We start from the raw sequence: 144,179 nt of genomic DNA on the forward strand, positions 1-144,179 counted from the left end.
CACAACAGCTTCACATGGTTTTGCAACTCAGAGTTTCATTCCATAGGACAATCAGGCAAAAAGCCTGCAACAACAAGAAAGGACATACATGAGATAATATGACATTGGTAAAAATACAGGCATATCCGCAAATCACAAAAATCAATACATGAGTGTACATCAGGTTGATAGCAGGTATGGACTAGAGTAGCTCAGACCACTATCCAGTAAACAGACCAGGGCTGAGGAAAGTCATATATCAAGCATAATATATATGCTACAGCCTATAGACATAGGCCTAGTGTAGTGTAGTGTAGTGTGTGTGTGTGTGTGTGTGTGTGTGTGTGTACACACACAGTGTAATATATGAAATTAAATAATCAGCCAAGTATGACTCTACTGTATCTGCCTGCCTGGGTACATGAGAGCATGTCCTGTAGGTCTACTGTTGTATGTGGCTGTATGGCCACTGGCCGGCAACTTGACTTCTGAATGATCCAAATAAGTCAGGTAAGGTCAGGTGGCTGACTTTGGTGGCTTACTGGCTTTAAGCACCAGAGGGAAGTCTCAATCATCAGAGTCCCATGCTCAGCTTGCTGGCAGAAAAGAATGTCACAGAGATCATCTGATCAGGGAGCAGGGGCGTCACAAGGGGTAGGAAAGTGGGACTGAGTTACTAGGGCCCAAGGTGGAGGGGCCCTAGTAACTTTAGCTATTGAAAAATAGCAGATATACAAGCTCACAGCGCGGCACAGAGTGCCGCGCTGCGAGCTTGTAGATCTGCTATTTTTGAAAAGTCGTGAAAATGTGCATTTGTAACAAAAATGTTCTGGGGGGTCCCTGGAACTAAATATTTTGAGATGGGGGGGTCCTTCACATGAAAAAGTTTGAGCATCACTGACATGGAAACATAGGTTTCTTGGCACACATTTTCACCATTTTTCAAAAATAGCAGATCTACAAGCTCGCAGCGCGGCACTCGGTGCCGCGCTGTGAGCTTGTATATCTGCTGTTTTTCAATAGTTAACATTCATGGGGGGCCCGCAGTGAATCCTTGTACCCAGAATTTGGTGTGACGCCCCTGTCAGGGAGGACTGCTGTTTGGAAATGTCTCTCCCCTGCTTTGCCACCCAGTGGAGATACCATGTGATAGGCCGCCCAGTGACCTTAGAGGTGTGACTTCTCTGCTCAAACTCTTGGGTACATATTCACTACAGCCTTCAGGGTAAGGAACAGTTCTTGCCATCCTGTGCGCCTGCTTATCTGCGGAGGACCAGAAGGAAGTGCCTCATAATAATGCAATAATGACTTTGTAAGAAGTCCAACACCACTGTATGATTTTATAATATATAATCTGATTCTGATTTAAAGACGCCAACACTTGATGGACTATAGGTGTTTAATGCTAACACAGCCATTATCATGTACTGTACATAAGATAAACCTCTCCATCTTGGACTGCCAGGATTAAAAACATATTTGAGGTTGGCCTGGCAGTGCCAAGTGAAGCAGAATGCACTTGTAGGCATTCTGAATGTATAATGTTCCTAGTTTGAATAAATCACTTAGGCAATTAAAACAGCTCCAAACAATGTTGTCAGTAATTGCCGTCTGCCCGTCGAAGCAGAATGCTTCGAGGAGGTCAGCACTAGAAGACCTGAGGGGGCGGTTTGGAACATATCTAGGCAGGCAATCATAGAGGCATGAAGGTGCCTTGCTTAGACTAGAACGTGAGGAACTAACTAGCCCATGTACAACTCAGATCGCACACCGCCCAGAATATCACCCCCCCTGGATGACATCATCAAGGACAGGATGCAAGCCAGAGTTCTTTCTCCAAGTGTTCCGAGCAAAGGCAAAGCAGTTTGACCTGCATTGGCTGAATATGAGCCAAGAGGTGGCTCTGCTAAGGGCCTCCACAAGTGCTTCAGACAGAGATGAGTGGCCAGGGAAGGAACGCTCCCCAATGACCAGGATGACCCGGTGAGGCCCTAGTAGACTGATACATTACTACTGTGGGAGGCTCGCTAAACACAGCAGGTTCTGTGTGCAACTGGTGCTGCCTGAACTCCGGTATCATGCCCATTTGTATTTCCAGCAATATGGCAGACCGGGGGCCTAAATTCAGCAAAGCAAAACAATAACAAATGCAAATAGCTTTAAATGCCTTTTCATACCAGTTTATTCACCATATTCCTGGCCCTCTCTATGGAGGCTGCCATTTTCTTTTACAGAGGGCGATAGAGAGTTTTTCTCTTTGTGCTGCTTCAAAAACATCTTTTCACTTCCTCCCAAGTCTAAGAACAAGAGATCCCAAGTAAGGAAGTGACGCGACCGAGTATTTCCCGGTGAACCTAAGCGCAACGGTGGGGGCTTGGGAGTGTGGGGAACACGCACCAGATATTGAGACTGAGAGGCACTCTTGCCGATTTAGTAAGAGACTCGTCGCCAATTGCAAGATATTTAAAAGTTATTTCGGCCGATGATATCCTTTTCTTCCCAAAACTAGACTAATGCCTCATTCACACTACAGATATATAGTTGAACGTTTTGCTTGGTAATTCAATCAATGTAATCTCAATGGAAACCAGCTTTAAAGATGCAGGAGATGCTCCAAACAAAGCTTTGAAAGCTTTAAAGCTGGTTTCCATTGAGATTACATTGAATTACCAAGCTAAACGTTCAACTATATATCTGTAGTGTGAATGAGGCATAAAGATTTATATTGTCTGTTATTGTTTACAAATTACAACCACAATTATTCGTGTGGCAAGATCGCGGTTCACTCGTTTTTAGTAGGCTATTAGGCTTATAAGCCTTTTCAGAAGTTAATTTAATGTTTTCCATTTAATGATTTCCTTTATCCTCATCTAATCTTGGGCTAATGCACGCAACTGTTTTTGCCATGTTTTAAGGCCGTGTAGGCCATATATATAGACCTATATCTATGGTGTAGGCTTTTCAGAAGTTAATTTAATGTTCTCCATTTAACGGTTTCCTTTATCGTTATCTTGCGCTAATGCACACAACTGTTTTCGCCAGGTTTTAAGGTCTTATTTTAGTTGTTTCTCATAAGCTCGCAACCCTCCTTGCCCATTGGCCCCCACCTTTGCGCTTAGGTTCACCGGGAAATACTCGGTCGCGGAAGTGACAGGGAATTGTCTGTTGCCAGATATTGCCAAAGAAACAAGCGGCCAGGTCTATGAATAATAAGCCCTGCGACAGCCTTCATATAGCTGTGTGCACACAGACTGCACGAACCAGCTCCCAAGTGTATTATGTCTAAATGAGACATGATCCTTCACAGTGGACATGAAGACCAGGAAATCTGCAGACGAAGGAGTCGTTGGCGTTGAATCTTGTTGAAGGCCTGGGAAGTTGTCTGCTGACACCCCATGCTCAAGCTGAATGATTGAATGAACGAATAGATTTTATTTCGGTCTTAAAGCATGTACAAGGTTAAAACAATTAACTAGGTTCAGTTTTACTACTTTACATTTACATTTGAAAATAGCAGATCGGCAAGCTCACAATGTGTCACATTGCGACACATTGGACAAATGTGGACAAATATGTTAATCTGGGGTCCTTGATATGAAAAGATTTGGGAACCACTGGTTTAAAAAATATTAGAAAGTAAGTCCAGTAAACAACTACACAAATTGCTTATTATAAGCAGACGTGGCAACACCGGTTCATTCAGAGCCCAGAGCCCAGAGCGCCTCTACTGACACTTTAATGCAAGGACACAGGAAACCAAATTATGTTTATTATTTTCTTTCAGGATATGAACAGGAAGCCGGGGGCGGGGCCAGGAATATGGTGAATAGTCATTACATGAGACATTTAGCATTTATAAAATGTTTATTCATGTGGACCTTTGACTACCTAAAATTGAGTAAACTTGACTTACATGTAATAACAGTATTCTCATACCATTTCACTATATTTTGAAACTATATTTAAAAAAGTGCAAGTCATACGGCCAAAGGCATCCAATTTCCTAATCCATTCAAACACAGCACATCCTGTCACATGACATCAACCCATGGTCCACTGACTACCCCGGAGTATGACACTTTCTTCATTGTCTACAGGAGAAATGAATTTGTTTGAATGAGGTGAACAACCACAAAATTATTTCCAAGAAAGGGGACCTTTATGTTGACTAAATAATCAGAATCTTTGGACAGAATTGTGTAATAGTGCACTCATAATAGATAGAAATGGAATAAAAAAAAAACTGTATTCTGATTAAAAGCCTTATTCACCTAAGAACCTAAAATAATAAATAAAAAACAAATAAAAAAGTGATCAAAACAGCAATAAATAAAATATAAAATTGTTCTTGGCTCACAATATATTTTTTACAGAGATCTCCCCTTTGGGGTCTTGCTTGTGGAAACTGACACACGTCCCTCGGTTCTTGAGCTCAGTCAGTAGTTGCCAGAACTTGCCACAAAAAGCTCTGTTCCGTGTGTCAGCTGAAGACAAAGATCACTTTTATGCCAGCGAGTGACGGTTGTCTGTCGCAGTTCATAATAGAACAAACTCATCCATACTATTCCTGGCGTTGGCTTGTCTCCGATGCTCCTTCCTCACGATACTGGTGATGTTTGTGGGAGTAGCATCTTTCCCCAACTCCCAGCCAGGAGGGCTGTGACCTTCTGCGAATGTGAACATGGGGTACTGCTCTGGAGATGTTGACAGAGCCTTGAGGGAAGCAAAGAATATAAATACAAAATAAATTCATGCTTCCATTCTTTGCTTTCCAAATGTTTTAAAAGACAGCTGTTACAATTCCAAACATGCAAACATGACATGCTTTAATTACTTCAGTCTATATTAGTAGCTTAATGACTAGTACTAGTCTTTTTTTGATTGTAGGCTAATTGACTGTATATGCATTGTGGCCCTCTGGAGTGAGTGTGAAAACCCTAACCCTCTCCATCATCAAAGGTGCCCACCCCTGATCAACCAAAAATACTGACATTTTAACAATTTTTGGGAATTGGAAAAAAACATTTGCCCAGCATTATTGACACCAGGTTTAATGTGGTGAATTTAAGTCAATAAATGTTTTTATAAAAGTCTAATAAACAAGAAGCATATGACTGAAGCGATGTTAAGTCAGTCAGTTATTAGTTATTAATATCAGTTGCTTCCTGGCAATATAGAGGTATATGAAAAACCAAACAAACAATCACAAAAAAATATATATATTATATATATTATCCAGTCAAAGCTACACACATAGAGTATAATTTTACATACTGCAATGATAGCTGAGCACAGTGACTCAAAGTCCTTCTGGTCCTTGGCATAGAAACCAAACGTACAGCTGGGGTCCATGCGAGTGAATCCCATTTTCCGGGGATACTTGCAGTGAAACGACTGCAAGAGGTGTTTGAAGAGAGAGAAGTTAAGTGCAAATGAGGTCTCACGTAAGCGCAGAGGATAATAATTTCCATACCCGTTCTTACACACACACACACACACACACACACACACACACACACACACACACACACACACACACACACACACACACACACACACACACACACACACACACACACACACACACACACAAGTCAATTAAAATGTCCCTAAAGTCAATTAAAATGTCCCATCTCTTTAGTACACATAGGGTATGTATTTGTTGATGATATGAATTATTGTGTATGTTGATGAATTGAATACATGAAGTAGGTCCATTGAGTAATAAATTATTCAATCAATCTAGACACACACACACACACACACACACACACACACACACACACACACACACACACACACACACACACACACACACACACACACACACACACACACACACACACACACACACACACACACACCTATAATTTGTCTATCAAGGTTCCTCAGTGTCTTATTTCCCACGGCTATCAACTGTCAGGCAAATTGCATAAAACAGAGACTCTTTTCCCAGTGTTTTGCCCAGGTGGACAGGGTTTTGAGGTTAGGTTAGGCATACTTTCTGTGAGGTTATGGTCAAGGTTAGGTTTAGGCATAGTTTGTGTGAAGTTAAATGGTTTAGGCGCAACCTGGGCAACACACCAAAGGAAGAGGTAGTCCCATTTAGACAATGGCACTTTCTCCTACCTCCAAGGGGAAGCCAGAGGAAACCAGAGTGACAACTCTGACAGTACATAACTGAACATAATTACACCAACATTACCAATTAAGATTCAATATAATCTATTATTGCTACATCATATACAGTATACGTGCACATGAGTAAAATGCTTTGGTTTTGGTTCCTCAACATTATAGCAGCAGTAAAAAAAAAAAAAAAAAAAAAGAAGATTAAGTGTAGCAACAATATTAAGACACTTTTAGGTGCCTGAATGTACTGTGTGCATGGTTCCTATCTAAATATGATCCATTATGTATGTACTGGCTGCGCAGTAGCTGTGTATAATCTATTTAAATGTGTTTATATCTAATTATTAATTTACCGAATGTCTGTCCGCTGTCTGACCGTATGTCTGCATGCTGACATCACTGATACTAAAAAGTGTTGCCACCATGGTAACAATGCCCAACTGACATCACTGACTGACATCACTACAGTGCCCAAATTTGGAGATAACATCACAGACTGGCCTGGACATGGAACACCATATATTATCGGTATAAAAGAGTGCCAACCAGACAGACGGATACAACAGGTATTGCACAACTGGACACACAACTGGACATCGATGATGACTATTCTGCCCAACGGGCAGCAGTCTGGGTTCTCCAACATTACTTCTGAGACTCCTACATTCAATCCCTCATCGAGGACACCCCCGGGCACAGGACTAGTGTGTGTGTATTTATTTACATGCTATGTGGGATTGTGTAGCTGCGTCCACAGGCAGCACTTAACTGTAGCACTAGCCTTGACGACCTTGCAGACTTATGCAAAGACGAAATTTTAATTTAGATAACATGTTATGTAGACTGATACTAGGTCATTCTTTTTGGTTATTCTACAGTTAAACTGATAGGGTCTTGGTTTACCTATGATTTTAGATTACTAGTTATTATGTTAAATATAATGTATTTATTTGGGTACAGCAGGTTATATTACCCAGCAGCCCCCATAGCTTAGAGTGGAGCCCATGAGCCTATCGATTTATGCTATTTGTTGCAGTCAAAAGTGATATTGTTTATTAACTAGTTGTCATTACAAACTCATCCAAGCCTTGTTCGTCCCACACAAGCCGCCGTAGTCTGCTAAACAGATGTTGGGCTGTTCTGTGTTTTGCCAAGTCCCGGAAAAGCTGTGATTGGCCAGTACAGACACTTTGATTGGCAATGTGCCGAATATTCACCATGAAAACATGATTTACAAGACTATGGCAGCTTGTGTTGGACAACCAAGGCATGGATGTGTTAGTAAAGACAACTAGTAACACATTCATGAAAAATGAAAATCACTTTTGAGGCCAACAAATTGTGTAAAAGTGATAGGCTTATGGGCTCCACTCTAATCTATGAGGGATGCTGGGTTCTGCTATGCTGGGAAACTGGACAACAGGAGCATTTCTGCCTAATAGACCCCATGGACAGTCTTTTGGGATCAATATAAGTAGGAAAATGAGCCTAGATGTTATTTAGTGTGGAGTTGTCCTTTAAGTCGCTCTGGATTAAGAGCGTCTGCTAAATTCCTGAATTGTAAATTGTAAATTGTAGACAGACAGACAAACAAATGTACACACATACCTTGGAAACCAACAAAGAACAGGGAGTGCTTTGGTTTGCCGCCAATGATACCGATGCAGCCTTCTAATGCCAAGAGATTCTATGGAATAAGAAATATGGAATGGTTAGATATTGTTTGTGCGCTGCAGTCCATTCCCTATACCCTTATTCTCCATTTTAGACTATCCTAGTTTCTCCCAAAAAGTACATACAATACACATTTCCTTTTCAGGCTGTGACCCCCCCCCCCAAATAATCGTATTTGAAGAAATATCACATACCTTTTTTTAAGTATATATTAAACTTCAATATATGAAAAAATAAATGTAACTTTAATTATGAACAAGAAAACAAGCAAATATAAAGTACACACATAAACTGTGATAGTTCACCCTCAAAATGACTTTTTCTATCGATTACTCACCCCATGGAGACTAGAATTCATGGATATCTCTTAGTTTTTGTAGCATTCCTAAGCCAATAATTTGAGGAGACTCGATGTGTCTCCATAGGGAACAAAGCAGGCTCTTTGTGTCTCCATAGGGAACCACTGCTTATCATCAAATTATTGGCTTAGGAATGAGACAAAAACAAAAAAATCCATGAATTCACGTCTCCATGGGGTGAGTAATCGATGGGTAAACTATCCCTTTAAGCCCAATAAAAATATATATTTACAGTATTAAAAAATACATCTACAAGGTCACAACATGACACGCCGTGAGCTTGTAGATTGACTATTTAAAAAATATAGAATTTCAAGTTTAAAGAAGTCGGCTGCATAAATGTCGGTCGGGCTCTACACATGAGATTGTGTTACCTTGACACATGCAATGTAGTCGGGGTTGAGGTCTTTTCCTCCCAGACGTACAGGAACCAGGATGATGACTGACCTCCAGGGCTGACTGGTTCCTCTTGAGCCAGCGTGATGCCGCTCACACACTGCTCTCACGTCCTCTTTGTAAACTGCAAGGGGGCAGCGACAACCGGGACCATTTTAAAAACAACAAAGTATGGTGGTTAGATGGGGTTCAGGTACAACTTATAGTCAGGTTCACTATGTTAATAAAGGTTTATTCGTTGGAATTTTTTGGAGATTTGTAAAACTATACATTTTTGGAATCTTCAGAGCATGGGGAATCCAAAAATCTTTGTTTGCATTTGCACAGATACCTGCAAAGCCGCCATTTTGGACGTTCAAAATGGCTGACATAAAATACATAATTTGTGCTATCTTGGCTTCTAGACAACCTAGAAACTTAATTAAACATGCTAATCCTATGTTTTCTGGGCCAAGGAATCGAATGAATGAATGAATGATGGATGTAAAATGTTCTGGACCCCCACCCCCTTTCAGGGGGTTATCTATTTTGGGACCTCCCAGAACAGTACCCCAGCCAGTTAATCTCCGATTTTCATAATATTAGATTTGTTTTGTAGGTTTTACAACATCCTGAGTTCATTTATTAGACTTTTAAAGCAGCCAGAATAACCTTTCTGACTTTTGGTTGGGGTCTTTCCTCACCTGGGACCCCCTAGACAGACCCCTGAGCCTATCTCAGTAATCGCTCTGCTACTGCTCCAGAACAATGTTAAATTAGATCATAATTGAAGCATAAAAGTTGTTGTAGCTGGGCTCTGAAAACAAAAATGTGTAGTAGCAAATACCAGGGGTCTTCCATAGAGGGTCCGGGACCCCTGCTGGGTCCTCAGAGTTACTACAGGGGGCCCGCCAAATCTTGATGGGATCTTTTTTTTTTCACATTTGAAACTGATACTTTGAATGTTTTTATGTATCCTGGGTTTATTGCGACCATAGGTCGGAGTTTGCGATCATAGGTTGCAGTTTACTATCAGAACCGTCACATCTTGACCGTATCTGACTGTCTATCTGGACGGGTAACGCTTTTTGGTTGTTGACATTCTGCTCTGACATCACTGTGATGTCAGGGGAACCAAATCCCCTTTATGCCCATATATGGAGATCCCTGTGATGCCAGGGGAACCAAATCCCTTTTATGGACAACTAGGTAGTTATCCGGCAACAGCTCACAGCTGTGAAGCCGGGAGGAGTTCAGATTGACAATCAGGTTCACAGGAGGGGAGGGCGTGAGCAAAGTGTGGTAGAACAGGGGAAGGGCAAGGGCCAGACCCCATTTGACATAATGAAGGTATTGCAACTTCTCACTTTGAGAGTGCAGAACAACGTGCCCATTTATTACACTGCTCTCACACTGACACCACACACACACACACACACACACACACACACACACACACACACACACACACACACACACACACACACACACACACACACACACACACACACACACACACACACACACACACACACCTCTTTGTTATTGTCACCCCAAAACCCTCACCCTATCCTCTTAAAGAGCCCATGGTCAATTATGCCCAAAAAGATTCACTACAATGCAGTCATTTCAGATCTATTGTCTTCATCATTGTCATCTTCAATGTCCAACCTAATAGTGTTGACACAGTCTTCACCATGGAGTGAGCAGCTGCACCGTCCCTTGCAACCATCTATTGAAGCTCAGGGCAATTTGTCAGGTATGATTTATCCCGCATTGTGACGTAGTTGGCACGGAGGATATGTGGTAGCAGTGCAGCACGAGTTGGAGGTAGCATCTCACCCTCAAAGTTATTTGACAGAAATAGTTCCCATCTGAGAAATGGCAGGGTTGTTGGACCTTTTGAACTGTAAACATGGCATGCAAAATGCTTCAATGACTGCAATGTTGATGGAAGCTCACCGATAATAAGCTCAGGAGGAATGGAACCCTTGCCAAGGTCCTTGAAGTGGTTAATGACTTGGTCATCATCATCAGGCTTCAAGTAGGCATTGACCCATGTCTTTTTGGAGATTCCAACAAATGCTCTTCCCCAGCCAGCACCAGAAAAATTGTGTAGGCCAAGGAACCCTTGACATTTGTGACATCCAATAACTTGAATTTGCTTGAATATATCTATTTCCATTGGTGGAGGACGTCGGTGTCGGGTGACCAAACACATATGTCTTGCAAAGCACCATAAGCCGCAGAGGCAAGGACTTGATGAGGAATCAGGGTATCAGCCTCTTCATGTGTGTGCACTTCCACAAAATCATGTCCCTTGATGAAGGTATTGTATTATGATGCCTACTTTGTCATACCTGACAAATTGCCCCAAGCTTCGATCAATCGAAGGACATAGATGGCATTTAGAGAGTGGAGGGTATGTTCCAGTCAGGTGTCTTGCCCTCCCTGCTCCAAAGGCAGTACTTGAGCCCATCACATTTGGCTGCAAAGCAGGCTGCACTCCTCCCTGCAAATGCTATGGTGGAGACTGTCAACACAATTAGGGAGGACATGTACAGTATTGCAGTGAATCTCTTTGGGCATAATTGACCATGAGCTCTTTAAGAGGATAGGGTGAGGGTTTGGGGTGACGATTAACAAAGAGGTGTGTGTGTGTGTGTGTGTGTGTGTGTGTGTGTGTGTGTGTGTGTGTGTGTGTGTGTGTGTGTGTGTGTGTGTGTTGTGTCAGTGTGAGTGCAGTGCAATAAATGGACAGGTTAGTCTGCACACCCAAAGTGAGAAGTTGCAATACCTTAATCCCTGCAGTAACACCTGTCAACTATAACTGTCTAACACACAAATTGTATAAATAATACTGAGAATACTAATAAATCATCGAAGTACGATACATAATCCCAGGATACATAAAAACATAAAGTTTCAAATGTAAAAAAGAAAATCCTTTCCCATCAAGAGTTTTAACAAGAACTAAGATGAGGGAGCATATCACTCCAGTTTTGGCTTCGCTGCATTGGCTTCCGGTTGCCTTTAGAATAGACTTTAAAATTCTTCTACTGGTTTTTTAAGCCCTTAATGGCCTGGCACCCTCCTATCTCGATGACTGTCTGAATAGATATGTTCCTGGCCGTCCCCTTAGGTCCGCTAGTGCTGACCTACTTGAAATCCCTAGCTTACAAATGAAAATTAGAAAACACGGTGAGGCTGCTTTTTGTTTCTATGGGCCGACGGCCTGGAACCGCCTCCCATTATATTTAAGGCAGTCAACCTCGGTGGACAACTTTAAGTCTCAACTCAAGACTTATTTATTTTCTATTGCTTTTAAATAATCCTACCCTAGCTTAACTGTTTTGTTTTGCCTTTTACTACTTTATTGTTATTGCTGTTATTTGCTGAGTCTATAATGTTTTATTTACTTTGTCTTGCTGTATTGTCATTATTGCTGCTTTGTTTTTATATCTTGTTGTGTGAAGCACTCTGAGCTGCATTTTTGTATGAAGGGTGCTATACAAATAAAGTTTCATTCATTCATTCATTCATCAAGATTTGGTGGGCCCTCTGTAGTAACTCTGAGGACCCCCCAGGGGTCCCGGACCCCCTGAGGAAGACCCCTTGTATTTTGCTTACTCATTTTTGTTTTCAGAGCACAGCTACAACAACTTTTATGCTTCAATTATGATCTAATTTAACATTGTTCTGGAGCAGGAGCAGAGCGATTACTGAGATAGGCTCAGGGGTCTGTCTGAGGGGTCCCAGGTTAGGAAAGACCCCAACCAAAAGTCAGAACGGTTATTCTGGCTACTTTAAAAGTCTAATGAATGAACTCAGGATGTTTTAAAACCTACAAAACGCTAATATTATGACAATCAGACATTAACTGGCTGGCGTACTGTTCTGGGAGGTCCCAAAATAGATAATCCCCAGAAAGGGGGTGGGGGTCCGGAAAATTTTACACCCATCATTTACTCAGTCGATTCCTTGACCCAGAAAACATAGGATTGGCATGTTTAATTAGGTTTCTAGGTTGTCTAGAAGCCAAGATAGCACAAATTATGTATTTTATGTCGGCCATTTTGAACGTCCAAAATGGCGGCTTTGCAGGTGTCTGTGCAAATGCAAACAAAGATTTTTGGATTCCCCATGCTCTGAAGATTCCAGAAATGTATAGTTTTACTAATCTCCACAAAAATCCAACAAAAATACATAGTGGACCTGACTATTAGCAGATATTACTAATCCACAGAATGTCTGTCTGATATGCCCGTATGCAAGCATGAGGATTGGTCAAGCTTCACATGACAATTTGGCTATCCAGAGTATAAATAGGCAATGAATAGGTTTAGACTGATTGTCAATTGTCTATTATAGAACTTATGTAAGTGTTTAATTCTCATTATAGTGTTTTTAATCCCTGTATTTGTCACTGTGTCAATGTATCCATTTGTAAATACATTTTACTGTGTAGTGGCAGGGACTGTGTGGTTTTTAGGGATGGTGATACAGTATATGCTACTGCAGACTAAATTAAAAGTGAGAAAGGCACTCACTGGTGCAGTCCTGTGCAACATAAACTGTTGGAGTGGGAAGGTCAGCAGACGCAGTCACAGCTTTACTGAAACAAAAGGTTATCCTGCATTACTAAAGGACCATATTGTACCTCAAAAGAGTACACAATTTACAATTTAGGCATTTAGCAGACACTCTAGTCTTAATCCAGAGCGATACAGAAAGCAAGGACAACACAAGGTACGTAGGTTCAAAATAAATGCATAGAAATAGTAATCTAGGATCATAGGTATTGCACGGAGTACTCTGGGTATAACCCAAGAGGGGAATAGCAAGAGGTGGCAATTCCGGTTTACTTCCTGTATCTGTGTGACGTAGGTGGATACCTTTTTAGGAGGCAGAAGTAGGTTTGGAGTCAATTCATTTCCAATGAGAGAGCTAAGGTGAGTTTCTGAACTATTATTTTGCTCCATGGTCACTGAACTAAATATTGGACCTGATCGTCACACGCCACATAATATTAACAAAATTGTCATATTAAAGTAATTTTTTCAGCGACAAAAAAAGGAACTTGCAACACACTCTCTCAGGATCTACAGCAACAGAAAACAGGACATTCGCGAGATTTGCCGTCAGAGCCAGCGCCCAGGAGGCTATTTGGAGGCTTTGTGTACCATGTCACACTCTAGTGGATCCAATGAGGTTGCACTATCTTCATATATTAAAAGATTTTGGTATAACCAAACGATGCATTCCCGACTGAGTTCCTGAGTAGGCTGGTGCACCAGTCTAGTGACACTAAGCAAGGTTGAAGGTCAGTCTCACCAGAGCATGTGTGCCACGATAGAGGGGCCATACCAGTCACCAGCCTTCTTCCCTGAGCTTTTCCCCAGCTCCACCAACCGGTGCACTCCAAAGGGGGCTGTGGGGTTGTCCCCAAACCAGGACATCACCCGTCTGTGTGTCGCCTCCTGTGTTTGAACCTGTGTGTCTGGTAGGGAGCCCAGGCTCATTTTCCGACCCCTCCTTCGAGGTGCCATCCATCCACTTTCTACTGGCCGAGACTCTTTGAGATCAATGTCATCTCTGACCCCATGGTGACTCAAAGACCAGGTCCACCCTAGGAATGAAATGGTAAAGAAATACATTTTAACCCTCTAAGGCCCACGGTTGTAATATTACAACGTTTGTATTTTATCCAAAAAAAGGTTTAAATCATTTTATTTTAGCTCCCCCTACCACCTAAACACCACCATTGGATTCTATTGTTTAGTATTACAATGCCATTGGCCACAATATTTGCATATAAATACCCCCCACAGGGGCTGACATTCACACCCGCCACACCCGCTGAAATTCCAGAGTTTTGACGAACAACATCTCACTTTTTCATGGAAGCTATACCTCACAAAAACATAAGTAAAATGCCTGTACTATTTTTTTGGGTGATCATTAGAATGTCTAGAACATGTACATATGTTATTATTGTGAAAAATATCCCCCATATGTAAATTAGAGCATGATTTATGATTTTTGATTTATGGCTATAAAATCTTACAAAAACATTTTTTTGAAAAAAACATTACATTTTCCTCTTAATAGGACTCCTACAACACCATCTGATTTTTTTCAATTTTTTATTTCAAGTATTTCTTAATGCGGGCCTTAGAGGGTTAAAGCAGTCAGCAGTCAGCGAATGATAACTTTCTGTGGCCAGGTTTATTTCTACTGATGAGGACAATTTGATTTGGCATTAATTTTTCCTGACATTTAACTGTCTTAAAACACAATTTATCCCATCAAGTGCTATGCCCCACCAATGCAGAGGGCCATTAACACCTAATGTTCCACTAATCTCTTATCGTCTCTTTCTAGGTTCTGGCTTTGGAGTTGCTAATTTTCACAAATACTTACAAAAACACCCTTGGACATCAGAGTAACCTACAAGTATACTACCTCTGTGTATTTCACAGCCTAAAAAAATGTAGTTTGTTACTAGATATTGTGGTCTGTGTATGTCTGTGCACACCTGAGGGCAGCAGGTGTAACAGCAGGCCCTGTGCCAGTAGCATCTGTCCAGTACGCAGAACACACCCCCAGCCTCCGTCTGTGGTCAGGGCGGTGCCAGACAGAGGCAGGAAACCCCGTCTGTACGTCAGCCATGGGAGAGATGAAAAAGATCGACGGAAACGCTCTCTCTCCACTGACACAAACACAGAACAGAACCTCACTCATAAATGACAGAACCCTGGCCTGAAGACAAGGGTGTTGAAGCGCAGATGGGTCTCAGTTGCGTTGTCAGTTGAGTATACCAGTGCTCTTTGGGTGGTTCAGGTGTGCTGCAGTTAGTTACACATTAGGAAGGTCCTATTCCTTCTCAATTGAAAATAAATAGTTTATTCCAGGAACTGTCTAAATTAAAATGAGACAGGTCTCACCTTGATTACTGAGCAAGTACGAATGTCCAAGCATCGTCACAGGAGAACTTTTTTTGAAGCGGGATTTCTGTTTCAAAGGCCGCCAACCTGGGGTAGAAAAAGGTAGCAAAACTCTGAAAAAGAAACAGGGAGCGGCACTCTTGCAAAAACAACACAGCAGCAGTTTAGAACGTAGGTAAACACACCATATTTTACACTGTTCCATGCCGACATTAGCTTGGATTTGAGTTTGCCCATTTCCTCTCGCCCCTGTTCATCATCCCTGCACTCTTCAAAGCATTGGGGCGCCATAGAGTCAGTGGAAAGGAGTAGCCAGTCATCTGTGATGTCCTCCTCTGTGGACAGGCCCTCACAGGGAGAGGACGACGGGCAGATGGGATTCATAACTGTGGTTGGATGACAGACCCCGACTGTGGAGAAATGTTGCTTATTGACATAGTAACCTGTGCAGAGGCAAAGGAGAACAAGAGCAACTGTGGCTAGATGCTATCTGTACTTCCTCACACTGCATGTACTTCTGGTATGTGTTACAGTCTGATACATATGTGGGTGTGGTATTAGAATTTGGGACCTAAAACCGGTTCCATCTGCACAGCCCTGTTGAACAGTGTGTAGTCTGTGTACAGACAGGGCCTAATGTGAACCATGACAGTAAATAATTGACCATGTCTTTGTGGAAGCAGTGAAGCCGTGTGATTAGCACCGTGTGACTAGAGAAACTTTTGTATGCAACACCTACTGTAGTCTACAGTAGGTGTGTTTGCGCGCGCGTGTGTGTGTGTGTGTGTGTGTGTGTGTGTGTGTTATTTTAAACAAAACACAAGTATACAATTCAACATTAATAGAGGTATAATTTACTGTAACAAGGTCATTAAAGAAAAAAGGCTACACAAAATTGTATTATTGTTTACCTGAAGCTGATGACAGTTTCTGTATTTTAGATTTTTATATATATATATATATATATATATATATATATATATATATATATATATATATATCCTCAGTTCCCTCACATACAGTGAGAAAAAGCAAACAGTGTCAAAATATTTGGACAACAGATCACAGGAGCCTGGAAACTATCATGCTGGGGACTAGTTTTAATTCATTTTATAGACTGATCGACTGAAGGACAATAATTCACTAATTTATTATTTTGAAATATAAAATTAACAAATATGAGGGCCTCTGTAAATACAATTCAATGTTTGTGATGGATATAACATAAACTGCAGATTGGTATCAGAGACAGAGACATATCATTTCCTTACATTCATTCTTTCAATTATTTAGCAGTAGCCTAGACATTCAGTAATTAAACCATCAGTCAAAAATGTCATACATTTTATAACTAACTTAACCAGGACAAGAAAGCTTTAACAGTTTATCTTATTTATATAAAAAAATCGCAATGCAGAAGGAAATCAACAGCCTACCAAAGATATGTTTGGAACACAGGAGGAACCCTCGCTCCGAAACAATGTGTGACAAAGTAGACCAAGCTTAGTACATTAAAAATAGCTCGATAAAATGTGTTTGCTGTCTCTTGTACATCCCATTATGAGTATGACTTCACGTCAGTTTATACAGTACTGTGTTATGGAAATCAGACGTCGCAGCAGCACCACCAGAAACGAAGCTAAAAGTTAAAATACTTAGTCCATCTTACCTTCATTCGACCGTTGTCATTTATTCGTCGTGACCTGTTGACAGATCAGCCTTGTATTACTTGTGTTATTTTGACTGACATACGACGAGTACTTGCTAGTTGCTACTCGTCTGGTTTAACAAGATTAAGAACCTTTCTTATAACTCTATGATTAAGAAGCGCTTACTTCCTGTCCACTTCATAACAACGTGTACATGTACTGCGATTGGTCAATAGAGGACCAATCATATTTGCCCACTGGTTCCCAAACAGTGGATCGGGACCCATTTATCGGTCGCAGACACATTTTTTATGGGTCCCTTTATTTTTTGTTTCCTACATTTAGTTTGTCATTATTTCAAAACATTCATTGATTAACAACAAATTCAAAGATGTTTTAAAGTAATTTCATGAATAAATGAAATGTCTAAGAAATTCCAAATGAGAAAACAAATGTTTTAGAAGTTGTGAAAACAGACTAGATCTACAAGTTAATAAAGTATTCAATCAATCAGTTGTAATCTAGGATTAATTCTAGTTGTAATATGAATCCATTCCATCATAAAAAGAAAATGCTTTATTTATTTTCAAAATAAAAATAAAGTTGTCTGTTTTCAGTATACAATATAAATAAGACATACAAGACATTGTTTCTCTGTATTTTATTACATTTGCACTATGGGCTCTTCTTTTGCATTAGGTTTTCACAACAGTGACTGGAGCATGTGATATATTGGACAGCAGTGAGAGAGATAATTGTGATATAAAAGTCATACACTAAGAGAAAAATGGACATAACAGTAATATTGCAACTCTCAGTTTTATGGAATGGCAGAAGTAACCCAGCACAAAATAGGTCAACCACACAGATTTGGTAGATTCTCTCAGTTTTAGATATACAATAAATTAAGAGATTTCAAATGTAACTGAGTAGCAAAGCAAAGGTGAACCAACCACTGACATAAAACTTTGAATAAATGAAAAAGTATAATAAATAGATTAAAAAATAAATAAACATATTTGACACAAATTAAAGTGCAATTTCCACACCTCAGCGCACACACAAAGACACACAGGCATTTAAACATGACTTTCTTCTGTTAAAATGCACACAGCATCATGGATCGAATGAGTATGAGTCTTATCTGATTTGATATCAGCTAAGACTGTCCAGGAAATTCAACTGGTTTTGAGAACGAGTAAAAAAAAAGATGATATAATGTTACATCCAAATTAATACAAAAATGTAAATATGTGCAGGAATTAGGGTTCTCCACAAATGTAGATTAGTTATCAGTAAATACAGTTGATGATTTTCAGCCCATGTTTTTTGTTGGGATGTAAGAACAGAAACAGAGAGGGCGTTGTTTTTCCCTTTCTTTTGATGATGGGTTCCCAGATTGGTTATCAGTAAATGTGTTACTGACCACAAGATGGCAGCATAACATAGGTCTGACTCTGAATCTGGTCTCAGCATCAAGATCATTTGAGTTTGTGGAAACAACAATGATCTTGGCACCGACATGCTCATGCTCTCACGGGATCTGCCCAGTCTGTTGGGGCCTTAAGGTAACCCTGGTTCTGGGTCAATGGACAGCCGACTACTGTATCCCTGACGTGGGACTTCCATTCTACTGTAGCTGGGCACACTAGGATTGCATATTATCATTATAAACATCACCGTAAACAACACCTCACCCCTAAATGAAAACACTGGCACATTTCATCACACGTTACATTATACAATGCTACTTTTGCATACATGGAAGGGAGGGAAGGGAGGGAGAGAATGATGGGTGCTAGCCTAGTTTCCTATAGTGCTAGTCTCATTATGCTTCTTTGTGTATTTCACGGTCTGACCAGATTCACAGGAATGCATACAAAGACTCCTCTACATCTCAATACTAATGTATTCACTTTCAAATCTAGGCTATATAATTGCACATTTCACAAAGGTCAATAAAGAGAACTTGAAAATCTAATCCGCTTGCCAGGCTTATTGCGACACAAGCCATAACCCTCATGACCGCTGTCTTGTCTTGAGCACGATGTAAACTTTTTTTTTAAATAGGGACACACCAAAAATGGCATCAAAAGCACAAAATCTGCGTAGTGTCCTTGTGCAAGTTCCAATAGTCCACCTCCTTTCAACAACAATTCAGCCCTTAAATAGACCAGAAACAAACTGACTGATTTACCCTTTAATTCTTTGTCTCTGCAAGCAGGTATGTGATGTCAAACTAGTTTGTGGCATGTTAGCACTGGACTGTAACCGATAATCACATCTTTTTGCGTTGCCTTTTTCTACACCACACAACCTACAGTACTAAGCCAGAACACTTTTAGCAGCTGAGTGGTTAAGAAATTTGCTGTGCATTTTTCCTCCTTTCAACTAAACTAAAAGATGGCACTAAATGGTTGAATCTGAACACAGACTTAAAGGATTACATTTATGGTGAAAATTATCCAATATTCACATGGAGGCCAGTTGACTCGTTTACCTTACCAGGGTGGGGTTTCCCACCCTGCTGAGTATGACAACAAGACCAACATGGCCTGCGTGTTAGTTATGGTCAATAACGGGACAGAATCCTGCCTGATCACATGCTGTTACAGAATGTTGTTGGTGCTCTGCTGACATGTTGCTCACAGTGTTCACTACCATAAGGTCTGTTTTATAGTTTCTCATCTTTTTCTTTAAATATTCTCTTTCATTTTCATGTACAATGTAGGACATGCATTATGACATACGCTTTTTGACTATATACAACACAATGTGCCGAATAGTACATACACAGAACACCATTTACACACATCAGAGAACAGTAGTTGATGCATCTTCCTTCATATCTTCTTTTATCTATTTATATGTATATTGTTTCTTTTTTTTTTTTTTTAGGCATTAATGTTATAGTTTCATCAGTCAGCAATATGTGGCATTACGATGCTACAGGATTCTTTCAAATCCAAAAAGGCATTGAGTAGGAGAGTCCAAGCTCGTCCTGTATTCCCAAATCATGAGTGATGCTTGGAGCTCCGTGTGTTCGCCTTATCGGACTGGATCAGACCAGTTGTTCCCCCCGACGGGGATGCCGTCTGGGCCCCTCGGCGACCGCCTCCGGACGAAGCCTCTGGTTTTCCTGCAGGGACACCCCGTCTCTCCTCATTCGCCTTCGGGGAGTCTTTTCCTTTGACTCCTTCCTGTGTGGGGGAGTCTTTTCCCTTCATAGGCCCGAGCACAGTTTTGGCCACACTGGTGAGCTGGGTGACAAAGCCTCCCTTGTCCCCGGGGAACACCGGACGTGTCTTACCGGAGCAGGGGGAGGTGGACGAGGGGGACATGGGGTTCTCCTCCAGGGCCTCCAGGTGAGCCCTGTCCTCCCTGGCACCGCGGTAGCTGCTAGAAGGACCATGCATCTTTTCTCCTCTGGGTTTGGTGGCGACGGCAGTGGCGAGGGCTGTGGATGTTGTTGGAGCAGCTTGGGTGGGAGCTTGCGTTGGGACCGGAGGTGCGGGACCTTTGCCCCTGGTGGTCTCAGTTGCTTTATTATCACTGCTGCTCAGCCCTCCTTTCACAGGGTGCTCACCTGTCTCTGTGGCTCTGCTTAGCATGGATGGCTCCGTGGCAGAAGGTTTCTGTGGGGCGACTTTGTCTGCGCTTGCACTTCCTTTGGCTTTCTCCTCTGTCTTCTCTTGGGTTTTGGGCATTCGGGTGCTATGTGTCTGGGTGCTTTGCTGTTTACTGTTCAGTGGCTGTGTGTCCTTTGATATGCCCGGGGTGGACATTGTTTTCTCACTAGGTTTAGGGGCTGATCCTGTACTTGCTGTGTCAGACGTGGGAGGACTCACATTTGACAATTTGTCCCCAGGGCTGCAGGGCTTGGTTCCTGGAGTGGAGGGAACCAAGACCGGGCTAGACTTGGTCTCCACCGTGGCTAGACCTGTTTCGCTCTTTGGATCCCCAGCAGAGGGCAAAGTCTTTGCTGTGTCAATAGCACTGGTGTTGGACCCGGGTTTAGTTGGCGTACTTTGAGAGTATGTCTCAGACACCACAGCGTTAACATCTTTCTCTCTCCCTGTGAGCAGGGTGTCACGGCTAAGCGGCGACTCCTGTCTCCCCAGCCTCCTGACAGGTTTGAGCCCGCCTAACTCTCCAGTGGTGGGCGGAGACGGCGAGGAAGAGGAGGACGAAGGCGAGGGCGGAGCGGGTCCATTCTCACCCTCCATCTCCAGCAGGCTCTGCAGGCTGTGCTCGCAGTGGAAGGACTCTCTCCTGTAGTCGCCGTGCGTCACCTCCAGGCTGTGCTTGCGCATGGACACGCCGCCGCCCGTGAGAGGAGACGTGGACGAAGAGGAGGATGAGGAAGATGACGAAGGAAGGTGTGGCGCTCCCAGCTTCTCAGCCGACTGCACACGCTGCAGCAGCGGGGACCGAGGGGGCTCGGCGCTCTTAGGGCGTGGCCGGGCGATCGGCGGCGAGGAGTGCAGCTTGGCGGGAAACGTCTGCGTGGTGTTGGAGCTGCCCACCGTGTGGCCGGTCAGCGGCGGGGGTGACGAGGTGGTGGGGGAAGGGGTGTGGGCCAATGGGGACAGGGGGATGTTGCCAGCAGACTTGCAGCGCGCGGAGCGGTACTGGCGGTGCAGCTTCGGGGAGAGGCCGTGCAGCGAGCTGGGCCTCATGTGCTGGGAGGCAGCGGGGGAGTTGGGCGTGCTGGACGCCGGGGAACTACTCTGAGATGACGTGCCTAAGAGGAGAGGAGAGGAGAGGGATGGTAACTGTTCATTCACAACATTTAGTTTTATTTATTATATTTAAATGATTATTCTTGAAGAATAATCCATTTAAATAATAATAATAATAATCAATACACTTATACAATACACAATACTATGTATTAACAGAGCATGAGAGGAAGATTGAGAAACAGACATGGGGGCAACTTGACGGGACAGATTGTGATGACTTATCCTTGCTGTGTTATTTGTTATGTATAATAGTCGAAGTAATAGTGGTTGTCAGAGCAGCACTCTCAAATAAAATCAGCTGGGCAGATAAATCTGATGAAGGCCTTTGATACTAACCGAGGTAGGGTGAATCAGGGGTGGAGCGGTAGCTCTGGGTGGGGGAGCGAGCAGAGAGGCTGTGTGTCGGCGAGGCAGGAAGGCTGTCTCCAGACGACAGCGAGCGGTTGAGAGACGACAGACTGCGACTGGTGTGGAGCAGGTTAGACTGTTTGGTGATCTTCCTGAACAGGGAGCTGCGTTTCTTACTGCAAGACAAACAAGAGGGAGCGGTTAACGACAGATACAGTAGTCAGCAGGGCATGGCCACGATAAGGGGAAAGGGTGATGCAGACGAATATTTATATAACCCACTCTTGCCCATCTTTGGCCGCTGGCCTCTTGTTGCGCCGTGCCATCTTGGATTTGTAGCTGGATTTGCGAGCGGGACCGACCTTTATAGATGTGTTCTCAAAGGGAGTCGTCGTGACTGTCACTTTGTTGCCACTCTGGGAGGAGGATAAATAATAAGTCATTTTCAACGTAAAATGAAACCGGGAATTATAGAAATGAAAGTCAACTTAAAGTAATTAACTGACACAGACAGATGGATAGATTATTTTTAAAAGAACATCTGAACCACTTGAAACCTATCTACAAGCTCCCAATGTGAGCTATTTTGGGAGATTTGGTGCAAAGTCAGTTTGACTAAGAATAGAGGGTTTAAGTGGTTAAAGAACAGTTGAACTTCATCAGTTTCTGTGTTCCACTCACCTTCAGGATGAGCTCCACTACCTCGGTGTGAACCAGACCGTGGACCGACTCTCCGTTCACATGGGTGATGAGGTCTCCAGCGCTAAGACCTGCTTCCTGGGCGGGGCCACCGTCCTCGACATGCTGTGATTGGGTCAGAGTACTGTCAGTTTGGCTGCTTTAGAGACTTGGAAGACAAGTCGCATTAACTAGCATGTTAGAGCTATGGTGTGATTGATTTGTCAGTTAACTTTGACAGCAATCAGTGTTGGTGGCCTGACACTAAAACAGTATAGACATCAATGAGTAGTACATTAATGCATGTTTTTGGGGGTGCAAACATTTTCTCAAGAGGCTTTGCCTTTTGCCAAGCTAACAAACAATTTGTTCTTAATGGCTGGTTAAATAACGGTTACATTTTGATTCTGTATAGAATCTAGGGGTATAATATACTTATGACACTTATTAGAAAGTCATTGCTGTACACATTTTCAGTGTTGAAATGAAAAAAGGAGTTTTGATTTCAATTTGATGTTTCAGGGGGCATTTTTACCGTTTGTACCATTTGATTCTTGTAAATGGTATAGGTATAACAATACATTATAACTACAACATAACTAAAATATACTGTCTGCCAACTTCCTCAATATAGTCATCAATAGTCAAAGCACAAGCTGTGTGTCTCACCCAGACCATGTGATGCACGCTGTATACATCACTGTCTCCCATGTAGACCCGGATGGCTCGGAGGGTGAAGCCGTACTTCTTGCCTGAGCGGTGGATGGTGATGGGGGAGCGCAGCACACTGACCGTGGGGGAGTAATCCCGGCTGGGAGAGGAGTCACGCGAGGAGGGGTCGGAGCTGGAGCGAGGAGACATGGGGCTGGCCAGTGGGGAGGTGCCATGCTGCTCCACTGTGGCAGAGGAGCAGAAACCATGATGAGCTTACATGTTGCCAGAATCCTGAAAAATGTCTTCTTCTTCTTCTACATCATTTTGGCACAAAATTGCATTTAATATAGACGTTGGTATGTGGAATGTGTCATGTGAAAAACTATACCAGTGAAAGATTATATAAAAAAAAAACTTTTAAAAATGTTTTAATTAAAAAAGTTACACTGCATGACTTAGACATTTGTGAAGGCGTTTTCAATTGTCGAGTGACACTGCTGCTTGCACTTTTTTTAATAATACACGCACACGCACACAGTTACAAAAGGTATGTTTGTTCACCTGCAGGGATGATGACAGAGAGAGCTGTGGCAGAAGCAGATTTGATGACTTTGGTCCCCGGCCGTGAGTTATGTTTCTCCCCTTCAACGGAGAGTTGTGGATGGCGGACCCGTCGCAGGACCAGATCACTGGTGGCCCCTCGGGGTCCCTGGGGATCGGGGACCCCCAGGACAGCTGTGCTGCCTGGCAGAGGTGTTGACGCCTCAGCCGGTCTCAGCTGCTTGTCTGTGACACAGGAGAGACATGAATGGTAACCCAACTGACTTCTCTTGATGGTGGCATTACAATGCAAGGTTACAGTCTGTCAGTCTCCGGTGCTTATAAAGTAATTAAGTACATTTACTCAAGTACTGTCCTTAAGAACAATTTGGAGGTAGTTTTACTTTACTGGAGTATTTCCAATTTTCAGTACTTTTTACTTCTACTCCACTACATTTCAGAGGCAAATATTATGCTTTTACTCTGCTACAATTATTTGAAAACTTTAGTTACTTTGTAGATTTTGATTATTATTACAAAACATACATTACTGACTTCATTCCTATAAACATTTTGGCTATTTGAAAACAGACGATCTACAAGCTCACAATGCTCACAATGCTCACAATACACAAATAATAATAATAAAGGGACATTCTGCATATTGAGTACTTTCTACTTTCGGTACTTTAAGTACATTTTGATGCCAACACTTTTGTACTTTTACTCAAATACATTTTGAATTCCGGACAACAGAGTTGTAACAGAGTATTTCTACATTGCAGCATTGATACTTTTTCCACCCCTGACAGTAGGGCATTAACGAAAAAGTCGACAAGTCGACTTAGTCAAAAAAAAAAAGCTTTCTATTGTGAAAATAGCAGATCTACATGTAGCATGTAGATCGGCTATTTTCACAATTTCTTCCTCTATATATTTGACAATTTGGAAGAAATTGTATTTGCCATTTTAGAGGTATTAAAAAGTCCTTAAATTGGCACTTTAGAAATGTGCAGATACCCTCTATACACTTAAACTCTATGTTGGTTTGTTTACTGTTGAGTGAGAAAACAATGTTTCACATTAAGTTAATCATTTGGGGACCCCCCCCCCCCAAAATAATTGGGGGGTCGTGTGTGATGTGATGACGTCATCAAACGATAAAGTCGACTTCAACTCAACTTTTTACGGAGTCGAGTCGACTTGCAAAAATCACAAGTCGTTAATGCCCTAACTGACAGTCTGGTTCTCTCTTACCCCCAGCACTGAGCCCGTTGGTCTCTTTGGGAGCAGACTTCAGATCTCCCTGGTTGGACATGGAGGCCAGACCTCCCTCCAGCGACGCCCCCCTGGTTTTGACCTGCGGCTGCCGGGTGGGCACGGGTAGCTCGGGGTCACCCTCTAGAGGCGAGGCAAAGCGGTGCGTGTCCATGAGGGCTGAAAAGCGCCGGCGGGCTCCGGAAGGAGGGCTGGAGTCACTCTCTGTGAAGGATGACTCGGAACAGGACAGCCGCTTCCTGAACAGCGTAGAACACGCGTCAGATTAGAAACACTAACATCCACCAGTCAAGTCAAAGATAGATAGATTATAGTTTAGTGTTTCCTAAATGATAACGGTCTGATCTAGTCATATCATGTTAGTGAAATGATTCATGAATGATTTCAAAAATGTACATCCGAATCATTTCGCCAGTGGGCTCTAACCTTCTTAGATATAGTATAACTAGAGCAGTCCACAGCGAGATTACACGGAGCGAAAGAGGAAAACATTATGATATGGTCGGACATTGCTGATAAGCTTAAGGATATGACACAACATAGTGGTAACAGCCTGGCACAAGCACGTACTATTGTAAATTCCATGTTCGTCCGGGGAAAGGGGGTGGATGGGTTTGTTTTATCTTCTTTCTTTTCTTGTCTTGTCATTGTTGTTGAGTTGTTGTATCTTTGTACATTTATCTTGTGATTTTATTGTTTTCTTATTTTATTCATAATATATTTGTGTAATTTTCTACATTCATGCTTTGAATAAAATAAAAAAGAATTGATAACAAAAACATTTTACATCGGAATCCACAATAACACCCATCTGTTTTACCTGCTTGCTGGGTTTCAGTTAACTTCATTTAAAAAAATAATTACTTCAGGACCTGGTAGTTCAGTGTATTGGAATGTAGCACGGTGTTACCTTTAGCACGGCTTGTACCATCTGCAGGGCTTGTTTTACATTCGTATTTAGTTCAGCACCGTGATCCAAATGTTTTTTGGTTCACGCTACACTTACGCAGGTTGGCGTGACAATGAAGACTTCTTGAAAGCAGTGACACACTTACATCTCAGGGGACCCAGTCCTCCAGGTCTTGTCCCTGAGGGTGAGACTGCCCAGGCTCTCTCTCTTGGCCACCCGGTCCTCCCTGGGGCCCTTGTGCTCCCGTCGAGTGACGGTGGGAGGTTTGTGCTCCAGCTGGGACAGATGTTCCATGCTGCTGTAGACCTGTACATGTCCACAACAAATATACATTACAACCATCATGCTGCTGTAGACCTGTACATGTCCACAACAAATCATCACTGTCGGGTAGAAATCTTGTATCTCCGAGATTCATATTTGTAATTTTTCTTTTCTTTTTTTTTCTCGTAAAGTAAAACACTGCTTCACCATACAAGCTAGTAAAAGACTAGTGAAAATAGCAGATCTACAAGCACACAACGCCTTGCGCTGCTAGGTTTAAATCATTTTTAAAATGATAAATACAAATGAACGGTTTTGGACACCCAACAACAACAAAATATTACAATCATTATGCCTGTCTGGGGGAACATTCTAGATTTTACAAAATGTCCTGAATTGTGTTTTAGCTTTATTTAACCACTTCCACCCCTATTTTGTCAACTCATAATGGGAAAAAATGTTCAAATAATTCACAAAACAGCTTTTGAGTTGACCAATACAGTATGTGGCAAATCTCAATAATCGTTAATGATGTAAGCCAATAGACCAGCCTCCAGCTATGTATATGAAGCATAGCGTTAGTTCATGCAGGACACGTGAGTCTTGCCCGCCTCAGCTGTAATCAGCTGTCAGTCAGATCCTCACGCTCAGTAAGGGAGGCTCCTTTAAATACGGCTTGCATTCACTATAGCTCTGCTCGTCTTCGATCCGAAGCCTCGGACCCGCTGCTGCTTAAGCTGCCTCCACCCCAGCTTCCACCTTTTGACCAGAGTCTGGCATAGGCTCAAATACTTGTGGTTTTATGTCTGCTGATTCAATCTAATATGTCAATGTATTGCTATTGTACTACTAGTGTATCACTCAAGCGATGAATTGGATTAATAAATGTCCGTCAATCTGTTGATTGATTTAACAGTAACTTGACGAAACATTAACGGCTCCTGGACTCAAATCGCACCAAAGCCATCCACTTGTTCATCTCTACGCATCACTGAGATCTGTTGTCTCAATGGAGATAAAAAAAAAGAAAAACCACCTTGGCAAATATGTGACCCTGGGCATACATCAAACTTTAAGCATGTTGTGCAAAGATGTAGGCCAGATGTAGGCCAATGAGACCCTGGGCATACAAAAAACTTTTAGCAATTTGGGAAGAAATGTAGGCCAGATGTAGGCCAAGCGTGTGCTGTGCTGTGCTGTGCTGTGCTGTGCAGTGCATTGCAGTGCAGTGTTTTACTATGCTGTGCAGTGTGGCTGACCTTGCTGAAGCGAGGGGAACAGGATGAGAAACGTCGGATCTCCACAGGTTCGTCATCATCATTGGTGTCGTCCTCGTCGTAGGAGTGCACGTGATGGTAGCGATCAGAGCGTGCTGGAGCAGAGGGGAGAAAAATCTATTATAACTTCATCTATTATAAATCACGGGGAAGGACTGAGAGAAATAAGCCAGGGACCCACAGGGAACAGAGCACTTGAAGTGGAGGTGCTGTATTAATAGCCTCCACTGCTCCAAATAGGATGGGTAAATGCAGAGGATTTTCTTCCACACATGTATTAATGTACAGTAACAAATACCCCAACAACAACAAGATATTGTTGTCACGGAAAAAACATGACATGGCTCAAAATGTCAAGATCTGTGCATACTTAATGGGATTGATGGTAGTGGACGAGAATGCGATGGTTATTCTGAAAGGCACAGGAGCATACCAGATTCTCCACAGTAACTATGTTGGTTGTGTGCTAAACTACACATGTATTTGAATTTCAAGTGTCGAACCAAGCCAGTGTATTAATAACTCCTGCTGGCACAATGTGTGGGTGATGGTAATGGAGGACGCGATGTTCAGACTGCAGGCTGCCATAGTTGGACCAATCCAGGACCATGGCTACATGGCCAAAACTAGCAGATCTACAAGCTCACAATGCATCCAAAGTTTTAGCAAGGGACACCACTTTGAGAATATTGTATTGAGACGTTAAAGCTCCTTGGTATGTGGTACTTTATTCCTAATGCCTGTGCGTTACCACTATTCCCTTTTTTTACTCCATATTATATATATTTTTTACACCTAGTTGTACTGTATCTCTTCTTCGGTGTCTGTCCTGTGTTTCATACTGCGGTACTGCCATGACCCATGACAGCTGAATTCCCCTTGCAGGATCAATAAAAGTCTATCTATCCATCTATCTAAGCTCCTCTAAAGCTGCAAACTCAAATGGATTTTTCTGAACATGCTGATTGGACACATTCAGCTCCAAAAAAACATCAATACCTGTTCCTCCTCCTAGGATACCATGATACCAGCCTTAAGGCTGCAGCCTACCCCAAACGGACGAGACAGGGCTTGAAGACACTGGTTTTTATTTTTTTATTTTTTTATTTTTTTATTATTATTATTTATTTTCTTTTAAGGTATGTTTTTGGGCTATTATGCCCAATGCCTTTATTGATAGGACAGCAGACTGACAGGAAATGGGGAGAGACACGCAGCAAAGGCAGTTGGGATCGGGAATCAAACCAGCGACACACTGTCGGGCCACGCTGAACCTACAGTATGTGGTATGCGCCTAGACCGGTAGGCCAGCGGGCACAGCTCTGTTTATTTTTATCAACCTCCGACGTATGCCTTGGAGATTTTGCCATTTCGACTCAGACGACACAATGGACAAAGTGTGTACTATCTTGCCATTTTGTTGTGTTTGTGGTTGTTCAGAGAGGGATTATCCTGGAACAACCTTTCTTCTGTCCATGGAACGTTGCAGACAGATTGCGTAAATAAAACAATATAAATCATGAGGGCATTCTGATTGACCAATCACACATGATTTTTAGGCTCAAGAAACACTGAAAGGAACATGAGAAAGGCGTTTCCTTTCCGATCTTATATTTAGTTCCCACCCTTCCCTAACAAAGTTTGTGTTTGGTTGAAGTATACTGCAGGCTTTAGTGTTGCGCGGCATAAATTTGATCATGACTGGGGACCCCAACCCCATCCCCAGGAAAATCACCATCACAAATCGGAATGAATTGGAACAGATCTCATGCTCATATGGCAGCGTGCATTCAGAATAATTTGGTCAGAGTTGGCCCAGGATTCCCGGCAGCGCTGCTTGCACACTCACTGTCAAAATAACTGGTGTCCTCCTCAGACTCCAGGTGAGGGATGAACTCTGCTTTCTGTCTCAGCACACTGTTCCAGTCCAACTCTGTGAAGAAGGAGTGCTGCTTCACCTCGAACGCACCTCCTGGGACAGGAAGAGAGGGGGATGAGAGACAGAGAGGAAGAAAGACAGAGAGAGAGAGAGAATGAGAAAGAAAGGAAGGGGAGAAGGATGGAGAAATCAACACATTGGAGGCAGGAGACGGTGTATAGATGAATAGCATATTGATCTCATATTAATCAGTATTACGGTAATCAGAATGAATCTCCCAAACAATAGTCTCTCAAGCCAGAAAACTATAGCACAACCTTCAAATGGTACATAGAATCTCTAAGTCCTGCCCCTGAAAGCAGGGCACAAATAGAACTTAGCCTAGGTGGTTCATTGGTTCTCCATCAGGGGTAGTACAGAAGGTGTTGCAGCTAACCTGTGCCCAGTCGCACCAGAGGGTTGGTCTGCAGCAGAGCGGAGATTAGATGCTGGGCATCGGCAGGGAGAGCTTCATCGCCCTCTGGCCACACGATGTCATCTGTAGCACACAGTGGACAGAGGAAACATGAGCAAACATAACAGAGAGAGCAACAGAAGAGGGGCTGCAGTCTGAATTCTGTAGAGAAAGAAGAAAGCTAAAAGAGCTAGGCATTAAACACTGAGATAATACAGAGCAGATTATTAGATTATTAATGAAGGGTTTTCTTTTTCCTTCCCTACAGCATTTCTGCTTTATTATTATTATTATGTATTATTATGACAGGAGACAGGAGTAGAAGGGGTGATATGTAGCAAAGAGCCTTGTGTTGGATTTGAACCTAGGCCAGTTGCGGTATTGGCCTATTAGTCAGAGGCCTTAGGGACCTTTCGTGCTAATCAGTCTAAAAGCGCCACATTTTGCACAGATGTAGCCCAGGGCATGCTCTAATGATTTAGCTAGGGCGCCAGGAGTCGGCGACCTTCGGGGTCGCCACAGCGGCCAAATCAAGTTGGGCTCCCATCAACTTTCTATACAGGAGGAAAATAACCAGAAAAACCTTTTTTTCTGGGTATTCAAGTAGGATGTGAGGGGTCTAACTAGGGGTTTGTTATGATGCTGAATCAATTGCAATCATTTGTTTTGCACAAAAAAAAACATTCCTTGGGCTACAAATGGCCCCTGAAAACGCCCACAAAACTGTGAAAAGTGATGAGAAGTGATGACTCATCACTTTGATGACTCATCACTTTTCATCACTAAACCATTGTTTTTAACTCACCCACCGCTATTTTTAAGACCCTTCTAATGGTCCACACCGCCAGGATTTTGCCTACCTTTAACGTGGGCGCGCGCGCGAATCCATTGCGCGATGGTTCACCGATTGCATTCACAATACGATCCAGGCACGGTAAGCAACAAAGCACTACAGCCTTCCATCGCTCAAAGCGAAACCGACGGAGCGCCACGCTGGTGTTGCACCACATTGAACCGGATGACATTTCGGCAGACAGGATACAGGCGTCGTTGTCCCGCCCCCCCATTTCCGTTCTGGAACATCCAGATCCGTTTTTTGTGAATAGGGCGGGTCCATAGAGCGCTATGGACGGCGAATCGGCGATCATACTTTTTTGTTTTATAGTTATTAAAGCTAATTGATAACTCGTCATATTCGTCATAAGCAGAGTGGACCCATAACTATAGCTCGTCAAACTCGTCCAATGTAGTGGATGAGTTAAGGCCCCGGCTATATAGCATTATTGCTGTGGTAAGCCATTTTACCAGGAGAGCCACCAAGGTGACCCATGTACCATTTTTTCCTTTCCTTTTGTAAACTAACGTGTTTGGCTAGCTAATCAGTGTTACCATATGGGTAGCACTTTACAATAATGACCTGTTATAAAGCATTTATAAACATTTATAACACATTAATAAGCAACTTGTAGATGAGTAATAATGAATGAACAAGCGGTTAATACATGTTTATTTAAACATTTATAACTATATTTAATAATCATTTATAAATTGTTAGTAACTAGTGAACTATTCATGAATAAGCCATTTGTAAACAATTATAAATATATTTTAAATCATTTGTAACCAAAGTTATTTAGTATTTATAAGCTATTTAGAGATAAATAACTAATCATTTACAAGCTATTCATATACATTGGTAAATGTTTAGTAAAACATTTATAACCCTTTTTATGCCTTTGTAAATGATTATTAAAACATTAATAACACAGTTATAAGTTATTTGTAGATAAGGAACTAATCATAGACAAGCTATTTATATACTAATTCATTATTTACAACTGTCTATTTATGTGGCCTCCATTTTTGTTCATGTTTAACAAATGCTTTGTAAAGCATTCCTAAATTATCTATAAATCATTGCTAGATGTTATCAAGAGCCCTAATGTAAAGTGAAGACACTTCATAATCTACAACTGTCTGTTAACGTGGTCTTCACTTTACACTACCAATGATTTATAGATATTTTAGGAATGTTTTACAAAGCATTTGTTAAACATGAACTGTCTGTTAACGTGGTCTTCACTTTACACTACCAATGATTTATAGATATTTTAGGAATGTTTTACAAAGCATTTGTTAAACATGAACAAAAATGGAGGCCACATTATTAACAGACAGTTGTAGATTATGAAGTGTCTTCACTTTACATTAGGGCTCTTGATAACATCTAGCAATGATTTATAGATAATTTAGGAATGCTTTACAAAGCATTTGTTAAACATGAACAAAAATGGAGGCCACATAAATAGACAGTTGTAAATAATGAATTAGTATATAAATAGCTTGTCTATGATTAGTTTCTTATCTACAAATAACAAGTGGGAGTCTTTTATTTTTATGCTGGTCAAGTTATCAGTATTTTATTTTATTAAATGCTATTTCATTTGATGTCATTTCTATTAACGTATATACATTATTTTCCTTTTAAAATAAGTTTCCGTCTGTCACATTAAGTACAGAGTACTGGAGAAGCTCAACTATGAAAACCTCTAGGACTTGGTTGCTTTGTTTAGGACTTGGGTGAGGGCCTTGGACCCCCTGGATCCTCACCTGTGATGACCTGTCCAAACAGCTCCTCCGTAGTGTCTCCAAAGAAAGGCACACATCCCACCAGGAACTCGTAGAGGATGATGCCCATGGCCCACCAGTCCACAGGCTTTCCATAACCCTGACGAAGAATCACCTCTGGAGCAATGTACTCTGGAGTTCCACACACCTGGAGGAAACACGGCTACATTTTAGCTCCACGTGTTTCTTTACAACAGGGGGTTCGTGACCCCTAGGAGGTCCTCAGCGTTACTACAGGGGGGCTGCCAAATCTTTGTGTGATAGGATCATTCTTTTAAAATGAGCAACTTGAACCCTCGCATCCCAATTCTGAGGATTGCAACACCTCGCGTTGCGAGGCGTTGAGAGCTTGTAGATCAGCTATTTTCGGCAAATAGGTTCAGTTTAGAGGTAAAAAAGTACAAAGTGAAAGGTCAAGTTTAGTAAGTAATGACAATCTAAGTGGTCAAAAGTCTAAAAAGAAACCCCACATTAACACGAATCTAACCGACTGATGACAGTGTTGTCAAACAAGTTTATGAATCTATCTATGAAATCAATGAAAATCTGTATCACACATTTATACAATATGTAGAGGCGGTCCCTGCTTCATGTCTCTCTCAGCTAAGGGGTCCTGAAAACGTTGAAGACCCCTGCTTTACAACATAGGTGAGAGCTTCTAATCATAAATTACCTAATCCTATCCGACATTATCTGTCTGTAAACCCATTTAGACTTGAGGAAGGTTCAACAAATGCCTTCTACTAAATCAGTAATTCTCCCACTTTAAAGATTTTTTTAAAATGTTCAAAAATAGCAGATATACAAGCTCACAAATAAGCATTTTTGAATAACGCCAACATCTAAAATGACAGGGATACTTTCCCGTTTTTAATGGGTTAAGGAACCCAATTAGCTGCTTGTGATTAGCGAATTCTATGCAGTCACCATATAACCTACTATAATCACTTTTTTCACAATACTAGTGCACTTGAACGTCTCCTTAGTACATCAATAGCCGTGTGGTTTGTATTGCATTTGTTTTCTTTTGTTGTTGATGGTTCACTGTAGAGGGTCATTCAACACTGTATAAGGTGAAATACTGTAGATCTGAACTGAAGCAGAGCTCTGCTCCTGTGTCCCAACAACCACACTTAATGTAGGACTACACAATCTGCATAACACTACTAAACAACAATAAACTTGAACATCGCCTGGTTAAGTGCAGTTCAGTGTCGTTTACAGACTGAAACAGCAAACCAGGAAGGGACAGTAGCCTAACTTTGAACAGCTGCTAATTGGCAGAGTTTCCAGAAAGCGAGTGGGAGGCATGCGAGCAGAAAGCGTGCATGTTTGTGTCCAGCTGATGGGATCGCTGCAAGGATGCCAAGACCAGATGAAAGCACTGTTTTGGTTTTCATGTGCAGATGGCTACACTACCGATGCTGACTGTTTTTTGGCCGCGGACCTGCCTGTTCCAGAAATAACGAGGCCTTTGGAATTTAAGCATAGACTTTGAGATAAAGAGAACAAACCTCATCTGAAAAGGGAACTGATTATAATATCTGAGAAACTATTGGCTAATTATTCTGTTAAATGTTTATCGTTTCATCTCTTGATATGGCTGGCAAGCATTAACAATCTTTCTGCATAGAAATAAACACATCAAACACATACTGCTTGCATCACACTAAAATATATAAATGAAACACAAATTAATAATAATGCCTGAGACCACAGAGAAAATGTTTTTAATGTGGCCATGTAATTTTAAGCTCTTAAAGGAACATTTGGTATGGTCTATGTTCTTTACTACAAAATGGCTTATGGACCCTATTCACACCCCGTCCACTCTGCAAATTTCTCAGCAACTTCCTGGTGCTGACGTCAGCTTTGAAGGGGAAACTAACACAGAAATTGACTGAGATTTGTTGGGAGATATGTTAATTTTACTGGAAACTCTTGAACTGGCACTAATGTAAAGACTCTTGTGTTTTCTAACTCTACATCTTTTTACAGGATTAGAAAAGGGGGGGGGGGCGGGGGCCGGGCAGATTCAGGGATAAAACAGAGTCATGGAATCCCCCCTATCCCCCAGCACATCGAACCCTGTTTATTTATACATTTTGGGGGGCAATTCTTTCTTTTATTTAGACAGTAGGCCAGCAAAGAGATAAGACAATGAACAGAGTTAGGACATGCAACACAGGTCTCCAGTCTGACTAGTAGTAGCTACCGGCGTGTCCCCTTTACCTGTTTATCCAGGAACTCGCGGGTGTCCTTCTCTATGTGTCCCTCATACAGGTTGGTGGTAAGACTCATCAGACCCATCTTGGACAGGCCGAAGTCTGTCAGCTTGATGTGTCCCATAGAGGTGATCAGCAGACTGTAGACACACAGTGATGATGCTCACATTCAACTTCTAAAAGCTTTACTGTCCATAAGTACAATCAAAGTGGAAACCATGAACAAGTGGCTTCAAAGCCTGAATTCTTATTTTGTTAAAATAGCGGATCTGCAATCTGTAATTTCTCTCACACCATTTGAATTATCGATAGCTGGCTTGTGTTATGACATTTTAACAATGTTAAACATTGTATATTCATTATCATACTATAATATTCCTTAATAAAAGATACAATCTCACAGTACAATCCTGTGTCCTGTCCTGCTGGCTAAAACATTGTTATACTGAAAGTGTAGCAGCCCATATAAGAAAGTGCCATCACATCTATTTGTGCTGTAGAACTGAGAACATCGAGTCTTTCTTGACTTGAATTTGTTTTGTACTACGCTTTAGTAACTGAGCCGTGAGCACAAAATAAACTCAAACATTTCTTTTGCATGACTTGATTCACATAATTATTTACACAAGCTACAGTAGCTGCAATATCTTACTTGTCAGGTTTGAGGTCTCGGTGCACGATGCCATAGTTGTGTATGTACTCCAGAGCTAGGACTGTCTCAGCGAAGTACATGCGCGCCATCTCCACAGGCAGAGCACCGATGTTCTTCAGTAGGGTGGCACAGTCTCCTCCTATTGAAGCAGTTTATTGTTGGAAACCTTGTATGTCGAAAACCTTCCTTTTTTTGTTATCGTTTTAAAAGCAATTTTAGTCGATCTACAAGTGCACAACGCCTCGATGCGAGGCGTTGTGTGCTTGTAGATCTGCTATTTTCACTACTTTTGTGTGGCAGTCGTAAATTGTATGATGAAGCAGGGGTTTACTTAAAAAAAAAACATACACATTTGAAACTTGGAGATACACGGTCTCTGCCCGACAGTGAAATATGATTATTTTGGGGGTCGTGGCCTGAAATGGTTGAGAACCAGTGCCATATAACATACATAATTATATCCAGGCTCACCTTCTACATACTCCATGACCATGCAGAGGTGTCTCCGGGTCTCAAAGGAGCAGAACATGGACACAACAAACGGGTTCTCTGCAAAGGTCAGGATGTCTCTCTCCACAAAGGCCTGTTGGATCTGGTTCCTCAGGATCAGGTTCTGCTTGTTGATCTTCTTCATGGCAAAACGCTGCCGCGTCTCCAGGTGACGCACAAGGTACACAGCCCTGACGCACACAAACACACACGCAAGCACGCATGCACACGCACACACAGAAAGACAGACGTGTATTCAATTTTGGTGTCACGCTCATCACACTGCAGGTGGTTTAGGTATCTTCTGCATATACAGTTGGTTACTATTCAGACAGGCATGTTTCACTCAGGTTTTCATCTCACTCATGTCACTTTGCCTGCTCACTTCACTCATGACAAGACCTGCAATATAGTTTCAAATGCAGCCACAAAAAGTACTCACATGTTTTACTCAAGTAAAAGTAGCATTACTGCAACATAGAAATACTCTAAAAGTAATACTCTAAAAGTCTGGAATTCAAAATGTACTTGAGTAAAAGTACAAAATGTTTGAAAAATAGCAGATCTACACGCTTGTAGATCGGCTATTTTCAAATAGCCATGGTATAAAACAGGGCTAAAGTAGATTAATGTATGTTTTATAAAATTATAATTGTATGTGCAAAGTGATTAGTAACTACAGTTTTCAAATAAATGTAGTGGAGTAAAGGCACAATATTTGGATCCAATATATAATGAAGTAGAAGTGAAAGTATTGGAAATAATTGGAAGTACAAATACTTCAAAAAAGTACAGTACAGCACTTAAGTAAATGTAATTAGTTGCTTTACACTAGCCTAGTAAACTGACTCCTCCCATCTTCTGTTTGAATCTCGAATGAAGGCAGGAAGAGACTGGTTTACGAGGCTAGCTTTACACCACTGGCGAGCATAAATTAGTAGCAATTCTTTATACTTTTAATCTGTCTCTCATACTCACACACAAGCACACACGGACGCACGCACACACGCATGCACGCACCCACACACACCTGCTGTGAATGCAAGTGCATCTTGCATGTGAATGTGAGTGACATTGTGTCACAAGACTACTATTAGCATTAATTAGTGCCCTTCACTCACCCGTACGCTCCGTTACTGATCAGTTTGATGGTCTGGAAGTCAGCCTCTTCTGGTGGCTTCATGGTTCTGATCTTACCCTGGAGCCAGAGACAGATCCCACATACACATTTTATGTATGCTTGAGGAAGGCCACAAACCCAAATGTTACTTTTTCTGTTACTGTAATAAACAATCATATTTAGGCCTAGAATTATTGAATGCTTTAACCAGTGAAAAATAGCAGATATACAAGCTCACAGCTCTGCGATCTGCTATTATGAAAAAGTCGTGAAAATGTATGCAAATCTTTGAATATATGTATTTTCAATGCGAATGTTTGTAACTCATATTTTGCTTCTGGGTGGTCCCTGGAACTTAATATTTTGAGATGGGTGTCCGTGGCCAAATAAATATAATTTTGGGGGTCCTTCACATGAAAAGGTTTGAGAGAACCACTGACATAGTAGTCTCTCAAGAACAGACTAACTGAGCTCCAGTTAAGTGAAAAGGACCTTTTCTTTGACGACGGCTAGCCAGATTGCTGACATAGAAACATAGGTTTTTCAAAAAATCTTAGAAGGATTCAAAAGACACTTATAGAATCGGGTCAAAATTCTAATTTTCACGATTTAAAAAAAAATAGCAGATCTACAAGCTCGCAGCGCGGCACTCGGTGCCACGCTGTGAGCTTGTATATCTGCTATTTTTCAATATTTAAAGCATAAAATAATGATACACAATAATGGGGCTGACTGCAGCCATTTGCTATTTTACAAAATACATATATTATGTTTTCTCTGTCCCCAATACTCATGCCAAAATGATGTAGGCACCAGAAATGTATCTATCTATTTATTTTAATAAATGTAATTTCTGACAACTTGTTCCTTTTTTGAGTGGTACTTCTGTATAGACAAACGCTGTAATGACAACGGAGCTGTGAGAGGTGTTGCCAAAAAAGACTACTAAAATTAATGTTACACACATCATGACTTTAAGCCATCTCGTCGAAACGTCTAAATGTCGGTACTCAGAGTCTAGCCGTCCAACGGCAGAAGGATGGCTCATTTGTAGCCCAACATTTATTCAACAAATGAAAACAAATGGACTCAATTATCTGGATGAAAGCACATGTGCCAAGTCATTAGTCTCACAAATTGGGAGAGGAAAGCGTTGCATGGGTTGACCTATTGGGGGGTTGAGCTATGGGAGTGTTGACCTATGAATCTCTATCATTGAATCTCACCTCTGTAGAGTCATCCGTTTCAGGTGTGAGGGGTCCTTCACTGTCATAGCTGTCCAGGTTGACAATCTCTGACAACACAACAGAAATATCAATTAACTTATTATGTATTGTTTGTATGTATGTGTGTGTGTGTGTGTGTGTGTGTGTGTGTGTGTGTGTGTGTGTGTGTGTGTGTGTGTGTGTGTGTGTGTGTGTGTGTGCATGCGTGTATGTATGTATGTATGTATGTCGTCACTGTCCGTCAGAAACCTTTTATCTCCAGGTTTCAAATTTGTACTTTTTTCCGTTCATTAAAAAGCCCTAAGTCATGCATATCGCAGTAGTGATAATAGCAGATCTACAAGCATGCGAGGCGTTGTGTGCTTGTAGATCGGCTATTTTCACTATTTTAAATCGTTTTTAAAATAATAACAAAAAAAAAGGAAGGTTTTGGACAAGGTTTCTACCCGACAACGTCGATATGTATGTATGTATGTATGTATGTATGTATGTATGTATGTACATACAGTATGTACTCTATATCTATTTATTTATCTATCCATCCATCCATCCATCTCACCTTCAATAGGGTCCCTGGTCAGTCCCAGTTGACTGATGATGTAACGGGGAATGTCTGTCTTCATTAGGTGTCCCTCCTTGGCGTGGTCCTCTGCTGCCTCCAGCAGGTGGTAGAACTCCTCTGGATTGAACTCCTGAAAAGAGGTGACACACATTAGTGCCGCAGCAGCCTGCATTTGACAGAAAAGGAGTCTGGAGGAATGGTACTGTGTTTGTTGGCAACCTTGTGGCGTTTGACCATCAACAGGTCGCCTAGTATGTCAACTGTGTTGACTGTCTTGTTCGATGGCTGGCCTTGACTATAATCCCCCATACCCCCAAAAAATAAAATAAAAAATAAGACATGTCACGTCAGAACAGACTTCAGCCCGAATGCAACTGACAGCGATATGTGTCTCCATTTCTCACAGACTCAGGGAGACACTTTGTTATGAAGCAGTTGGTCTGGATTTCTCACACACGCAGGCAGGCACGCACACACACACCCTAGCTAAAGTGCCAGTGTGGTCACAGTCCTATGAGCCACAGTGGGGGTTCGGTGGGGGGACATTGGCTGGTATTAGTAGAACTGTAGCGAAGCAAATGGAGCTTTAATCTAAATGCAAATGTCTTCTCTATACTATAGCCAGACGGATGAGGTCTGTTACAGTCAGTTCATTCCCTCTCGCCCCCTGCTGTGTAATATATCAGTTTTTTCAAACGCTTATAATCTGTCCAGCAAGTGAGAGTACGTGCTGCAGTTTATTTAAAGACATTCCTTTGCCTCCCATCCCAACATGGAGTACGGTAGAAGGGGAGACAGTGGGTGGGGGTCAGAGATGGTGGAGGAAGGATGGACTCGAGAGTGTGTCGTCATCTCACCAGACATTCCAGGAGCCGGGCGGGCCGTGAGATGATGATGAGAAGCTTCTTCACCAGCTCTGAGACGAAGGCTACCTCTGTACTCTCTGAGCGCTCGTATGCCTGAGAGAGAGAGAGAGAGAGAGAGAGAGAGAGAGAGAGAGAGAGTTCTTTAAATCAATCAAGCACAAACTACATACCAACAAAAAGATGATTTAGAGCAACACATCAACAAACGTGATTCCAATTTTTTCATAGTACTTATATGCAAACAATACTCGTGCATTGACTAAATTCTTAAAAGCTACTAAACAGTCAGACAGAGAGAGAGAGAGAGAGAGAGAGAGAGAGAGAGAGAGAGAGAAATGAGAAGAAGTAGCAGCAGAGGGGGGTCCATTTCTACACAACATTGCAGTTCCACTGGGGCAGAATAAAAGATAAACTAAAAAAAGAAAAAACATCCAAAAGGCATTCGATTTCAGAAGGCAGCGGGCGTGCTGGATCCAATCAAACCCAAAGCAGGCCACCCAGAAAATTCATCAGAGTGATTTAATCAACATGAGGGGGGATGCAGATACATCTTCTGAAGCCTCTTATCTGCTCAGAGAAATAACATGCGCAATTAGTCTCATTTACTGCTGCTGTCCAATGCTCATCCCCATCGTGAGTGCTACGGAGTTAAATGAGACAGATTGAACTTTGTAGATTGTGATTATTATCACAAATGAAACCTACATTAACCACTTCAGCCCTTATACATTTCGGTCATTTGAATATAGCCGATCTATAAGCTCACAATGCGTCGCATCGTGACGCACTGTGAGCTTGTAGATCCTTTTTCAAAATATGTTTGTGTATTTGAAAACTTGAAATGGGACATTCTGCATACTTTTACTTTTAGTACTTTAAGTACATTTTGATGCCAATACTTTTGTACTTTTACTCAAATACATTTTGAATTCTGGACTTTTACTTGTAACAGAGCATCTCTACATTTCAGTATTGACACTTAAAGGAGTAATTCACCCTCAAAATGTTTTTTTTCCCCCTATTGATTACTCATGCCATGGAGACTTGTGTTCAATAATATTTTTGGGGTTTTGTCGCGTTCCCAAGATAATAATTTGATTACAATGAATTTACCCCCATTGATTCCGGATGGAGATCCAAATGCATCTGGGTCCCCATCCGGAATCAATGGAGGTGAATTTACTATAATATTTTTTTTGTCACAGGAATACAAAAAAAAGAAAAAAAAAATATTGAAGTCTCCATGGCATGAATAATGATTTAATGAATAGAATAATAGTCATTATGGGGGCGAACTACTCCTTTAAGTAAAAAAAAAACATGACTATAGTTTTCCACCGCTGCAATTTCTCAATTGTAAAAGATATGTGTGTGTGTGTGTGTGTGTGTGTGTGTGAGTGTTTCACTGACGTCGTTGAGCAGCTTCTCCAGGTTCTCCTGCAGCTCGAAGAAGTAGACGGTGGTGATGAGGCCGTCGCGGGCCTTGGCCAGACAGTCCCTGGACAGCTCTGCAATCTGGTGGTGGATGAAGCTGAGCACGCCGTCCGCCAGCGGGAGGACCATCTCCGGAGAGTAGTGCTGGATGAACTCCGCCAGCCGGCCTTCCATCTGCGCCGTGGCCTGGGGAAGGAGAAGAGGGATCATTAGAGGCAGGGGGTTCCCAAACCTTTTTGTCTCAGGGCACCCCATAAATATTTTTTTAATCCGAGGCACCCCTACATTATAATTTTCACTCGCAGCACCTTATATTTATAGCTTATCGTCGTGGTCGGGTGGAAACCTTGTATGTCAACCGTTCGTTTTGTATTTATCATCTATAAAATGTACTAAACTAGTGAAAACAGCCGATCTACAAGCACACAACGCCTCGCGATGCGAGGCGTTGTGTGCTTGTAGATCGTCTGTTTTCACTAGTTTTGTGCGACAGTCTTGTATGATGAAGCAGGGCTTTGTCCAAAAGACGTACACATATTTTAGTGATTATGTTGCGAGGAAAACGTTGAGATAATAGCCATTTTGGTTAGAACTAACTGAAAATAACTTTGTACTTCAAGTTTAAAATGATACTAAATATTTTTTCAAGCTACAAATAAATTCCAAATATTATCAAATTATCTCGCGGCACCCCTTGACTGCCGTCACGGCACCCCAGGGTGCCCCGTCACCCACTTTGAAAACCCTTCATTAGAGACAGGGGGTTAAAGAGTTGGATGGGTTCAGATGATCAGAAATATCCCCAACATCCATTATCCTGCTCTGGGGCGGAGCATTTGCCAAAAAGTAGCAGATCTACAAGCTCACAACGTTGTGAGCTTGTAGCTTGCGTTGAGCTTTAGATCGGCTATTTTTTGGCAAAGATATTTGGTAGAGAGTAAAAATAAAAAAAGGCTGTATCGAGCGTCCGTTTTACCAATTTTAGAGGGTGGTACCAGGCAGACATGCAGCTCGGCAAATAAAAGGTGAATTGATCCCAGTGCATGGCGGAGGACAATTTCACGCTGAATTTAAATCTCCAAGATACGATTATTGTGCAAGCTTTTTATCGCCATAAACGATAATAACGATTATCGTCCCATCCCTAGTAGTGAGACAGAGGAGGAGGGAAGAGGTAACGAGAGAACGTAAAGGTTACGATCATGTGAGAGGAGTCATGCCTAATTGCGACCGTAGTTCACAGTTTAGTATGAGAAGCGGCACATCTTGTCTCCGTCTGTCTCAGGTTTTTTACGGTCTATGGGTTTGAAGCTCTGACATCACACTCTGACATCACTGTGATGTCAGGGGAACCACACTAACAGATTCCCTTTTATGACCATATATGGAGATCCCTGATGAGATCCCTGGGAAGAGATGGACCTTCCGAGACCGAGCCTCAAGGCCTGGGGAGCTACCTAGGCTATACCAGTTGGACTACATCCTAGTGAGGCAAAAGTGGAGGAATTCCATCCTGAACGCTGAGCCATACAGCACGTTCAGCTCTGTAGGCTCTGACCACCGTGTGGTCTCCATGAGGGTACGACTGAGCCTCAGGGTCCCCAAGCCAAGCCCCAAGATTCGGCATGACTGGAAGGCATTCACGACCAATCCGGGCCTCCAAACCAGGTACTCGGAGGAAGTCAGGAAGCGCTTTCGGCAGCTGGATAGGGGAGAGGAGCCCAGCCGTGAATATGGGAGATTCATCACAGCGAATGAGGAGGCGACCAGACTGTGCGTGCCAGTGCTGAACAGAGTAAGAGCACCACCACGGTCCAGACACCCGAAGGTTGTAGCAGCACGAGGCAGGATGGAGGAAGCACGACTCAACTTTGAGCGTGAACCAACAGAGGAGGGTCGCGAGACACTGAACGAGGCCAAACAGTCTCTCTTCAGCACCTACGACGCCATCAAAGGGGAAGAAGTGATGGAAAGTGTGCGAAGAGTGCAGGCAGCGCAAGGTGAAAGGCAATACGGGGAGGCCTGGAAGGTAATAAATGAGATGACAGGGCAGAAGAGGGCCAAGGAGGGCCAGGTGGAGGGACACAGTCCAGAGGAGAGGGTGGCAACATGGTTCGACCACTTCCAGAGGCTCCTGGGAACATCAGTGGAAGAGGGAGAGGAGGAAAATATACCGACAGTCCTCCAGGGCCTGAACATCGACGATGGACCCTTCACAATCAGCGAGCTCGCCAGGGCAAAATCCACCCTAAGAGAGGGAAAGAGTGCTGGGCCGGATGGCATACCCCCAGAGGTCTTGAAGAACTGCGACCTAGACAACCTCATCCTAGACTTTTGCAACAATGCTCTACAGCACAACAAGCAACCTGAAATATGGTCTCTGTCTAATATCATCCCGGTGCCTAAAGCTGGAGACCTCTCAAAGCCAGACAACTACAGAGGCATCAGCCTGACATGTATCACTGCTAAGGTCTTCAACCGAATGATACTGAACAGGATACGGCATGCCATCGACCCTCACCTGAGAGAGAACCAAAATGGTTTTCGAGAGGAGAGAACAACCGTAGCACAGATCCTGGCATTAAGGAGATTAATAGAGGAGGTGAAAAAGAACAACCTAGCAGCTGTACTGTGCTTCATTGACTTCAAAAAGGCTTTTGATTCTATCCACAGAAGCAAGATGGTGAAGATCCTTGAGGCCTACAATGTCCCTCCCAACATTCTCCGGGCTATCGAGACCATGTACGCAAAAACAAGGGCCAAAGTGGTGACCCCAGATGGCAGCAGTGAGGTGTTTGACATCCGAGCTGGGGTAATGCAAGGAGACACCCTAGCCCCCTACCTCTTCATCATAGTTCTAGATTATGCGCTCAGGAAAGCCATAGGGGGACGGGAACAAGAGCTTGGCTTCACGCTAACACCAAGGAGGTCAAGACGGCATCCCGCAGTAGTTCTGACAGACCTGGACTATGCGGACGACATCAGCCTGCTCTCCGACAGCATGGAACAAGCACAAGAACTCCTGAACAGGGTGGAGATAGAGTGTGCCAAAGTTGGTCTCAGGCTAAACGCTAAGAAAACTGAGGTTATCACCTATAACCTACCTGATCACTCACCTCTGACAACAACAGAAGGAGCTGTGTTGAAGGAAGTCAAGGACTTCAAGTACCTGGGCGCATGGGTCGACTCAACTGAGAAAGACCTTAAAGTAAGGAAGGCACTCGCTTGGAGGGCCCTGAACGGCATGAACAGTGTATGGAACTCTAACCTCCCCCGCCAAATCAAACTTAGCTTCTTCTTTGCAACGGTGGAGTCTGTTCTCCTCTATGGCAGTGAATGCTGGACCCTGAAGCCAACCCTGCAGAAGTCTCTAGACGGGTGCTACACTAGAATGTTGCGTGCAGTACTCAACATCAACAGGAGTGCACATGTTACAAACGAGAGCCTGTATGAGGGAATACCAAAGGTAAGCGAGAAAATTGCCACCAGAAGAATGAGACTAGCAGGACACTGCCAAAGACACCAGGAGCTTCCAGCCAGCAAATTGGTACTGTGGGAGCCAACACACGGGCACCGGCCGCGAGGACGTCCCACAAAAACATACGTGGACATACTCAAGGAAGACGTAGGGACACAGAACACCAATGAGCTGGCCAGATGTATGGAGAACCGAGATGACTGGAAACAACGATGGAGGGCTCGTCTGAGGACGACCTAGATAGATGATGTCATCAATATTAAGCCCATATCTAACAGGACTTCATATGGGAATGCCCATATAAGGAGGCCACATCGGCAACAGAATCCATATATGGCCAAGACAGATGGCCAAGACAGCCCATATCTGTGTGGCTGGTTCTACTGACAGGTATCTCCATATATGGGCATGAAAGGGATTGTATGTATGGGGCTGTTAAGTATGACATCATTTTGTAGGCAGAGGAGAATTTCTGCCCCCAGTTTCCGTGAATCTTTTTACTATTTTTACTATTTACAAATTTTTCTTCTCTTTGTTGTTGAAAGGAAAGTGTTAGAATTATACTTTAGTCGTTATTTTTGTCTCGGATCTGTTGAAAATAGTGAGGGACAGAAAATGCTCTGGGGGCAGATTCTCCTCTGCCTACAAAATGATGTCACGGCTTAAAAGCCCCATGAAGTCAGATGTCAAAGGACTTTCACTTGCTCACAGCATATCTCCATATACAGTATAAGGATCTCCATATATGGGTACCAGGGGTCTCCATTCTCTATATATGGCTAACTGGTCCGATATACATAACTGGCCAGATGGTCAAGACATGTATTTATTGATTTTATTGATTACGTCCTCGGTTTACCTATGTTTGATGTAAATCGTTCTGGATTAAGAGCGTCTGCTAAATGCCCCAAGACATACCGGTAGGCATCTTACTGGTTTATACACCATCATATGATGCTGGTGTCCCGTGCCAAACATGGAAGATTAGCTTCAGACTTCAGTCAGAACTTAACTAGCTCGTAGTTATTCTTTCTTTGACTTGTAAGCCAGGCTTTGAACCTCATTTGAACTCAAGGATTAAAGCAACAAAAAACTAAAAAATATCTCACTACTAAAGTGAATAAAACAAATCTAAATCAAAAACTTGCTGCCAAAATCAACACCAGCTGTGCCTCCCCTCGTGATAGTGGGTGACATTGATATTCAGCTCACAGCGGCTGTGGGCACGACGACGTCATCCGTTTGGTTCCATTTCAACTGTTTTCATCTGTCTGCTGATGAGGGTTATCACGCCAACGCCCAAAATCAATAGAAGCTAATTTGGGCTCAGTGATATCACAGTTCGGAGTTAATAGGATTAAAAGATGGGCTTTTGTGTGTGTGTGTGTGTGTGTGTGTGTGTGTGTGTGTGTGTGTGTGTGTATGTATGTGTGCGCGCGCATGCGTGTGTGCGCATGTTTAACCTTCATTTAACCAGGCTAGTCATTAAGAAACAAAATATATATTGCTTACACTGTTTCCACAGCTGTATTGTAAGTGCATGTAACATGAACACGTGTGTGGGTGTTTATGTTTACCTTGGGAAAGCGTTCTTTGTACACATGGTTCATCATGACTATCTCATTGTCATAACAGGAAGGGGAGCGTCCAGGGCTGTGGAGAGGAAATAAGACAAGGGGGGTTTCAAACATGCCATACAAATAAAATGTATTCACTTATTCTTTTCTTGTAAGTCATACAAGGTAAGGGATAATATAGGACAGGCTACTATGAGCAAGTTATGAGGAAAACAACCGCTGACATGCATTGGGAGAGTGTTTTTTGCAGGTCATTCAGTCCGAGTGTATCAAAAAAGCAACTGGGTTAAGGCAGCGGAAGCTTATGATTGGCTGCGCAGAGGTGACGAAAGTCTGGGGGACGGAGATACACCTTAACCTAACCTTAACCCTAACCTCAGTAAAACTAACGCTGGTGAATGCTAACCTGGTGAAATGCTAACCTGCCGACGCTGGTGAATGCTAACCTGGTGAATGTTAAACTGGTCAGATCAACAGTGCTTAACCCAGTTTCTTTTTTGATACACTCGGACTTAAAGACCTGCAAAAAATACTCTCCCGACTTGCATTATCCTGCTTATATCACTTTTAACTTAATTACCAAAAATATTGAACATACTGTTGGAAGAGTCTTCCATGATTTTCATTCATTCATCAACTGCAGAAACGTACTAACGTTCTGTCACCAGGTATTGCTAATTCCATATAACCATGCAATTAGAACGTACATTGTATATTTAGCAGAATTCATTAATTCTACATGTCCATTTAATCTGTTCTTGTTAGCAGCGTTATAGAGCAGTGGTTTTCAACTAGTGGTCCACCAGTGGTCCTTGAGGGGTTTCCAGGTGGTCCCCAGCTAAAGGACGGAGAGTCGGTAATAAAATGCACCCTTCTAGATCTTTAACTCTTGAGAGCGTAAAATGAAACACTCTCAAGAGTTAAATTACTGTTAAATACCTGCATCACTTAATTCACTGAATAATAACTTAAAGCTATACTGTGTAAGTTGCTCAACTAGTGGTCAGTAGCAGTAGAGCAAACCGCGGTCGCGTCTGCTTTTTTCGGCCGTTTTTCGCCGCGGACTGGGCATTCAGACCACCGCGTCCGCCTCACCTCGCCGAGACCTATCCATAGAGGTCTTCCGTGTCCCTCTACGAGCAGCGGTTGGGGAGCTACATGCTAGACTCCTAGCCCAGTGTAAACACTGCAGTGTAGTTTCCTGAAGAGCTCGGCAGTGTATGATCTGGGCTTTGATTGGCCGGTAGGGAGACACGTGTACAGAATGATGCACATGACGTAATTTTGCCGGGAAAAACAGCCCCGGTCACGGCCACAAGGGCTCAGTAGAACACATATAAAGAAAAGGCTTTGGGAGCTGAAATTAACAGAGTGGGGGTTCTAAAACTTTAGCGATTTAATAGTTAGGACAATTTTAAGATATGTTTTATAAAAAAAGTTGCATAGTATAACTTTAAGTCCACACAATTAGAGAATGTAGAAGAATTGTTATTTTGATCAACATTTGCCTCTTATCTCTCCTATGGTACCAACATCATGGAATTGTGGTCAAAATCGTATCCAACGACAACAAAATATTAATAATAAAAAATGTTTTGGGTCTGAGAGGCTAAATCTCATCACATGGCTGGCTACAATTGCCGGATAAATAATGGACCTCGGAATGAAAAAGGTAAAATGAATTATAGAGAATTAATCTTGAGAATTGATACTGCATTTAAACTGTTCTGTGTTAGCAGCAGGGGACAACACTGAGCCGTACCTGGGTATTTTTCGAATGTATAGAAAGTCAATGGGAGCCCAACTTGATTTGGCCGCTGTGTCGACCCCGAAGGTCACCGACGGGCGCCCTAGCTAGATCATTAGAGCATGCCCTGGGATACATCTGTGCAAAGTTTGGCGCTTTTAGACTGACTAGAAGCTTTGTCGGCGACCTGGCCAACTCGGAACAATGTAAATAGGGAATGAATGCCCCGCCCTTTAATGCAAACCCCATTATACCTGTTTTCATAGGATCCGTTTTGACCAGCTGTCTGCCTGTGTCCATTTATGCCCATATATGGAGATATCTGTATCTGTCTGTCTGTCTGTCGGCGTCCATTTTATGTCCATATGTGGAGATCACTGCAGTTATAGTTCTGGGTCCATTTTATGCCCATATATGGAGATATCTGTCTATCTGCGTCCATTTTATGCCCATATATGGAGTATCTGTCTGTGCCTCCAACTGTGTTGCAGACACAGTGCCGGTTCCCCCTTTAATGCAAACCTCATTATACCTGTTGTCATAGGACCCGTTTTGAACATCTGTTTGCCTTGTCCATTTATGCCCATATATGGAGATATCTGTATCTGTCTGTCTGCGTCCATTTTATGCCCATATATGGAGATCTTTGACCATCTGTTTGCCTCTGTCCATTTATGTCCATATATGGAGATATCTGTCTGTGTCCCTTTTATGCCCATATACGGAGATATCTGTCGGGTCGAGGCAAGGCCCCTGTATTGCCCATATATGGAGATCTCTGTATCTGCCCATATGCCTAGATTAGCACGAAAAAACCATAAGGCCCCCTGACTATTGCTCAAGGACAGTGACATGCATACGTGCTGTGGTGTGGTAAGTCAGAAACCCACAAGAACATGCAACTCCACAAAGCTATGCACAGTTGCAGTGGTTTGGGAACAAATAAAGCACTTCTATGACTGCATGACAACTTGAGTGGCGAGCGTGTCCTCACTGAGTCAGCTGTACTATGACCCTGAAATGACCTTTTCTTCTTTTCTTTTAAATGCCAAGCTCACACTCATTCTTGTTACTGCCACACTGTTTACTTTGCTGAAGCTGGCTGACTAATGCTTTATAATTATTTATTTGAACGCTCTCAATTTTCAGACTCGTCTGAATGGCATTTGTCTATTCAAAACAGCACCTTGAAATATTTCTCTTATATGCATCACAAATGCCTATATCCTTATGGGAGGTTGGATGCAAAGCAGTACATTACAATTGGACACATTACATTTGGATAGAGATAAAAATAAATTATATAAAAAAAGAAATGTAATGTCTTCATAATCAAGACAATGAAATGCCTCATTAAAAATTACAGTGTGTAGAAATTGAACCAAGTTAAATCTTTAAATGTCAGTCAAAAGAGGATGGTGGTTTTTCGGTAACTGAAGATCTAATCTTAGAAATTACAATTTTGCTTCTGCTACTGCTAGTCTCGCTACTCAGACCTTTACTCCAGACTTGAGGTGGTTGATTAAAAAAAAGAAACAAAAAAAACAACAACAACAAAAATCATATTATTGATAATAATGCTATCCTACTGGGTGGTGCCTCCGTGTAGGACAGGGACAGAGTGCTCGTCGACAACATGAGATGACACTGTTGGACAATCAATTATATTCATACATATATTGAATGTTGTTGAAAGTGGGGAACAAATTGTAACGCTCCATGTTTACAATTCACCAGTGTTCGAATACATAGAATGTAAACGATAGCATGTGTGTCAGAACTTTTAGATTTAGATGTCTCTCCATTCAAAGAGATAGTATTGTGGTCATGTTTGTCTAGGAGCTATAGGAGTATGTTGATAGGTTCTCATATCCCTAGGGCAGTGGTTCTCAACATTTTCAGGCCATGACTCCTGAAATATTTTACCTGGGAACCCCCCCTCCTTGACGAGTGTTGAGGCATTACATTTTGTATAACACGGTTCTATTGTGAAGCTGATCTACATGCTCAAAACACATGTAGATCGGCTATTTTCACAATTTCTGCCTCTAATATTTGACAATTTGGCCAAAGTTTAATTTGTCATTTTAGAGGTATAAAAAAGTCCTTAAATTTACGTAAGAAATGTGCAGATACCCTCTATACACTTAAACTTTATGTTGGTTTGTTTACTGTTGAGTGAGAAAACAATGTTACATATTAAGATAATAATCTGGGGACTCCCCCTGAGGGTCCCAGCCCACAGTTTGAGAACCACTGCCCTAGAGGCCTAGGCTAGTCTAGTCTCTGCTGACCTGAGGCTGCGTGAGCGAGGGCGCATGTGTGGCGAGCAGCGGCCGCCGTCGTCATCTGTGATGCTCTCTGTGCTGCCGAAGTGCTTGGACAGGAAGTGCAGCTCGTCCATGGTGGGCTGGAAGGGCAGCTGGTGCAGGCGCTCCTGAGACGAACTGGAGGACTGGTGAGGGAGGAGGGGGTTTGTGGGGGTTCAGAGGAGGCGGAGGAAGACCAGCAGAGAGGGAGAGGGAAGGGAGAGGGAAGGGAGAGAAGCCAAAGGAACAGTTAGAGCCGAGTGAGTGACTCAGCGTTCACTGGTGAGTCGAGGCGCGTCCACGTGGCGGTGATGAGTCAAGTCAACCATGTCTGTCTCTAATCTCTGCCTGTGCTGTGTACACACACAGTACTACACACCCAGGCCAGAATATATTCATAGTAGATGATGACTTCGTTTCACTTTCATGCACGTTCTTCGTGTAACCACAAAACACGTGACACTACCCAGCAAGCACGGTCAGGACCTGGGCCAATCAGTGCTGTCTCGATTGGGGCCAGATCAAGTCAAACCATGACTAGTCATATCTGGCCTAGAATATCACCTGATTTCAACCAACATAAATCCTGCCCACGAAAATGGACGTCCTGGATTAATCAGAGAGGGTCCGATCGAGGCCAGATAAATATCATAACCAGTCAGATATGTCCCAGAATATAACCTTACATGCTCATGTTTCAACTAACATAACAAATTAAAAAGTACACGTCCTGGTAATGACATCAAGATCATCCCCATATGAGCTGTGATCTGGCCTAGTTCTGAACGTCACCGGAGTCACTGGAGGACGTTATCATAACACCATCATATCATAACGTCATCATAATGTAATTTGGCTTGCAGGGTATATGACAGGAATGACACTATATGACAGGATTTCCTCCATTCCTGCATGTTTGAAATGCCAACAATTTACTGGTATATTTAATTTTGGCATCCTGTGGGAACAAGCGCCAACTCACATTTTGTACCTTCCATATCACATCATTCTACCTAGTCAGAATTCCTGCATTGTTAACCCGTCAGTTTTAATGCATAGCGTCACGAGAGAGAGAGAGAGACACACACACAGAGAGACAGAGAGAGAGAAGAATTAAGTGGTTCAATAGGAGCTCAGGTGCAGATCCATGAATCTGGGTCAGCAATATGGACACCCTGGAACGGATAGATGACCCATGTTAAGTTTAAAGATGGGTTGAAGTCATTTTAGTGGTATTTGTACATAATGTGAACAATGAATTCACCTTTGTTGAGGTTAGGCACTGTTACTATTAAACTTAACACATGTCAAAGTATATTTGACCATTTATTGCAACAAATGGAATACAGTTAAACTTGGCGTTAAAGGGCTCCGCGTTCTGAGATGTTCCCTGAATGTTGTACATGCATGCTTGCTAAGCATCAGGGAATCAGCGAATCAACAATCAGCAAATAGGGATACAATAGTAGAACAATAGCAATACACTGACATATTACCGTATTTTCCGGACTATAAGGCGCACTTAAAAGCCTTTAATTTTCTCAAAAAACTACAGTGCGCCTTATAGTCCAGTGCGCCTTATATATGGATCATTCATTGACATTGACATTCCCTTTAGCACAGCTCCATCTGTTGGATGCATAACGCAACGGTAGCGTCTATTATGTGCGCCTTATAGTCAGGTGCGCCTTATATATGAAAACAGTTTGAAAATAGACCATTCATTGACAGTGTGCCTTATAGTCAGGTGCGCCTTATAGTCCAGAAAATACTGTAGATTGAATCAGCAGACATAAACAAGTATTTGTGCCTATGCCCGACTCTGATCAAAAGGTTGAGGCTGGGGTGGAGGCAGCTAAGCAGCAGCGGATCCAAGGCTTCGGATCCAAAACAAGCAGAGCTATAGTGAAAGCAAGCCGTATTTAAAGGAGCCTTCCTTACTGAGCGTGAGCTCTGATTGGATTATGACAGTGTGATGTAATGATAAGCTATTCTGATGATGAGGAATAGGAATAGGGGCTGACTGATAGCTGATTACAGCTGGGCGGGCGAGAGTGTCCTGCATAAACTAACGCTATGCTTCATTTTTTATAATAATTATTTAGTCTCCACTCCTTTCGGGCATTTTCTTTTTCCTCACAGTACAATTATACGTACGCAACACTGCACCCATCCTAACTATTAGGGGTTGTGAATGTGAGCGCTGTTAATAGAGGGAGGGTATGCACGTAACATCATCATCATACCCGGAAGTTATGTGGCCATGACAACCATACATACAAAGAGAAAAGTCCCATCTGATTGCATTAAACGACGTTGAACTCACTTTAATTGCCACTCACAGTCAATACTTGTACTTGCACTCTGTACTTAGTCTGCTCTCTTTCCCCTCTACACCAAACCCCTTTGCCGAAAATAGCCGATCTACAAGCTTGTAGATCTGCTATTTTTGGCAAAAGTTAGGGTTCAAGCACTTAATATCAAAAAGGAGAAAAATAGTTTCTATCACACAAAGATTTGGAAGACCCCCTGTAGTAACTCTGAAGTCCCCCTAGGGGTCCCAGACCCCTTGTTGAAGACCCTTGCTCTAAGGAACTGGGGATGGCATTCTAGTGGGTCTTCCATCCTTTTTAGGGTGTCCATCTAGTGACAACCACAGTTCTGTCTCCGCCAAAGACCCACCTCATCTCTACAGCCTCATTTGCCTTCAAGCAATGTGAGACCCGGACCTTCACCACTCACTCGGCTAATTGCACAATCAATCGCTGATCAATCGCAGGTGAAAGACAAACAGATGGAAGCCACACCAGCAGGCTAGATGCCAGCATGGAGCTAGTAGGAAGACCGCTGTCTGCTTGTGTGCTCATCTGTTTCATGTCATTTAAAGGTTGTGAAAGGATTACATGGATTATGTGTCTACTGAGCTGTCGACCTACTTACCTGCCTACCTACTTACCAGCCTGAACCTCCCCAATACCATGCACTCAGTTAACACACACATTTGCACTCAAAGGAACCACAAAGGAAATAAGCTTTCTAGCTTTTTTGTGTTTTATGCTTTTGACAGATATGTACAAATACCGTATACCGGTACATATGTTCATATGCATTTCTTCAATTAAAACAATCACTCGATCAAAAACCTTCCGTTCTATCTACCCATGTACTTCTCTATCTAAGAACCCACATGCATCACTACCTTCTAAAAGCCTGATCATACTACGGCAATAATTAGTTTTCCTCCATTACAAGCAAGACTTGTGTGGAGAGAGAAGGGGAGTGGCAATTGTGAAACAAAAGCATATAGAGCATCGCAGTGCGGTGTCGGAAGTAAACAACCCATTCATTTTCACCATAGCGTTTTTCATTATCAGCCACAAAGTCGTAGCAATTCAATGTACACTTACCACTAGGCTGGTGGTTGTAAAATGGTTCTATATGCTCCTGTAGAACCCCCGAGTATGTATGCAATCACTCTAGTTTTAGTAAAAACACGTTTTAATCAAGATCGCACGGAGAAGAACTGCATTTCCCATAATGCTAAACATGTACATCCGGTGAAATCGACGTCTGTGATTGGTCTAGCTTCTTCTTCTTTCATGTATCTTGCGGTTACCGCGGAAGTAGCTCCTGCCCCCTGTCTTCCCGGCGGATTATTGCACGTCAGCAGAACTCAGTGAGCGATCGTCTTTCTTTTACAAATATGATGCACTATGTTAAGGATGACGATAAGAGCGTCCACAGAGATGACAATCACTACATTTCAGGCCATATGCTGGCCTGGATAACTAAACTGAGCGTGATTTAAGGGCTTTATTTCAGGAAACAACAACAACATTCGCAATGCATTCTGGGAGTGTAGTTTCCGCAATTTTAAAAATAATGATGTACACAGTCTTGTACCCTGCCCTTTTTTCAGCTTTCTAATTAATCTTTGCATTAAAAAAAATGTGAATATTGACATGATCCCTCTCCAGCCGAGGTGGCTTTGTCCAAGGCTTAAAAACGTTTAAATAAATACTTTATGAAATGTCTATGGAAGAAATGAATGCGGAAAACGCTTCCGACACCAGAGTGAGGACGGGGTGGGGCTTCAACTGCGATGCTCTATGATTGTCGCTTCACCACATGCTGAAGGAGCCAGCTAACATTTCCTTTTAGCATTTGTAGCTTGTCATGCAGCAACTATCGCTGGCTTCCATTGAAAATGACTCGATTTGTTGCTGCTAGCGTGAACACAGCATGAGTGTAAAATGGACCACTCAAAGTTCAATAAACCTATCTTTCTAACCTATTCCTCTTGGTTTATTCAGTGCTATGTTGCTGAATCTGAATGTGCCCCCAGGTGTTTTCAAAGGATTTCATCATCGACCTGAACCGCAGCAAGGATCGCAGATCTTTCAGTTTAACAGCAACCAGACACCGATTCATTCTCAAAGTTCTTTTTTTTTTTACAGACAGCATTTTTATGCTTTATTTCAAAAAGTAGGTCAGATAGAAGGGAAAATCAATGGCAGAGAGAGAGGAGAGATATGTGATACAAGACAGGGATCCGATCCAAACCTGTCTCCTCATGCTCACTAGGAGACATGTTCTATGCAGTGTGTGCACTACAAGCCCAAGCCACTACTACTTTTTCTCTATATTTATAGAGAGAGATATGAAGCTTGTAGATCAGGTATTTTACGTTGCACGCCGGTGTCTGGCGTAAAAGGTTAAATATAGCCTTCCCTGTGGTTTAAGTGTTGTGTTATCCAATGTCGTGTCTCTCTCATGGCAGCAACTGTCAAGCTCTGTTCTTCTTTCAATCTCTCTCTCTCTCTCTCTCTCTCTCTCTCTCTCTCTCCATACCTCTCTCCCTCCATATTTAGCCAGCTGGACCTGGGACCAGGCCCTGTGATGCTGCTGTTACGCAACAATGACACCGGCACAGAGAGACCCGAGGGAAGGGATTGGAGGAGAGACTAAATACAGGCGTGTACACTTTGTGTGTAAGAGCACACGCACATCACGCACACACAGAGAAATAGAGAAAGTTTATGTACCCTTTATACTCTGCACCACGGGCCCAAAACTGTGTCAGCTTGTGAGCTGTGAAAAACTTTTGAAAAATGAAACATTTTAAGTGAGCAAAAAAACTCACAACTGTGCCACTGTCTTTGGGAAACAAAATACGAGAGAATGAAGGCGAGAAGTGAGAATAAATGTCTAAATCAATGAGTCTGATTTTACAAGCTCACAATGTGCAACAATTTCTATTGGAGACCTGTGTATCATTCCTAGCCTGGCGGGCCAGCCACTTTCACACACTTTGTTTTGGGCACCACCGCCTGGGTGGTGGTGTTGTGCAGTCTGGAACCCCAGGCAATGTCTTTCTCTGTCTGCAAAAATAATAGTCAAATTACATAAAATAAATCTGTGTACCGTTGAGCTGGGTGTGTTGGTTCCATAGCCAGAAGAGGGTAGAGATGCCAACGACCATCGCCGACCATCCGCTCTGTAGAGGATGACAGATTATATACATAGTAAACACATGCTGTACACCAAAACACAGCAACTGTTCTCCATACCACCCACAGTACAAGTGTAAAATTAGCTGTGTTTCATTTACAGTTGACTGCATTTGAGATGCATTTGCTAGACAATGCTAGTACATCTTAATAATCACATAATGACTGAGCATCATCATCGACATCAATCATCATTTCTTTAGTTAAGCTGCAAAGTGAATGCTACTCTATTGTAACGAGGTCTGTCTCTTTGTCTGAAGCACATGTTTAAAGAATTTCTTTTGCTTTCGTTTGGGTGATGGAGGGGAAATCCATGCCTCTGCTCTTGATATCCCTGGCTATCCCCCTCTTGTCATTCATTTTTATCGGTAGGGATAGGTTTTTATCACTACTTCTGGTCAGACTGAATGACCAGCATGTCTTTCATTTGGGAAGTGTAGACTATCTATTGTCTAATATGTTTGAAATTTATGTTTCAAAATAACATCACAATTTAATGAAAAAAGTATGTTAACCCCATTAACCCTGACATCCTTATTTAAAGGAGTAGTTCATCCCCAAAATGACTTTTTTCTATTGATTACGCACGCCATGGGGACTTGAGTAATAATATTTTTTGTTTTTTGTCGCATTCCTAAGACGAAAATGTGATCCGGAATCAATGGGGGTACATTTATTGTAATAACATTTTTGTAAATTTTCAATAGAAAAAAGTCATTTTGGGGTTGAACTACTCCGTTAAGGCAAATTGGTCAATTGGTTTAATATTCCCCCACACTAGTTTAAATATCAAAAAGCTAATTTCACTATTTGACTTAGAACATAAAGGGCTACATTCAGAGCCGTTTCTGGGCCCATGGGGGCCCTAAGCGTGATTCTGCTATGGGGCCTTCCTGCGAAAAAATAATAGGCCTAATATTTTTTATCATTTTTTAATCCATTTTATAATGGAAATATATATATATATATATAAAATATATATATATAAATGAATAAATAAAAAACGACAACAGGCAACGTAGTTTTGCTATGTTTGAAAAATAATAGGCCTAATATTTTTTATAATTTTTTAATCCATTTTATAATGGAAATATATATATATAAATACAAATATATATATAAATGAATAAATAAAAAACGACAACAACAGGCAACATATTTTTGCTATGTTTGATTTGTTCTTTTCTTATTTAAATAAAAAAATGAAAACTTCCCCATGGGGTGCTTGAACACCTGCAGCACCCCTAGTTCCCACGCACTGGCAGAGTCCTGCACAGTGGCCACTGTGCCAAATTCACTTTCACTTTCAGCGGTGTGGATGCTCGGAAGCAAAGAAAGTCACCACAGTTTGATTTGATCATTCCTTAGTCAATTATTCTCCATATTGCTTGGGAAGTCTACTTCGCAGAGAAACCGTGGCCTTTGCGATTCGCTAATCGCGGGATTTCGCATCGCGATTTCGGTTTGAAAACGATTAACCATGCAGCAGTAGTTCTTTTCTGCTGAGGAGGGGGCGGTGGGGGGCCTTTTTGGTCGGCGGGGCCCTACGCAGCATGCGTAGTCTGCGTGTACGGTCCGCCGCCGCTGGCTACATTTGTTAAGAAAATGTCCTCCGATTCAAATCATGCAATTGCAATCTATGTCATTGTGATAAAATGTTAAAACTAATTCGGGCTGCAACAGACTACAGCATCAAACTCAGTATATATAATATAAGAGTCAACTATGCACACTTCTAGGTTGTCTTGATTATTATTTGTATTTTTGCCAGTGAAGTAGGAATGATTAGTTATCATATTGGCCATGAGCATTCAAATCCCATCCCCAACATTCACAGATTCCCCAGATACGATGCTGCTAAGAGTTTCACTGAGCACCCAATGTCCTTCACCGCAGCCAGGTTATTCCCATGAGGCCTTTCTCCGCCAGGAGAACACAGAGGATCTCATTCATTGCGTCTCTGCGTACGTAGAGCGCCTTGACAGACAGCCAGACGGATTTGATAAATGAGGAACTTGGATTTGCGGCGAGGAGAATGCTCCTGCTGACACTGTGTTTGACTAAGGAAAAGCGACATGGTAGGAGGTAAACAACAGCCTGACGGCTGATTCACACACACAACTCTCAGATTTAGATTTATATAAACAACAGGATTTCAGTGTCCATCTCTTGTGTATAGACTGACTGTATGCACACACGCACGCACACAGTGTCAGATAGTGCTGTCACGATATGACATTTTACATGACGATTAATTGTCATTCAAATAATTGCGATTAACGATTTTATTGTGTTTTTGTCTTTGATAATTACATTTCTGTTTGGCTTTTAGGCTTTGAAGTTGCACATGGCAGATACGACAAATAACCTAAATATACAAAGAAATTATGGACATATTTGACAACTTTCTACTTAAAAAATAACATTGATAGTGGAAATAGCCGATCTACAAGCTCACAACGCGCCGCGATGCGACGCGTTGTGAGCTTGTAGATCTGCTATTTCCACTATTTTTTTACATTAAAGAAAAAATATATTAAACATTTTCAACATTCACGATTATGACGATTATGTAAAATAATTGCGATTAGACGATTATGTAATAATTGTGACAGCCCTAGTGTCAGAGAGCTGTTACCTTCTGGAGGAGGCGAATGAGAAGTGTGCTGGGTTGCTGGGAGAGAAGTTCCGTGGGCTGTCCAGAGGACTGCCTCCTGGAAGCAGGAAGAACCAGACAGAGAGAGAGAGAGAGAGAGAAAGAGAGGAATGAGAAAAAGAGGATAAACAGAGAGGAAGGTTTTGTGAGACGGGTGTGTTCTTTTCACGAAAACCAGGGAGGTGGCATCAAACCTGTCCACTGTATCTTCCTTCCATCATTCCCCTGAGCACACAATGCACATCTAGTACAACAGCTGTTGCACATAGCCTTGCACAGTCGTCTATGACAGATTATATATTTCATAACGTCACATATTATGTCAGGCGTAAAATGAATGTTTTGGTTTTCCTGTCTCCCTTGAATAATGCTGTCTCTTCTTTGGCAAGAAGTCTGCAAGACATCTGCTTCTTCAATGCATAAGAAGCCTTTCTTTCTATAATGTTGCTACTACATTTTCATTGTGGATGTGTTTATATGAATTTATATGAACCCTACTGGAAGGTTTGGGCTGCAGTATGCCCATATATAGCATAGTCCAAATGATCAAATAGATTCTGCTTCAGTTTATTTATCCCTCAGGAAACGGCAATGTTGCAGTTGCCAAAAACAGTTTGTTAAAAGTGAGTAGTAAGTACCAAGTAAGTACCAAGTACAAAGTAAGTAAGTACAAAGTTCTCAGTAAGTAAGTGAACAACAATAACGATAACGTATGCTTACAAAAAAACAAAAGTCACAAAAAATCTAATCATAATAAATAAAGTGAGAGTGATTTGACAGTGGCAAGAGCAAAACAAAGTGGCAAGAGCAAAACAAAGTGGCTATTGTAAAAAAAAGTATTAACAAGGATATAAATTAAAGTTAAACAATCTCTCTCAGAGTGCACCACGTAGGTGTATACAATCCAGACATGAATAAATGGCACAACACGTGCCTCCTCTGATGCACATGGAGTCACCAGACGCATCTCTTGAGATGGACATGTCGCTAGTGCACTGCCAGTAATAGAGATTCAGTGCTGCGGTATCATCACCTGTGAACACATCCTGTTGAGTTCGTTGGGGCGCCCTGGTGAACATGTGAGGGGAAAGTTGTGGCTTACATACCCAGGTGTCCAGGTAGTGGCAGGGGCGAATGTGGGCGAGGCAGGGTGGGAGACGTGGTGGTCAGGATCAAACTCTTCCTGTTGCTGGCACGGCAGCTGAAAGAGAGAGAGAGAGAGAGAGAGAGAGAGAGAGTGGGTTGAGCTCAGGCATGTAAATGTTAGGGTAAGGTTATACAGCAGGGGTCTTCAACAGGGGGTCCGGGACCCCTAGGGAGATAATTATTTCAAATGAACAACTTGAACCCTCACATCCCAATTCTGGGGAGAACTTTAGCCAAAAATAGCAGATCTACAAGCTCTCAACGCCTCGCAGAGATTTGCTATTTTTGGCAAATAGGTCTTGTGTAGAGGTAACAATACCTCCAAATACAGAGTGAAAGGTCAAAATTACTAAGTAGCAATGTGTTAAATATAAAAAAATAAAACACATTAACACAAATAACATATACTGATGACAGTGCAACAACAATCAGCAACACAATTGTATAAAATATGTAGAGGGGGTCCCTGCTTTATCTCCCTCTCAGCTAAGGGGTCCTTGGCGTGAAAACGTTGAAGACCCATGTTATACAGAATTAATTTTAGGCAATACAACCTCCCCCAACCTGTGTTGTGTATGCTTGTATGTATGTGTGTGCAAGATATTGTTGCTGTGAGGCAGAAACATTGTATCTCCTTGTGTGTGAGTGGGCAATGGTCATTACCATGTGCACAAGTAACAACAAGTACAACAAGTAGGTCGGGAGTGGCTTGTTGTCGGTATCAGCCAGTAACACGCGGGAGTCTGTCCCCGTTACAATGCGCTAGACCCCTGGGAGATGGACTGCTGAGGTGGAGCGCCACACCTACCATCAGCTCCCAGTACTTGCCGCACGACTTGCCAAGTCGTGCTACTCATACGCTGAGTTGGCGGTGCCCGGAATCGAACCCATGACCTTGCGGTACAAAGGCGAGAGCTCTACCGACTGAGCTACCCAGGCACATGTGCAGACACTGAGGAACAATGTTTTTTTCACTTCTCCCACATTCAAGCTGTATATTAGCATTTCTTCCAAAGTCTGTTGAACTAGGTCCAGAGACACACTTTTGGACACTGCTCCTACTAGTCCGAGCATTCCGAGCATTTTGATTCCATCAAAATACTGCCCGAAATGCCCGGACTATACAGATTTTGCCCTAAAATCACACAAAGCGGTACACAGTATCTCTAAAGTCATGTCATCAACATGGATCTGTCCCATTTCCCATATTCCCTTCTGATTGGCTACGATTGCCTTCTAAAGTTTGTGTAAGCGATGTGACGGTCACTTATCTCCTGATTAGGGAGTAATGGTGTACACAGTGCAGAATTGTACTCAAGTACATTACTTAAGCAAATGTACTTAGTTTCTTTACACACCACAGGTTACGATTGCATGAATGACAGAGGTACAGATGCATGGGAGAGGATGCAGACGCTGGGCTCACTGCAGGAGGAGCCCAGCCACAAGAGAGACAGAGAGAGAGAGAGAGAGAGAGAGAGAGAGAGAGAGACAGACACACAGAGAGAGAGAGAGAGACACAGAGAGAGAGAGAAGTTTGTCCTTGGAAAGCTTTCCAAAGTTCTAGAATCTATGACACCATTTCTCCATCAGGAAGCTTATGGCCGTCATTACCTCCACTGTCACACCTCATCCAACCACTCATTGTCATTATACATGATGACTTTATCTGACTCACACAGCTTTACATAATGGCCTCTGCCATCACACAATTCTGTTTGAACCCGAGTTGGCGATCTCTTTCACTTCTCCATAAATAGGAGATCTTCAAGCTGACTTCTTACTAAACAATTTCCAGAGGCGAGAGAAGGATCATGCAAACCAGTGGTTCTCATTGTGAGGTTTGGGGACCCCCAGAGGCCGTTGACTCACAGAGTTAAATTGCCACAGAGGATTTTGCAGTGTAGATTGGGGTCCCAGAGATGAAAAAGCATATCAATTGTGGGGCCTGTGGCCTAATCAAAACAGTGGGTCCTTGAAATTAAAAAGGTTGAGAATGACTGATGTATAGAAATGCAAATGACACATGGATGGGTTTGATCAACAAGGAGAAAAGACTTGTGTCAGGATGACAGATGGCTCCCATTCAGCACTCTATAATGCTACCATGCTACACTGGGCTTGTCATCTCAGAGTCTGAGGCAGAGAATGGATGGACCACCCTATCCACCCACCCACTGCCATCACGTGAGTCTGCATGTGAGCGAGACTGACTTAAAAACACACACGCACCCACACATACAGACTCCTGTAGACGAGACATTGACCGGCAGTCACGTTCTTGCACATACAGCCAATCACGCTGGCACGCTTACATGCATGCACGTCATGCGCACGCACACGCACACACAGTCACACACACACACACGTGAGCATCAGCATCACACATACACACACCTTCTCTGGCGCCTGCAGACTGGAGACGTGAGCTGACTGAGATGTGATCAACACATGGAAGAGATGAGAAAGTAAAAGTCTAAGGTGTGTGTGAGAGAGAGAGAGAGAGAGAGAGAGAGAGAGAGAGAGAGAGAGAGAGAGAGAGAGAGAGAGAGTATTGTTTTGTATTGTATTGTGTACACTTCTGCTTTGGCAATGTAAATGAATGTTTTCTAATGCCAATAAAGCCCTTTGAATTGAACTGATAGGGAAATGAAGCCGTCTTTACATGTTTAACCCCTTAAACCCTATTACTTCATTGACCAGAGTCCCCCAGGGGTCTGTACTAAGACCCCTGCTTTTTTTTCTCTCTCTATGCACCAAATCTCTCAGCTGAAAATAGCTTGTAGATCTGCTACTATCACCAGTGTTCTACCCAGAATAGGGACGCTATAGGGCTCATGTGGTTAAAGCTGTTTATTTAAGGGCAAGCCTTTGATTTAGCAGTCACATTTAGTCATTACAGATCCAGAGGAGCGGTGGATTGAGCATCTTGTCAAACACTAGAAGTTTGCAGCCATTTCTGAGCGTGCTCACAACTGATCCAAGCCATTCAAAATGCGGAACTATTTGTTGCAGCGTGTTTGGGCCGGACATCTTCCTTAGGTACTGCCATCATATCAAGTATCATAGAATATAGCCTATATACTATTATTTGTGTGTGTGTGTGTGTGTGTGTGTGTCCAGCATAGAATATAGCCTATATACTAGTGTGTGTGTGTGCGTCCCACTTGTTGATATGTGTGTGTGTGTGTGAGAGAGAGAGAGAGAGAGAGAGAGAGAGAGAGAGAGAGAGAGAGAGAGAGAGAGAGAGAGAGAGAGAGAGAGAGAGAGAGAGAGAGAGAGAGAGAGAGCTGCCTAGGGGAGTGTTGGAAATGAGTTGTTGTTGCTTTAAGTTAGAAATGTTCGCCTCAAAAATACATATATTCAAAAATGTTAACATTTTCACGACTTTTCAAAAACACTTGCCCAACACTGTTAAATCACGTGTATACACGTGATATATTAGCGCATCCCACAGTGCCAATCACGTGTATACACGTGATTCAAAAAAAAAAAAAAAAAAAAAAAATTTTTTTGAATTTTTTTTTTGGGACTTCATCAAAACTAGTGAACATGATTTCAATCGCGATTTTGCATGTTTAACCCCCATACAACCCCCATACAACTCAGGTAGCAGACCTCCAAGCTCACAACAGTGTAAAACATAATGGCTATTATCTCAAGAATGCCTGAACGGATTTCCAATCGGATTTTTTTGTTTGAAAGCTGTGAACAAACTGCACAAACCCACAACAATGCAATCCAGGATTGCATTGGATTTTTTAGAGCTCATTCTTCTCTGTTTTTTTCCCATGCATGAGGTGTGCAAGGTTTAATCATGGCTAAGTTGACGAAAATAAGGCTTTTAAAATGCTTGGTAGCCAATAGCTAACTTCAAGCTAACTTCATCCTCTTCCTGTACATGCACAAAGGAAAGTGTTTAGGCAAGTCATGGCTGCAGGGCTTCTGCATATACCAGCATATCTCTATGGGATTGTCTGTGGCACACTTGGCCCCCTCTAGTGGTGAAAGGGTGGCATTAAATGAGTTAAAGAGTCATATTGTATATTATCAAAACATAAATTGTCTGTTAGAGAAGTGTCTGAAGTCTACGTGACTCACGTGATGACCAGACATTTTGGACATCCATTGACTCGACTGACTTTACATGGCTCTAAGATACAACATCAACAACATGCCAGCTGGACATCTCACCGTCTTAGCTATACAGTGTCAGTCATGAATAAGAAAAGGTTTAATATACATTATGTACTGTAGCTGTAAGAATTGATTCAATTTGGCCCAGACCGCTGGCCTTGCGGTCCGGGCACCTAGGTTCCAATGCCTGACAGCGTGTTGCAGGTTCGAGTCCCGAATCCCCGATGGCCTTTGCTGCGTGTCACTCCCAAGCTCTCTCTCCATGTACTGTCTGCTCTGTCTACTGTCTACTGTCAGAACCGATAGTACTGTCTACAGTCTACCTACAGTACTATCAATATAAGGCACAAAAAGGCCAAAAGTAACTCTTAAAAACAACAAAAAATATTGATTCAATGTGTAAAGATGCTCACGGTTTTTCTTTCCTACGCTGCCTTCCGGGAATTCTGTAAGGGGCAGATCTTCCGGTCCAATGGAACGATTTTGGCATTGAGACAGCAGAAAATGGCTGAGTCCACAGGCCGTCCACAACCTACTGAACCAGGGCCTGGTGTGAAGCACACACACAGTGACAGCGTGACGGAACCCTGCCAACAGCCAATCCCTGCCTCTGCTGTGTCAGCAGCCCCACCCCCACAGCTCTGGCCTAATACCTCTAATTGAGATTGTGACTCTGCATTAAAGCTCTTTTGCTAATGTTAACAGCCGTGGTTAAGGAATGTATTAAATGAAATTAACATTGATTGGTTTTATACCTTCAAACACTGCACTATATCAGAATTAAATGAACAGGCTTTGTTGTGTATCTATCTCCATGACTAGGGGTCTTCAACGTTTTCAGGCCAAAGATCCCTTCCCTTAGCTGAGAGAGAGATGAAGCAGGGACCCCCAGATTACATGTAGTTTCATTGTTTGACAGCACAATCATCACAGTATTTTGGATTCATGTCAATTTGTGCTATCAGATATGTAACCACTTGAAACGTCAATACTTAATAAACTTGACCTTTCACTCTGTACTTAGTGTGCTCCCTCTACATCAAACCTCTTTGCCGAAAATAGCTGATCTACAGGCTCACAACGCCTTGCAGCGCGAGGCGTTGTGAGCTTGTAGATCTGCTATTTTTGGCTACATTTCTCAGAATATGCTTATATATATATAAGTGGTTAATATAAAAAAGATTTGAAGGACCCCCTATAGTAACTCTGAAGACCCCCTGTTGAAGACCCCTGTCTAAGACTATGCAAAAAGCTACCAAAAAAAAAACCAGAGGATTGCCTATCGACCTCTGCTATCTCTTTTCATTATCTAAATTGTGCAGGATGTTGTAATCGGTCAGATCTGTAGCCGGCTGTATGGATATTGATCGTTATGTGTCAATGACGTAGATTTAATGTGTACATCCAATACCATCTGTAAAAGTGGATCAATTATATGTCTGACATTGTTCTAACCTCGCTGGTACACACAGTAAAACCTTCAGTGTTCATTGAACCCTAAGGGGGTCCCTTAAAGGAGTCGTTCAGACCAAAACACATATAGAGTTAAATCTGCCTTAGGGTTAGGGTTGGGGGGGGGGGGTCCCAGTTAAAATACGATTATTTTGGGGGTCGCTGCCTGAAAAGCTTGAGGACCACTGCCTTAACGGGTCAATTAGGTTCCAGTTGTGGCCTCTCTGGAGTTACAGTAAATGAACCAGGGGCGTCAATTGGGTATGGCAGGGGTATGCAGCTGCCATACCCTGGGTCCAGGGGGGGGAAATAAAAGTTACTTTTAAATATAAATCCATGAATGTTTCTTTGTCTATCTGTTCTGGTTATTATGTTGTTAAATTACAGTAAAATAACTACAAATGCAAAATGTAACAAAATGGTCACTTTAACAAGGTATTATAATTATATTCTCCACACTTGTATTCTCCCCATCTTGACAGAATGGTATATTCCCAGGTTCCGCAGGTCAGCTGCACAGGTTCAATGCATTATTGTTAATTGTGGCACGTTTACTAACATGCCAAGTTTAGCTGCACTTGAACGGTAGGTTCCGTACGGAACCATTGTTTACTTAGATATGGAAGGATGACCTCCCACTTGGGTAATGACGCCCCCTGGCGATCATTCAGAGAAACTACTTCAGCTCCCGTACTAACGTAGGTAGGAAGGGCCTGTCACTCAAACCGGAGTGACCCGCCTCCAGGCTATATAAACCCCCGGAGGCGGAAGTAACATCCTCTTAATACCACTCTCTGCCACATTCAGTGAAACAGAGGGGCATTACGTGGGAGGTCATCCTTCCATATCTAAGTAAACAATGGTTCCGTACGGAACCTACCGTTTACTGTCAATATTCCAGGATGACCTCCCACTTGGGATTCTTAAACTCCCCTCTAAGCCACAACCTACTCTCATACCCCCACACACCCCTCATACGGGTGAGCACAGCCCAAACGGGCGTGACCCATCACCCAGAAGGTCCCAGGCCCACCGGACCTGGGTGTGAAGGCATGAGAAATTAAAGAGAGACCCTGACAGACCGAAGTCCGCCTCATTCAACTAAATGAAAAGGACCAGTCCGCCTTATAAGTAAGACACACTATATAAGGAAAACACAGGGTCCCCCCAAAGTACCCCAGGTGGCTACATGCCCACCTGTGGGAGGGGAAGATCCGACTCCTCTATGACGTAGAGGAGGCAACTGCACCCAGAACCGAATGCGCTAGCGAAGAGGATTCGATATCCAGGTGATAGTAGGCTGCAAAGGTAGAAGGCGAAGACCAATTCGCCGAAACACAAATCTCCTGAACGGAGACTCCCTTTGCCAGTGCCCACGAAGTAGCCACACCTCTAGTGCTATGGGCTTTAAGTGCCGCCGGCACTTCCACACCCGCACTAGAGTAAGCCAGCCTAATAGCATCCACAATCCACCTCGAAAGAGTGGGTCTAGACACCGGCTTTCTGACAAGAACATTGCCCATTTCTACAAAGAGCTGAGAAGAAGCTCTAGAACCAGCAGTCCTGTCACAGTAGGCCTTCAATGCCCTGACAGGACAAAGGCAATTCAGCCGTTCATCCTCCACCGAGACAAACGGAGGAGGATGAAAAGCCAAAAGAACAACAGGCTCCTTAGGAACCACCATGTTCTTAGGAACAAACTTAAGATGAGGCTTGAGCAACACCTTGAGATCATTGTTCATAAACTGCATGCACTCCGCAGACACCGAGAGAGCTTGCAGGTCACCAACTCTTTTAGCCGTGGCCAAAGCCAGCAAAAGAGCCGTCTTGAAACTCAAAAGTTTCAAAGGCATCCCTACAAGCGGCTCAAAGGGAGCCCGACATAGGCCCCCTAGAACCACCTGCAGATCCCAAACTGGGAACAAAGACCTAGTCACCGGCCTCAAACGTTCAACTCCTTGCATGAACTTGATGACCTCCGGGACTTTAGAAGGTGCCTTGCCCGCCACCCCCAGGTGACAGGCATTAATAGCCGCCAAATACCCCCTAAGGGTAGAAAATGCCAGACCACTTTTCAAGCGGTTCTGCATAAATTCCAGAATTTCCTGGGCTGACGCCACATGAGCCACCACAGGTGGAACACGCGACTCACACCAGTCCTCAAAGGCATTCCACCTTCCATCATAAGACGCCCTCGTAGAGGGCGCCTTAGCACTCTGAATGGTAGCAACCACTTCAGAAGAAAAACCGGCTGCCAGCAGGTTTAACCTTTCACGTGCCAAACCCACAGGTCTAGGACCTGCAGGTCTTGGTGGAAGATCTCCCCCCTGGCCTGACTCAACAGGTCCCTGCACTGAGGCAGCTGCCAACCCGGTTCGCAAAGGAGAGGGGCGATCGCCGATCTCCACGTGCCCTTGTAGGGAGCCACCAGGAGCATCTCCAGACCGAACCTCCTGACTCTCTCCAGAGTGGGTCGGATTAAGTCGAAGGGGGGAAACGCGTACAGTAGACCTCTCGGCCACGTGTGCGCTAAGGCGTCCAACCCCAAGGGAGGACTGCCCTTCACCGCGAAGAACAACGGACACTTCGTATTCTCCGCTGACGCAAACAGGTCCGCCACTGGCTGACCGAACTTGCGAAAAATCTGGCTCGCCACCCTGGGGTGGAGAGACCAATCCTCGTAGCGAGGACCTCCCCTGGACAGGAGATCTGCTCCGCTGTTGAAGAGACCTGGGACGTGTAAGGCCCTGATCGACTTGAGGCGCGACAAGCACCAAACCGTCAATTCTCGAGCCAGACGGTCCAGTGGCAACGACGACAGGCCCCCCTGTTTGTTGACATAAAACATGGCCGTCGTATTGTCTGTCCTGACCAGGACGTGACAATGCAAAATCCAAGGCTCGAAATGCTTGAGCGCCAGGAGTATAGCCATCAACTCCAAATAGTTGATGTGACGACCCCTCATCTCCAGAGGCCAAAGCCCCTGCGCTGTGCGCCCCTCGAAAGTGGCTCCCCATCCACTGAGACTGGCGTCTGTCGTGATCGACTTGCGGGAAACCACCTCGCCAATCGAGACTCCGCTGGTGAGGAACCCCTCCACCAGCCACGGAGACAGGGCGATCGCGCAGGAAGGGGAAACCGTAACCTTCTTGTACTTCAAGGAGGGCGGGATCCCGAGGGATAACATCCATCTTTGAAAAGGTCTCATATGAAACCTGCCCAAACGCAACAGATGTACTGCGGAAGCCATCATTCCCGTCAGTACCATGCAACTCCTGTAAGTGACCTCCTGGCCCACTTGAAAGGAGTCGAGACATTCCCGAAACCTGTCCACCCTCTCCTCTGAGAGACGGGCCGACATGTCGGATGAGTCCAGAAGGACCCCAATGAATGTAAGACGACTTGCTGGAGTCAGCATGCTCTTGCCGTGGTTGACTATGAAACCTAAGGCCTTCAGGTGAGCCAAAACCACTTGTGTGTGACGCGCCACTTCGTGGGCGGAGCTCGCTGAAATCATCCAATCGTCGATGTACGTCGCCAACCTGACGCCCTGCTGTCTCAGCGGGGCGATGGCTGCTTCGGTCACTTTCACGAAAACCCTCGGGCTCAGTGACAGACCGAAAGGGAGTACTGTATACTCGTACAGGCGACCCTCGAAGGCGAACCGAAGGAATTTCCTGTGTGGGGGATAAATCTGGACGTGCTGATAAGCATCCTTCAGATCCACTGAACAGTGGAAATCCCCTTGCCTGACCGACCGTAACATGGTGGGTACTGTTAGCATCCTGAAAACGTATTTCTTCAGGTACACGTTTAGTGCCTTTAGGTCCAGGATGGGACGTAGCCCCCCCCCCCTTTTTGGGCACCAGGAAATAACGGCTCCAAAATCCCATGCGGGATTGGGTCCTGTCCAGCTCCACTATAGCACCCTTGCTTAGCAATGAGCTGATCTCTTCTCTCAAAAGACTTGCTTTTAAACCACGTGCTCTGGTATGAATAACCCTGCTCGAAAGCGGGGGTATATCTGCGAACTGTAACCTGTAACCCCTGGTTATCGTTCGAAATACCCAATGGCTCGGGTTGCATAACTTCCACTGGCGCGCACAGCGTGCTAGCGTGTTTTGAGCGAGAGAAACCCCACCACTGTGCTTCCGTGACGGCGGAGCTTTTTGGCGGCCGGACCGGAAGTGGGGAACCTGCGTATCCGTATCCGGAACGACCGGATGCGGAGCGCAAGGGTTCAATAGGCCGCATGGCGGAAACACCTTCTGGTTGTACCGCTTGACTAGCGGAGCTATTTTGCGGCGGGACCGGAAGTGGGGAACCTGCGTATCCGTATCCGGAACACCCGGATGCGGAGCGCAGGGGTTCAATAGGCCGCAAGGCGGGAACACCTTCTGATTGTACCGCTTGACTAGCGGAGCTCTTTTGCGGCCGGACCGGAAGCGGGGAGCTAGCGAATCCGTATCCGGTGAAACCGGAAGCGTTCGGTTTTCGCTCGATAGAGCGACAGGAAGAGCAAAGCGATTCGACTGATAAACAGACTCGCCCACAACTAAAGCATTCTCCCCTGACAGGAGAGGAACTTTTACGTTTAATACCTGCTCTAAGGCCTTTATGCTTGTCCCTTGACCCGGGCTCATAGTAGGCCGACAGAATTTCTGACTCAAGGTTAAATTCATAGCATCGCTCACGCGAGGGAAAATCCACTCGCGCGCATGAGGAACCATATAATTGTTTGACGTTAACATTACTGGTTGCTGATAAAACCTCTGACTGATTAAAGAGTCCTGACGGGACTCCATCATTCTTACAGGAGGCATGCATAAAGGAGTCATATTGTCGACGCGAGGGATATCCCACTCGCGCGCTTGAGGAACCACATAATTGTTTGACATTAACATTACTGGTTTCTGATAAAACCTGTGATTGATTATCGAGTCCTGACAGGACTTCATCATTACTACAGGAGGCATGCACGATGGGGTCGTCTGTGCTAGTGCGAGAGAGTTGGACAGAGACAGACTTTGCTCTTTCAACATGTTTATTGTCGACACAGGAGGCATCAAAATCAACATTTTCATTTCCCCGACACGGGGTACCGAAAAACGCCCTCGTTTGGGGGGAGGGGGACCGAGAGACACCTCGGACCCCCGCCCCAGCACAATCCCCCTCTTCAGAGTGTCATTTGCGCTGTCCCCTACCGCGGCCACCGCGGTATGAAGACTGCTGCCTGCCATCCTTGGACGGGCGGCGCGGCTGAGCGCGCTCGGGAACCACCGCCTTGCTGCGGGGCCTGTCAGGCGCCCTGGCTGCAGAGGCTCCCCTGGAGGAAGACGAGTGCTTCTTAAAAGAAGCAGAGCGGCCCCTTTCCTTGGCGCGGGAGGAGCGGGACGCCCTCCTAGCTTGCTGCGGTTCTTCCTGTGGCACTGTGGTGGACTCGACGATGTCCTTAGCCGCCTTGAAGAAGGTAACTCTACCCTGCAGCAGCTCCAAGCCCCCACCCATGAGGGTGGTGGGACTGTTCTCCATGTTTATGAGAGACTTGTACATCTCCCCGCGAGGACCTAGAGGCTTCTCGCCCACGTCCCTCTTAGGCTCGAGGTCGACATAGTCGAGCCAGCGGGCTCTCTCAGACTGGAGGTTGTAGTCCATGGACCTGCCCATCCACTTAACCGCATGCCAATTGACCTTCAGCATGATGTCAAATAGAGTGTTCAGTTCAGCTGTGTGCTCCCCCGTGGGCAGACCTTTGACCAGGTCCTTGGTGGAAGCGAGCAAGAGCTGGATCAGATTCAGGTCCTTAGCGGCCAGAGCAGCGGACCGGTAGGCGTTACGAGCCCTGTCCGACTGCAGCTTGTCCTCCAGGACAGTGAACCCCGGCGGGTTGGTGCCGACGGGGCCAACAAACGGCCCGTTTTTAGCCGTGCCTACATCTTTGTACTGGGGTCTGACGGAACCCAGAAAAGATTGTGCCAACAGGTGGTCCAGGTTAGGGCAGGTGGACATGCCTGCCTCCGCACCGCCCACCAAATCCAACACAGAAAAAGGCAGCTTCCTGGGGTCTTTATGTGTCTTCCATGAGGAATGGAGGGCCCTGGTGAAACCTTTCACCAGCGGCAGCCTGGAGAGGACATACGGGGCGGGAACCGAAGGCTCCTGCCCGGGCATTTCGTCATCATCCTCGGCCTCTTCAGAGGGGAGAGGAGGTGGCAACTCCTCTCCAACTCTGGCCAGAGCTCTCATGTAGACTGTGAGATGATCCAGCATTTCTGCTGCAGAATCGACGTCCTCTGCTCCCGCTTCACTCGCTTGACTGGCGGGTGGAGGGGCAGTGGTGCCTGAGGAGGCCTGGGAGCTCCCTGCGGCGTCCAGTTGACGTGCTGGAGCCGCAGGGGCATTACCTTTCACAGTGACCGTGAGTCGAGAACCCTCGTCCTCGACGGAGTCCTCCTCCTCCTCGGCCGTGTATCCAGAGTATTCAGAACCAGAACCCTCGCTCTGACAGGAGCTCAGGTCCGACTCTCGCCTGAAAGTCTGGACTGTTTTGGTGATGCTCACGTCGAGGGGGACGTCCCCGACGGTCACATCCGAGCGTTTCTTTTTGGGCACCGCGCCCGAAGGGGAAAAGGCTACCGGAGGGATGTTAGCCTTCTTGGTCGCCTTCTTAGCGGCGACTTCACCAGACCCGCCAGCTCCAGTGACAGTGGAGCTAGCTGCGGTCGGTTGCGCGGCAGGCGGTGTCTCATGTAGCACGGCGCCATCTTGACTTGGAATGGCGCGCTGTTTGCCAAGCGGATCTCCGGAAGGCAGCACCGCACCTTGACCAACGGTGCGGGCCGCCTGGGGAAGGAAAGACTGGGCTGTGGGGTTGAGAGCAGTGGACCCACCTGGTGGAGCGCAGGCCCCGAGGCCTGCCCTGGCTAGGTAGAACCGGTGTATCAGTACATCGTGGTCGTAGGCCACGCAGAAGTCACAGAAAGGTCCTGCTCTCCCCTGAGGACTCAGTGCAGAGAAGGCGTGTGCAACGCCCATGCAGCCGACACAGAGAGGGTGAAGATCCTGTCCGTCGATGAGTCCTGGACAGCCTGGACATTGCCTCGGCAGGAAGGCCAGAGGATCCATGGCGAAGCACTGTAGATAGAGTTAACCAGAAGCAGACGAGCTAACAAGCTAACGGCTAAGGCTAGGCCACGCTTGATTCGGGCAGGGCCTGAACAAGCGGTAAGCAGTGTAGCTAACGTTAACAAATAGCAGACGAGCTAACAAGCTAACGGCTAATGCTATGCCACGCTTGCTTCGGCGGAGGCCTGAACAAGCAGTAATAATCCTTTGTTATAAAAGGAAATAACCGTCGATTTAGGACGGAACAAGAATAAGTATTCTTAAGTACGGGTTAATTCAACACTCGCCGGTGGGCGACTCCAATGCCACCGCTTTAGGCTAATGCGCGAAGAATAATAATACAAAGGCTGAGTTTCAACTTATCTGAATGTGATATCGCAGAGAGTGAAAAGAGGATGTTACTTCCGCCTCCGGGGGTTTATATAGCCTGGAGGCGGGTCACTCCGGTTTGAGTGACAGGCCCTTCCTACCTACGTTAGTACGGGAGCTGAAGTAGTTTCTCTGAATGATCGCCAGGGGGCGTCATTACCCAAGTGGGAGGTCATCCTGGAATATTGACAGTAAACAACCATTCCAGGCAAGAAACCGTAGAAACAGGTGAAAAATAGAATGTACTTCTTAAAATAAATGTATCATGCCTGTTGCTAAGGTATGGCAACATGACTGGTGTGACACCAGTCATGTTGCCATACCGTAGCTTTTTCTGAACTGACGCCACTGAAATGAACACTGAGGATTTTACAGTGTAGAGTAGACTGAAGATAGCTTTGAGCAGGGTGTCAATCTGGGATGTCAGAGATCAATGTTTTGGCCCTCTGGAGGTGTCGAGGCATTTTAGTGATACGACAACAAAGCCTCACCCCCCCCAGCGCTATCTTTCATCTCAACTCCCCAAACCCTGCACCTGCGTGCGTGTGTGTGTGCGTGTGTGCGTGCGTGTGTTTGAGGGCAATAGTTTTTCTCTGGCTTTCTTCACTTTTTAATTGCCCCTTCAAAATGACCAACAGAGAAGGCTGACATCTGAGGGAGAAAAAAAACTACACTGAGTGGAAACTGAGTGGGAAAAAACTTACGGAGAGAGCGAGAGAGAGAGAGAGACAGACAGACAGACAGACAGACAGACAGACAGAGAGGTTGTAAAAGCATTATGGCGCTGCTATTATACAGCATTTGTTTAAAGCCTTTTCAATGCCACAGGAAATCAATGGTCTTGAGATATGCACATGTGAGCACGAGCGTGCGTGCACATACTGTACACACACACACACACACACACACACACACACACACACACACACACACACACACACACACACACACACACACACACACACACACACACACACACACACACACACACACACACACACACACACACACACACACACACACACACACACACACACACACAGTACTTGGCCTTGGGTTTCCCTGTGTACAAGGAGAACACTGGCAGGGTGTAAACATTTACTAGTATAGTAGTGTGCATTTATTTTACAATGCACAGGCAGCCAGTACACCGTGCACAGAATCTCACACAGCTCACAAAGAGATGGTCATTTATACGGTCTGTCGAGTTCATGGATTGACCAGGGAAGAGAATGAGAGAGAAAACAAGACAGAGACAGAGAGACAGAGAGAGATTCTCTGCAATTTGTTTTAAGGGTTTTATCCCAAGTGAATGCAAAACATTGAAATACTGCTGTCATTTGTTTCAAATGATCCCAAGCTAACCTTTCCTATCCACAATTTTCCAACGTCCCATCGTGCATTGCGCAGAAGGTGTGGGGCAGGTTGGGCGTCTACAAGCTCACAACGGTTGCATCTGCGACACAACGTGAGCTTGTATGTCTGCAGTTGTCCGGATGTGTCCCACACATAATGCTACAGTAAATTCTCGCAGAAACAGGTGGATATGGATGTATAACCAATTCAGACAGACACCATTTCCTGACAAGTAACGGTTTTGGACATACAGGGGTTAGTGGGGTTACACCCATGGAGTCAAAGGAGTAATTCACTCCCAAAATGACTTTTTTTCTATTTGACAAAAAATGTATAATAGTAAATTTACCCCCACTGTTTCCGGATGGGGACCCAATGCAGGTAGGTACATTTATTGTAAGAAATTGTTGGTCAGGAATGTGACAAAAACAGTGATGTTATGCTGGTGTTGTTAACCATACATTCAGCTTTAACCAAACGGAACAGCCTCTCTCTTGTGTGCGTGTGTGCGTGCGTGCGTGCGTGTGACTGTGCCCACTGGCCAGCACCATTGTGAATGGATGCAGTCTACATATTTAAATGGATGAAGAGACATGACACAATTGGTTCTCAGCAGTGCTGTGTGCATGTCCTGCGATTGGTTACTGCCACTCTAAAAAAAAATATATATATATATAAGTGTCTACATTACACACACACACACACACACACACACCACACACACACACACACACACACACACACACACACACACACACACACACACACACACACACACACACACACACACACACACACACACACACACACACACACACACACACACACACAAACACGCACGCACGCACGCACGCACACACACAACATTCTCATGTTACAAACATGAGCTGAGCAATGAGCATGCATAAACATAGGCAGCACGCCTAAATGGGATGCACGACAAAAACATGAAAAGAAGATATGATACAAATGTAATCCCGACATATCAACAAACATTTAGCCAGGCGATGAGCCTGTGTCTTCACGCTCCTTGAAAATGACGGAACAAAGAGGAAAACGTGAGATAGGTGAGGGGACACGTGAGGGGAAGAGGGGGGGGGGGGGGGGGGGTGAAGAGATGACTATGCATGAGTCATTGGTTTGTTTACATCCACAGCATAGATGGATGGATGGATGAAACTAAGTGAAACCTGAAAAACTAAAAAGAGTTTTTGTGTATGTGTGTGTGTGTGTGTGTGTGTGACTGTGTGGTGGACCAGTGAGCTTGCTGTCTGAGCTGTGGTCACATGGTGTCTTGTTGCTACGCAGTGTACAGGGGGAGGAGGCCACAGTGGAGGAGAGGAGAGGGATGCTCATTACATGTTCATCACATCTCAGACAGAGCAAAACAGAGAGAGAGAGAGAGAGAGAGAGAGAGAGAGAGAGAGAGAGAGAGAGAGAGAGAGAGAGAGAGAGTGAGTGTAGGGGAAGAATTTAGAAGTTTAGAAGGAAGCAATGGTGGGAAAAGTAGAAGTACAGAATTAAAAATGTGCTTGAGTAAAAGTATAAAAGTATTGGCATCAATAAGTACTCAAAGTACCAAAAGTAAAAGAGCAGAAAGTTTGAAAATAGCAGATCTACAAGCTCACAACACTTCGCATAGGGCTAAAGTAGTTTATGTATGTTTTATAATAATTATAAATGGTATCTGCAAAGTAACTAGTGACTAAAGTTTTCAAATAAATGAAGTGGAGTAAAAGTACAATATTTGGATCTGAGATGTAGTGGAGTAGAAGTAAAAAAAAAAGAAAGAATAATAAAAAAAAAAAAACACTCAAGTAAAGTACAAATACCTCAAAAGCGTACTTAAGTACAGTACTTTGTTACTTTACACCACTGGAAGGAAGGCAGGAAAGAAACAAGACCAAGAGTCTAAAGCCCCTTGAGGCTGTGCTACCCAACCAGACCATTGACTCACTGACACTGCAATAATTAAAGCCCTGCGTTTAATGTATTACAGTGGCAGACTTGGGGTTGAGGCATATTGTATAATCACTATAGGGTGAGGAGCTAGAGGAAAGGCCACAGGGTTACCAAAAGAAATCAGCATTCCTGCTGCAAGCTTTCTATCGGATTGAAATCTAGTCTTGTTTGCAAAGTTGACATTTTGGCCTGAGGCTGGTGCTGGAGGAAACGTCAGTAGTGTTTATTCACTGAGGAGAATAAATGTGCTCAGTAAGGTGCCATGGCATTGTTCCGAAGGTTCATTGTTCCGAAGGTTCATTAGTCCGAATTTGTTAAGAATACTATGCCCAACTCTAACCCTAACCCTAACTAAATTCGGACTAATGAACCTTCGAAATTATGGGCAGTCCCCCTCAGTAAGACATGGCAATCCCCCCCATTCAATGGACTGGACAGACGGACTGAGTTACTAGGGTTAGGGTTAGGGTCCTTAATTATTTTATACTTTAGCTATTTTTGAAAAGTCGTGAAAATGTCTTTGAATATATGTATTTTTAAGCAAACATTTGTAAATCAAATTTAGCTTCGAAATATTTTGAGATAGGGGTCCGCGGCCAAATACATATCATTTTGGGGGTCTTTCACATGAAAGTGTTTGAGCACCACTGACATAGAAACATAGGTTTTTCAAAAAACCTCAGACGGATTTGAAATATTCAAAGACATTGGACACATTTTCACGTTTTTTCAAAAATAGCAGATCTACAAGCTTGCAGCGCTGTGAGCTTGTAGGTCTGCTATTTTTAAATAGTTAAAGTACCCAGGGCCAGAATTTGGTGTGACACCCTTGCAAAGGCCCATCCAAGCATCTAGCACCACCTGCTCACTCATTACCTGAAGAGCACCAGTCACAGAAACACACATACAGAGAAATGATCTTGCATCTGTTTAAGATTTAATTATCATTTTTCCTCCCAGTCGGCCAGACAGGACTGAAGGAAAAAAAGACAGCAACGTCAGCACATCAGAGCAACCCAATATGCGCCAGGCTCGCCCTGGCATGCGCCCATATGCACTCACACTGTCACTGCAGAGCAGCTGAGAGCACAGGCCTGTATAATGTCCTCTTGAGATCACGCAGATTCAGCTGTTTAGATGAAACACTACACAAATAGTGGGTCATCAACCTAAACGGTGTCAAATAATGATAATGATATGATTATTGGACATGTTCAAGTAGAGCACTGCTTCTCAATGTGGGGTCTGGGGACCCCCAGGGTGTCTGCAGCAAAATGATTGATAGTTAGTAGGAACTAAATGGACCCTTCCTATGGTCTGTAACTCAGAGAGTGTACAAATGGAACTAAGTGGACTCCGGGTCCATTTTGCACCCCTCATAGTTACCGGTATATTAACAGAGTATTTTACAGTATAGATTGAGGTCCAAGTGATAAAAGTCCTATCATCCCTGGCCTAATGCACATCAGACTGTGGGTCCTTGAACCTACTGTAAAAAAAAAGGTTGAGAAACACTCATGAACATGCAGCACAGATGAGGTGACATTATTCCTACTGCAGAGCCTGTTCAGTGCACTTGTCCACTGGGTCCCAAGCAAATCTATTAAAAAAAAGAAGAAGCCAAGGACAGATGCTAAAGTGGTTAATGGAGGAGGCCCAGGGCGAAGCAATGCCCTAACTGCATCCCCTCAGATTTCCACTCAAGCACACCGCGCCTGCACAGTGTTAAATGTCAAATAAATCATTGCCTGGCCTCAATTTACAACGACCGCAAGGAAAAGTCAAACTAGCGCATTGACCCTTTCTCACCGCTCTTGTCTTCGAGGATTCCCGTCCTCCTTAAGCTGGTTGCACACTGCTGCGTTTATTCGTTGTGTTTTGGAAATCCGTAATAAAAAAAAAAACTTTTCAAGCAATTGGACCCAGTGGTGACAGCTGCGAAAATCGGAAGAAAATCAACCCTGGACTGAAAATAAATACGAAACGGGTGGTAGTGTGCAAACGTGATTGACATAACATGAGGTTTATTTTTTAAATTTTCGATATTCGCTCTGATATTCGGCCGAAAAAACGCAGCTGTGTGCAAAGACCTTTACTCCCTCGCCCAGCTCCTCTTCCGCAGCAGCAAACATGCTGATGAAGCTCACTACAACATGTTGTGATGTTGATGCATTGTAAGCTTGTTACTGTATGACACCGTCATACAGTAAAAGGAGTTTAAAGGAGTAGTTCACCCCTTTATATTGATTACTCACGCCATGGAGACTTGAGTTCAATAATATCTTTGGGTTTTTGCCGCATTCCTAAGCCAAAAAATGTATTACAATAAATGTACCCCCATTGATTCGGGATGGGGACCCAAATGCATTCGGGGACCCATCCGGAATCAATGGGGGTAAATTTACTATAATCAATGTATTGTCTTGGGGAATGGGACAAATACAAAAAGAATATTATTGAACTCAAGGCCCCATGGCGTGAGTAATCAATAGAAAAAAGGTCATTTTGGGGGCGAACTAATTCTTTAACACTTAACGCTCTTTCACTTTATGATGTGTTCATACTAGCAGCCACAAAGCAACAGGACACAAGTCATTTTCAGCAACAAACAGATGCGTGACTCTTTTTGACACCTGATGTTTTGGTTAAACCATCTACACTCCCCTTCTCTCTCCCCACAATTCCTGCTCTGTTCTGTGAAATGGAAGAAAAGATTATGCTTTAAAGTGAAATATCCGTTTAAAGATATTTTCTTTGGCTTTTCTGCCTTTATCGAAAGTTTACAGCGGAGATGGACAGGAAACATGGAGAGAGAGATGGGGAGAGACATGCAGCGAAGATCGTCGGGATCGGGAGTCGAACCCGCGATGTGCTGTCAGGCTACATTAGAGCCTAAGTGCCCGGAGCCAGAAAACATTATGCTTGCCGTTAACCAGTTACCTTGCGCAAATTCATTTATATTTTTAATTTACTCAGTGTGGCTTGAGCAACACTTCAACCGTGACTCGGCAGCAATGTAGCTGACCACTATTGGTGGTTTCATAGCTTTGTCACCACTGGTCTGAACGCAGCATAAGATGCTTAGTTTGCTTACCCACTTTTTGAGAAACGGACAATAGTTACTACAACTGTAGTTTAACCGCTTTCTTCTGTCTATACGAAATCTCTTCGCCAAAAATAGCCGATCTACAAGCTTGTGTTGCGATGTGTTGTGAGCTTGTAGATTAGCTATTTTTGGTGAATGATCCCCACAGAATAGGGATGCTGGGGTTCAAGTGGTTAAGAAGGGAATTCGCTGTTTTCTTGTTAGCTCCCGCCAGGAACTAAAGTCCTCTGTAGTTGGACCACTGAGTACATGGCAGCTAGATCTATCGAGAGCCAAGTTCAATTCAGCGGCACTGAGGAGCTCGGGATTTTCAAAAGAAGCCTGTAAGTGAAGCTCAGAGAGAGACAGAAAGGAGCTGGCCAGAAGATCAAAGAGCATCAGAGAGCCATTAGTCAAGGAACTAAGCACACAGAACACCCCATACTGAAAGTGAGGGGAGCTAATGGGAGCATTGTTCTTCAGCAGTGGATATTGAGAGGAGCTCCCTGGGGGGACGGATGAAGCACTCTCAAAGACAAGGCTCTCAGTTTGGGGCCCCGGCGGTGTGTTGGCCCCTCCCCTGACAGGTCTGCCTTTATGTGCTAATAAAGTATTCAATCAATCAATCAATCAATCAGACTGCATTGGAAGAATTAAAGTTTGGTGTGACTGCACACTCAAGCTTTCAAGGATTTCTAAATAATTCAAACATATAAAAGCTAAATTAATAACCAGTAAGACTCCCTAATCGGGAGATAAGCAACCGTCAGGTCGCATACACAAACTTTAGAAGGCAATCGTAGCCAATCAGGAGGGAATATGGGAAATGGGACAGATCCATGTTCATGACATGCCTTTAGAGATACTGTGTACCACTTTGCGTGATTTTAGGGACAAATCTGTAGGAGCAGTGTCCAAAAATGTGTTTTGCAAAAATCGGCCTGATGATGGCGCTAGATGGGACAGATGCATGTTGCTGACATGACTGTAGAGATACTGTGTACCGTTCGTGTGATTTTAGGGCAGAATTTGTAGGAGCAATGTCCAAAAATATGTTTGAAAAAATCGCCCTGATGGTGGCGCTACATCAGACAGATCCATGCTGATGACATGAGTGTAGACATACTGTGTACCGATTTGGGTGATTTCCGGGCAAAACTTGTAGGAGCAGAATCGGCTTCATGGTGGCGCTAGAAGAGGGCCATGTGAGAAATGAGGGGTGGAGGTAGTGGTTTGGCAGCCAAGGAGTGTGTGTGCAAATTTTCGCATGGATCAGGGCTACATTTTAAGCACAAACGGAATTATTTTATGTATTCTTCTCACTTTATTCAAACTACAGCAGATGAACAACCTATAGTCCTGTTTCAGGATTGATTACAAAGTAAAATGAAACATGCAGCATTTCCAGCAGCCCTCTCCCCTGATGCGGCCCGACCCAAACTGGTTTAGTAAGGTCAAAAAAGAAAAAAATGAAATGGTTTAATTTTCCCTGCTTTACTCAGGAATTCCTTCAACCTGAAGATTTACCGACAGTGTTACAGAATCAACGTCCAAAAGTTATCAATCATAGATTCCTTAAAAACTAAAATACAAATAAGGACACGTTGATTTTTAAGAATGTGTTTCCTTCCTCCAGAGCGGACTACGTCGCAAATAATCAGAGCCAGAGAGTAAAACGTTGTGTAATCAATCTATGAACATTCGTTTCTGATCAATAATCCAAAGCAAACAACCACCGACCCTCAAACTACAAACAACAATGTTCACATAATAATACGAATACTTCTCAAATACTTTTCATCATCCATAGCGAGGCTGGGATGGGTACAGTATATCAATACTTAAATAATAAAACGGCAAGCAACCGTGTTCTGTGCTTTTCACCCACAAAACATTTTGACCACACTTCTTTAAATTCGCTTGAGAGGTGATATAGAAAGGTTTTGTGTTTCCTTAAATGTATAGGTAAACCTATTACACGTATTATTAGGTTATAGACACACACGTACAGTACACATACAGTACATCAGCTTAAGATGTACGTCAAACACAAATCAAAGCTGAGTTAGCTTTTGTCATTGGTTGATACTATGGCTATGCTGTACTGCAGGGGTCTTCAACAGGGGGTCCGGGACCCCTAGGGGGTCCTCAGAGTTACTACAGGGGGGCCGCCAAATCCTTGTGTGATAGGATAATTATTTTAAATTAACAACTTGAACCCTTGCATCCTTATTCCGATGAGAACTTTAGCCAAAAATAGCAGATCTACAAGCTCTCAACGAGGCGTTGAGAGCTTGCAGATCGGCTATTTTTGGCAAATAGGTTTGGTGTAGAGGTAAAAAAGAGCAGACCAAGTACGGAGTGAAAGGTTAAGTTAACAAATATTGACGATTTAAGTGGTTAAATGTCTGAAAATACACATTAAGATGAATCCAACATCTAGACTGATGACAGTGCTGTCAAACAAGTCTATGAATATATCTATTAAGTCTATGACAATCTGCATCACACATTTATACAATATAGAGGGGGTCCCTGCTTCATGTCTCTTTCAGCTAAGCCTTGGCCTTGGCCTGAAAACGTCGAAGACCCCTGCTGTACTGCACATGCAGGCTGACAGCATGAAGGACCTGATATACTGTGAGAGTATCAACCTTTCACAAAAACTACTCAGAGACTCTCTGTGGGCACACTCAGCACAACAGGGCAGACATTTAAAACCTGCTCTGATACACACAAATATACACACATGTGCAGTGCACCCCCACAGAAACACACGCACACATGCGAGCGAGCGAGCGCGCGCACACACACACACACATCTTAGCTGTCCATTGTGTACGATGATGACGCATGATGATGACACACACACGCACGCACGCACGCACGCACGCACGCACGCACACACAGACACACACACACACGGACGGACAGACGGACGGACGGACGGACGGACGGACGGACGGACGGACGGACGTTACAAACCACCCTGACAACATGAGCCTCCTACTAATGTTACTTATCCACTGTGTAGCTGCAAAGAGATACACAAGGCATGGGGAGAAGCCAAGTGAGAGCAAGAAAACAGAGCGGCTGAAAGCAAAGAGAAAGCGATAAAGGATAGATAGGAGATAACGGCACAGCCACACCCCACAGTGCAGCCCGGCCCGACGGCAAACCTGCTCGCTAGGTCCTCTAGCTGTACCTTTGTGTGCGGCGGAACATGTTGCCGGAGATGGTATACAGAAGCTAGGCGTGTTTTGCTGAAGATGGTGTAGCTAGGCGTATGTTGCCGGAGATGGTGTAGTTAGGTGTAGCACCGAGGCTGAACGTCGAGGGAGCAGTCGGATCGCAGCCCCGGTGTCATCGCAATGTGGCGCTAGGCGAGGCTCTCGCTAAAGCCTTTAGCTGTGCTCTGAGTGGACTGTCTGCTTGGGGTAAATGTGGCACCGTACCAGAAGTGGGCAAAAGAGAGAGAGAGAGAGAGAAGGGGGGAGAGAGAGGCATGAGGAGGGACTAGGTACATACGGTGGCTCTGTCTTTGAAAACAGAAGGAGGCAGGGAATCGTGGCGCTATTGTCCCAAGGGCAGAGTGCCATGGCACAGAGCTGAGTCTGAGTGGGGGTGATTTCATAACACATACGTGATTACGTGTGTGTGTGTGTGTGTGTGTGTGTGTGTGTGTGTGTGTGTGTGTGTGTGTGTGTGTGTGTGTGTTTTTATGGCCCTCTGTACGTGTGAGTGATGAAAGGCAACCAAGACATGGGAATGAATAGACCTTCATCACTGCGGGCAACAGAAACCATGAATGAAAGAAGAACAAGGAGGAGGGTAGCATGAAGGATGTCAGAGAGCTGAGCTATGGTTTATAGATGGAGGTCATGTGGTTGCTATTGCGTAACAGAGTTAGAGCTCCAATGAACTTGAGCAACAACAAAGCGCGCGCACACACACACACACACACACACACACACACACACACACACACACACACACACACACACACACACACACACACACACACACACACACACACACACACACACACACACACACACACACACACACACACACACACACACACACACACACACACACACACGCCGACGCCCACATCTTTATACTGTATATATACAGTTCAAACATACACATCCAAATCGATCCACACACGCACATTCAGGCTGCATGGCACGCCCCGTTCAGAGGAGCGCACGATCGGTGGAATGAACGCGAAGCCGTCTCTGATGAGCTCATGGATAATGCATGACTGGTCAGAGACAGAATTAATCCAGACGGCACTGACGCACAGAGAGCTGACAGCGAGACAAGGGGCGAGAGCCAGGAAAATGGAGAAACAACAGAGAGATGGATGGTAAAACGCAACCTCAACACAAACACAGTGTGTGCCTGCGTGAGAGGAGGGTGCGTTCCGTGGCCTCATTTCAGGTCCGATCAACCGTGGTTACCAGAAGTAAAGAGATGGGAGAGGAGGAGACGGATAGGGCAGGGAGAGTGGAACTGTCAGACCAGAGAGGGTGTGGATAGCGGAAGTGGCCAGTGCAAATGTGTGCACGCGTGCACTGCTAGACACAATGATGTTGTTTTTTCGCAGGGGCAGATAGAATATCCATAATGATTATCATATCCTGTTTAGCGCCGTAGGGCTGAGCAATATGGACAATGATCAAGATATTCATTTTAGAAGGCTTTCTTATGATATCAATACAAAGTTGACAGACAATAAAATGGTGTATCACGATCCACAATAGACCTCTATTGTAACAATATATATTCTAAGTAATAATACAATAACAATACAGCTAGAAACTTTAGGTAAATCCCAGATCCCAGATGATAATCCCGTCTCATACTATATCTCACGATATGGCCATTACTATATTGCACAACGTTTTTTAGTCTCCCATCATCTAATGCCTGATTTATACTTGGTTGTGCGTTGGTGTCATGCCCTGAAAATGGACCATCTACAAGCTCAATGCGTCACAATGCATTGCAAACTCATCTTTTAAGGTAACTTAAACTTTAATTAAGAGAGAGAAAAAGAGAGAGAGAGAGAAAAGAAAGATAAGGACACAAACTATACCCCAAGAGAGAGAGAGAAAAGAAAGATAAGGACACAAACTATACCCCTCTAAGTACATACTAGTGCAGGGCATACTACATTGAGGGCGGAGAGAACCTTTCTCTGGAGGTTGAGGATGAGGAAGAGAAACAGAGAGAGGAAGATGAAAGCAACAGGAAGAGTAAAGGGCTGACGGTAGAAGTCCTGAGAGAAATGCAGAGCCTTTCAGCACCATGGACAGAGTCCAACACTCTGCCGGTCACACAGACAGTAGTCTCGTGTAGCCAGACAACTATTCCACAATCTTCGAATGCTATATAGAGTCTGGAACGGCAGCTCCCGAACGGCGAGTATCGGAAGTAGCCAGTGCTGCACTGAACTGTAGTCCCATTGGAAACATAACAGAAACACAATAGCTCAGACAAAGTCATTCGAGCGGCCTATTCTTGTTATCAGTGTATAGTTTAAGAAAACGTTTGAAAACAACATGGAAGTAAGACCAACAACAACAGAGAAAGACTAAATAATGCCCCAAAAAATAAAGAAAGGAGACATAACGCTTCCAGTGTTATTGCTACTGCACCAAGGGAGCGGTTGCGTCACATCCGCTTTATCTCGCACTCATCATTTCTATTCCGGTTTGCCAGACTGTATGGCGGGAGCATTTGGCCAAATCGCGGAGGCAACAGTCTGGCCACGCGAGACTACACAGACAGAAACTCACAATACATCCCTGTAGTGTTAGTGTAACAGTGGTTCTCAACATTATTTTGGGGGGTCCCCAGATGATTAAGTTAATGTGCAACATTGTTTTCTCACTCAACAGTAAACAAACCAAGATAAAGTTTAAGTGTATAAAGGGTATCTGCTTTCTAAAGTGACAATTTAAGGTCTTTTAAGACCTTTTTTAATACCCCTAAAATGACAAATTGCATGCTCACAACGCCTCGCGTTTGTATGTAGATCTGCTAGCTTCACAATAGGATCGTGTTAAACAAAATGCAATGCCTCAACTCTTCCGACTCCAAGTAGTGGAGAAAATCATGTTCAACTGAGAGGGAGCACTGAGCTAGGAGGACAAGGACGTGCAGAGAATGTTAGAGAGGCAGGGGCTGAAATTTCTAAAAGGGCCTTGTGGTGAAAATATTGAAAATAGCAGACCTCCAACTGCGACGCGTTGTGAGCTTGGAGGTCGCTACACTAAGCATAAAAAAGGCAATACTGGAGATGTGGATGGTGTGGATTTCTGGACAGTGAAGGCAATTATTTCAACATAAGATGCTGCATTTAAGTTCAGGCAATTATCTTGAATGCTGCCTTCGGGTATGGCATGAAAAGAGGGTATTTGCATTTCTTTCAACATAATAAAAAACTGCATTCATGGTCTGGAATGCCCCCTTTGACGTCTATGTGTGCACGTGCCTGCAGGAGGAGAGAGGAGAGGAGAGGAGAGGAGAGGAGAGGAGAGGAGAGGAGAGGAGAGGAGAGACATAGCAAGCTCCCATGGATGCCATTGTTTCATCCTTATGGTTGACCAGAAGAGAGAGAAAGGGGGAGAGGGGGTGGGGGAGGGGGGGGGGGGGGGGGGGGGCATTGACTCACCTGCTATTCTTGCGGGGCAGTGGCAGATCCTTCTGGAGGAAAACACAAAGACAAAGACAAAAAAAAGGAGAAGAGAAGAGATCAGGTACTGATACAGGTACGCCTGGTACAGGTAAACATCTTATTCTGGTACAAGTATACCTGACGAAATAAATATAAACATTTCATTCACATGAGATGAACAACAAACACTGATCTTTACTGAGGTCACTTATCACCTATAGAATCAATGCTGCAGAAATAAAAGTCAATATTTATGAGGACGGCGCTCTCTCTCTCTCTCTCTCTCTCCCTCTCTCTCCTTGAATCCAGCAGGACAGAGTATTCTGTCCATCTCCTGAGTGCAGATCATGGAAGGATGGAGAACATTGGCTTGGAGGTGCGGCACACATTCTGCACTGAATCAAAGCCAGGACTCATGTCAGCACTGTGGCTGGCATGACTAACACAACCCTGCACACTGTGATAGACAGACACAGAGAGAGAGAGATGGGGGGCTTGATTTAGCTTTTTGCCTGGCTAGAGCCCTAGTGTGTGTGTGTGTGTGTGTGTGTGTGTGTGAGTGAGTGAGTGAGTGAGTGAGTGAGTGAGTGAGTGAGTGAGTGAGTGAGTGAGTGAGTGAGTGAGTGAGTGAGTGAGTGAGTGAGTGAGTGAGTGAGTGAGTGCGCGCGCGTGTTGCGTGTGTGCGCTCGCATGCGTGAGTGTACTCAGTTCCACACATACAGCATGCAATCGCTTATAAAATCACACTTATGAGTCATGACTGTTCAACTTCTCAGACAAACGTTATAATAAAATCCCATGCCACTCTCTTTGAGGAAACTGAAGAATAAATAGAAGAGAGCTGTGAAGTGCATGGCCCAAGGAGAACAGAGTGAGCAACTGAGCATGCAACGGTGAACCGTTTTAAGGTACAATGCAGCATCACCAAGCAACTGCAGTTCTGAACCGTAATTCTTTTCCTGTAATACCGTGACCACAGCATAACAATTTAAATGAATCAATCATGTCAATATTACAACCCTAAAGCAGTTTTACAGACAGATTTGGTGAAGAGGGGGAAAAGGAGAGGACCTAGTATAGAGCCCTGGGGGACTCTAAGTATATTGGGTTTAAGTGGTTAATGTGTGAGCTACTTCACGCCCACTGCAGTGACATTGTGGGCCAGTTCAGTTAACATGCAATTAGAATTGATAGCCAGACCACCACGGCCAATGCAATTATTAGATTAACCTTCAGATAGTGTGCATGCATGGGGTTATGCCTGCTCCAGTGAATGTGTGACGCACATACTGTACGTTATGGGTGTGCATGGTGGAGTGTGCAGGTGTGTGTACTGTACAGTATGTGTGCATGTGTGTGGATGCATATTGTGTGTGTACTGTACTGCTACTGCTCATTAGTACTTTCAGTTCAATATTTTGCAGATACTTCTTCCACACAACAGAACTGTCTGTCAGAACTGACTGTGTTGGCATGAATTGATGAATACAAACAAAAATGACCACAGCGTCAAAATACATACTACCGTATATGGCATATAGTACAACAATAGCATACATTGTTAAGAGATGATTTTAACTATTATACTTAACTGCTAAACTATTTTAATATTTGAACTATTTTCCAAATGGTTACCCCCCATAGAATCTACAACATTGTTGTTTGAAGTGATGATTGACAGAACAGAACCAATGTTTCGCAAAGTCTCTTCAGGGTGTAATTAGGGTGTCAAGTCTCTCTTGTATTTGGAAACAAACTCTGTCTCAGATAATGGAATCTGAATCTGAATACACTCACAGTAGAAATGATTGCCCAACCCAGTGTAGTGGTAAAGATGTTTCCCACCAGAGAAAAACATACCCTTTCTGTTCTGATGGCGATTAACCCTATATATTTTATTCTATAGGATTAAATCTCACCAGAACGTACAGTCACTGTATGTCTCCTACAATGTATCCATCTAAGTCATACATGGGCAACTTTAATTCCAAACATGCAAAACAGGACCTCCTTTAATTACTTTAGTCCATATTAGTAGTTTTTGATGGATAGTATTACAATTGCAGGCTACTCTTTTTATGTCCAACTTATTTGTAAAAGTTCATTAAGTTTACATATATTTACACGTACAGTATAACTAAACACGCTGCATTGCGACACGTTTAGCGCTTGTAGACTGGCTATTTTTTGCTACTTATTCGTGACAGTAGAATGATGGAGTGGGACATCAATTACAAAAACAAGTTACGTTCAAATATGGAGATAAGATGTTTCTGTCGACAGCAACAATATGCAATGTGGCCCCCTGGAGTGAGTGTGGAAATACAGTGCCCCCTCTATCATCAAAGTTGCCCAACCTTGATCTAAGCTGTCCTGTCCCAAGAAGATTAAAATTACAAGGGAGAGTGGACTATGCATTCTCTTAATAAACGAAGACCATGCAAAGAGAATGACTGGATAGTGGATACCCCCTCCTTTAACCTGCCGATGGGAAGGGTGGCGGGCTAATCGTAGATTAGCCTGTTGTCCAGCTAAGCCCTGTGGCTTTCCATGTTAGCGGAGACAAATCCCTATTTACAAGGACGAGTGAATATTCACCCTATTGATTGCTCCTTCACTATGTCCTTCATTGATCAGGCTAATTGACCCTGAGCTATCAGAGCCTGTTAGAAGATGACTTAAAGACAGAGTAGGTGTGTAGAAAGCCTCGGGAGAACCTAGCGATGGAAAGGTTTACCAAACATTTGGGGGGTTTAACATCAGAGGACTACCAAGCTAATGGCAATGGAGTGCTTTACCGTCAGGGGAGGACCTAACATCTGGGATCAACTATACATACGATTTTCCAACACTGTTCGCACACACTATCGATGAACAAAAGGCTGTTTTTGCACAGATAGGCCATTTGTAATTAAACAAAAAAAGATAACCAAAACCAATGGAAAGAGAGCATCGATCTGCATTAATCTTATCAGCGGAGCAGAACAGAATCCAGGCCTGCAGACATCTGTCCGCCTGTCTGTCTGTCTGATGTCACTCCATGGGCTCTTTGATGTTCATGCATGTCTAGTAGACAATTGCACATCCTGCACGTGCTTCAAACAGCAGTGCAGCCGCCAATTGGCAGCGCGGGTATGAGAGACGAACTGAGGGCGGTCTGAAGCATCTGTCTTTACTGTCCCATGTGTGTCCTCACTGGTCCTTTACTGTCCCATGTGTGTCCTCACTGGTCCTTTACTGTCCCATGTGTGTCCTCACTGGTCCTTTACTGTCCCATGTGTGTCCTCACTGGTCCTTTACTGTCCCATGTGTGTCCTCACTGGTCCTTTACTGTCCCATGTGTGTCCTCACTGGTCCTTTACTGTCCCATGTGTGTCCTCACTGGTCTCGCCGTTCAAAAACGGCACAATCTAGAGAAGGAAATGGTGTGTGACTCAGACATCAGCTGCAGCATAATGGCTACTTACCCCGTCTCTGAACATGTGTGGTTCCCTGACCTTGTATAATAGTGGTTCTCAACCTTTTCGGGCCGTGACCCCCAAAATAATCATATTTCAACTGGGGACCCCCTCGACCCTACGAGCACTAAAGCCAGGTCCTAACCGCACAGAATCTCTCACGAATCACCGTCGGAAAGCGTTCTTGCCGACAGGCTGCCGACAGGAAGCCATCGGGAGCTTGTCGGCAAGAGGCGCTTGCTGTCGATAGGGCTGGCGTAACCCGTCGATGGAAATGTTCAGTCGGTGCTTGCGGTCGGTGGTAAATCCTCCACTAGAATGGACCAGAGTCTAGTCTGCTACATTCCAGAACTTTCCAGAAGCAAGCCTAAATAAGCCAGAGACATTTTCCCGTTGCACATTTTAACTAAATACCATTCACAATCTCAACTCTCAATTTCCTATACTAATCAACTCTTTGCAGTCTGTGTACAGTCAAAAGGAGTCTCCTGTAGGCTGTTTGGTGTGCAGACACCATAAGAGAAGCATTACATTTTGTATAATTTATGTTGGTTTGTTTACTGTTGAGTGAGAAAACAATGTCGCACATTAAGTTAATCATCTGGGGACCCCCCAAAATAATTTGGCGACCTCCCTGGGGGTCCCGACCCAAAGGTTGAGCACCACTGTTGTATAATACCTCTTTCTTTCCTGTCCTTTACCAGTGGTGGAAAATGTATTCACATTTGTTGCTTAAGTAAAAGTATCAGCAATGTAGAAATACTCTGTTACAAGTAAAAGTCTGGAATTAAGAAATGACTAAAAGTACAAAGATATTGGTATCGAAATGTACTTAAATACCCAAAAATATGGATATAGGAGATCTACAAGGTCACAATGCGGCGCACCGCGAGGCATTGTGACCGCATTTTTTTTTATCGCATTTCGGAAGGGCAATTAGGGCATGCATGCAAGGGGATTACCATGTGTTTTTAGACACAATAAACCGATGATTTCTTAGGGTTAGGGTAACAGTAACACTCCTGTCATGCTATTATGTGTTAGCCTAGCTCAGCTTGACAATCCACCCATGTTAAAACTACAGTTAGTTAGCTGCATTAGTATATAGGCTGGCTATGCCAGGCTAATTATGTGTATGTGCCTTTAAGAACATGGCAAAGCAGCCCACTGTTGATGTTAGAAGCAGCATGAGTAGAGTCCTATGCATAGGCGACTCTAGCCTCTTCCAGCAAGGGGTGCACGACCTCTATTACCTCATGCACCCGCGCGCGCATTTTTTCAAGTTAAAATCGGTTCGGTTCTACACGGCGGCAGAACCATTTTGGGCTTAATATAATAGGGTTTATAAAAGCATGATCTGACTGTCTTAGTCTTACCTTGGGCTGGTCAGGAGGAAATGGTTCAGTCACGCACAGTGAGACAAGAGTCCTGGCTGATAGAGCCTGAGGTCTGTGTTTTGTAGAGGAAAGTCAGGTACAAAATGATCCTCTCCATGTGATGTTTCAGGGCAAGCAGCTATATTATAATATCTACCGGTAGTCACGTCCATAGTAGTGAAGAGCTCGAACTCCATGCTTTATTTTTAACAGATGTTGTTTTCAATTTCAATACTGGCGCGTGGATATGACATCACATCAGGAGGGGAGGGGGGGGCTGCCTGGAGCTGCCAGCCTCTATCACTACCACTAGGGGGTGTTGTTGTATTCGGTCTGAGTGGATGTAAAGTTACATTACAAAAAAACAAAAAAAACAAAATGGCCACCTGGCGGCCAGGGGTTGCGCGTGCACCCTAGGACACCCCTTAAAATCGCCTATGGTCCTATGGTATATGCACTGACTGCACTAGTGTTCGCATTGCCAGATTCGCTACACACAGACAAACAGGCATCCAGCTCTAAAAGTTTACAGAGTACAGACATTACAACAACTGGAGTCTCGACCAAGGGCTAAACTTAAGTTCGCTGGAAATAAAGGCTACTTCCGTTCCGGGTTCTCGTTCAAGTTGCTCTTCCTAATGGCCACTTGATTTTATTACCTTAGTAAACCTTTTCACAAACACTTGCCTTGCTTTCAATCGCTAGTTTATCATCCTGATATGCGTGTAGTAAATTATGGTCCCATTAATTAAAATAACTAGTCCTTACCCGTTCAAAGATATGAGCTCCGAAATGATTTGCAGTGTGTGGGTTATGGGGTGTGAACTAAGTTACTTTCCATCCCTCATATACTGTGTGTAGTACACACAGTATATGAGGGATGGAAAGTAACTTTCTGGTGCTTGCATGATAATATGTAGGAGCATCAATGTAAGAAATACCCGTTTCGTTTAAAGGCTACAGAGATACTGTGTACTGATCTACATGACAACATCTGAAAGAGGGCCAGCCAACACCCCCCCCCCACCCACCCACCCACCCACCCACACACACGCACGCACGCACGCACACACACACACACAGAGCTGGTTAAACATGTTGCCCCATGCTAGATGCAGAATAGATATGCCTCATGCTAGATGCAGAATAGATAGTAGTTACACCATAAAAATGCTAATATACAGCATATGATTTGTGAAAGTGACAAACGGGCTTCACAGTTATGTCAGGTGTGTTCATATGCTAATGGTGATGCGATTTCAGATCAATTGCTCCAGCCACTGAGGAGAAACGTTGTGACAGACAGACAGACAGACAGACAGACAGACACTCACTCAGACAGACATTTGCAAAATTATCTACTATTACATTTTTCTTAGAGCCGCATCCCACTTCCAAGGCCATACACGCCCCTTTACATCCACTTCAACTCATAGCTAGCTCGCTAGATGCAGAATAGATATGCCTCATGCTAGATGCAGAATAGATAGTAGTTACACCATAAAAATGCTAATATACAGCATATGATTTGTGAAAGTGACAAACGGGCTTCACAGTTATGTCAGGTGTGTTCATATTAATGCTAATGGTGATGCGATTTCAGATCAATTGCTCCAGCCACTGAGGAGAAACGCTGTGACAGTATGATAGAAAAATATTAATATCCAGTCAGGGTGAAGTCAACCATTTATTGAAGAAGATTCAGCATCAGAGAAACAGCATTATCAGCATCAGAGAGTCTTCTGCCCTGTCGGGCAGAAGACTTCCCTAGTACCATTACCATACAGCTCTTATAGTCCAAGATGCTATTCTAACATGTTAACATGGTCTTATAAGGATATGTTCTAAACATAAAGACAACATACAAATAGTTACCCAGGGTACAGATTTGCTGACAGAGTGAGAGAGCAAGCATAGGTGGGGGAGAGAACTCAGCTGTTAGATTGACAGCTGCAGGTACCGCTAAATGAGTAGCCTTGTGAGATTTAGACTTTTGTTACTCTATAAATATTTCCACCACAACAGACAGACAGACAGACAGACAGACAGACAGACAGACAGACAGACACTCACTCAGACAGACATTTGCAAAATTATAGTATAGATTAGGCTATGTTTCTAGGCGTTCTACTCTTTCTACTGAGTGAAGACTGCCCTCCAGCCAATGGCATTCAGTTGATTCATTTCCGGATATAGAAAGATGGTGGATTTGAAATCGCACTAAAATAGGCTTAATTTATCGTTAGAAACCAATGGCGTCACGCTGTACATTCTTTTTACGGTCTATGGTCTTGACCCTATACAGCTGTACAGGATGATGTAAAAAACACATATGTAATAATAGGATGAGGATTCAGAGCACAAGTGTAGTAACCACCGCAACGCACCTCAATTTCTCTCTTAATCGGCTACTCAACTTTTACACTTTTTAATTTCTGAAAAGGTCGCTGAACCAGCGCTCGTTTCCGAGTCCATTGTGGTCTCCATTAGGGATGCGGTATCGGTACTCGTGGTATCGGTACTCGACCCGATACAACCCTATTTTGCTGTACTCGTACTCGCCAGATACTTCTCACGGCAGCGCCCGATACTCTGCTGGGGCGTCACAAGGGGGAGAAAAGTGGGACTGAGTTACTAGGGCTCAAGGTGAAAGCCAGGGCCTTAATTATTTTATACTTTTGCTATTGAAAAATAGCAGATATGCAAGCTCACAGTGCCGCACTGCGAACGAGGCACCAGTGCTCCAACGATACAGCTGCGACCACTTAAAGGCATCAGCATCACGGCATGCCTTGTTGCGCTAAACTTACCTCTAAAGTTGAATCTCTTTCATATATCCTTCACCACCTCACGCAAATTGCAAAGTATAGGCTACTGTAGGTAAGTTAAACTTCCCACTAGAAAGCTGTGTGTGTGTTTGTTTGTTTGTCACTGTCGCTCTTGTCTTGAAAGCTCGCTCTCTCGGTGAAGTGTGTGTCTGTCTGCAGGGACGTGCAGAGACATTTTAGAGAGGCAGGGGCTGATATTTCTAGAAGGCCTTTTGGTGGACAATTCTCTTGAATGCAGCCTTCAGTTATGGTATGGAAAGGGCCCGGGGACATTTGCATTTTTTACCATAGTAAAAAAATGCATTCATGGACACTTTTTACAGACTGATCTGGCAGGGGCTCAAGCCCCCTTTGATGTCAAATTGTCAATGTGTGTACGTGCCTGCCTGCCAGTGTAGCACAGCTGAAAAAAGACGATTGATTGAAGAGAATAGAGATTCTGTGGGCTTCGCCACCTAGTGGCGGAAGAAATGACCTCTGGGAACTCAGATTGCTGTGGGCTAAATCAATGAATGCATTTCTGAGAATACCAGAAAAAAAGAATAATTTGACATTATGTTATAGTTGCGGATGAGGATGGATGCGGATATATAAATTGGATAATATATTTTTTTAGAGGGAAAAAAAAAAGCGTAATTTAAATACATTTTGTATTATTAATTGTACTCGTATCGGTACTCGGTATCGGCGAGTACTCAACATGAAGTACTTGTACTCGTACTCGGTCAGCAAAAAAGTGGTATCGGGACATCCCTAGTCTCCATCAGCGGCCGCATGGTGTAGCGTAGCTACTGGTGGGTGTATAAGTGCTCTGTGACTAACCGACAGCACGAAAATCCAATCTTAATTTTCCGCTGACGTTCTTCTCTAATAATAATTTCCACCAAATGAACATAATATCGCTCTCAGACTCAGTGAAGAGATAGTGGACATTATTATTATTATTCAAATGATATCCAGCAGCTTCCCTGTCATATTATGAGACATGGCTGCGGTGGATAGATGGCAATTTCTCCATAGCTCATTATTCTCTTGGGTCGTAATTACCATGTCGGGCTGCCAAGCTTGTTGCACACCGCACGATCGGGTTTCTCATTTACTGTAAGAACATACAAGAGGCTTAAAAGCACCCAAACAGGCGTGTTCAGACTAGGCCCCGCTAATGAAGCCTGGTGTTGGCTAAGGGTGACTGAAGACAGATGGGAGCTTCTGTCACCAAAGTGATGCTCCTGCGGAATTACAGATTAGGAAACAAAACAATTACAAGCTATATTTCCTATCTTTCCTGACAGCAGCGCCTGCTAAAGCAGATGGTTTGGGTCTGCTGGGGATGACTGGAGTTTGTATGTTTTGTACGTTCAAATTCTCGGTCCATGGATGGCCCAATGCATGACACTAAAAAGAGAATATACATTAGCAGAATATCTGAGCGCAGTAAACAACCCAAAACTCAGGAAAGCCTTGACTAGGTACAGACTCGGCGAACACCGCCTTGCAATAGAGAAAGGCCGCCATAGACAGACCCAGTCTCAAGGGAAGATAGACTATGCATCCACTGCACACAAAATGTGGTAGAAACAGAGCTACACTTTCTAACCACCTGCCCACTATACCAAGACATCAGAGAAACATACTTCCCACAGATTACACACACCCAAAGTTAGTTTGAAAACATGACCAATGATGAAAAACTCCCATTCCTACTGGGAGAAATACAACACCGTGTAAACACAGCAGCAAGAATTGTGAACTGTTGTGACAAAAGACTGCTAGCAACACAACCACCCTAAGGGCTACAGTACAAACCATGGACATCTACCTTTAAATTCATTTTGAGAAAAAATAATGCTGCTATTAGTTCCAGAAGCTTTATACCCTGTATATATTTAAAATGATATAATGCGACATAGCTCTGTTTACACAATGCTGTACCCCCTCCAACTGTATATATGTTCCCCATTTTCAACAATTTTTATTTTATTTGCGACACTTGCTTTGGCAATGTAAACGTATGTTTTCTCGTGCCAATAAAGCTCCTTTGAATTGAATTGAATTGCATTGCATATCAAACTGGGGTCCTTGAAATCACCACTGCACTAAGGATATTGTAAATGTGTACAACTATCGATTCATTTGTTTTTCGGCGCATAGGCAGGTACTGTATGTCTTTGTTAATGTGAGTGGAGAGAGAAAGACAGAAAAGAAAAACAAAACATTATCATAAATCAGTGCATATTCAAACATGACTTTGTGCCAGGGTCTAATTAGTGTGGAAGGAAGCGCATTTTCCTGGAGATTAGTCCAAGTGCGCAGCTCCTTGTAATTAAAGCTGAATGTTGTGCTGCTGTTTAGCATGAGACTGCAGATGGCCTATTTCTGTCACTGCCTGTTCACCTTGACAGCAGCAGCACCATTAACCTCCTACATGTTTGAAAGTGTGTGTGTGTGTGTGTGTGTGTGTGTGTGTGTGTGTGTGTGTGTGTGTGTGTGTGTGTGTGTGTGTGTGTGTGTGTGTGTGTGTGTGTGTGTGTGTGCGCTTGCACACGCGTGTATGTAGGCTACTATATGTATGAATACCAGTAAGACTCCCTAATCGGGAGATAAGCGACCGTAGGTGGCTTATCTCCACAAATAGGGCAAAAATTTGTTTTTCCAAAATCTTCCTGATCCATGTTGATGATATGAGTGTATCTATGTGTTCATGACTTTGTGCGTGCGTGCGTGCGTGCATGCGTGTGTGATATTTGCACAGATGCTCTGGGACATGTTTGAACTGGCTTCCTGTGGTGAGTCATTGTCGATGTGGATGCATCATTTATGTTCACTCAACCAGAGGCAAAAATGTGCAGAGAAGAAAAGCGTTTAAACATAAAACAAACGTTCTTTACAAAAAAAAAAAAAAAAAGTCAACATTCAAGCTGAGCCATCTTCACAAACCCTCATGTAGACAGGTGTTACGGTGTGTTAAACATGGTATTTTGTGTGTAGTCTCTTCCCTGGGAATACGATGTTATACTGTGAAAGCAATATACGGTACAGTATGTGAAAGCGTTAGCAAAAGGCCACGTAGGTGAACCTGTGGGCCACGTCTTTAATCATCTTGCCTGCGGATTATAAGCTCTCATAATGACATGTGCGGCTCTCTTACTGGGATCTCCACTGCAGTCATGTTTTAGGTCAACAAGCATGCTTGCAGGACAGTCCGTCATTCAAGCTTCAAGTCATCTACCTGTTTACAGTAATGTCCTGAATGTTAATTCAACTTTGAGAGACATGTAAGGGTCTATTATTTGGTTACATTTGTAGACAAATGGTTTAAGTTAGTTGATTTGACAGATTTCTATTCATCATCCTTCACACTATTCATCCAGACAATCACACAGACTTCCCCACGGCCAACCGTGCATCCATCCATCCATCCATCCATCCATCCGGGAGAGTGTTGTTTGCAGGTCTTTCAGTCAGAGTGTATCAAAAAAGCAACTGGGTTAAGCACTGTTGGTCCGACCAGTTTAACATTCACCAGATTAGCATTCACCAGCGTCAGCAGGTTAGCATTTCACCAGGTTAGCATTCACCAGCGTCAGCAGGTTAGCATTTCACCAGGTTAGCATTCACCAGCGTCAGCAGGTTAGCATTTCACCAGGTTAGCATTTCACCAGTGTCAGCAGGTTAGCATTTCACCAGGTTAGCATTCGCCAGCGTTTGTTTTACTGAGGTTAGGGTTAGGGTTAAGGTTAGGTTAAGGTATATCGCCGTCCCCCCGACTTTCGTCACCTCCGTGCAGCCAATCACAAGCTTCCAATGCCTTAACCCAGTTGCTTTTTTGATACACTCGGACTGAAAGACCTGGCAAAAACACTCTCCCCCATCCATCCATTCATCTATCCATCCATCCATCCATCCAGCCTCCTCCATCAATCCGTCCATTTGTCCGTCTGTCCTTCCATCCATCCATCCATCCGGTCAGGCAGACAGTCGCCCAACTATCCATCAATCCGTCCATGCATCCATCAATCCGTCCATGCATCCATCCATGATCCATCTATCCATCCGTTCAACTCTTCATCATTCATGCATCCATTCACCCAGGCATCCAGAGGGCAAAGAGACTGAAAAGGGACAAAAACACACGCACACACACGCATGCACGCACACACACACCCTCCAGATATGAGACAACTGTTCCACTATGATTGCACTTCTGACGTCTCGTCCTTTCAGGTCCTGCTGTCTGCAGGAGGAGAAATGGCCCCCGTCGTAATGAAAAGGCATTAGCCCCGGCTGCATGCCTACGTACGGCACAGCACCGTTGTCCGTTGCCCCGCCTGGCTGGCCCGATAGCCGGCCAATCATTTAGCAGACATGACAGAGAACAACGGCGAGAAGGCGAGTGTAGGGCCGGACAACAGGGATCAATCAAGGAGCATGGCGCTGCCAGGCGACAGCCAGTGTGATGCTCATCATTTCCAGCACTGATGGGAGCTGCAGTGCGCTGCCTGACAGATGGAGAGGGCCCAGGGGACACAGAGGACCACACAGGGGTGTCGCACCAAATTCTGGGCCCTGGGTACAAGGATTCACTGGGCCCCCCCCCCCCCCCCCCCATGAATGTTTTTCATAGCGGGAGGGGGGTTTAACCCATTTAGACTGGGAACGCATTGTTACGCATTATTTTGTGCTTTAACTATTGAAAAATAGCAGATATAAAAGCTCACAACGCGGCACCGAGTGACGCGCTGCGAGCTTGTAGATCTTCTATTTTTGAAAAATTACGAAAAAGTCTTTGAAAAACCTATGTTTCTATGTCAGACAGTAGTGCTCAAACTTTTTCATGTGAAGGACCCCCAAAATGATATGTATTTGGCGACAGACCCCCAATTCAAAATATTTAGGTCCAGGGACCCCCCAGGAGCAAAATTCCAGTTACAAATGTTCGCTCAAATAATACATATATTCAAAGATTTGCACACATTTTCATGATTTTTCAAAAGTAGCAGATCTACAAGCTCGCAGAGCGGCACTCGGTGCCGCGCTGTGAGCTTGTATATCTGCTATTTTTCAATAGTTAAAGCATAAATAATTAAGGCCCCTCCACCATGGGCCCTAGCTAAGCATCGAGCATTCATGCAACAAAGGTGAATGCCACCAGGGCCCTATCCTGAAGGGACAAACGTGGCATCTTTCCACCAGTGTTGCTGCTTGAAGAAACCACAAACTCAACAAGTTGCAGGACCCATGCTCAGGTTCTAGGCACACATCTGTGACTGTCAAACACCTGTGACTGGCACACAACTGCCAGCACTTGAAGCCCAAAAGGAGAGTGAATGCCAGCAGAACAGTATTACAGGCCATTTTGGCAAATATTTGGTCGGCGCTACCCACACGTTTGGCTGTGTAGCTCATGCTTCGAATGCCCGATGCTTAGCAAGCTGTACCTCGTTGGAAAGGTGACGACGTTTGAGAAAGGTGACAACGTTTGACAACTACTGGGTTAAATGATGATCATTGAATGCTTAAAAATAACGCCTCCCCCTCCCAGTTAAAGAAATCACCATTACACAGTTTCAACTTAATGTACTGGACTGTTGCTAGGAGACATTTGCAGCTGTGTACTACACTTTGACACTTTGTTTATATTCTTCTTATATTCTTCATCTATCTAAACTAGCACATTTTAAATTATATCACAGACATAAAAGTATCATAAGTGCCCTCCTTTCTTAATAAGGTCACGTGCACGCTCACACGCTCCGACCAGCATTAGCCAATGAAATATTTATTTTGGCTTGATATATCATGAGTAAGATTAGGCTATCCTAACTATGGCTTGTGAAACAAGATCTTTCACTCCACTACCCCTCGAAAGACCAACGCATGTGAATGGACTGGAGAGACCAGATGGGGGTGGGTTGTGCATCTGGTGGAGTGTGAAGTGCCATAAACTGCTGGCTATTGTTTTCCTAAGTAGCCTACCAACAACTAATCTACATACACTACTACAACAGTGGTATATGCTATCATACAATGTTAGCACCTACTGTTGTGCAAAGTGGCTAGGTGGGTGCTTGGCGCACAAATCGAGTGGAACGCATAGAGTGCAGGCACGTGCACATCCATGCATATTAACCCATTTAATTAGAACTAAGTCCGATTCTAAAACGCCTTCTAAATCATAACCTAGGTTTTCTGGGGAAAAAAAAGTATTTATTCAAAAAATTACAAAAACATTATACTGCTATATACTGTACATAGCTAAAAGAAACACAAAAGGGGTTCCCGTCCTGAAGGGTAAAAACACCAAAAGGGGGTCCTACCCAAAATGGGTTATGCTGTGGTATGAAGCCTGAGATGTTATTGGGTGGATTATTGAATTCAATTAATATAAATTGTTCCTTATCCAGAAAATTATCATGCCCTAAATACATTTGCTTGCCATTCGTTGTATTTCTGCATGTTACTCATAGGGCATGATTAAATACTCTATATGACATCATACCGTTTGTATGGGTAAGTAAATGATGTGTGCTGAAGGTCTGTGGAGTCACAGAGTGCAGCAGACTAAAGATGTTGGTCTCATGTAAGTCACGCTGAAGCAGTGCATCATGGGTGCGACCCCCGACCCCCACCGCAGGGGAGCGGGGTGTGTCACCATATGGCACTGAGAGAAAGAGAGACATGAGGGGGTTTTAAATTTAACAGCTAGGAGAGAGAGAGGAAGAGGTTTGTGTGTGTGTGTGTGTGTGTGTGTGTGTGTGTGTGTGTGTGTGTGCGCACGTGCTTGCGTGCACACACACATACAATGAGAGGAGAAACAATTGGATGAGACGCATAACACACAATATCACAGACACACAAGCACAGACACACACACAAACATTGAGCAACACAAGGATACACACACACACACACACACACACACACACACACACACACACACAATGCTAGACACGCAAATCGTACAGTTCCTGCACACATGTATCAAGAACAATGGTTCTCAACCTGTGGCTCGGCACCCCCAGGAGGGGTCCCCAAATTATTTTGGGAGGTCCCCAGATGTTTAGCTAAATGTTAACATTGTTTTCTCACTCAACAGTAAACAGACCAACATACAATATAAGTGTATACAGGGTAAAGTGACAATTTAAGGACTTTAAAGACCTTATCAGTACCTCTGGTCAAACATTGGTCAAATTGTCAAATATTAGAGGCAGAAATTGTGAAAATAGCAATCTATGCTCACAACGCCTCACAACGCGATGCGTTGTGAGCATAGATCTGCTATTTTCACAATGGAATAGATCGAGTCAAACTAAATGTAATGCCAACTCCTACAATTCCAAGTGCTTGTGCAGGGTGGGGTGTCCCCAGCTCAAATAGGATTATTTTGGGGGTCGTTGCCTGAAAAGGTTGAGAACCACTGAACCACTGATCTAGAAGACACCATAAGCATGAACTCTCTCCAGCATCAGACACACACTGACAGTGAGATGATGACACCTCACCTCTACTCTAATATCCTTTATTCTTTATTCCCTTTCTCTCGCTCTCGCTCTCTCTCTCTCTCTCTCTCTCTCTCTCTCCCCCCACAACAAGGCTCAATGTGCTTGTTGTTAAGCCTCCACCCTCCAGTTAGATTTATGTATGTAGGCCTACTCACACCTACCTTCAGGCCTACCGAACCCTGCAGACACTCACACCGCAGGGTGCTATTACTTGTCTGAATCACACACAGTATGGGGGAGAGAGAGAGAGAGAGAGAGAGAGAGAGAGAGAGAGAGAGAGAGAGAGAGAGAGAGAGAGAGAGAGAGAGGCTGACCCGTGTTTAAGCAGACTGCTCCATAATGAACATGTCGCATTAATATGCATGACTGACGATTCATTAGATAGTTTTTTGTCTAATTGACCAAAGCCTACATACAGTATGTAGGTCTACTGTAGATGCTGCGGCCTAGCCTACATTAGAGTTAGCTATTGCAACTAACTGACACTTTATTTATAGTGACTGGCCATCTATGGCTGGCTGCTGGTAGAGATACTGTCATGCTACAAAATAGTGTCATGCTACAAAAAAACCCATGTCACATCATCTATGATGAGACATGATGAGTAATAAAGTGACAGCTGACTGTGTAGTCTGCACTGCACTATAGTAGTGTCAGTGAGTGATAACCAAATGTGCCATTTATACACTCTCAGAGTTAAATAATAAATGTAGGCCTGTGTCATGTAATGTAAATTGGGGTATCGTTAAGAGATTAAAATGCCATCAAATGGGGTCCCGTAGCCTATTTGCATATCAAATTAGGCGTCCTTGGGGTGAAAAAACACTGGGTTACTGTATGTCCAAAACAAACAACCGTCCTCACCTGCAGCCTCCGGCGCCGTATAATCCCCGAGTCATCCATGACGTGGTGGTGATAGCACAGCAGCGGTGAACAGTACCTTCGGTTACCTCGGTACTATGGACCCGGCAGCGATGCGGCATCCACCGGCGGTCCGGTCCACTTCACACCCCAACTGCACAGCAGCAGCTTGGTCGGTGCCAAAGCGCGCACGGTGCGTCCACTCACTGTCACGTTGAAGAGCCACCTGGTCCCATTCCGACCGTGGACTTTCTGGGCTTTATTCTGTCCTCTGAATATGCGATTAAACTAATTGTCCCGTGTAGGTAGGTAGGCCTACAGACTGTTTAAATACCTTAAGTGTGTCGACAGCTGGCCGTTTCGCTGTGGTTTGTGCTCCTTGGTTCTTCTGGCTCATCATTAACACATCCAGCTCCAGTCGGTCGACGGTTCCTATGCTTTGATCCTGACCATTTCTGACTGTGATACGCAGCAGGCCTGAAACCAACACTGGTCTCAGTGGTCTGACACGGTAGCCTACTAACGCGATCTTCGACCATTGGACGTAAGGGGAATCTTGCGATTATTTGTGATTCCGGTCAACGCCGAACACACAAAAAAAAAGGGCGAAAACGAGCAAACTAGTCTACTTCTACAAAACAACTCTGTCTCTGACTGTGGGCTCGTCGTTCATCGCGTTGACATCGCTGCTGATTGATTCGCTGCCGCCGAGGACTCGCTCCCGTCTCAGTCTCGTAGTCGCAACATCATCCCCCGGTGATAACGGCCAACGTCCCTCGTCCTTCCAAACCGACGGTTTCTATTGTATTTACTCGTGCGGACCGGGGTTAGTTTCATTCATTGTCTCAACAACAGTCACGTCCTCCGATACTAGACAGGCGACAGCAGCAGCAGCAACGCGATAGGCTGTGTGTGTGTATTGCAGGCCCGGCTGGTGCCCACAATGGCTGAGGGTGCCCCCCTTTTAAGTGAGGATGCCCATATATTTGAAAATGTTTTATGTCCAATAAAGCGCGGCAGCTGCAGCGGCGCCCCCTGTAGCCTGTCTATATATAGACTGTGCCCACTGCGCAGGCAATGACAGCCAGACAATTAAACCAACCATATTAGCAAAACAATCAGAAGCTTTGTTTTATTATTATATTTGATAGTATCTTGATAAGTTCCTCCCACGCTGAGAAAGGCTTGACGCCGAAAAGGTATGCAAAAAGTAACGGCACACAATTCAAATACAATTCAAAGGTGATTTATTGGGTTATTGATATGAGAAAACATCTTTTTACATTGCCAAGCAAGAGTCAAAATATAATAAAAACAGTTAAAGAAAACAGGGAATGTATAGCAGCATTATCGGATTTATATCTATAAAACAGTATGCTTCTCAATAGTAAAAAAGTAAAAAATAGTAAACTAAAAATGTATAATAGTAAAATAAAAATATATACATATGCGACATATGCCTATGAAAAAATCAAATAGGCTTTAAAGCAAAAAATATCTGATGTTGCCCTGTTTACACAATGCTGTACCCCCTGCCCCCTCCAACTGTATATACAGGTATGTTCCCCCTTTTCTACATTTTTTTTAATTGTATTACTATTTTGATACTTGCTTAGGCAATGTAAACTTATGTGTCTCATGCCAAAGGCTCCTTTACATTGAATTGGTATCATTGACAAGAAAATGTTGAGAAAAATATTAAACGTTGGTCTAGGTGGGTTTTTAGGAATGTAAGGAATTTAAAAGATGCATGTCTTGCCCCAAACTACAGTCAGCCCTCACATGTCACACACTTGCATGCATGTATGTCATGTACATGTAAATATGAGCCAAACACAAAGGCTTTGTTTACAGTTGACCGACTATTAGCACCTTTTGGCTTCACTAATGAGCGGGGAGGGGAGGCAAAGCTGCAGTTTCTCTCTAGCCAACATGCCATTGTTAGCTAACTTGTTAGAGACAAAATGAAACCCCTTAACTGGGGTTGCTCAGGTAGACAGGTAGACTAGACATTGTATTATTTCATGTTATTATTCGGTGAATAAAATAGCAAAACAAACACATATAAAAATGGTCCTTGGGCTTGTTTAAATTGGGGTCCTTTTTAAACTAGTTTAAATTGAATGACAAATAAAACACAGTACCAAAGACAATTTGCAAAAGGAATGGTATTTCATATTTCATACTGCTACTTTATAGCCTGTATATAGACTATTAACATGTACATTAGGACAACATGTGACATAGTCCTGTTTACACAATGCTGTACCCCCTGCCCCCTCCAACTGTACAGTTCCCCTTTTTCTACTTTTTTATTGTATTACTATTTTGATACTTGCTTAGGCAATGTAAACGTATGATTCTCATGCCAAAGGCTCCTTTACATTGAATTGGTATAATTGACAAGAAAATGTTGAGAAAAATATTAAACATAGGTCTAACCTGGGGGGGGGGGGCTAAGTTAACCTATAGTCAGCCCCCCACACGTCACACGTGCGTGCATGCATGTCATGTGCATGCAAATGTAGGAGCCAAACAAAAGCTTTGTTTACCGTTGGCCGACTATTAACACCTTTTGGCTTCACTAATGAGTGAGGAGGGGAGGCGCAAGCTGCAGTTTCTCTCAAAGCTAACATGCCATTGTTAGCTAACTTAGAAGACAAAACGGAAAAAAAAATAAAATAAAAAAAATAACTTTTTCTAAATCTCATCTGAGGGTGCTCCACTTGAAAACTGAGGGTGCTTAGCAGGACTGAGCACCCCTGTGGAACCGGGCCTGGTGTATTGTAACCCCTTCCGCTCCGTGCCTGGCTGGGATTCCCTCTCGCCCCTCCTCCACCAGCATCGACGGGGCCAGATGTCCTGTGATGAATGCGAGGAGCTCATTCGGCTTGATTTTCTTACAGGTGGGATTTATGGCTCTTTGAAGTGAGCCGAGCCGGATCTCTGCGATCCGTTCCTTTTCAAAGAGCCGTTCAAAATACTGTCTCATTTTAGTTACTTTTAGTTATTTTGTTACTTTCTAGATTTTGATTATAATTACAAATCACTTCAACCCTATATAGGCCTTCATTTTGGCCATATACATTTCCGCCATTTGAAAATATTAGCCGATCTACAAGCTCACAATGTGTCACGTTGCGACACATTGTGAGCTTGTAGATCTGCTATTTTCAAATGATTTTTCCAAATGTTATTAATTGGAAAACCTGTGAAATGTGACGTTCTGCATATTGAGTACTTTCTATTCAATATGGGGCTAAATGTACTATAATCATATTTTTGTCTTAGGAATGCTACAAATAGTCTACAACACATTATTGAACTCAAGAATGCCTTACCGAAGGCCATAAAGGAGTGTGGATCACTAGCATCCTTTAAAATTGCCCTAAAAAACCACTTACAGGCAGCAGCCGTTCACAACTGGTAAAAACCTAGCCCAACCCTACCCTCCCTGCCCCTTCCTTGTATATACTGTACATACTGATTGTTTTAGACTTACTGTTACCTGCCCCTTCCTTGTATATATTGTATATACTGTACTTACTGATTGTATAGACCTATTGTTTTCTTTTTTTTCTTTACATATCTACTGCATAGTACTGTGTTCTATCTGTCTGTCATTCAATGTTATATGAGATACTTTAATGGTTTCCTGTTGAAATAAGCTTAGTCTTTTCATGGATCTCCTTTTAGTAGACCTTGTACCAGTGAACTGTACCGTCATGAATCTGTACATTTTCCTATGCAAACTTCTAATAAAGCCTTCAATCAATCAATCAAAGTCTCCATGGCACGAGTAATCAATAGAAAAAAAGTCATTTTGGGGGGTGAACTACTCTGTGCATTTTGATACCAATACTTTAGTGCTTTTACTCAAGTACATTTTAATTACACTTCTACTTGTGTATTTTGTACATTGTAGTAAAGAATGTTTGTACTTTTTACATGTAGTATTTTGAACGGCTCTTTGAAAAGGAACGGATCGCAGAGATCCGGCTCGGCTCACTTCAAAGAGCCATAAATCCCACCTGCAAGAAACTCAAGCCGAATGAGCTCCTCGCGTGATGAATGCTACTTGGTACATGTTGAGATGATTGAACAGCAATGCTCTGTAGTCTGTAGGCCTACTACACCCAGCACAGCAGACGTTTTCAGCACCTCGGATAGCGCCACAGAATACTCACTCAAATTTCTCAAAACATGATTGCAGCATGCAGCTTATTGAATTGTTTACATTGAAAGGCAGCCTACAATCATATATGCGCACGCGCGCGCGCGCACACACACACACACACACACACACACACACACACACACACACACACACACACACACACACACACACACACAGAGCTCAGTTTAGGTTTCATACGTTGTTGGCCTACTTTCCATTCATTAACTCATTAACTCATAAAGTTATAGCTCTCATTTTCACTGCACCCAATCTGCTCAACACATATTTATATAATTCCCATGTTATCTGATGTTCCCTCACAGAGTGACTCACACATAATAATAAATAAGCATCACAACATAATAGTAGCCAAATTAAGTTCGATGAATGATATTTACACACACGCATAACATAACATTATTAAGTTTAATGTTTACTATTTACGCACACATTTAATGACCATGAGAACCTATAGACATTGCTTTGTGCTCCTCAGTAAAACAGACACCAATGACAACATAAAAAGATAAAACATTCAGACAATAACATCATCACAACATCACAATAAAATGTGTATGGATAATAAGGACATCCAACTTTCGATTCAGCTCAAGCCCAAGCAGTAATATAAATGGTAAGACAGAATTCATTTCCCAGAGGAATCCACAGGGAGACATCTTTTTCAAAGATCTCAAAAAGTATAAAAATGTGTAAAGAGAATTTTGCAGTGAGTGTGCTCCCTAAAGCGAGCCCACAATAAGACTTGTCCAACACCCTGTTGCTGGGTCACAGTGGACCGGACATTACATTTTCACTCATAATTTCAGTGATTGACAGATGGATGAGCTCTAAGCGCTTGCATAACGCCTCCTCATTGAGGATTAGGCCCTTGCTTTTATGTAACATATGGCCCGGCTGCCCACACAGCCATGACCTCATCGGTGCTGGACTGGACTCAGCCTCTGGCTGGTGGTCATGGCTGCATCGACTCCAAACACGTCCCACGCTGAAACCTATCCCAAAGCAAGCAGCAAGGAAAACCAGATCAAAGAAAACTAAAAACCACTCAGTCCTAAATAAAGGGCTCAGAACAACAGAAGAATGGGGGGAATGAAGAAGCTGTCAGTGTCCAGATTTAACCAAAGCCATGTCTATACCAGGGGCATAGTTCTGCCGATTTAAAATGACTCCAATACGGAAGTAAAACTTCCTATGTTTGGCCGCTAGTTGCGCTGTTTTCCCCCCAGGCCAATCGCAAAAAGAATTGTTCTCCATTGGATCCCATTCATTTTCCCCTTTCGTTTTCTAACCTTAATTAACATTTCAATGAATACTGTATGGTTCCTATCGCTAGTTAACAATTGCCTTTCAATCACCATCATATTCGTTTTGTCGAAATGTGGTCCAATTTATTTTAAAGTAAATGATAAAGTTGCGGGGGGGCGTGGCCAACTAAACTGATACCAGCCGGCTGTGTTCTTCTTCGTGTGCTGTATTTTCGGGAGGCTCCGACCACATTCTCCCATGTATCCCTGCGGTTGCATGTGACCGTTGGCAGCCAATAGCATCTCTGATGCCTTTACAATTCTATATGGAGACACCATTCCAAGGGGTAGAAAAGGGCCATTTGCGCTGCATAGAAACCAATGGCTTCGCATCGTCCATATTTTTCTACAGTCTATGGTCTACTGAGCTTAGATTTGAGCAGAAGTGCCTATACATTACATTTCTTTGATCCTTTGAGTTGTGTCAAATCGATTTTAACCACTTAAACCCAATATGCTGTTTTCCTTCAATACCCTAAATAAAATATGTCACGTTGAGATGCGCTGCAAGCTTGTAGATCTGTTATTTCCTCTGAAATTTCTCCCCCCGGAATAGGGACGCCTGGGTTCAAATGGTGGGTCCGTTTTAGCAATGCCTCATGTACCCATGTGACATCTATGTGACATTACTGACATAGTGTCCCAGAGCAATATACTTAACAGCTCAACCTGAGAGTTCCTTATAACCATCTGAGCAGCCATCAGCAGGGTGAAGCTTTAAACTGAATTTCCCCATGGGAAACCCACCTCTCCCCTCTATTCAAAATGTCCTGACTGGCTCATAGTGCATACTGCTCTGTCCACACACACAATCATGTCATAATACCAGTAAGACTCCCTAATCGGGAGATAAGCGACCGTAGGTCACTTATCTCCACAAATAGGGCAAAAATGTGTTTTGCCAAAATCTTCCTGATCCATCTCGCTATATGGGAGAGATTCATGTTGATGGGATGAGTGTAGACATACTGTGTACCGATTTGCGTGATTTTAGGGCAAAAATTGTAGGAGCAGTGTCCAAAAATGTGTTTTGCAAGAATCGGCCTCATGGTGGCGCTAGAAGAGGGCCATGTGAGAAATGAGCGGTGGGGTCTCCGCGCCGGCAAGGCGGACGAATAGGTACCGGCCCCGGCTGTCCCGGTCGCTCCTAGCCGGAGTTACGGCATTTTATGTGAGCTGCAGTGTAGGGGGTCCTCCACTGGGGGCGCCACCACTTTTGCATCCGTTCTGGAGCACCAGGAGCCGGTCATAATATAATATTGAAACATAAGGGGGCGGCTGTAGCTCAGTAGGTTTAGCAGGTTGGCCAATGACCCATGGGTCGGAGGTTCAAATCCCGGCTACTCCTGTCTACATGTCGAAGTGTCCTTGGGCAAGACACTGAACCCTGAGATGCTCCCAGGGAGCTGGTTGGTGCCTTGCATAGTTTCCACCGCCACCGGTGTATGAATATGTGTGTGTGAATGCACCTTGTAAAGCGCTATATAAATGCACCATTTTATAAGGCTACTGCAATGACTTTTGTCAAGCTAAATGTAACAAATCTCCCTGTGCTGAACTTGGTGAAGCTTTTCAAATACTGTGGCTCATTGTGCTACCAAACGCACAAATCCAGTGCAGAAAAAAAGCTCCGGTAAGCAGGCCATGATTTGGTTGATTAAATGGAGCTGTCAAGCCTGGCAGTCAGAGAACTAGCTGGACTCAATGCTGACAGCACCGTTTTGCATTCTCTGTTTCCTTATGCAGTTCAGTATGTACACAAAGACGCACACACACGCTCTCTTTTTAAGTACAGTATATTGACATTACAAAATAGGGTAGATAAATTGAGGTCTTTAGCATTACTTGCGCTGTAGAGAGGCTACAGGGCACATTTCAAACTGAGACTCGAGGTTAGTAGTTGTCCACCATACTGACCTGAGCAAGCTGACAGCCAGGCACAGGCCACAGTGTTGCACGTTCATTGAGCTGTGGGGAGGGTTTGCCATTTTAGAGCCACAGAATGCTTATAGCCCTTGCAATGGCCAGAGACACGTCCTCTTACAATATCTGTAATCCCACTGTGTTACAGTGTAACTGCTGTTCACTTTTGTTAAGGATATGCTAATGATTTCCAATCATCACTCTTGACAAAGATCAAGCACAAAACATCCTGATTGCCCAGGAATTTATCGAATTGTCATTACACAGGAAAAAGAGCCACGTCTCATCTTTCAGACGTTCACCTCTGACCTGAACAAGCTGGGCCGAGGAAGCATTTAGGAGGTCAGAGATACACCAACGTCACTCTACCTCCGTAAACATTTAATTACTTTCTCCTGTTTATTTGGACCTCCCTGACAAATGTACAGACTAGCATACTAAACAATTGGGTCCTCAGGCCCACAAACAGCCTGCACTTTATTCAAGTTGAATCGCATTCAACACAAAACACCCACCCACACATTAATGGTGTCCAAGGACAGAACGTTGGACTGTGGCAATACTGTCTCCTTTCAGAAAGAGTTATGTGGCACAGGAAGTGTGTGGGGGTGTGCATGCAAGTGTGCACCTGTATGCGTGTGTGTGGAGGGAGGGCGAGTGCCAAAGTGCGGCCGGCCCTCGGCCGCACTTTGGCACTCGCCATTACTGTGTGTGTGTGTGTGTGTGTGTGTGTGTGTGTGTGTGTGTGTGTGTGTGTTTGTTTGTACAGTATGTATTTTTGTACTACTATCCTTGTGAGAACCAAATATCCTCACAAGGATAGAAAGATGAGGAAGATGACACAACGTAAAGACATTTAGCTGGTTTTCATTTTTCTGTTTTAGGGTTAGACTAGCACTATATACTAGGTTTAGAGTCAATGTTAAATAAATATGTTTAATGGGTTAAAGTTTGATGAAAGTTGGTTAAATGTATGTGTGTGTGTGTGTGTGTGTGTGTGTGTGTGTGTGTGTGTGTGTGTGTGTGTGTGTGTGTGTGTGTGTGAGAGAAAGTGCGTACATGTACAGTATGTGTTAGGGCAATGTTGCTAGCATGATGTATGTACTGTAATACAGGGGGGCCTTGTGCAATCCCATGGTACCTGTGTGGACATGCACGCATGCATGGACAAACGCATGCACGCATGCAGACACAAACATATTCAGTGTGGAAGCGCAGATGGGATGAGAGAAATGCTTTCCGGTTCACAGCCTCCCGTCTCATCCGGTAACAGTCTTCAGACTACTGACTGAGCTGTTTGCTCTTCATCAACACCAAATAAAGGCCCTTCTCACACCTACATACCCTGCGTATTGAATCTTTCAGAGTGCAATGCCATTTTAAGGATGTACCTTTCATGTACAGTAACAGACATAATTCTGTAAAAGCAAATTAGCATCATGTAATTTACTTCAAACTTGGTGTGTGTGTAGGCCTACACGAGGAGAGTGCAAGTCAGTCAGATCAGTGTTTGAGGGTAGCCCTGAATACATTGACCGTCATATACATGACCGTCATGTTTCCCCCCTCAACCTCGCGACCAGTGAGGTTTTCATAGCGCAACGGTTTGAGCTACAAACGTCAGATTTCAAAAATAAAGTGCTTACCCAAGTCTCCTTTTACTCAGAAATGATGCCGTTCAACGATAATTACATGCCGCTCCCGGATTGTTTAATAAAAAGCATTTTATCTTGTTTTCCCTTGTATTTCCCCCTCTAGTGGAGAGTCGCGTCATCGCCGGTCGCTCACTGTAGTGGAGATGATGCGATGACGAGACTCTGTCTCCACTAGAGGGGGAAATTCAGGAAATACAAGGATAAAAATGCTTTTTATTAAACAATCCAGGAGCGGCATGTAATTATCGTTCAACGGCATCATATCTGAGCAAAATGAGACTTGGGTAAGCACTTTATTTTTTAAATCTGACGTTTGTAGCTCAAACCGTTGCGCTATGAAAACCTCATTGATCGTGAGGTGGAGGGGGAAACATGACGGTCATGTATATGACCGTCATGTATTCAGGGCTACGTTTGAGGGTTGTCCAGAAATATCGAGAAGCGTCTATCTGCAGACCTCCTGTCACGTGACCTCCACACTTCAGCGGAAGTTCACCTACTGAGATATCGCGTGGCAGGCACTCCCCGTTTTTTTGTTGTTGTTTTGTTTTGGTATAATTTTTGACAACGTGGATACTGGGGAACGATGATTTACTATTCTGTCCATAACGCCACATAAATACTATGCCTAAATCTAAACCTAACCCTAACCTCAGTAAAACTATGCCTAAACCTAAACCTAACCTCAGTACAATTATGCCTGAACCTAAACCTAACCTCAGTAAAACTATGCCTAAACAGTGAGGTTACATCCTGCAGCTTGTGGAGGTTCCGGCCTCGCGTGGAGCTGTGAGGTCCTGCATGTCGCTGCAGCTGGGTAGTCTTGGAAATATCGGGTGCAGCATGACACTCCCCATTTCTTGTCAGTCTACTGTCCTATCAAAAAGATATAAAAGCCACCCAAAATAAAAACTTAAAAAATCTACCGGTATATATCCATGTGATGTGTGTGTCATTGCCTGTGTCTCTTTTATGCCTAATATGGATTTCTCTGTCTGTCTGTCTGTCTGTCTGTCTGTCTGTCTGTCTGTCTGTCTGTCTGTCTGTCTGTCTGCCTGTGTCCCTTTTATGCTCATATATGGAAATCCATTATCTCATCAATATGATGACATCATAGTACTAACATCACAGATTGTCAATACAACAGGTACTCTTACAACGGGTATTGCATAACCGTAGGGCATGCCCATGGGCATCGCCCTATTTAATAAATACAGCATAGTGTAGTGTATCCAATAGATATAATTACTTGTAGTGCAATGTAATACAGAAGGTAAAATATAGCAACTGATAGTAAGGGATGACACAACAGCACTTGCAGTGTGCTATAAAAGACACAGGCGATAACCAGAGGTGTGGGCCCTGGGTGCTTTAACTATTGAAAAATAGCAGATATACAAGCTCACCGTGCGGCACCGAGTGCCGTGCTGCAAGCTTGTAGATCTGCTATTTTTATTTTTTAAAACCTATATGTCACTGTGCTCAAACATTTTCATGTGAAGGACCCCCGAAATGATATTTATTTGGCCACGGACCCCTCATCTCAAAATATTTTGTTCCAGGGACCTCCCAGAAGCAAAATCTGATGTTCGCTTAAAAAATAAATATATTCAAAGATTTGCACACATTTTCAGGACTCCAGGTGGGGGAGTATCAGATCTCTATTTGTTTGTATGTTTCATGTGATATGCTCTACCACTTTAACCCTGACTGACCACTCGGTGGTGCTATTGTCCATTTTGGCAGACAGAGCATTTTATAATAGTTATCATTTGTGACGCCTGTTTAGTTTGCACACCTGTAGTCTGATTTGTTTGTTCTCAGTCTGAAGTAAGTTTTGGTGTATGCAGTGATTGCAGTCATAGAGCCAGGAACTTGCAAAAGCAGTTGACGTGTTACCAAGCCGTGTACACAACTGTTAATGATGGTAATATTCATCTGCTAATGTAACATGTAGTACATACCTGCCACTTTTATTTTATTATTTGAGCTCTCTATCCTGTTTGTCTCCTTGCCCTATCTCTATCAAGAAAACAACACATTATGGAGTGCTCGCCGGTAAGCTTTTAATGTGACAACGTTTATTCTAATTGTGCCAACAGGAAAGCTGGCATAAACCCAAGGGAATTGACAACAGGATTCTAATTCTGCCAACAGGAAAGCTGACGTCAACCCAAGGGAACTGACAACGGGGTCCGCAGGCGATGCAAGGGTCAGAGGCCAATTCCCAACATTGGCTATGAAAGCAACAAGAGGACCAAACATGTGCTGCCATGCGGCCAAAAGAAGATGCTGGTCCATAACATCAACGAACTTGAGGTCCTGATGATGTGCAACAAGTAAGTCCTGCTTCTATTAGATTGTAGGCTAGTCCACACCAATGCAACTAGTTGCTACTTGCAACCAATTGCAAGGCACCAGTTATGTTGCCAATCCTTAGCAACAGGCGTGATGAATTTATTTTAACCCATTTAGACCTGAGGCCAATTCTGGAAACGCCTTCTAAAACATAACCAAAGGTTTCTGAAAACCTTCAATTTCTTATTCCAAAAATGTAAAATTAATTATGTTGCTATATGTATATTATTTCCCTTTAGATGATTTAAAGCAAGCTGGTGCTGCACTTTGAAGGATGGCCAACGCAGGAGCCGTTGGAAGAGGAGGCGGCCGAGGCGGCGGCGGCCAACCCCCCAACCTAGCAGTAGGACCACCAGCAGCTCTGCACAGTATGTCTCTTCTTAGTCAAAATATTATTATTTTTTGCACATTTTATTATTTTTCATCTGTAACTTGGATCCGTGACGTGTCCGATATCACAGTATGACTTATTTAAGTCATATCGGCACCCCTCTTTCTGTCTCTGCAGGTGGTTCTGTGCTGAAATCGCCCATGGCGTTGGTGCCAAAAGAAGAGGCGGGATTGTGAAGAGGGCAGCATAGCTGGGCATCCGGGTCACCAACCCCAATGCCAGAATGCGCCATGAAGAAAAATCTCGACCAACAAACTTTTTTAGGGGGTCTAAATTGAGTCGTTATTTAATGTGCAGGGCTTATCGATTTAATCAATTAGTCGTTGCAGCATGTGAAGATTCTAATGTTTAAACGCTCCTCTTTCTGTCTGAAATAGCACATGGTGTTGGAGCAAAAAAAAAAAAAAAAAGCTGTTATGGTGAAGAGGGCAGTGCAGTTGGCACCACTCACCAATGGCAATGCCCGTACCAGGAAGGATGAAAACGAATGAGTTGTTATTTATAGTTATTTAGAGGTATCAAAAAGTCCTTAAATCAGAAATGGGCAGAGCCTTTATACAGTTACACTTTATGTTGGTTTAAGTGAAATTGTCATGTTAATGGAAAGATACCCTCTATATACTATAATGGTTTGTGAAATAAAGTGGTTCCTGCCTGGTAATAAAGTGTGGTTCCTGTGTGAATAAGCCGTAAGGCCTTCTAGGATCCCCTTTTAGTTGACCTTGTATGATTTGTGCGGACATGAAACAACTTTTTTCTATTGCAAACTGCTAATAAATTCTTCAATCAAACACTGCCACCTAATTCTAAGGTAATTGTGGTGGCCAAAGCGCCCCCCACATATTTTAATGTGATGAGTTTGATTAGGTGTTTTAATGCATGACGTGTGCTGTTCGGTTTTGTTTTTACCTTGCTTCCTGTGTGCTAAAACAGATCCTGATGAATGTGAAGATTCTAATTGCACACGGCAAACTAAAATCCCTCACATCCTACTTAAAGCAGATTTTTTTTCTGGGTATTTTCCTCCTGTATAGAAAGTCGATGGGAGCCCAACTTGATTTGGCCACTGTGGGTATTTGCCATGAGCAGATCAGGGTAGATTTTTTATCCTGGCTAGTAGACCTAATTTCCTGTCAGAATCAGTTGAAAAACTAAATAATACAATTTTGTCCAACCTGAGTGTATTTTTTTTTGCTTTTGTTATCTTTTAATATAACTTTATGGTGTTCTTATTTTGATGATAAATCCCAATTGAGTACATAAGACGAATAACAGTCTTAAGTCCATATATATTTTTTGAATATTGATATTTTTTGATTTACCAGACTGTAAACCACATTCTAGTAGTTTTTAATCTGTTAAATTGTTAACGCACTCCCCCTTCATTTTGTTCAATTGTCTGTTTTAATGTTATCTGCTCCCTCTGATGTATATTGCTTGTACAGACTCATACTGTTGTTCCACAAACTGTTGGAGATAAGGTTTTTCCACTTTCCATAAGTATTATGTCTTATAATTCCTAATATATACAGTATGAGTTACGTAAAAAAAAATCTAATTCAACAAAATGAGGGGGAGTGCTTTAAGAATTTACAGATTAAAAACTTCTAATTTGTGGATAACAGTCTGGTAAATCAAAACAATATCTACAGTATAAAATGTTAAAATATGGACTTAAGGTCTTTGCACACTGCTGCGTTTTTCGTTGCGAAATGCATTTTTCAGGGCAAAGAGAGAGAGAGAGAGAGAGAGCAAGGGACCGAGTGGTGCGCGAAACGGGCGGCAGTGTGCAAACGTGACTGACATAACGTGAGGTTGATTTTTTATTTGCGCGCTCCGAAATTCACTCCGATATTCGGCCCGAAAAACACAGCAGTGTGCAACCAGCTTTAGACAGTTTTTCGTCTCAGGTACTCAATTACTGAACGTCAAGTCTCCAGGTTTAGTTAGAATATGCATGACACTGATTTACTATGACACATTAGGAGGCCACGAGGAGAGTGGGTCTCAGACTCTTTATTTTCAAGGATCTCCATAACTCTGCAGTGTACAATTTGGTTCCATTTGTGGACATTTGTTTTTACCCCTGATCACATGTGAAAGGTCTGACTGTCTGAATCAGGCATTAGGCTAGAAGCCTACAACCCCTGTAGAAAAGTCCTACAAATCACCAACCCCCTCCCTGACCTATTCCCTGGACTTGGCTCCACCCCTCACCTGCTCCCACCCAAAACTCTACACCTGCTCCCACTAAAAACTCCACACCTGTGCCCACTCACGCAATCAATGACTGGTATATACAGCTTCAGTGCCAAACTCCACACCTGTGCCCACTCACGCAATCAATGACTGGTATATACAGCTTCAGTGCCTAGCCATTAAGTCCTTGTTTGGTGGAGGTAGCACTACACCTACGTACAATCCCTGTCCTGGAGGCACATTCCTAGTTATGCGTCACTGAAGTGAGTATTGATTCTGCCTATGTTGCATTTTATTGGTCATTTGTGATTGCATGTAATGCATAATACCTGTAGCTTACCTTGAGACTTAAGAGTGTGTGTAAAGGCCCATTCCCACTGGGCCAGATAACAGATAAAAAAAATCTCTTTCTCCAGATATTTTTCCATTCAAAGTGGATGGTTGATACAGATAAAAAAAATATCTACCACAGATATTTTCCACAGATACTTTTATCTGTGGCAAATATATTTTTTTATCTGTATCTACCATCCACTTTGAATGGAAAAATATCTGGAGAAAGAGATTTTTTTATCTGAATATCTGGCCCAGTGGGAATGGGCCTTAATGCCCAGTGCACATAGTCACTTTATCATGGAAAAACCTGCATAACACACTAGCTAAACGGCACATGCCGAAAGCCATTCTTCGGAACGGCATATATGCCATTTTGGAAATGGCCAAAGCGCAAAACCTATCTGAAAAATTCACTTTGCTGGGAAAATGAAAAAGAAAATGTGTGTTCAACATTAAAACCTATCTACTATTTCTAGCCACATGACATTTTTGGCAAAATGAGGGGCAGAACGATGTCGCACAAACTGACAATATGCAGCATAGCCTGTCCTCATTTCAAGTGAAATAAAAAAATCATGAAATTTGCCATTTTGGAACGGCACATGTCTGGCACATGTGAAATGCCACTTTTCCAGGTCGGTCTCTCTCTGATTTTCCCCCTTGGGATAATAAAGGTATCTATCTACTGTTCCGTGCTGTCCGTGTGCGTGCAAGTGGGAAATATATTGGCCATGCGGTGTCCGGTCACGCCTGGCCTCGAAAGCACTACTGCGGAAAACAACAAACAATGCTTGCAGGGCAGAATTAGGACTATACCCACTCATTATAAAAGTAAAACACTTGAATTCTATAATCACCTAAAAGAAAGCAATCCAGACATGCTCCATAACATAGCCCTCAACCATAGTGAAAACCTACAGGATTGCCCCCTCAGTCAGAAAACAAAAAGAAAGCTACCCAACATACTGACAAGAGACAACCCAAATCCAACAAAATAATTGCCTAACTATTTCTAGGTAAAAACCTCTTATCTGCATGTTGTTGACTGCAGAATCTAGGTTTTTACCTAGAAATAGTAATAGTAGATAATAGTAGAGGTTTTGGTGTTGAACACACATTTTCATTTTCATTTTCATGTCCTGGACCTTGAAGAATGCTGTGTCAGCCCAGGAGAAGGATGTTTCATCCCTTAAGACACAGAACTCAGGTGAATTCATGAAGTTTTGCTGAAAATAACGTATATCCAGTCGGTTTGACATGTGACCTCTCTCTATTTATATTTACTACATGTATTATTTAAATGAATGTAAAAGTTTTAATTCATGTCTTTATAGCCTTGAAGAATGCTGTATCAGCCCAGGAGAAGGATGTGTCATCCCTGAAGACACAGAACTCAGGTGAATTCATAACGTTGTGTTGGGAATAATGTATCCAGTCTGTTTGATACATGTATTGTGGCCTAAAAGAAAAAAAAAAAAACGATCGCTGAGGGTCAGAAGGTGGGACAACGAGAACGTCCCCCCAGGCGTGGTTCCTCGGATAATATCCCTTGGAGACGTAATCATACCGAGAGCGACATACGTCGGGTTATCCTGGCCCCAACTGCTGGATCACCTGGACGCTACCCTCCCCAGGGCCTTCTTCTTGCCACCCCGTGGTCCTGCGGGCCAACACCCAAGCGTGAAACTGGTGAGGGGAGTTTAATTTGTTACATTACTCCATTCCGACATGTCTCCATTCAGACATTACCCTATCTCTAACCCTTACCAAACCCAGGTAACCTCCACCAGTAAAACTGTGCCTAACCCTAACTAAATTCAGACTAATGAGATGTAGGACTAATGAGATGTAGGACTTATGGCAGTCAGGTGTGCTCGCCGGTAAGCCTGTAATGTGACAACGTTTATTCTGATTGTGCCAACAGGAAAGCTGGTGTAAACCAAAAGGTGTCAACAACAGGGTCCGCAGGCGCTACAAGGGCCAGCTGCCGATGCCAAACATCGGTTATGGAACGGACAAGAGAATCAAAGACGTCCTGCCATGTGGCAAAAAGAAAGTCTTCGGTTATGGAACCGACAAAAGAAACAAAGACGTCCTGCCATGTGGCAAAAAGAAAGTCTTGGTCCACAACGTCCAAGAAGTGGAGCTCCTGATGATGTCGAACCAGTAAGTAAGTCTTCTATTAGATTGAAGGTTAACCACTAAAGGCTAGTCCACACACCAATGCAACTAGTTGCTACTTGCAACCAATTGCAAGGAATTGGACTGACCAGTTGCGGACCGGTGTATCTCAGGGCATGCTCTAATGATTTAGCTAGGGCGCCCGAGTCGGCGAGACGGCGACCTTCGGGGTCGCCACAGCGGCCAAATCAAGTTGGGCTCCCATTGACTTTCTATACAGGAGGAAAATACCCAGAAAAACTTTTTTTTTCTGGGTATTTAAGATCTGAGGGGTCTAGGGTTTGTCGTCATGCTGAATCCATTGCAAGCATTTTGCACAAAAAACATTCCTTGGGCTACACCGCCCGGTCGACCAGGAAGATGAAGAAGATGAAGCCTAACCATAGCGAGCAAGCTATTTAAGGTAATTTTTGAGCGGTAAAAAGTATTTTTTTTTTTTTTTCTTGCTTCCTGTTTGTAAAATGTTTGGTTGGTTATTGCTTACGAGAGCCTGCCTTTTTTTAATTCCTGCCGGTTTGTACTCATTTTCAGTCGATGTCCTCTGCTTAATTTTTGTAATAGAAAAAACGGGCTCTGATTGACTGTATTTTGTCATTCAGATCCTGATAAATGTGAAGATTCTAATGTTTAAACGCCCCTCTTTCTGTCTCTGCAGGACCTACTGTGCTGAAATAGCACACAGCGTTGGAGCCAAAAAGAGAGTGTCTCTGATGCTCAGAGTGAAACAGCTGGGAATAGATTTAACCAACCCAAGGAACAAATTCCGCTGAGGAAAATGAGTAAATGGTTAATGTGGTGATGTTGATGGAGGAGTACCACCAGTAGTACCCGCCGGAGGAGTGTTGTAGGATTCGAGAGGTTTAAGATGCAGCCATTAATTAAGACAGACAAGAAGAACCAAGCTTTAGCGTTCATTTAATGGTAGTTATTCCTAGTTTCCATTTGCTAAGGTTGTGCATAGCCAAACGCAGTTGGGCAATTTATGAGTGAGCTGTAGGTGGTCGTCTGTTGATATCCAGGCCCGATGTGGATCTCCGGGGTGTAGCTTTGTTGCTTCTGACTTCGAGCTGTTTAGTCCAGGGGAGGAGGATGGACTATCATTCTGGTGGTGTAGGTTTCTGCCACCTTGTCCAGTCCCAGGGATGAAGTCTCGGAGGTTCTCTTGCTCGTGGTTCTTTGCTCCTGCTCCGCTCGATCTCTTGTAGCTCCCTTCATCACTTCATGTGGTCCTGGAGAGGTTTAGACGATCCCGTTGGTCCTCCTCTTTTCTCTTGCTTCTTTACTCAGTGTCTTTATAGTCTAGTCTGTAGGTGCTCAGCAGAATCTGATCTTCTGTGCTGTGTCCCCTTCTCCCCTACATGGTCTTAGTGTTTTCCTTCCTTTAGGTCTGCAGTGTTCTTGGCCAATGGTCATTGGTCAAGAACACCCTGCCCACAATGAATCTGTGCCCAGAGTCTGAAATGCTATCTCAGCGTGACCTGCTTGGTTCTAGCACTTCCCATTTGTGTGAGGGCGGGTGACTACTTGCTTTAGCAATATTTGATATTCCAAATAGCATCTGGTTACGTTAGACTATGATCTAAAATGTTAATGTGATGAGTTTTTTATTTTAATTGGCTATTCTAAATTATATCTAATGATAGTATCTTTTTATTTATTTTTTAAAGAGAACTTCCTGTTGTCAACAACCCAGCAGCAATACCACCAGCCGTTCCAGGTCGCTGTATTCCACCGCATCGTCGGCCCGGTGCAGCGTTGCTGGGAGTGGTGCCACTTCAGCATATGCTCCAACAATAACAAAAAAAAACAGCCACCAGGCCCTAGGGGGCTCCGTCATGGCCAACGTAACCCACGTCCCACGCCTCAAATCGAGTGGGCGCACCACCACCAGGCCAACATTTGCGCCGACCTGCTCAAGCGAACCCACGGGCCAACCTCTGTCACGTGGCAGCACCACCACCAAATATCCAGGCGGGGGTACCACCAGCCAACCAAAATATCCAAGTGGGAGGACAAGATGTGGAAACTGAAGACAAACAAGACGAGCAAGCTATTTAAGGTATTTTTTGAGCGGTAATTTTTTTTCTTGCTTCCTGTTTGCAAAATGTTTGGTTGGTTATTGCTTACGAGAGCCTTTTTTCCTGCCGGTTTGTACTCATTTTCAGTTTCTGTCTGTGTCCTCTGCTTAATTTTTGTAATAGAAAAAACTACCAGCCTCCAAGGTTGATTGGTTGATGAAGAGTTTGTCCACTGGTGAGGGGATGGAGGAGGGAGAGTTATGTTTGTTTTTATTGTCTTAAAGTTTTATTATTGTTCATGTTTGAAAATAAAAACCACCACAAAAGTTATGACATTGTTGTCTTTTTTCAAAAAAAAAAAAAAAAATTGTTGCAATTCTGGTAATAATTTGGAGTTTACTCCTTCTCAAAACCAGTTGAATTTCCTGGACAGTCTTGGGTGATATCAAATCCGATGAGACTCATACTCATTCGATCCATGATGCTGTGTGCGTTTTAACAGAAGAAGTACCGTATTTATTATACTTTTTCATGTATTAAAAGTTTTATGTCAGTGGTTGGTTCACCTTTGCTTTGCTACTCAGACACATTTGAAATCTCTTAATTTATTGTATATCCAAAACTGAGAAAATACCAAATCTGGTTGACCTATTTTGTGCTGAGTTACTTCTGCCATTTTTATCACCCTAATACATTACAGCAAGTCTACACTACAAATGTTTTATTTTTTTAGAATTGAAGTGTTCAGTCAGTGCAAACTTGGAGTATAGACAAATGTTTCGTAATCCTAAATAATATAAATGCATAGTCATTCCTGCTGGTTCTCGGTTCTATTTTGTGGGTTTTATTATCTGAACAGTGCCTTCTGGTAATGAAAACATTACATTCTACTTGGTATTTACGTTTAGCGGACCTGTTGCATACCACATTCAAGTGAAAAAATAGTTTGGCACCATAAACAGGCTAGATTGAGAACACAATGAAACAACAATGAGATAAATTGACTTTTGAACTGGTGGATTTGATCTCAGCCTTGTCAGAATGTCACTCAAGGACAAAGATTTGATATGTCGATACAGTTGATCTGGGGAAAAGGCTATAAGTTGTATGGGGATTGCTGGTGAGTGCAGTGGAGTTTATAGCTGTTCTGCCATTTATTTAGCTCACACTTCTTCTGTTTTGTTGACAGTTAGGGAGCTTAGTATTGTTTACTATTTGATTGTAGATTTTCATTATCCTTTTGGCCTTGAATAACAATGTTTCAACAGCTTTTTCTCTTAATTTTGGGTTCAGTTTTTTGCAATGTGTTTCCAGTTAGACAGTAAGTAGGTCACATAATATCAACATAATATCGATACAATTAATTTTGTTGCAACATTTTTCACAGTAATCAATAACATAGCCTATATGCTGTCATATGGGGACTGCCCATAAGTCCGAAATCTCATTAGTCCTACATCTCATTAGTCTGAATTTAGTTAGGGTTAGGCATAGTTTTACTGAGGTTAGGGTTTGGGTTAGTTTTAGGCATAGTTTTACTGAGGTTAGGTTTAGGTTTAGGCATAGTATTTTTTACCAGGTTAACATCACCAGATTCTGACTAATGGGATGTAGGAACAATGAGATTTGGGACCAATGCCATGGCACCCTGTCATATAAGGACATTCTTACAGACTATACTGTATGTGCGTGAGACATTAGATGTATGTGTAAGAGACATTAGACGTTTGCACAGGACCTAAACTAGTGAAAATAGATCTACAAGCGCACAACGTGCAGCTTCACACCTCTTTGCGAGCTTGTAGATTGGCTATTTTTACTACTTAATCATTTGTTGTGATTTTCTTGTTTTAAAATGCATACAATTATTGTAAAATAATTAATTAAAAAAAAATGTATGCAAGAAAAGAAAGATTTTGAATCGAGTCGTGACCCATAAAGGTGATGTTAAAGGCTGTTACTCAGTTTACACAGTGTGCTTTGGTTTCAAAGCGACAAACATTGGCCCTTAGTGCCTTTAACTAGACAATTTAATGTGTTATCATGTGGTAACAGGAGTAATTGAAACATGAAGCTTTAAATACCGATATATATCTACCTCCCACCGCCTTATCCCCCATTCCATCCCCTCAGTCTCGCTGCTACAGATCGCTACAGACGCTGAGATCAATCAAAATGGTACGCCTAAATGTGACAGTCCACGACTATCAATATCGAGTGCAGCTGCAGCCCCAGTAGGCCCCCCGCTGCGACTATCTTTCAACCCGTACACCAATAGGGAATCCTATTAATATCAACATGCCCGCCAATGCGAGTACCTGGGCTGATGTGATGAACACCATCAACGTCTTAGTGAACAGACCTCCTCACATGAAGCAACAACATGTCGAAGTGCTACTCGTTCTCGAAGCCAATGTTGCAACAAGGAATGGTAAAAACCCACAAAACATGCTCGGGATCAGGCGCATGCTGATGGCTCCCTTCGCAACTACGGCAAACTTTGAATGGGAACCAGACTTTACGCAATGGTACGGGGGGTGGCAGGCTGGTGGGCAAGACCTGGACGTCACCCTGATCCGCCTCAATGAACGTGATCCTCAGGCACCACCGGAGCTGAACTGAGCACTGAGCCTTTTTTGTTGGCGGATTGTGTCTTGACAATGAATGTTTGAACACAATAAAAGCTTTAGTGTCACAAAAAGCTTTAAATACCAACATAAATGTAATGTTGTGTATTTGTAGGTTAAAGCAGGACAGACACACTCTCAGATCATGGACACAGATGATCTGAACAAACACTGAAACAAACACAGGTGGAACTCAAGGACAAGTGGCTGAACAAGACGGGTGGAAATAATTCTACTCTGCCATCCACATCCACCACAATTTTGCTAATCTTTGAATATATATTTTTCAAAGCAAACTTTTGTAACTCAAATCTCTGCTTCTGGAGGTCCCTATACCAACATATTTTGAAATGGGGGTCTGTGGCCAAATACATGTAATGTTTGGGGTCCAATGACATAGGAACCAATGACATAAATACGTGTGTTTTTCAAAAACCTTATAAGGATTTAGTAGACATTTATAGAATCGGGTCAAAGATATTCCATGACTTTATTCAAAAACGTTCAAAAATAGCAGATGTACAAGCTTGCCGCGCAGCAACTTGACACTTTATTTTATTTCATTTGTTTTATTTTTGGTTTTGTGTACTTTTTCTGCTAAGCACTTGTGCTTCTTTTCTGACATGTTGAGCTGCATTTCATGTCACGAAAAGTGCTATAGTATACAGGCCGTGTCCCCCACAAAATAATCATTATAACCCCCCAGAACTAATCACATTTGATTTGAGGCATTACATATAGTTGGGACTCTTCCACAGATAAACATTGTGAAAGTAGCTGATCGACAAGCTTGTGAGCTTTAGTGTTGGTTTAAACTAATGTTCCATTCACCCCCCCCCCTTTGTCTTTCCCTTCCTTAGTTTAAAAATATGTTTTAACCAAAGAAAAAAAAAGAAAAAACGATAACCTAAAACGATTGAGATCAACTTGATATCAATGAAATCAGTAGTCCGTAATCAGCAGTGTAGTGTTCCTGCATGCATCTATTGTGCGAGGCGATGGATACAGTAAGAAAGTGAAACAAATAAGGTGTAGTGGAGCCATGCGGCTGCTTGTGGCTGGGGACAGAATGAGCTTTGCTAGGATTTGCTAGAAGCAGCCCCTTTAACAGAGGAGGGTCAGAAAGCCTCAGCCTGGCAATGGTGTGAAGCATTGGAGAGAGAGACAGAATTCACAGAAATGAAGCATGTTACAGGGGGGACTATATAGGGAGCGGTCATACCACTATGAGCAAAAAAAGGGGGGCGGTCATACCACTATGAGCAAAAAAAGGGGGTGAAGACACTTGACACTACCATTAACTGCAACCTAACCCATGCAAGACCCTCCCCTTGGTGCAGAGAGACTTGGTGCAGTCCAATTGCCTCCCATCAGCTGCAGATTTTGAGCAGCTGCGGTTCCCCTTTCATCTCCACCAGGTTCCCACAGAATCAAACTGGTAACTGGTAGAAAACTCAGTGATCTCAAAGGCACATTCAATAACTCACATCTAAAAACGACTGAACAATAAACTATGTTATTTCAACTGGTTGTGTGTGTGTGTGTGTGTGTGTGTGGTTTGTCTGTGTTTGCGTGTATGTATAATGTAATACTGTAAATAAATATAAACAGAATAAATAAACCAAAAAGAAAAGTCACCCTACAGTATATTAGACTAGGCAGGATTTCAGAAAATGTGCTTAATTAAAGCGCTGAAGGCAAATCGTGTTAGTTTATGGCATACATGTTTTCTAGGGGTATTAAGGTGCGCTGAATCCATATCTGCTGTATGCCAAGCTTAAATGGCCGCTAAGCCCTCAAAATTGACAATTTAAAGATGGCGGCAGACAAGGTAGAAACTTTTTTTTTGTGGTTTTCATACATGGGGGAATCCAATTAAATATTCTGATTTGAAATAACGTTTGAAGAAACTGCTTAAAACTCATATATACTGCGAGAATTGTCATATTATTACCCGGCTTGTCTGAATGCTTGATTCTGATTGGTCAGTTGCTGAAATCCGCTGCCTAATCAAACACTCGGAGCACCTGCTGCAGTCAAGCTGCACTGTGTGAATCTTGTGCCGTATCCAACATGTCAGCCATGTAAACAACCACACAGCGACATTTAGAACTAAACGTTGCTCTCAAGAATGTTTTTAAAAATATTTTAAGCGAGAAATAGACGACGTAGTATCAGAAAAAGGATTCTATCTAATCAGCACTTCCTTGTTTTCCAAGGCGACCGTGTCGCGCTAGGGGGACTGATAACTCCCCTCGGCTAGCGCCTCTGGGAGTTATCAGTCCGTCGGGATGTTATATATGGACAACCCCCGCGGAGCCAGTATTTATCCCTTACCTGGTGAATCTTTATAAACCAACTTTATCCCATAACTTATATGTTCCCAATAATTATGTACATAAATGTGTCATTATTTATAGGTAACCAACTCCATAATACTTGAGAAGAAACTGCTTAAAAAGCATATTGCAAGCCTGTGGTATAAACTGATGGCCGAACTCAAGCATCAGCCACAAACACCTTAGTCAGGTTGCTTAGGGCCAGATTTTAGAAAAATGTTCATGCTCTCCATCACCATAAGTTTAATTTTGGTTCTAGGTTCTTGCACGACCACCAGGCCCAGACACGCTCCGTCGTGTTCCACCTTACCCACGCCTTAATCCAGTCGGAGCACAACCAGCAGGCCAAGGCGGGCTCCGTCATGTTCCACCTAACCCACACCTCTGTCACACCGGAGGATTAGCACCAAACCAAGGCGGGCTCCGGGCAAACCGAGGCCAATGCATGCAACCCCCAAACCAACCAAATAACCAAGGCCAAGGCGCGCAAAGCCCAAACCAACCAAATAGCCTAACCAAGGCCAAGACGGGCAATTTAACCAAGGCCAAGACGGGCGAGATAACCACGGCCAAGACGGGCAATATGTTTTTTGCTTTAGCTTCTCTCTGAGCGGTGCTGGAACCCGCCTGGGAGTATGAATGACTGGCTGTGCATCATCTTTTAGTTGGATCTTGTAGGTGTATGGTAAGACACCAAACTCTCTGAATACATCTGTATACTGCTCCACTATTGTCTCAACATTGCTTTGTGCATTTGTCTTGATGCTATACATCCTCTTGACTAGACCCAATTTTTCACATGCATCATCTCCCAACAGTAAATGCCTGTGAATTCTGATGTGAGTTGTCAAAAGTGCTTTTCAGATTTTTTATTTTATTTATTCACTTACACTTTATGTTGGTTGAGCCACAACAATGTGAAATTGTCATGTTAGAAATGGGCAGATAGACTCTATACACTTACACTTTATGTTGGTTTGTTTACTGTTGGCCATCCGAGTGACCAACCCACATGCCAAAATGCGTCAGGAAGAAGATGAATACATTTTTTTAAATACAGTTAATTAACAATGTGATGAGTTTAATTGGCTATTTTAAGAAGTGTGGGGTTTGGTGTTTTACCAAAAAAAGGCAGGCTCTCGTGGATAGGGCAAAACAGCTGGCCATCCGAGTGACCAACCCACATGCCAAAATGCGGCAGGAAGAAGATGAATACAATTTAAAAAATACAGTTAATTAACAATGTGATGAGTTTAATTGGCTATTTTAAGAAGTGTGCTGTTTGGTGTTTTTACCCAAAAAAGGCAGGCTCTCGTGGATAGGACAATATGCCTTCCGGTTGGTTCCAAGATTTCTAGCGGAAGTGCTGCGTTTAACGGAAGTTACGTTATGGGGAAAACCGCGGAAGCTCACTTCCGGGGAAGCTCACACGGCGGAAGTTGAACGATTTCTGCTTTATATTGTCACCAGGCTTTTCTCTTCGCAGAGGAGTAAAGCCTGGCTATGCCAGGCTAAATGCAATGACACCATAAAGTGACAGAAATATAGGGGTTACATTCATCACTCCTCTTTCCTGTTCTTTAATTTATTTTGTGACGTTACAGTTTTGTGATATATGATCTGTAACCTATTGCTGCTGACTTCACACTTGAAAATGTGAGTTTAAACTTCAACGTGTGTGAGTGTGCGTGCGCACACATGTGCATTAGTGCGTGTAGTGTGTTTACCTCAGTGCAACTCCCAGTTCCCTTCACGAGATGCACGCAGGAGACCAAGTAATACATCCTCTACCATGTAAATCTATGGCATCCAGAATGCAGAGAGCTCTCCATTGTTATGACGGAGGTGTTCCAGAAAGTCTTTCCACAGATTCATCAGCTCAATTAAGAGTGGACTTTCCACCAGATCATCAAAATTATATTGGTTGAAGTCACTAGCCATGTCTTTCACATTGTCTATGAATGATTTGATCATCCCACTCATTGCTTGAATGTTGTCCTCAACCCATGGTATGAACTCTGCCCATGCAAGTCTCATCAGTGCTTCATATACACTACAGTATGTACTTGTGGACTCGAACAGCACGATTATAGTGCTTACCATCAAGTGCTCCGTTAATGGACCCCTCTGCGACAATTCCAGCTTCTATGCATATGTCCTTTAAACCAGCATCCCGAAATCGCTTTCCTAGGATGGATAAGGCATTACATACTGTAGTATGGAATGCCCCCATCCTGAGAAGGATGTTGGAGAATTGCTCTTTGTGCTTCCAGGCAATTTCAGTGGCTTTTGCATAGAGTGCTTGATCCATGACGACCACATTTACTTCTAGATGCAGTTCCTTCCTGATTAGCTATGATTGCTTCAGGATTTCAAATACTGTTTCCAACTCTGTGGCTGGTGAATTGATGGTTGGCAGATACCCAACACTATCTTGTGATATCGGTTCTTGGTCCCTAGTGCTGATATTAAAACCAGTCCAGCTTGCGATTTCCTGATTCTCTGGATCTATTTGCCTGGCAAGTGTCCACACCAGGTTTTTCTTGCTGGCAACAAGAGCAGCTTCCTTCATTCCCAGGACACAGTTCCCTGGTTTGGAGAGGCTGTGGGGTGTGGGCCCACACGTGCACCTGCAACATATACTTCAAGTGTTTGGCCCTCAATGTTGACTGATCTCTGCTTACGTTTCTCAATGTGTGGACGCTCAGCTCTTGGCAGATGTGGTCCATAGACATTGGCCTGTACCGCTATGCCATTGACTCTATGTGATGTACCCTTTCCAGTGAGAGTTTCCTCGAGTCTATCAATATTGTCCCATGCCAGATTGGAAAACACATGAGGCTTGATGGAGGCTGGAAGAACAACCCTCTGGTTGGATGCTGTTGCTAGCTTTTGGAGACATAGAGCAGTGTCATTCTCTTCAAGTTGGGAGTAAGACACCCCATGCCCAAGCCTATTCAGTGTCTGGATTAGCTCAGTGTTACCTGTCAGTGTTTTAACTGCATAAGGAAGTAGAAGGTGCTTTGGTGGCTTATGTTGACCACATGTCACAGCATATATTATGTCCTGACTAAATGACTGAACCAGAGCAGTGACCTTCTGTGCTTGCGTCTTGCTGTCAGGATTTCCAGTGAGCAGTCCAACAAGGAGCCGTTGTTGTTGTTTAATTGTTTTTTGTATTTAATGTTTAAATTATGTTTAATTATTGATCTAATGTGTGATGAAGTCTGATCTATGATCTTGTTGATATCAGTTGACTTGGCCCTCTAAACTCTGAGTTCCCGCTGGAGAGCTTGACTTTCCAAGACAACATCCCTTAATGATACACTTTGTGGTACCATCAATAATTTTCATTTGCCATCTGGAAATATGTCTACTGTATTGCCCCTACTGTATTGAGTCCCACGAATGTGCTTCTTTGTAGAATCTAGGCGTGTAACTCCTCCAGATAGTATGAAATATTCAAGTTTTGAGACCAAAGAAGTGACTTGTACAATCATTTTACTGGGGATGATATTAGTTATAATATACTTGAAATTTCATTTTCATTCATTTTCAATCTCTTTATACAGTTCATCATCATCTGTATTTTCATCATTATTTTTATACTCTGGTTTCTTTTTCTTGATTCTTGTATAATTCCTATAACAGGAAACATGATAGTGGGCCTCTGCAGTAACTACCGGTATGTCTCTACATGCTACAGCTATAATATTTTCACCTCCCTTTTGGATTGCACATTCTCTTAAGGTTTGGTCAGCTCTGAGTTGTACAGCTTGTGTCAGTTTTTCACAGGACTTGGAGCCCTTCGGATGCTTCACTTTATTACAGAAAATGCATTTTTGATCATACACCTTCGATGCAGATGAAGATGTCCTACATGGCCTTGTTGATGTACAGTATATTTACCATCTTCATCAGTATGGCTTCCCTTGTCTTTCTTTTTCAAAGTCTCGTCTCTCTTCATGGTGAAGAGGCTTCTGCATTTTCTGTGATAATAGATAGTTGGCATGGGTGCATCTCTACATTTCGACATGTCTCCTTTCCGACAGACACTAACCCTATCTCTTACCCTAACCCTAACCTTATATGGAAGTGTTGCCACATCGACAATAAGAAGTCACTGTTGGAGTGGCGACATGTCGTAATGGAGAGCGCACCCCAGTTGGCACTTCATTTTCACTGAGTTCTTTAGCAATGTCTAAAATAGGTGGTTCCTCAATTTAGCTGCTTCAAATAATGTTTGCCAGGATTCATAGTCTTGAGGACTAACTAAATGTTCATCATTTTTTGATGTATTCTGATGTATAATGCAGTGTTTAATAGATGTTTTCTTGCTATGACTCCATTATGAAGCAGTGCACTGGGTGAGACAAAGGGATAAATGGGGAACTACTGTATGGGCACATTATTTATTTACCCAGTGTACAGTACGTTTACTGTGTGTTTTGAATGTCACCGGGAATATACTGTTGAATTATAATTTACTATTGCTGTTTCAGCTATAAAATCTAAACACTCCACTCCTCTCTTTCCACTGCTCTCTCTTTTCTTGGTTGCACAGAACAATCTAACACTCCACTCCTCGCCTCTCTTGGTTGTGCAGAACAAACTAAAACTCCACTCTTCTCTCTCAGCTTGGTTGTGCAGACTGAACAACCTCCACCCCACTGACTGGCCTTTTTATACTGTGTGATGCAATTAACTCAAAGCACAACAGGCGTTTAGTCACACCTAGTAGGCCTACACTAGTTAGTTTGACTGAGGTCAGGTGTGATGACTAAATCAGCAATGCCCTATCAACAATGCCCCATCCTACAGTGATTTTCATGCAGGGTCAAATACTGTGGTTAGCCTATTACTTACACTTTATTTTAATAATTGGGTTTCATAATACATTTCCCTAGAGTCTATGTATGTAAACAATAAAAGTAAATGAGGAAACCTTTGTGTTACATCTTTCTTTAAAACAGATTACATCTAACGTAATAAATAGTCACTATGCTGCCTGTAATAGATGACATTCCAGGAGATGCTAATTTTAGCACATTTTCTGAACAATATAGTCTGAGCTATATCCTCAACATTTGTTTAAAGAAAGGGGGTCAATAATAAGAGAGAACCACCAATTTAAAGTATAATGCTTCATTCGGATTTTGAAAACTGTGTTTTGACATGGGGTCATTAATGGAGTGATAACACACCTACAGCAACCACTGCTGCAATGGTACCACATATTTCCTAGTACTAGGGGTGTATACCTACCCAAAAATCACTATGAGAATTATTGCCCCCAGATGGTACCGATGACCCCAAATCTAGGGTGCTAGCTCACGGTCTACCTTGTGAAATCTAGTCAAAGACTTTAGCTTGACTCAACTCACTTCAACTCAACATTGGCTACTGGTGGATTGGCCAAACAAAAGTGCCAAAAATCAAATTAGTCCATCTTTTCCAAAAGAGCAGTGTAGCATGCACTGATGATGTTTCACCACAGGGTGGGGATATTGAACTACAGCTATTCAAATGAAAATACAACAATAGCCCCAAATAAGCTACTGTACAGTAACTGTAGTGTAGATGCTGGTTGTCATAAATGTGTCATACCATTGATCGCATAAAATCATTTTTTAATTTTAAATGATAAACACATTTTATAAAATGTTCGAAAATCAAAGAAATTACTTAAAGGAAGTGAAGTCACTTTTCAACCTGTCTTCATATAATTGGTCCTCACTAATGTTCATGATAAAATAACAAAACATTTTTCCACTCAATCTGGGTCTCATAGGAGAGCTGTGGGCGGGTCAAATCCATCCACCAGTGACATCATCAATGGGGAATCCAAGCTAATAGAAACTGCAGGCTTTCTATTCCTGAAAAGTTGCAATGTTAAAGTGGAAGCCATTGTTTTTGCGATAATAAAAATCGAAATATCTTTTTCAAAAATTTAAGAAACAATCAATCTAAAAGCTCACAACCTGGAGCAAAGAGGCACATTGTAGGCTTGTAGATCAGTTATTTTCACCACTCATTTGTCATTTCTCTTTTCGGTCTCAAGGTAAAATGTTTGGGAGCCACTGATGTACAGTATAGCACCCTAACTCATAAAATCCACTGCATGAAATGCTTTAAAGGCTAAGCACTTTAACCACTTCAGCCTTCGCTGGGAAAATAGGTAATCTATAGTAGGCTACAAGCTTACAAAGTGTCATACAGTATCATGACAACATGTGAGCTTGTGGGTCAGCTATTTTCAAACTTTTTTGGACAATCATTAACAAATTACACATATAATAACATATTATCCAAAAAGGGACAACCAGGTTGAAAGTGGCATAATGTCCTCATTCCTCAAACACTTTGATGTCTCTCACATATTTCTTTTTCTGACCACTTTAGTCTCTCAAGGCTTGTGGTAAAACATAAGCATTGAATTGCAGCATCAATCTTCATTTGATATCACAGGCAATTTGATCTCTACCTGATGACATTTCTGTGCAGACTATATGTGACCTTTCTTTGACGGCAGCCTATACATCCACAGGAAAGGATGTCTTTGACATTAACATTAAAGGTTACATCAAGTGATGTTGAATACAGGAGCTGATTGAGGTAACAGGGGATATACAGTATATATATATATATATATATATATATATATATATATATATATATATATATATATATATATATATATATATATATATATATATATACACACACACACACACACACACACACACACACACACACACACACACATAATTCAACATAAAAAAGGCAGAACCAGGGCGGGACAAGGCAGATATAGCCTGCTGGTTGGTCAGTCAGGGACCAACCAGAAGGATAACAAAGGGTGAATTGCTTTAATGATCCCACAGAGAAAACTGGTTGAAGTATTCCATATCAGACTATTTCTGTCTGGTCTTGCTGTCAAAGGTCTAATCTGTTCACACATGCACGCTCACACAGCACACATTTTACAGAGCAGCTCCCTTCAGTATAGTTTTTCAGCAGTTCATGAAGGGGCTTCTGATAATGATCATCCATTTCTCGCCTGTTCTGATCTCTAACATTATACAAATGTCAGGTCAATAAAACTTCAAATGTCAGTTTCAGACAAATAGGTCAATGGATCAAATTGAAGTACCTGTAAATGTAGAGAATGTTGTATTTCTTCCTCAGGTAGACATCAAGGGAGATTAAGACAATTTTCTAACAGAGAGCTGACCATTGGTTCAGATGTGGCCACTGGCCAGTGAACCAATCTATGGCAATCTGACATGGCAATTTGTAAATTCATCTATCTTATTTGTTAGTTTCATTATGTATTGTTGAGTAATGACTTTTAATAATATTGCATTGGTTACTGTAAAAATCTTGTATGTTTTTTATGTGTGGACCACAGGAAGACTAGCTGGCTGCTACGGCAACAGCTAATGGGGATCCTGAATAAAATCAAATCAAATATGGCAAAATGCCCACAGCAAAATCCTCATTATTAACCATAGTAGCGGAACTAAGGCTCCAACATGTTGAGATACACCTACCCGAGGAAGAATCTTTTTTATATGGATGGTAAATATTTTACTCACAAATGACATTTGCCTAATGTTTGTGTCCTCCACACTGAAAACATTGAAAATGTGGGCTTCTCCAAAAGGAACAGTGTCTGCCTTATCACACTTTGACGGCTTGTTCACAGACAGGAATTGCAAACAATAAAGCAAAGATAGATTTAATCAACACCTTTGTCCATCTCCAGGGGCGTCACAAGGGGTAGGAAAGTGGGACTGAGTTACTAGGGCCCAAGGTGGAGGGGCCATAGTAACTTTAGCTATTGAAAAATAGCAGATATACAAGCTACACAGCGCGGCACCGAGTGCCGCACTGCAAGCTTCTAGATCTGCTATTTTTGAAAAGTCGTGAAAATGTGCGCAAATCTTTGAATATATGTATTTTTTAAGTGAACATTTGTAACTAAAATTTTGCTTCTGGGGGGTCCCTGGAACTAAATATTTTGAGATGGGGGGTCCTTCACATGGAAAAGTTTGAGCATCACTGACATGGAAACATAGGTTTCTTGGCACACATTTTCACGATTTTTCATGCCGCGCTGCGAGCTTGTAGATCTGCTATTTTTCAATAGTTAACATTCATGGGGGGCCCGCAGCGAATCCTTGTACCCAGGGCCCAGAATTTGGTGTGACACCCCTGTCCATCTCTGAAATGTTGTCACTTACCGAATGGAAAACATATGTAATTAAAGCAGCCAGGACAAGTACAATGTAAAGTGCATAAGTCAGAAAGTAAACTTTATTTATAAAGTGCCGTTTGTCAGCCTTCTGATTGGTCCCTGAGACTCCCTGACTGGCCAACCACAAAAAACCATTCACTTTTTGCTATCGGGGGTGGAGTTTGTGCAGTGGAGAATGTTGTTTCAGGCTTTCAGCAACTGTCCGCAGTGCGGAGCATGACCTTCGTCCAGTACGGCCGTGGCAGTACGGCGCGATCTCGCTCATCATAATGAATAAGCTTCAACAAACTAGTTCACATGGACCTTATCAATGGTCTAACTAGTTACGATTGGGTACATATATTTTAAATGGGCAGAATTACGAAAAGCCAGCCTATTATGTGAGGAGAACAGATTATAGTTCTCCTCTTCCTACCCAAGATGCAATGCGCTTTCTTTTTCTATTTCTATTCTCTCTCTGATCCAGAGGATTAAACTAATTAAAACATATATTTTCGGGGGAAAATTACTGTTTTGCTATGTAATTACTGTACCTTTTTCTTCCCTTTTTATTAATATCACGTAGATGTGTTTTTTTTGGTACTTTATATAGCTGTAATGAGGCTATGACGGAAAAAAAAATCCCATCCACTTCCACTATAAAAGAATCTGCAATAGTGATTCTGTCCCACTGGGATTAAACAAATTAAAACATATATTTTCGGGGAAACCCCCTGTTTTGCAATGTAACTACTGTACCTTTGTCTTCCCTTTTTATTAATATCACCTAGATGTTTTTCCTTTGATACTTTAAATTGCAATAATGAGGCTATGAAAAAAAAAATCCCATTCACTGCCACTATAAAAACAATCTGCCCAGGGTTAATGTCCCAGCATAGTAACAGGGCAGAATGGGGCGGGATTTGCAAAAGCCTGAATTGGGCCCTATTGGTGTAAATATGTAAAGAGAAAAGTAAACATCACTGTTCAAAAACCTCCTAAGTCCACTTGAGCTGGATATGGGTATACGATAGTATAACCACACATGCAAGCAGTGGTGTAAGTAACTATAACATTTTGAGGTATATACTTTACTTGAGTATTTCCAATTTCGAATACTTTCACTTCTACTCCACAACATCTTGGATCGAAATATTGTACTTTTTACTCCATTACATTTATTTGAGAACTTTAGTTACTTATTAATTTGTAGATTTTGATTACAAAACATACATTAACCACTACAACCCTATTTGGCCATTTGAAAATAGCCGATCTCCAAGCTCACAATGTGTTGTGATTTGATGCATTTGTGAGGTTGTAGATCTGCTATTTTCGAAAGACATTTATACATTTGAAGACTTGAAATGGGACATTCTGCATAATGAGTACTTTTAGTACTTTAAGTACATTTTGATGCCAATACTTTTATACTTTTACTCAAGTACGCTACATTTTGAAATCCAGACTTTTACTTGTAACAGAGTATTTTTATATTGCATTATTGATACTTTTACTTGATCAGCTTTATTCTTATTCCTGACCTAGAGTAACCCCAAATGTTCTTTTAATGATTGGTTAAGCTTCACATGACATCACAATATGGCATAACACACTTGCAATTTCCCAGCATTGCACCTTTCTAGTTATTATTTTGAGCTCAGCTCCTAGAAGGAGCTAAGCTCCAACATCTGTCTTTGTCCGGGATGCGATTGGTGGTCAAGCTTCACGTCACATCACAATATGTAATATAAATGGTAAGAATGAATCAAGAACAGTACTTTCTAGTGTGAACTCATGAATTGCGAGTGTGCAAATGGCTGGCCAGGTGTCCTTTTCCAAAGAACATTTTGAATAATCTGTTTATTCTTAAAAACACATTATTTTCCCAGCGGATTCCCCGTCGACTGCAACCCGCGACAGTGTCAGTGTCGCGAGTGCTGTAACTCTAGGATACCGACAGGTTTCTTTTCTATAATGTTTCTCATGGTGAGTGTTGGGTCTCTGGGAGAACACTAGAAATCTGCTGACCTATCTTTTTGAAACTTCCTTTGCTCAGGAGTAACGCTTCCTGATCTGGTTCACAACCCAAGAAGTTCTGCAGCATCTCTTTTGCATCCTTAAAACTAACAGGCTTCAGGATGCAGTTCCTGTAGTCCAAACCCACCTTAGGGTTCATGATTCCTTCCTGATTGAAACGGCTGTAAAACATGTCCATGGACAACACCTCTCCCCACAGGTAGTGATACCTACCAGGTATCAAGTTGGCTGGTATATCTGTCCACTGAGAAACAGGGACTCCCAGAATCTTCTTGCTGAGCCTGCTGTATTCCTCAAAAATATGTTTAAGGTATACATTTAGATTTCTTGATTTCAGATCCATACAAGTCTGAGTGTTTTAATTTGTATTTGTTGACGAAATTGCCTGTACATTTATAGCCTGATTTCAGACTCTGCGCTGAGCTGGAGTCTGATATTTTCCCGTTGACAAGAGATTTCAAAGGGGATGGGATTTGACATTTGAAATTCCCAATCACAAGAGATCTGGTGGGATGGGTTGTTTTGACATTCCCCCCTCCCCCTCCCCTCTATGGCAGGCATCAAACAGGTATTTCTTTGGCCGTTATTCCTTTGCTTAGGAGGAAGGCTTCTTGATTGGGTTCACGACCCAAGAAGTTCTTCAGCATCTCCTCTGGGTTCTTAGAGGCACCAGGCTTCAGGATGCAGTTCCTGTAGTCCAGACCCACCTTAGGGTTCATGATTCCTTCCTGTTTGAAACGGCTGTAGAACATGTCCATGGACAACACCTCTCCCCACAGATAGCGGTACAATGAGCCGCAACCAAAGTGTTTAACGGTGTCACAGCTAGATTTGATGAAGGCATTTGAAAAGCTCCCAGCAGGGACTCCAGGGACTTCCTGGGTGTGAAGGGCAAGGTCCAATTTATCTTCGACTATCTTCTTCAGGTAGTCCATACCGATGTTGGCGAGGTGGGACTTGACAAGTTTGTCCAGCAGGTCATCAGGAACGGAATGGGAGCTCCCGTCTTGTAGTGTTTAGAGATTCTCCGTAGCGGTTCCTTCTCCCAAACCCAGTTCTCCAGCATCTGGGACGGAGTCTCCAAAAAGTCCCACTTCACTTTGAATGCATTGAACACAGTATAATGGACCTGAGCACAGAGGAAGTGCATGGCGTGACCAAACTCATGGAAGAAGGTCTTTACATTATTGTGTGTTACACCACACAGTAGGCGTTCAGGGTTAGGGTTAGGACCAGGCCGGACTGGGCCCCCACACAGTAGGCGGTGCAGGGCCCCCACACAGTAGGCGGCCGAACTGGGGCACCACATAGTAGGCGGTACAACCTGGGCAACTGGCCACAAAAAACATATAGGCATTCATTATTACATTATAGGTAATCCAGAGCGATTTATAATAAGCAAGGTAATACATCCATACAATAAACAAGGTAATACATCGATGCATCAACATCAAACATCAGTTGCATAGAAATATCAATATCTAGAAAAAGCGTAGGTAGACCAAGCACCTAATGAGTAAAAAACTATATATAAACTACACAATGTGCATTACATTCACACATTCATACACCGATGGCGGTGGAAACCATGCAAGGCACTACGTAAACATTAAAATATATAGAAAGAGTGTGTTTGAGATGAACACATGTCTATTTAGCATGTTGCATTAATGGTGCAGACCTTTTTTCTTTAATGACAGATTCATATTCAGAAAGCATACGGTATTTGTATGTTTTCTATTCAATGTCTGCCTATAACGATCTGTTTAAATGTGTTGATGATAATAATCTGTTATTAACCAGTACACATTTGGTGATTCTGATCATTATATCCAGAGATACCTGTAATAAGGCAGACATTGTCCTCTCTAAGAAACCTACATTTTCACAAAGGCTGGCTTTGGGAAGGACCCAGAAATCAGTCAAATAAACAAACCACATACAGCTTAAAGTTCTTCCACCACACGGTGACATCATTAATGTCAGATTACATTTCAGTGATAGCAGAACACATCACTGGGTGGTAGTAGGGAAGGTATAGACGTGCCACCACTTTAGCTAAATGTATTTAACATTCCCAAAATATTGTTTAATTTAACCCTGAGAATGTACAACTTTACCTACAGTTTGTAACCGTTAAATCAGGGGTCTTCAACACCGGGTCCGGGACCCCTAGGGGGTCCTCAGAGTTACTACAGGGAATCCTCCAAATCTTCCAATCCTTTTTATATTAACAACTTGAACACTAGTGTCCATATTCTGAGACCTGTTGCCAAAAAGCAGATCTAGCAGAAAATCAGTTATTTTCGCCAAATAAGTTGAAGAGGGGAAAAAGAGCAGACTATGTACAGAGTAAAAGGTCAAGTTTAGTAGGTAATGACGGCTCAAGTGGTTAAATATCTGAAAACACAAATTGACATGAATCCAAAATACACTGATGATTGTGCTGTCAAACAATGAAACCATATGGATTCTATAAAAAGGTTGTGGGGGTCCCTGCTTCATCTCTCTCTCAACTAAGGGGTAATGGCCTGAAAACATTGAAGACCCCTGCGTTAAATGAATGCAGAGGGTTCGGCTGTGCAGACTACAGAGCAGGGAGCACTCATGTCCTGTTTGTCCTCCTCTCTGTTCCCTGAATAGATCAACCACACAAAGGAGATCATTATTCTGCCTCTAATTATCCCATGGACCACTGGTCCTGTCTGCCTCTCTCCCCTCTCCTCTCATCCCCACAAATAAACTGTCATGCACAGTAATAATGGACCCTAACAGGTCAATTTTTACACCCTAAAGTAAAATGAACCCTCATTGTTTTGCAGTGTGATGACTCCCCAGTCCCCAATCCCATTCCACGGTTATGAGAAGGGAGAAGGTCTGGTGGATAACAGAGGACCTGTGTGAGGCCATGGAGATGCATCCCAGAGTTCATGCAGCATGAATCTGAATCAAGGCTCAAAAAGTTTAAATGTATGCAGAACTGTATTATTCCTGGTATATGGGCCTTGCAACAACACTTGCATTTCACTGTTTGAACCCTCTTGATTCTTGACAACTAAGAACTTAAGATAGATTATCATAAACTCTCAGAGACCACTTGACTTCCAGTCAATCTGCATGTTTGTTTGTTTGTCTGCTCTCTGCAGGTCTCTGGACAGCTCTGTTGCCAAAACCAATCATGTCGGTGGTGGCATGTCACCAATTTAACTGTTGGTTTTCGGCAGTAGAATCTAGGCCACAAGACGCTGTCCTTCTGCCTGCTGAGGCCACACCGCCTTGAGAGGGCACACAGGGAGAGAGACGCAGGTGGCCAGGGGATTAGGTTGGAACACCAGCTCTGAGGGGAAGTGAGATTAAAAGCCAGGGGCAGTAACACACAAAAACATGGGGCTGAGTGAGGAAAACAAAGCAAGGAAAATAAGCTACATACTAGTTCATTCCAATGATAAACACTATATGTGTAGGTTGTTGTTACTGCTGAATGTAAAAATCTATTTTGTTGCATCATCCAGCCAACGAACGTCCATATCTTTGTAAAATATCAAATGGCCATGAACTGGATTTGAGCGCATGCAGGAGCAATTGTTGCGTAATTAAACCCCGGCCTCCCCATAGACCATATTCACACGGCGGCCATCTTGCCGTTAAGTTAATGAAATGCCACCATGCAAAAGACAAGGCCAGAGGTGCCTTTACTCTAGCCTCGCAAGCCATCCCGAGCTACGTCATCACCAATGTGCTTCCTTTCTCGGTCTGGTGTCCCTCCCATCGAGCCTCTTTATTAGAACTTGGATTTCGAATTTCCAATCAAAAGGCTGCATTTTGAGCAAACCCGCCTCACACCGCTGCTGATTGGTCGAGCGGCTGCTACAGCTCTTCCATTTTGTAAACAAACATGGCAGACCTCATGTCTGACACGAGTTCACAAATCGCAAATAAAAGCTGCATTAAGCGAAGTTTTATCTGAAATCAACGGCATCTCATAACTTAAAAACGAACAACAGTTTGCACCTTTGGAATTTCTGTCTGGAAAAGACGTGTTTGATGTTCTCCCGACAATGTTTTGATGCGCTGATGACTACTGGACCTGTCAGTCAAAGTGAGTAACTACGTCATCGCGTAATGCGTTGTCTACGGAGAACTCCCAGACTCTCCCAGGGGAGAGTCTGGCTGTTGCGAGGCTACCTTTACTCAGCCACAAGAGCTTGATCATGCTGATGACCTTTCTGTTCTCTCGACAAATCACTCTCACTTGCAAGAGAAGATGGATAGGACTGACAAATTTGCCAAAAGATTGTTTTGAATTTTAACTGAAACCTTTCTGTTTGCAGCAGCCTTTTATTGAGATTCATTTAGTTACACTAGAATCACACATTCTTATTTGCTTTTATTCCAATGCCCTTTTATATTGTGTTTCTTTGAATTGCCTTGTTGAAAAAAAAATGCCATACAATTATAATTAGTTTATGTTTAAAAGATTAGGGGTTGTTAAGCTAGGCTAGGGTGTAGGGCTGGCTAGGTGAGTTAGCTTCACCATGGGTGCTTCGGTCAGGAAGCGATTGAAGAGGAGAGGATTCCCATTGTTATGGTTTTTATTTCTACACAGAAAAGATAAACACAATAATTACATTAGAATCACATTAATACATTTAAACATCATTAATAGTCTTTAAGGATAAATCATTAACAGAACAAATAATTCAGGTAGCTACTGTGGTGACATACAAACATTACATCATCTCATCTCTAGATATGAAGGCAGACAGTTAATCTCATCTCTAGATATCAAGGCAGACAGTTAATTATAAACAGGTAACATTCCATCTCAAACAAAGGGCAACATACAATATCATGAACGCACGTAAGCTAACCAATAAAATACTAAGTAATCCAGAACTTACAGATACGCATAACATGGTGGGAATGTTCAGGGTTTGCTGCCTGTGCCTCCAGGCCTAGGCTCTGTTGCTGTTGTGTTGCCTCTGCTGCTAGGAGAAACTGAATGTCTGAAAGCTGGGGCAGTATATATAGGCAGAGTCTGATTACAGGTGAGTGAGTGCAGGTGTGGTGTATGAGTGAGCAGGTGAGGGGTGGAGCTGAGTCATGACACAGGCCAGGGGGTGGGGTTGCTGTCCGGTGTGAACTTTTGTACAGCCGCCCCAAATCTGCGAAGATTTAAACAAAAAAAAGTCACACTGGCTATAGGGCCGCCCCATGAACAACAGATGGGTGCTGGGGGTGGCTCAGGTGGTGGCAGACAAGGGGGCCCAGGTGCTGGGGGAGGCTCAGGTGACCTGGCTGTTGGAGGCGGAGACTGTGGAGCTGGAGGCGGGGCTGTAGGCAGAGATGGAGGTGTCAGAGGCAGGGTTGAAGGCAGAGCCCGAGGCGCAGGAGTCGGGGTCAGAGGCGAAGCCTGAGGCGCAGGAGGCGGGGTCAGAGGCGAAGCCTGGGCACAGCTGGAGGGGAGGATGCAGGAGGTGGAGCCCTGGGCGGCGCTGCAGGCGGAGGAGGAGGACTGGGTGGCGCTGCAGGAGGAGGAGGACTGGGCGGCACTGCAGGAGGAGGAGGGGCCCTGGGCGCTGCAGGAGATGGAGCCCTGGGAGCCGGGGACGAGGAGGCAGGAGGGGGAGCCCGGGGCGCCGGGGACGAGGAGGCAGGAGGAGGAGCCCGGGGCGCCGGGGACGAGGAGGCAGGAGGAGGAGCCCGGGGCGCCGGGGACGAGGAGGCAGGAGGAGGAGCCCGGGGCGCCGGGGACGAGGAGGCAGGAGGAGGAGCCCGGGGCGCCGGGGACGAGGAGGCAGGAGGAGGAGCCCGGGGCGCCGGGGACGAGGAGGCAGGAGGAGGAGCCCGGGGCAAAGGCGGCGGGGAAGCAGGAGGAGGAGCCCGGGGCGCCGGGGACGAGGAGGCAGGAGGAGGAGTCTTGCGAGGCAAGGTCTTAGTGGGCCTGGATGGTGGAGGAGGTGAGGTCTTGGTGGGTCTGGATGGTGGAGGAGGTGAGGTCTTGGTGGGCCTGGATGGTGGAGGAGCCGAGGTCTTGGAATGGCTTAACATGAGCTCAAATACTCCATTACTCTCCTCGAAGTACTCCATCCACTCCTGGTGTGTTTTAGGGTTAACAGGGTTGTTTAGCCGATGGTCGACGAGCTCATACCAGCTAGGCTCCTCTTCCGCCATGGCAAAGCTGCTATTCGGGCTTCGAAGGACCATATTTGGAAGGATTTAGGGTTCAGGGCTGGCTAGGACATAGTTAGCATCACCATGGCTACTTCGGTCAGAAAGTAGGAGGAGTTCCGGGTTGATTTATGATGACATGGAATTATGGTTTATTCTATAAAACAATGAGATACATAATTAACACAATTCAACATATAATTAACACAATTCAATATCACAGTACATAGTTAAGTCCAATAAACACCTGGCACTATAAAGGAATGTGGGCAGCTATAAATACATTGGTTACCAAGCAGACATCAAATACAAACATTTAATATGCTCTAGGTAGCAACATTTCCTTAAAGGTCCATAAATTACATTGCACATCTCTATAGTATAAGTTACATTGCACATTTCTAGGTCACAAGAGTTTAACAACCAACACAATAAAACATAGGCAAATCAGAATCACTCACATCATTAACGCATAAACCAATGTCCAGGACAGGGATTTCAGGTGTTGCCTCCATTGCTGCTGCCAAACTACTGAGAACTCAGGGCAGTATTTATAGTCAGCAGGTGATCAGTGAAGTGAGAGCAGGTGTGGTAAATTGGGTGGCAGCAGGTGAGGGGTGGAGCTGATAATAATAATGGGCCAGGGTAGCTGTCCAGTGTGAACTTTTGTACAGCCGCCCCAAATCTGCAAAGATTTAAATTAAAAAAGTCACACTGTGATAGGGCCGCCCCATGAGAACAGATGGGGCTGGGGGGGGGGCTCAGGTGGTGGGGGCAGCTGAGGGGGCCCGGTGACTGTAGGAAGAGAAGCCTGAGGAGGCCCTGCTGCTGGAGGAGCCTTGGGAGGAGAAAGAAACCCTGGGCGCTGAAGGCGGGGTCGAATGCGGAGACCTAGGCGCCGAAGGAGGAGGAGTTTGAGGCAGAGACTTCAGGAGGCCGGTTAGGAGGAGGAGACTTCAGGTGGCCGTAGGACTTCAGGGGAGGCCGGTTAGGAGGAGGAGACTTAAGGTGGCCGTAGGACTTCAGGGGAGGCCGGTTAGGAGGAGGAGACTTCAGGTGGCCGTAGGACTTCAGGGGAGGCCGGTTAGGAGGAGGAGACTTAAGGTGGCCGTAGGACTTCAGGGGAGGCCGGTTAGGAGGAGGAGACTTCAGGTGGCCGTAGGACTTCAGGGGAGGCCGGTTAGGAGGAGGAGACTTCAGGTGGCCGTAGGACTTCAGGGGAGGCCGGTTAGGAGGAGGAGACTTCAGGTGGCCTGGTTGCAGAAGATCCTGGTGAAGATCATGCAGGCTGGGCTCCTCTCCAGCCATGGCAATGCTCTTCTCGGTTGAGATGATGGGAGCGTATGTGGTCAGAGGGAAGCGGCTACAGCACCTACTGTGCTGAAATAGCACACTGTGTTGGAGCCAAACGTTATAAACAGATTTTTTTTTTTTTTTTTTAGAATAGCCAATTAAAATACGTTTTTTTTTTAGAATAGCCAATTAAAATAACATTAACCATTTGCTCATTTTCTTCGGAGCGGAACTTGTTCCTCGGGTTGGTTAAATGTATTCGTAGTTGTTTCGCTCTGAGCATCAGAGACGCTCTCTGTTTGGCTCCAACGCCGTGTGCTATTTCAGCACAGAACTTCTGGTTCGACATCATCAGGAGCTCCACTTCTTGGACGTTGTGGACCAAGACTTTCTTTTTGCCACATGGCAGGACGTCTTTGATTCTCTTGTCCGTTCCATAACCGATGTTTGGCATCGGCAGCTGGCCCTTGTAGCGCCTGCGGACCCTGTTGTCGACACCTTTTGGTTTACGCCAGCTTTCCGCAATCTTGACATATCTGTCATAATGAACTTCTTGGTGCGTTTCTTTTTGTTGGTTTTCTTTCCCCCTCTCTTGGTGCGCTTTTTGGGAATTTCTGGCTCCTTTGGTGGCTTTGGTGGCTTCTTCTTCTTCTTCTTTTTGTCTTTCTTTTTCCAATGGATAGGGTTAGGGGGGCGTTCTCCTTCTGGAGGGGTAACTACACCACTAGTTTCAGGGTAAATGATTCTATTGTCCCGCTTGGGCTGGGCAGCAATGGGCTCAGGATCGGGCTCAGGAGTGACGACTCTGGGTTTGGGATCCTGCCCAACGACTCTGGGTCCGGGATCATTCCTGATGACTCTGGGTCCGGGATCATCCACCTCAGGAGGGTGGGGTAGTTCTCCCCCCTCCTCCTCAGGACTCTGGTGGGGGTCCTCGT

The 144,179-nt window shown here is 43.4% G+C and overlaps 2 protein-coding genes across 2 annotated transcripts; both read right to left on the bottom strand.

The window, feature by feature from the left end:
* Window positions 1-4,053: 4,053 nt before the first annotated feature.
* On the bottom strand, window positions 4,054-16,026 carry LOC308282766 (cysteine protease atg4da-like). The gene is made up of 10 exons (XM_080723155.1): window positions 15,652-16,026; window positions 15,467-15,553; window positions 15,058-15,231; window positions 13,854-14,148; window positions 13,070-13,134; window positions 8,519-8,664; window positions 7,720-7,798; window positions 6,893-6,909; window positions 5,254-5,373; window positions 4,054-4,692 (listed from the first exon to the last, which is right to left on the bottom strand). The coding sequence occupies exons 1-10, from the start codon at window positions 15,848-15,850 to the stop codon at window positions 4,516-4,518; spliced, it is 1,359 nt and encodes a 452-aa protein (XP_080579281.1). The 5' UTR covers window positions 15,851-16,026; the 3' UTR covers window positions 4,054-4,515.
* A 4,103-nt stretch (window positions 16,027-20,129) lies between these two features.
* On the bottom strand, window positions 20,130-102,011 carry LOC308282767 (microtubule-associated serine/threonine-protein kinase 1-like; the record flags this gene model as incomplete). Its single annotated transcript, XM_080723156.1, has 27 exons — window positions 20,130-21,859; window positions 22,197-22,384; window positions 22,491-22,624; window positions 22,890-23,012; window positions 23,556-23,782; window positions 24,102-24,326; window positions 25,338-25,597; window positions 26,414-26,574; window positions 27,792-27,904; window positions 29,659-29,781; window positions 30,125-30,226; window positions 32,753-32,918; window positions 35,003-35,135; window positions 35,648-35,786; window positions 36,119-36,327; window positions 37,258-37,334; window positions 38,483-38,550; window positions 39,042-39,174; window positions 39,902-40,003; window positions 41,321-41,530; window positions 46,400-46,475; window positions 50,441-50,601; window positions 55,880-55,952; window positions 58,604-58,679; window positions 59,728-59,822; window positions 85,939-85,970; window positions 101,973-102,011. The coding sequence occupies 27 exons, from the start codon at window positions 102,009-102,011 to the stop codon at window positions 20,130-20,132; spliced, it is 5,175 nt and encodes a 1,724-aa protein (XP_080579282.1).
* Between the last annotated feature and the right edge of the window lie 42,168 nt (window positions 102,012-144,179).

The sequence above is a fragment of the Nannobrachium achirus genome (assembly GCF_963921795.1).
Source record: "Nannobrachium achirus genome assembly, chromosome: 4".
Taxonomy (NCBI): Eukaryota; Metazoa; Chordata; class Actinopteri; order Myctophiformes; family Myctophidae; genus Nannobrachium; species Nannobrachium achirus.

What these genes read in the sequence shown, in the direction of transcription:
- LOC308282766 (XM_080723155.1), bottom strand. Translation starts at nt 15,850, where the DNA reads ATGAATCCCATCTGCCCGTCGTCCTCTCCCTGTGAGGGCCTGTCCACA. An exon ending in GTACTTGCTCAGTAATCAAG is followed by an intron (nt 15,232 to 15,466) that starts GTGAGACCTGTC and finishes TGTTTGTGTCAG; the next exon opens with TGGAGAGAGAGCGTTTCCGT. An exon ending in TGTTGCACAGGACTGCACCA is followed by an intron (nt 8,665 to 13,069) that starts GTGAGTGCCTTT and finishes GCCCCCTTGCAG; the next exon opens with TTTACAAAGAGGACGTGAGA.